At 45.7% G+C, this 144,179-nt stretch overlaps 5 protein-coding genes, 1 long non-coding RNA gene and 1 other non-coding gene across 10 annotated transcripts; 4 read left to right on the top strand and 3 right to left on the bottom strand.

Moving 5' to 3' along the window:
* Positions 1-6,659: 6,659 nt before the first annotated feature.
* rnf114 (ring finger protein 114) lies at positions 6,660-14,547 on the bottom strand. 2 transcript variants are annotated; one of them, XM_023798874.2, is made up of 6 exons: positions 14,205-14,541; positions 10,459-10,609; positions 9,528-9,631; positions 9,314-9,428; positions 8,618-8,725; positions 6,660-8,331 (listed from the first exon to the last, which is right to left on the bottom strand). In XM_023798874.2, exons 1-6 carry the CDS (start codon positions 14,339-14,341, stop codon positions 8,266-8,268), a joined length of 681 nt encoding a protein of 226 aa, XP_023654642.1. In that variant the 5' UTR covers positions 14,342-14,541; the 3' UTR covers positions 6,660-8,265. The 2 variants fall into 2 exon arrangements, with proteins under 2 accessions (XP_023654642.1, XP_023654641.1); XM_023798873.2 differs by having other exon boundaries at positions 9,314-9,631; positions 14,205-14,547.
* A 713-nt stretch (positions 14,548-15,260) lies between these two features.
* On the top strand, positions 15,261-20,483 carry spata2 (spermatogenesis associated 2). Its single transcript, XM_023798871.2, has 3 exons — positions 15,261-15,364; positions 16,420-16,890; positions 17,286-20,483. The coding sequence occupies exons 2-3, from the start codon at positions 16,567-16,569 to the stop codon at positions 18,504-18,506; spliced, it is 1,545 nt and encodes a 514-aa protein (XP_023654639.1). The 5' UTR covers positions 15,261-15,364; positions 16,420-16,566; the 3' UTR covers positions 18,507-20,483.
* Positions 20,484-33,689: 13,206 nt separating this feature from the next.
* On the bottom strand, positions 33,690-58,565 carry slc9a8 (solute carrier family 9 member 8). The gene is made up of 16 exons (XM_023798915.2): positions 58,052-58,565; positions 56,754-56,941; positions 54,551-54,631; positions 53,633-53,691; positions 50,023-50,106; positions 49,483-49,584; positions 49,308-49,342; positions 48,143-48,286; positions 41,754-41,892; positions 41,166-41,271; positions 40,151-40,267; positions 39,633-39,715; positions 39,420-39,531; positions 36,354-36,574; positions 35,276-35,422; positions 33,690-34,479 (listed from the first exon to the last, which is right to left on the bottom strand). Exons 1-16 carry the CDS (start codon positions 58,300-58,302, stop codon positions 34,366-34,368), a joined length of 1,983 nt encoding a protein of 660 aa, XP_023654683.1. The 5' UTR covers positions 58,303-58,565; the 3' UTR covers positions 33,690-34,365.
* Positions 51,625-53,181, top strand: LOC111837101 (uncharacterized). Its single transcript, XR_002836571.2, has 2 exons — positions 51,625-52,622; positions 52,715-53,181. It is a non-coding gene; the product is annotated as an uncharacterized lncRNA (long non-coding RNA).
* Positions 58,566-60,355: 1,790 nt separating the features above from the next.
* On the top strand, positions 60,356-86,861 carry b4galt5 (UDP-Gal:betaGlcNAc beta 1,4- galactosyltransferase, polypeptide 5). Its single transcript, XM_023798877.2, has 9 exons — positions 60,356-60,782; positions 78,045-78,161; positions 78,559-78,672; positions 79,186-79,313; positions 80,373-80,489; positions 80,950-81,137; positions 82,575-82,697; positions 83,017-83,118; positions 83,208-86,861. The coding sequence occupies exons 1-9, from the start codon at positions 60,677-60,679 to the stop codon at positions 83,353-83,355; spliced, it is 1,143 nt and encodes a 380-aa protein (XP_023654645.1). The 5' UTR covers positions 60,356-60,676; the 3' UTR covers positions 83,356-86,861.
* A 943-nt stretch (positions 86,862-87,804) lies between these two features.
* On the bottom strand, positions 87,805-99,756 carry emilin3b (elastin microfibril interfacer 3b). 3 transcript variants are annotated; one of them, XM_023798876.2, is made up of 5 exons: positions 92,860-93,028; positions 92,541-92,619; positions 92,318-92,437; positions 90,733-91,058; positions 87,805-90,352 (listed from the first exon to the last, which is right to left on the bottom strand). In XM_023798876.2, exons 3-5 carry the CDS (start codon positions 92,392-92,394, stop codon positions 88,533-88,535), a joined length of 2,223 nt encoding a protein of 740 aa, XP_023654644.1. In that variant the 5' UTR covers positions 92,395-92,437; positions 92,541-92,619; positions 92,860-93,028; the 3' UTR covers positions 87,805-88,532. The 3 variants fall into 3 exon arrangements, with proteins under 3 accessions (XP_023654644.1, XP_023654643.1, XP_072557928.1); XM_023798875.2 differs by lacking the exons at positions 92,541-92,619; positions 92,860-93,028 and adding an exon at positions 99,155-99,756; XM_072701827.1 differs by having other exon boundaries at positions 92,541-93,028.
* Positions 99,757-128,597: 28,841 nt separating this feature from the next.
* On the top strand, positions 128,598-128,670 carry trnar-ccu (transfer RNA arginine (anticodon CCU)). Its single transcript has one exon. It is a non-coding gene; the product is annotated as a tRNA-Arg (tRNA).
* Positions 128,671-144,179: the final 15,509 nt, after the last annotated feature.

The following is a 144,179-nucleotide window of genomic DNA, read 5'->3' on the forward strand; positions in this document are numbered from 1 at the left end:
GGGGTTTACGAGGTGTAGGAGGAAGGACCCCCGATAGGCGTCCAGTTACGGCGCCCACGCTGAAACGACGGCCAGGAGAACCGTCAATGTGCCCGCCACCTGCAGAAAGTTAGTCTCCAGCGTTAACCATCACACGCAGTCTTCATATGAAGAGAATGAGCTTTGAGGACCACACCTGTTGCACGATGACCCTCTAGGGCCCCAGGAAATGCTTACAACCTACGGGTTTGAATTTGGCGTAAATAAAATCCATCACATAACGTACATGAATCACTTACAAAAAAATAATTAAATCGCTGCCCTCTCGAACATTAAATATTCATACCTTTATTAGGGAGGTCGCACTCTGTCGTTAAACATGCATGCTCTTATATATTATCAGAATAACGTCAAAGGCCAGTATTTCAGAACCACTCAATTTTATGGTTTCAGCGGCAGACATTAATGTATATGTAATAGTGTCAGATTAATAATTATTCCTGGCCCCCCTCCCCAATTAGCCTGATGTGTTAAGTTAAGGGAGAAATGTTCTGATGGCTTTGACAACTTAAGTAGGGGGTGGGTGGGTCAGTGTGGGGGGGGCGGCATTGTTTTTTAAATCAGGCATCGCCGGCCAGTACGTCGGGGCCCTGATTCAGTACCTGGCAGTTAATAATTGAGCCGTGAGCGGCTGGAAACGCGTCGCTCGAACTGGGCATGACTGACAGATCAGCTAAGTGCAGCTCTTTTCAAAGAATGGGGAAAAGAGGAAACCGGTGATTTGATTTTTTTTTTTTTAAGGGGGATGTCGAGGGCGGGGGGCGGGCAAGGACACAAAATAGAGATGTGAGAAGACTAGTTACTTATTGCACCATATGCTTCCAAAGCTCTTCCTGAACAAAGGTTCTGGCATTGTCGGACGTGAGTGATTTATATCCAAGGGGGGGGACGGGGGGGGGGGGCAGATTTAAAGGGTGACGGAGCAAATGCTTCACTTGAAGCCTTAGAGCCCCTCAGGATGGAGTGTCTGATTTATGGTTTATATCGAGTGAAATGGGTGTTATCGTCCATCCATATACAGGAATATGGCGTCACAAAATAACGCTCCCCCAGGGATGCAGAAAGCGTGGGACAAGGGCAGGGTTTGCGCAGTACTTATGGCACAAAGGGTTTATATACATAGTGCAACGTATAGGTAAGCTATAAGTAAGGCAGCAACAGGGTGGGGGCGTGAGTATAGTGAGTAACTACAACAAATACATACATAATAATAAGGTTAAGATCCATATCACCACTCGCTGCCATCCAGGGAGGGAGGTACAGTGAGAGGCCCTGATTTATACCAAAAGTCTTTAAAATACCATAAATGCGTAAAGAGGAGGTTAAGGGATTTGAGAGCTCTCCGTCCAAAACCACAGCGAGGTCTGGAGGACGGGCCGGCAGGACAGAAAGCCATGATGATAATGATGATCCCTGCACTAGGGCTACACATCCATCCATCCATATTTCATACCCAGGGCCACGGCACGGATGGATGGTAAGTCACATGTTTCCATTTCAGCTTTTGATTATCGTTCCTGCAGCTTGAGGACGGCGATCGCAGGCCTGCTGTACTCTGGTGGTCCTGTAGGACGTCGTCATTCATTCACAAACGGGCTGCACCAGAGAAGGCCCAAGTGACACAAAGCCCCCAACCCCATCCCCGCACCTATACAAGTGCAAACAAACCCGCCAGTATCGCGGACGATTCGTGCGGAAGAGCCCCAGCTCGGTAGAATGTTCCGGAAGGACTCTGTGTTCCAGAGGAATGAGGACGAATTAATCATATTTTGGGAGTTTTTTCCCCCCCAAAACGCCAATAGTCACTAATTAACAGTGGCTCCTCCAGCGAGGGTAACCAAAAGTCGGTTTCGAATAGGGAGACGGCGTAGGGAGGCCCCCCCAGGCTCGACTGGGACAGTGTAGGGTGTAAAGCAACCCCCAACCCCTGCATAATTATCTGCTGTTTTGGAAGCGAAATTGCCTCCCCTGTTGGACATTAAAGCAGCTACCACCCCTGCCAGCCCTCTTGCCCCAACCCCCCCACCCACCCCCCACCTTCCCGGTGAGGCTTGATTTCAAATGGAAAAATTAATGGGGGAATAACAGCCGTAAGCTTTGCCGCAGCAGACCCCCCTTCATTCCCTGCCATTTTAATAATTCTGCGGGGGGGGGGGGGGGGGGGGGGGGGCATTCAAAAATTCAGCGCCTTTCCTCCTGGTTCAGACCCCCCTTCCCCAGTGTGGCACTCTGGGGAAACCTCGCTCACTTCTGCAAACCCACTTCACATGGCTAAACTTTCAAATATTAGTAAAAAGGGGGGGGGGGATTTCAAATAAATAAATAAAATCATTATTAGCAATCCCCAGAGCCACTTCTTGCCCCCGCCCCCAAATGCTTGTTTTATTTTTTAGAGGAAAGTGTGTAGTTTTTTTGAGCTTTCCAAGGTTTTAAAGCAACTTCCATTTTCTCTAGACCTTCTGGAATGTTCCACATTGGACCAGATAAATACATGCTACGTTTTCTGTTAGCTTTTGATCAATTATGTTTATAGTGCACTAAAATAATGTTAGGCCTTCTCTCGTGTTGTGTGGAAGGAACAGATAGATGTGGCTTTAAACACCCCACCCCCCGAAATGCAGATAAGCCCATCGTTTCAGGTTGTAATCTAGAAAAAAAACGGCAAAAACACGAGACACAGTGGATGTTAGGGGGGGCTGCTAGGGGGCAAGGTCAGTCCGGTTCGGTCCGACTGACCTTGATGGGTCCGAGTTTGTTGGAACAGTTTACAATTCAGCAGAACAATAGAGGTCAGGGATGCCTTTAAAGTGTCTTTTCGAGAAGCTTGCTCCCCCCTCCCCCCTCCCCCCAACCCTTTTCCGTTTCGGCAAACTCGCTTCCTGGCGTCGGATCCTCCTGCCTCAGAAACCGACATGTCACCAGCAGTCTTTGTCTGTGGAGACGGACTATGACAGCACGGTCAAGGCTGCAATTATAATCAACGAGTCGGTCCTCCGTGCCAAGACCCAGGCTGCCAGCCCCACCCCGATGTAGCTGAAAGGGACCGCAGGGATGAAGTGTCCTCGAGGAACATGCCATGACGCCGTCTGTCGAGCCTGAAGTTTTGCGATGCTAATAGCGTCTTTAGCGAAGCGCTGCTTTTCCTCATAAAAGTCAAAAATTAACTCCCAGCGTAGGGCTGCATGCTTGAAGGTTGAACAACAGCCATCTGAGTGAGAGGTCCAAGGCAGGGACACAGCACCTGAACTTGGATCCCATTAGCGCGTGCTAACACATCTAAGCATCAGTTAGCGCTGGGCTAACACGCACTGACGCAAATCTAGCACAAGGCTAGCATGTCCTAGCTTTGTGCGGTGATGCTGCAACTTGCAGCCATGCTGGCTGTAGGCGCCATGACATCAGGCTCACAGCGGTGAGATCGAGTGTTCGCAGCGCCCGTTCGGAACCACAGAAGACCCACGTGACGGCAGTTCTGCAATAGCTCTGAGGGATCCCGGCTCTCCTGACTTTCAGGAATTTGCATTTAGCTGTTGATACCCCTGTTCCGGCACTAGGCAGAATAACCTTCATCAGCAGAAATATCAGCCTTTGGAGTGCTTCAAACTTCCCCGGCACAGAGATGTATGTATATATACACACACATACAGCAAACTTCAAAGGACAGTGTGAGGTTTAGGGGCATCAGAACGATGTCTGAATCCCACCCTTTCAAGAAGCCTTCGGTAGCTTCACATCAGTTTATTTCTACAGATATTAGAGTGCTTATCGTCATACCATGTAAAATAAATCAAAAAAGGAAAAGACAGGAGAGTAGAAGAAACGAGAACTCCCTCCGGGGCAGCCAAAGCCGAGTGGCTTTCCAGCCCCCTGAAGACGTTCCCGTCGTGGTCAGTGATGATCAGACAGTCCTCCCTGCTAGCACCCCAACCCTCTTCTCTCCTCCGGCAAACCCTCCTTCCATCACACCTTCAAACCCATTAGGAATCCCACGTCTTCTCCAGTATGTAATTACCTTTTTTTAATTACCCGGCCGGTGGTAAACTGGACGCCCCCGTGACTCTTACACGTGTAGATAATCTAATTACATTAATTAATCTCCACAAGCCGCTACGCCATAAAAAATGTCTATGTATTTCCATTTGCAGTTTATAACAAAGGTTGGTTATTCTTTACTTAATGCTGCTGCTAAATCCAACTATACATTTAAATAAGTCATACTATCTGCATCTGTACATATTACTTGTGACTGAGTTTCGTACTACTTCAAACGTGTTTAAATAAGCATCTACTACTTAAACTCTTTATATGTGCAAAATTACTTAGTCAATACAGGGTTGCATTTCTTTAATGCACAGGTATTGTGTTTTACTGCAAAAAGGCGTTATGCCCCGTTAATCTGCGATCGCAGCTTCTCCAAAGGTGTGCTTCTCAGCACCAAGGAGCAGGAACCTGGAACCAGACTAGAAGCCGCCGAGATGCAGGTGAAACCCCTGTTTAAGTCCGATTGTAGTGTTTTTAACCAACACTGCGCATCGTGCTTCAGTGGACTTCATAACTTTGTTAAAACACTATCAACTGACCCTCACCAAGATAACCGCATAGAACACGGACGGATGGATCTATCTTCAGTTACAAAGCCAAAAACTTAAGGCAGAAGTTTACCACCTTAAAGATCCAACCCTATCTCATGAATATTGACTTGTTTTTTGTGTCGGTTTGGAGTTTATTTCGGGAGCGGGGTTTCAAACTATCGCATCACGCCAAAGCTGGATGAAAATTCATGTTCTGTAATTGCACACATAAAGCGTTTTGTAGGGACGCCCGCCTTCCGTAACCCGCTTTCCCTCGCCGTGTTTTCGCGCACCGCGATGCCCCGGCGCGCTTCCTCCTCGCCGGCTCTCCTGGTGGAGCTGCCGGGGGTGGCGTGTTGCAGTAATTGCTGCCTCTACACAGCCCCAAGACTCAACATACTTCCTAATTCTCTCATCAAAGAAAACCACGCAACCAACTTTATTAAATTTTTATTCAACACGTTCCCTCCTCTTTCCCTTCCTTTTGCAATTTTTTTTGCTACCCTACTGCCGGCACCAAATCACAAAAAAGCAACCGTATTTTTTAAATTTTTATTTATTTTTATATTTTATTATTATTTTGCGGGAGCGCTTCCTTCCTGCCCAGAAGCGGTTGAGTGTCTCGTTAGTTCGTTTCACCTAACTTTTCCAGATGCCAGGAGCAAAGTTTTAAAAAAAGGGGAAAAAAACAGCATCAGGAAAAAAGGATTGCGGGATCAAGAACCGAGTCCAGTAGATTCTCTGCATAACCGAGTTCTAGACATCCTAACCACAAAAATAAAATAGAATTAAAAAAAACAACTTAAGAAAGTCAGTTGTAATCTATTCGACGGACAATTACGCCACCACAAAGATCCTGCATACCTCATTAGAATGCATACAACACAGAAAGGGTTCAAAAGTATTTTTCATAGTATTAATCATACATACCCCTTCAATTTTATGGTGGTTGTACGCAATTTAGCTACACCATAATTTAGAAAAATATATTCCAAACAAGTATACATCTCACCCACACACACACACACAATGATATCACCGGCATTACGTATAGTGTGTTTATAAATATACACAATTACATACACTTACACAAGTAGGCATTTACTAATAACCTCATTTTCTGAGAGCAGAAGGCCCCCTTTTTCGTGAAAGCACAACATGAACCAAGCACCCCCCCCCCCCCCAACTTTCATAGTTGAAGCATCTTTTTTGGGTTTTGGGGTAAGTGGAAGGGATTGATGTTGTAGGAGAGGTAATGAGGTTGGGGGGGGTATAAAGTAAGCCTGTCCTGTGTATCAGGGAGAATCCAAGAGCAGTGACTGCGCCCGTGGATGGTCGTTTGGCTTTATGCTCTCGCAAGAGTGTAAAATCATGGTTTGCGTGTTGCTCAATTCACCTGCCCAAAATATCCCAAAGGCGTTAATAAAATTTCCCCGTTCCACCCCCCAGCTCCAGCGTCCCGTGGATCCGTTTGCTGGAAGATGGAGGTTTTTCGCATGGGCTCGCCGGTGTTTACACGGATATCCGAACACGGAACTTCCTGCAGACTCACTCAGCTGCGGAACGGGAGCTGGGATTCGGGCCGAACATCGGGATTCGGGGGAAGATGCGGCCCGTTATGCAGAATCAGCCGCCCTTCCCATCGCAGCTCGCGGTGTCGGGTGTGAAAGAGCAGGGAGGAGGAGGAGGAGCAGATGGAGAAAGACGCAAAGCCAGGAGAGGAAACCTTCTTGTTGCTAAAAGCGGCTGAGACCACGTTTTAAAAGCAGGATATAAGGTCAGCATAAACAGCACTCGTGAAGAGCCAAGAGAAATTAATAAATAAAAAAGTGTTACAAGCCACATTTATCCAAGGGGGGACAGGAGGATGGAGGCTGGGATAGACATTTATCAGGGGCTCAAAGAAGAGTTTTCCCTCAATATTTTGAGCAGAAAGTCACAAAAGGTACATAAATTAAAACTAGATTACTGAACCTAAAAGGGTTAACTTTAACTTCAAAGGGTTAACTTAAAAAGGTTATTCCCAAAGGTAAAAAGAACAAAACCAGATTCTGTTTTAGTTCATATATTTTGTGAAAAGCAAAGGGTCACGTCCAAAGGATCCAACATCTCATCAGCTCCATTATAAATGAAGATACATTTTAAATCTTCGAAAACTTTCAGCAAATGGCTCTGGGCAAAATATTGACCAACACAAACAAACACAAATAAATTAAACAGGAAAAATCCTAATGCTCCTTTCATGAACAATTAAGTTTCACAGGAATACGATTTTTGCATTAAGGGGAAGGATTTCTTGAATTGTCACAAATGATCAGAAGTAACCAATGTTCCTCTCAAAATGACCGCGTTTGACACCTGACCATCCAGATCTTGGGGAGATTTACCGAGAATCACAAGAAGACCCCCCTCCCCTTCGAAAAAAGATACTAAACTGCGCAGTCCATATTTCTCCTGAAAAGTGGGATATTCGTTCAGTAGTTGACACTTTACTCCAATAAACACAAGGTCAGGCTTCCTAAAATGTTAGCTTTAAAGAATTCGCCGTCATGGGCAAAGTGAGAGAAAAAAAACGGCAAAACAACAAACAGACGTTATCAAATCGCACATATCCGTGGTGTCAAACCGAAAGGAAAAACTGATTAAGGAAGGATTTCCTAAGTGTGACAACAGAGCTTAATATTTTGAGCAGTATTCAAATAAGTATATTAGTAAATAACTGAAGGCTTCGCGTCGCTAGTGTTTTCTGCATATATATGTATATTCGTTTGGAGTTAATGTACGTGATCACGCAGCAGTATTGATGTAGGCGCACGGAACGGTGCTGCCGGAGATAAGGGGCGTGCGCTCACACAGAAAGGGAAACACTGCCCCCTTCTGGTCATATTATAGACTAACATTTTATTCACAACTTTTTTTCTCCCGTACTTGCTTCGGTTATCTTTTTTTCAGATGATCTACTATTTATGACGCTTTTTAAAAACCAATCATAACAAATAACAAAAGAAGGAAGAAAGGGCAATGCTTCGTTTTACGTACACCGATGCGTGACACCTTACAGAATTAACAACTGACAACTTCCCTTGAGGGCACTAGTGAAGCTTAGAGCAAATATCACCGAAAGCAACGTACGCCGGAGTGACGCATCTTCTCGAATGCGAATACATGCCGACATAGGCTGATGTAAACAACTTAAAGAAAGAAAATATTACAAGATATGGGGTTACAATGGAAGTCTAAGTGAATTTTCCTCTAAATTTTTAAATCAGTTGCACGAAGTAACCCCGATGCACATTAGCATTATTCATGAACTTCAAAGGCTGCCTTTTAGCTACTCACCACCCATCTTAATTTTAGGAAGACATCTCTCGAAATTTAATTATAAACATTGATAAACGCAGAAGGTTAACAGATCAGATGTCACAACTCATAACACCAAACACTTCTGATTTCAGTACTCCATAAATTCACCTCACCCCCATTACAGTGGCGGAAGATTAAATGACAGGTATTACCGATTGTGGACGAATTATTAAAAGTACCGCTACTGGGATCATTCCAGATCGCTCTGCTTGCGCCCGAGGTGCCACCATTAACTATAAGGCTTCCACGACGCGGCCGAGCAGCGCCTCAGCAGCGACCCCTGCCGGTCGCATTATTTGTCCATCAGGGAGCGTTGCAGCGCCTCCTGGATCATGGTGTGTTCGTCAGCTGAATAGTCCTAACAGGCAGGAATAGACATGATAGCAGGTTAAGTATGGTTATAAAAATATGGTGCAGAGAAAAAGGTTTGTGTGCATTCTATGCGTTATCTGAAATACTGGTTTAATAGCCACTCTAAATAATAATAATGAAAAAAAGAACAGGGTAAATAAGATCTATTCTGGAATCCAATGAATTCCCCCCAGATGATGCCCAGCATGCACTGGAACTCCACCGCACACTCCCGCATTAGCAGCTCAGGAATTTAAAAGACAGCATCTGGACAGGCCTTCTGAGATACGCACCACAAATGTGTCGTAAGAGAAGGTGTGTCTGATCTTCAGGTGCTGGAAGAAGTCGGCGCTGCGGTAGTTGGGGTCTCCCCAAGGCATCGAGGCACAGATGGGGCACACCTTAAAGGGGAAATGGCAGCGGGCGTCATTTATATACCGAGAGCGAAGAGGCCCGGGCTCCGTGCAGCGGACTGCCCCCCCCCCCCCCCCCGAGAACCATCCAACAGCTAGGAGTAGGCCCGGTGGCTTATGTAGCTGTGGACTGTCTGTACCGTGAATCAACTGACCTGCAGAGACCACACAAATCCACGCTTTGCCGAGCGACGTTTTAAAGTCTTTTTTTAAGTACCAATAACAACCAGACAGCAGCCATTTTGGGTGAGCATGTCTCTTAATGGCCGCCCCCGGGGTCATGACCAGACTCCCCCTTCTTGCGTATATGATGCTATGCTAATCGAAACACTCTTCTTAAGTGTCAATCTCCTCATTTGTCCCTTAGGTGCTCAGTGGCTATGCTATTGACTTAGTGTCATCTAGCAGACGCTAACCTTTTATACAACAGGATAGACCAACGGAACGGCAAGACACGACTGAAACAATGGTTCTCTTTCTCAAGGGTGAAATAGCTGGAAATGGGACTTGAACCTACAACCATCAGTTCACACACTCAGCTATGCTGCCCATGGCCCGCCACAGGGGGCGCCTCACCACGTGGCGCGTATCCCTAGCGTGCAGCGACGTGCAGTGCTCCACCAGGCCGTCCTGGTCCAGGTTCTGGAAGTTGCAGTACGGACAGGAGAACGTGAAGCGGTTTGGAACTGAGCTGCGTTGGGGAGGAGGGAGGAGGATTGGAGGAGGATTAGGCACCGGAGGATCAGCTGATGGCTGGAGACAAGAGAGAGGCCACCTGCCAGCGCCCCACCTGACGGCAGGCTGGGACTGCGTGGTGCTCCTGACACCCTCATCGATGTACTCCTGGTATTTGGAGCAAACGGCTGTGTGACTCCGCATTTGGGACAGGCGCACCTGCGGACAGGAGGGAGGAGAGTGTGAAGATGGTTCCTAAAAAAAACACAAACCCACAATAACAACGAGAAGCAGGAGGGCATTGGGAAAGTAGGCCATTGAGATTTCCTTTGCAATATCCTGCTTCATAACTGTTTGCTTGTTAACATGGTATTTTACCTAAATCCTCTTCGACGTGAGAGAAACTAGACCACTTGGGTTAATCCACCTTTAATTGGGCTGGGGAAATAATCCATGTCTGATTGCAGAGAACAAACACACAGAGGTATTTACGTACACGCAAAGGCACAGGCTGTGGGGCACGGACACGCAGGGGCACAGGCCGTGGGGCACGGACACACAAAGGCACAGGCCGTGGGGCACGGACACGCAGGGGCACAGGCCGTGGGGCACGGACACGCAGGGGCAACAGGCCGTGGGGCACGGACACGCAGGGGCAACAGGCCGTGGGGCACGGACACGCAGGGGCAACAGGCCGTGGGGCACGGACACGCAGGGGCAACAGGCCGTGGGGCACGGACACGCAGGGGCAACAGGCCGTGGGGCACGGACACGCAGGGGCAACAGGCCGTGGGGCAAGGACACGCAGGGGCACAGGCCGTGGGGCACGGACACGCAGAGGCACAGGCCGCGGGGCACGGACACACAAAGGCACAGGCCGTGGGGCACGGACACGCAGGGGCACAGGCCGTGGGGCACGGACACGCAGGGGCACAGGCCGTGGGGCACGGACACGGAGGGGCAACAGGCCGTGGGGCACGGACACGCAGGGGCACAGCCGTGGGGCACGGACACGCAGGGGCACAGGCCGTGTCCAGAAGGCTTACCTGTGTCTGGCAGCCTTTGCATGGGCCCGTGTTCTTCTGGATGAGCGTCTCTATGGCCGTGGCTCTGACCCACTTGTCCAGTGTGGTCCGACACACGGCACAGATAGGTTTGTGGGTCCGCAAGCACTCCTGCAAGCAGCTGTTACAGAACCTGCAGAAAGCATAGCAGAGGTGGTTCTGAATGGAGAGCGGCATGGAGATGCAGGATGTTCCAAGGTACAAAAAGTAAACATCACCCACACTCTTTTAAACCCTCAGTGTGGGGCTGCACAGATTTTATAACCTCATCTATTATCACGTGAGACGATTACGTGACGAAACATGCATTTACAGGAACATTTAAAATAGATACAAGACCAAGCAGTACAGTGGCTCAGTGGGTAGTGCTACTGTGTTCTGTGCAGCCTGGGACAGGCCACAGGTCCCCAACTGCAACCCTGACCTGGATACATGCAACACCCGCCATTTTCTTTTGAACAGATGTGTAAATTTAGGCTGCTGAGCATGGACACAACACAGAAAAGATTCATTATAGTTTTACTTAAGAATTCAATAAAATGCAACTTCATTGCCCCTGCATGTCCATGCCTTCTTTGAAATGTCTTCGTCCAGTACCACACCACAGAGAGGGAATTCATCATAGGATAGGAAATAAATACAACAAAAGGTGGTTTACATAAGTAAAAATTTACAAATTCATGAAAGGATATCAGTTATAGAATAAACATGAAAGAAAGAAATGTAAAGAATAAATAAGAGAACCGTCCAAAATAATGTGCTACTATGGAAAATACAGTGCAAAATTACTGTTGTGCAAATGAGCAGCCATTATGGATTCCTCATTTTCAGATAATACAGTGGTACCTCAGTTCTTGAACTCATTAGAACTCGAATTTCTTAAAAGTCGAACCAACCAGTTCGAAAAAAAAATTACCTAGAGCTCGATCTGAATCTCAGAAGTCAAACCGTGAACACCGACCTAAGATAACTTGTACGAGCGGGGAAATGAGTCACGCGGCACGTCTCTCAGCGGAAACAAAGGGTAACGCTTCAGTCTCAGCCTCGCATTCGCTGTGATAGCATCGTGCATGTTTACACTAGCTGAATATATATATTTAGATGGTAAAAATACATTTAGACAATGATAGACAGTAACAGTAATTATTATTATATAATAAAATACATTTTAAAATAAAGATTTCTTATTCATTATTTTAATATTAATAATAAACCATTAATACATTTAATTATAATAATATTGCCGAGTGGGGACGGAATGGAGACAAAGGCGCAGACGTCAGGGTATTGGGGAATACGGGGTTTAATTACAGGTAAGGCAGGCAAAACGCAGACGGACAATACAATGACCGGACTGGGGAAACAAACTGAAAAGCGGACGAAATACAGAGGGCTAATGACAACAACCAGAAACAGCTGATCACACAGGGATTCCACATGGGGTTAACGAGGGGGCGTGGCACACGGAAGGAGCAGACGATCGGGGCAGGACATGTTTTTTTTTTAACACATTGTTTGGATACATTTATTTTTTTACTTTGCAAATTATTGTTTTGATAAATGTGCTTAGATGTGTTTAGTACAGTATATGCTCTTCTTGTTTTATCTTGTTCATTTTGTATTTAAATGCTAAAAAAAACATATTTACAGGTAGGTGTAATTTTTTGGGGCAGGGAACCAATTAATTGGTTTTCCATTATTTCTTATGGGGAAAATTCGATCAGAACTCTAACTTTTTAGGATTCGATCTGAAGTTCTGAACGGATTAAGTTGGAGTTCTGAGGTAGCACTGTATGTTAATGGATTTGTAAAATTCTTTTTTATGCATTTTTACAAAACAATGCAAAGCCCAAACACTGTAAATCTATCATCCCTCCAGGGTTTTGAAAAAAACCCAACTGTGGTATCTTCTTGTGCCAATAACAGACATTCCTTTCCTGTCAAATTTGCTCATATTATCAATCCAACCAACCTTATAACCATTGGTCAGGGTCACTGGGAGACCTAGAGCTTTTCCCAGGCAGTGAAGGGCACAAGGTTGAGGTACACGCTGGATACACAAGCACTCATTTATACCCTCACCCCTGATGGACAATTTAGAAACACCAATTAGCCAAACTACATGTCTTTGGCCTATGGGAGAAGGCCAGAGTATCTGAAAGGAATCTACACAATGTGAGGAGAACATGCAAACTCCATACACAAAAAGGGTCAGATTTGAACCATGAAAGTGTGAGGCAACAGTACTACCTAGTGGTGGACAAAATGATGCCTCATGAACCATTTGCTGTCATTTTTGACATCACTAGATGGCGCTTCTGGTTTGTGTTGGAGCATGCTTTGAGCCCTTTTTTGAAAAGAGAGCGCCATCTAGTGGGGTCAAAAATACAGCAAATGGCTCATGAAGCGTTATTTCGTCCATCACTAGTACTACTCAAAGACCCTTCCTCTCATGATGTTTACTTTTGTGTTAATCCCCCAATCAACGTCCGATACATAAATTACTGCTAACTTATTTTGCTGCGTTGACAAGATTTGTTCTGGAACGGAAATAACGATGTCCTCGTAACCAAACTGGACATGGCGATGATCGGTGCCCCGGACCCCACAGCGAGAAGCAGATCACTCCTTAACGTTTTAACCATTCTAATAAACACAGACAGCTTAACAGCATTTCCACCTTTTACTCAAAATATCTACAGGATCGCTTGATTTCAGTCTCTCGAATTGCATATTTATTAAATGTGTGAAAATTCGCACAGCTTACTTGTACATTTAAAAAACGTCACAGGAACTGCTTTGCAGACCTTTTACGCTCCGACTTCTTATTCGTATTGATTTAAATGAGTGTGTGAGTGTTTTACAATACATTTCCAAGAAAAAAACAGGGCACACTCTTTCACGCCTGCTTAAACTACGCCTTGAGCGAGTATTAATTCACAGTAAGGCCAAAGGTACGTGGCAACCTGTTCACGGATGTAACATTTCCTGAAAAATGCAACTGTGTTCGGATTCCCCTTTCTTCTGATAAATGGAATCCTCTCCTTGGTTTACGTTAGAATTATCTACGTATCTTGTAGAAGCAAAGGCATATATACGACTCTGATCTTTAATACTAAATGTGAGGTTATAAATTCTGTCAAAACTAAACGATCAAGTCTCTTAATGACTAGGTCGGGTGTGATCGTTCCCAAGGAATGATACATTTCCCAAATATTCCTTGCTGTTCCCATGCGGGGCTTCCGGAAAAAAACTCGGAAATGCTTGTCACATACTAATAAAGTGGCAAAACTACTATTTCAACACAATTGGATCAAGCTTTAGTTGCGATAAAGATTTCTGTTCCCTTTCCCTACCGGGGCATTGTGGAATTTGTAGTCCAACGTAATCATCACACTATTGCAAACTGCATTTTAAGAACTACAATTCCCATTATTCCAATTCGGCTGTAGCTAGACGTAAACAAAACTGAAAGTAAGCTGGGTTGTACATTTTATACATAAAAACGATCTTTGTACACCTGCACATCTAATGCCCTATGTTGGTTAGTGTATAAATACAAGATAAACACGATGACATATTGTCCGGCCTGTTCATTGGCAATAATTTAGCTAACTACCTGCCTGTGTAAACACAGCTGAGCTATACCTTCCTCTTGCCTGCGGTTCTCGCATAGACGTGCGTTCGTGTGATTTAACAGAGGGAAATTGTCCCGTTTCCGTACTCACGTATGGCCGCATTGTGTGGTGACGGGACGATCAAATATCTCCAGACAGACCGGGCAGGTGAAGTCTGAGCTGTCCCCTTCGCCGTCCGCGGTGCTTCCGCTCCTCGCTGCGGGGTCCGGGGCACCGATCATCGCCATGTCCAGTTTGGTTTCGTTTATTTATTTATTTTTTTTGTGCTGTTGTTGCTTCCTCCTCGGCGGTACGCGATGAGAAGCAACTGAACTGCGTCGATGAGGAAAGACAACGTCACGGCGCTGAACCTGAGGGAGGATGAAGAGGAGGAGAAGAGAGGAAAAGAGGGAGGGAAGAGGAGGAGGAGGTGGAGGGGGGGGGGGCGTGTCTGGGTGGTCGGTCTCGGCCGGCGCTCAGCAAAACTCCGGCCCCGCACCTGTTTTTGTGATCACCCCCCACCCCATCCATCAGATGACCAGAAAATTAGATTCATATGCCTTTATGAATGAGACTATTGTAAACAACTGTAACTCACGTGTACATACTAAAACAAATGTAAAGCTATTTTGTAAAACATAAGAAAATCCCCAAACCATAGGCATTTTAATGAATTTCATTTTAACCGTTAGTGTGACCAACATTGTAACACAAGTCTTAGAGTAACATTGTTATATCAATTGTCCTGATTTATAAAGTTGTCAAGTCAAATGGGAGTTACTGTCATACCATTCATATACCGGTATACAGTGCATTTATCATTAGATTAAAAGGATGATTCTACCACATTGATTACTTTTATCAAAAGTAATCAACATCATACATATATAGCAGTTAGTATATGTTAGTGCGAGAAGCTGTTCTTAAGTCTGTGCGCTGCCTACTTGGAAAAAAATTAATTCCAATTTAATTCAATCATCCTAACACTACAAAACGCCATGGCATTCCAGACATTATAGACCATTCACAAGCCACGCCTGCCTGTGAAACCTGCCTTGAATGAGGTATTAAGAAATTCACAGTATATGTAAATTGAAACCCATTTTAAATGTATGTTTAAATATTTAAATTAATATTTTTACATGTAAATTTAAACTGCGCATGTGCGGTACGACCGTGCGCCTATCGTCCGTACGTGCGTCAAACTGCCGTACGGACCGAAGCCTGCGCATGCGTTGTCAGAGCACGAGCGTTTCCTGCAGAATGCGAAGGTAGGATGCTACTCTGTGCTGTTGTTGTTTTGGTGTATTTTTATCTAGGTATTTGTAAAATTGCGAGTATATTTTTTATCATAAGTGGTCGTGAGCGCACCGTGTTTGATTCGTCACTCCCGTTTTTATCACCGCTGTTTACGACGGGTACGTACGTATGCTTTTCTGTGGTTTGTGTTAGCTTAGCTAAGCTAGTCGCCTTCGCTGGCTGCGCTGGTTATCACCCATGCCCCTTCGTTTGGGGGGCCGGGCGCATTTACACACTGGCTTCAGCTGCCCTTTAGCAGGGATGCGGCTGATCACTTGTGTCGACACTGAAACTCCGTATGGGATGTGTGGTTTCGCAGCAAAGGTTAAGGTGCAAGCTTACTTGCAAGCCTGGCGTAGCCACAAGTTGAAAAATTTAATGAAAAGCCAGCAAGCAAACATTAAAGTCAATGTGCAGATCGAGATAGTATGTACCCGCTGACTAAGGTAGCAGATTAGTGGTTATGACACTGTAGGAAAAATATGCATGTGTTTTGTTATCTTTTTTTAAAGTTCTATGATCGTTTCTGGGCTTGTTGGTGCAATTAGGGGCGGTTTGATATATTTGGCAATGAGAAATGGTGGTCGGTGTTGAAATTTCCAGTCCTTACACGGCACATGCATGGCGAGTTTCGTAAAGATAGAACTGGGTGATGGGGTTTGAGATGGACGCTTGAGAAGGATTTCACTGCTGATTATATATCTGGCATGACTTAACCCACATCCACATTTCGAAGTCCTAATCTGTGTTGTGCTTCCAGTTATAAATAAAAAAAGAAACGGTTTGATCTAACCCTTTCTGGAGTTGTCAGCTGTTTAAGTTCTTTCATGTGGATGTTTCGAAAAGTTTGTTTAAAATAATGTTTATTAAAAAGGACCTGTCGGTTTGGCATCCTGAGGCAATATCGTAAATGCTTCTTCTCAAGTCAACACCACCTACACTATAATAAACCGGTTCCTTGGCTCCTGAGTCAGAAGTTTACTTTTGTGGTAAGTGGCTTATAAATAGCTTGGGGCTCTTCTTGCAGGCGGTGTGTGAACCTTTGTTTCGATGACCCATCGGCGGCCCTCTGACCTGCGCGCAATGAGAGGGGCGGGTCCTGCGATGCCCTGGTAGGCGTGACCTTCGTTGGTGGGGATGTGTGTGGCGCCTCTAGTGCCGCCTGCTGCCGCTGATGGATGTCAAGCTGCGAGAGGACCTGTTCAAGAAGTATGCCCAGTCGCTGGAACGTCGGCTGGAAGAGGAGGATGATGCGGGCAGACAGGGGCCCACCACGGACGGGATGCTGCTGTCTGCAGCTGCCGCCTGGCTCGGGGCCCATCAGGCTGACCCGGGTCAGCGGTTTCGTCTCTTCCGCTTTTACGAGCTGGTGGAGAATTCCCTGCTCACCCTGAGGGCTGCCAGTCTCCATGCACTGGAGACGGCCTTCTCCATCCTGGAGACCATCTGCACCAACCTGTTGCTGTTTCCCTGGAAGAAGGAGTTTCGATGCATCAAGGTAGGGGGCTCTGAGGCTCTTTGTCCTCCATCTATTTGTTCCCAGATCTCCCTAATTTCATTAAAAAGGTGTCTAGAGGCTGTGTTGTTGGGGGTGGTTTGGTCACAACCTACCAGCTCTGGGTGTGTGTAGAAATTTCTGTTCTCCTGTCTGTGTGGATGTCCTCCTGTACTTGCTACAGATGTGTCCTCCAGTTGAATTAGGGACTCCATATTGCCTTGCATTAGCTCTGTGTGCATGAGTGTGATGTTCTGAGTTTCCTTTCAGGTTGCGTTCTGCTTTTTGTCCTCTTTGTCTTTGTAGAACCCGAATTACTCAGAATGGGTTCAAAGACTGCTTATAATTGCCCCCCTTTTTGCTTAGAGGCTTGACAGCATTTCTGTGCTGCTTTGCAGACCTTCACTGGACCATACGTGTATCACCTGCAGTCGGCGGTGTGTGACTCGGACCTGCGCTCCCTTCTGCGTTCTATGGGATACTCCCGCGAGGAGCTTCAATTCCAAATCCGCGACGTTCCGGGGAATGCCGTGCACCTGCGGCAGCTGGCCTTTGAGCTCTTCTTGGCCCAGGCAGAGTGCCGGCTCCTGGGCGAGGTGGCGGTGCTGGCTGGGGGCGCCACGACGGAGCTGGAGGCACTGGAGGCGCGCCGAGGGAGCTGGGAGGATGCGGCCGCGTGTGCCGAGGCCCTGAGGCTCCGCGATGCCCTGGCCGGTGATGTGTCGCGGCTCTCGGTACGGCAGGATGAGCTGGAGCGCGTGCACCCCAGGCGGGCTGGACGGCCGTCCAAATCTGTGGATGTGACGGATGGGGCGGGTCATTGGCACCAAGCCAGCAAGCCCGTGCTGAAGGCTACGCTGAGCTTGCGCAAGGAGCCACTCTTCGTGGATGCCGAGGAGGACCTGCAGGACGAGATCATCCGGCCCAATGCTTCCCTTCTCTCCATGACGGCTGCTTATAGCCCCGTGTCGGACTTCTTTCCCGTTCAGTCCCCGCCGACGGACCCTTACGCCTACCCTCTCTCCTCCCTCGACGAGGTTGACCTGTACACCGAGCGTGGTGTCGGCCGACAGACACCGTCCCGCCCACCCAGCCGTGACCTCCGCGAGAGCTGGTCGGTGAAGACCCACGGCGGGGCGCCTCTCTGCGTCACGTGCCAGGGCTGCGGTGTGGGCTGCTCCAGCCTCACCTCCTGCCAGAAGTGCGACATGATCCTGTGTCCTGCTTGCCATGCGGTGGATCCCTCCCCTTGCTGCGGCATGCCTGATTACCCCAAGGCATCTCATCCCCTTGACAGCTACCTGCCAGCAAAGGAGAAGTCGTCCGCTTACAGTAACGCCCACACCCAGCTGTCAGAGAAGCCGCTGAGCAAGCTGTACCCCAGCAAGTCTGTTGGCTCTGGCAGCAGCGTGTCAGTCGTTGGTGTTTCTCGGTGCGGCTTCTGCAACAAACCGGGCGCGTCACACACCTGTATGAATTGCTCCAAGGTCTCTTGCGACACTTGCATGAGCCTCTATGCCAATGACATATGTAGCCGCAAGAACTTGCACCATAACTTTGTACCCAACCATCAGCTCAACTACAAGTCCGGCTCTGTGTCTCATCTGGTGTACCGATAGACCACAAGGCCTTGTTTTTGGCAGCCGGGGGTGGACTGTGAGATTTCTCATCAAAGATTTCTAGAAGGTTGGAAGGACAAGTTACTGCTTCTATCCTCTATCTCTCTGTCCTTCGACGGATCCCGATATGTGTTTGCATCCCCTCTCTCCTTCCCTGCGTTGGCTCTCTGGATCTTCCCAGCTCACCGATTTGCTAACCAAGTAGAAAAGAAGCAGCTTGATTATAACAACATCTACTCGTGTCTGAACTCCCGCTTTTATCCTATGCTTGTGTTTGTATGATGAAATCCAATCTTGACAGCATCTTCAGAATTGACAAGTATGTTTGCGTCATGCAAATGATATCAAATAGTATATACGTATTTTTAATGCTATTATACAAACTCACTTGAGATGTGTTGAGGTGAGTCAGTTGTCTCTTATCAGCTGCTGTCAGGTCTGGTCAAGACCAGATCTGCCTTGGTGGATTTGATCTCCTACAGCCTTCCCTGGATCTGTAGTTGCTCTTACTGTTGGTTGAGTTAAATTTGTATATATATCTCTTGTATCCCCCCCTTAATTATCCACAACCTCACTGTAAAGACCATTCTTCTGGGTGGACAATGACAGTTCTTGAAGTTGTCTTGAGTTTAGAAGTTTGGTTGAGAAACTCCATAGTCCCGCACCTGAAAATGAATAATTTATATATTTTTTTTCTTGAGCAGAGTTGGAACACATGCAAAAAAAAAAAAAAAGTCTGTCAGAAAATTGAGATACCTTGAGAAGTGATCTTTAATAGTATAGGGAGAGATCCATCTTGTATGGATTCAGTGCATTGTAGTTTTAATGCTTTCAGAAATGATCACTGCTCATAAAACATCATAAAAGATTGTTGGATATAATATGTATTGTGACATTGATACTAGAATATTGTGTAAATTGTGCACTCCACCTCTGCCATCGCAAAACACCAGTGAACTTTCTCGCAGTGTGGTTTATCATCCACGAGTTGCCAGGATAGCTTTCAGCATCCTACGTTTACAGTACGAGTGGTTTACAGAAGCCGGCATGGAAAGTTACACGTTTACATGCAACACTTTGACTGCCAAAGTCCATAATGCTCCACTTTTGGTTTATTTCTTTAATTCTTCGGTTTTGCCCTGGCGAAGCATCAAAACTTGTTCTTGTTGATTTTGAACGTTACCCTAGTTGCCCATCTCCACAGTGGTTTTTCTGCCCTCGTACAATGCATTCGATTTCTGCATGGTTCCGTTCCTACTGTTGTCATGGCAACGGCTATTTACATGGACACCCCCATGACCCTGCTTCTGACCCAGCCTCTTTGTGAGCTTTGAGCGGTTGGAAATTTTCCGTGGGTTCCGAGAGCCCCGATAACGCCATAGCTTGCATCTCAGATGTTCCTCCTGTCACGACTCATGCTGCCAGTCTGTCCGTTGCGACCATGTGGGACTGTCTACATCTTTTTTTTTTTTTCCTGAGCGTAATTTTGTGGGTTCACGCGATACCAAGTAGAGATGAACAACAAAAGGACACAAAAAGGTGTTCAAAGGCCAGGATTCTTTACGATCTCGATTTTGGTTCTTCACTGGTTCCAGTCTGCAGCGGTCCAAGGAACGTGGCAGAGTTCCAGATTATTTCACTGAGCTATGCAACCTTGCAGGAGGTTCATGATGCTGGTCAGGTGTGTGTCTACTGTAAAGGCTGGCGAAGGATTCACTGTCTAATTCTAGGGCTGCCAGTCCAGACCTGTGTTGTTAAAATGTCTTTTTTGCATTAACTTATTGGGTTCTGGCTGTTTTCTGAAGATAATGGAGTGGAAGGATTCTCTTTGCAGTATAATTGTTGTAATAACACTGTGTGAAGTGTGCTTGTATCATCAAGATGGTTGTTCATTCTCCAGTGCTGTTAATTGTCAGTGTCCAATAAGGATAATGTTCCTTTGCTTTCCTATTAAACAGTGTTTAATTGTTATAGAAATCTGATCATCTATTGTATAAAGCAAAGGGGGAAAAAGTGTTATGCATTGAATTTTAGTCATTCAGTTAATCAGACCAGATCTGCTTGGGATTTCCAAAATGGCTGAATTCTGCCTGCTCATGGTGTTGTGTGTTTAATACCTATGGCTTTTTGTCCGTCCTGGGACACCGTTCCCTTGCTCATTTCTTTTTGCTATAATGCCCTCTGGGTGTGTTGCAGGTAAGGTGAAAGCTGACTGGGAACAGCATCCCTTATGTCAGTGTTTCCCAGCCCAGTCCTCGGGAACCCCTAGACGATACAGGTTTTTGCTCCCTCCCAGCCGGTACAAGTACAAGTGAGGTCTTGAACCTCCTAGTGCAATGCCCAGGAGACCTCATCCCTGGAAGGCAGGACGATGCCACTGGCTTGCTGACGCTGCTGCCTGGTGCTCAGAGAAGGTCTCCGTGTCTGATCAGTGGAGCCATCTTCCTGGAACGTTTGGAGGTACGTGCTGAACGATGATGTTCATCAGGTTTATTCAAGCGTTTTTGAAGTAATGTGAAGGGACTGATTTGGTCGCCACATCCTATGCTGAGACACACTAGCAGAGACCCCAGAAGGTTGTCTTGGGACTGGCTTCCCTCAAGATGGAACGTTCCATGGATATCCGTCACCTGACAACCACATCCTGATGGTCGGTGTGTTTTATGCCAATATAAAAGCATTTCTGTTTCTGCCCCTCTTCTGGCAAACGCCACCACATGGAGGGTCAGGTACACTACAACACCACGATACACATCATTTAATAACATGGAAGGGTGTCTAAGAAGTTGATTACTTTCCTAGATTTTATCTGACAGCAGTCTGGTGTAGTGCTGTATGATATGATCATGTTTTCCCCCTGGTAACTGGCACCGCGGCTGTGTTTGGCCAAAGCTGGTGACGCGCATATATAATCCCCCGAGTGTCGGGTCTCCTGATTGGGTCGTCGCAGATCAAATCTCCTGCAGCTCAAGCCCTGGTGACCTTCAGCTCCTGCTTTGACAAAATCGCTGCAGCACATGCTCTGCAGCATTGAGGCACTAGACTGAGGTCCATTCTTGATGGTATGCTAGTCCCTCACAGGACACATTCTGCAGGCGATTTGCAGACGCCTATAAGCCTGCATGACTTTGACTATTTGCCTTATTTAGTTAGCAGACACTGTTGTTCGAAGTAATGTACGAGTGTGGCTCAGAGGCAGCCAATCCCTGGAGTAATTGGGGTTAAGGGCCTTGCTCAAGGACCCAATAGTGGGATCACTCTGCCATCTAGTGGAATGGAACCTGCGAGACTCTGATCTCAGGTGTAGCGTTGCAGCCTTGAAGTGCCACACACTATGTTTTGTATTGTAGCATGGGGAGAACATGCAAAACACACTGACAGAGGTGCAGCGTGAGGCAACAGTCGTACTCTCTAAGCCTCCATGCTGCCCCAGCCTATGACGACAGCTGGAAGCCGCCAGCCCTGAACGGCGCGGAAGGATAATCATGATTACATCATCACCGTTTTGTCCCAACGAGTGGATTGTTTGAGCTGGGTAGGGTAGTTCTCCTCGAGTCTTGCTCTTGGTTTGGATTCTGGTTTGCCGTCCTGCTCTAAGATGAGAGAACACCCTACGTGTTTCGTCACCCTCTATGCTAAGAGGTTTGAATTTCTAGACCAAGACTTCCCTGAGCTTTAATCTGTGTCCTACTGAACTTCGGCGCAATGATGTCCCTCCCCTTACATTCTTCCAGCTGGGGATAAGTGTTATTATTCACCATTTAATTTCATTCCACCCAGTGTAAGACAATGTCTGGAACACAATGAAACCTAATACCAAAGTGTTCCCACAGGAATCCTGCTCTCTGATGGATTGAATCTGAGCTAAAAATCCAGAATTAATCTAATTGAGCAGCAATATCATATCATTGGTTTAATTTTGAGCAAATAAACTCTCTGGCAAAGCTTTCAGTGGATCGCGGTTTTTGGACGCCCAGGCTGTCTCCGTAACATTTCCGCTGCACGGGTTACGGTTGTGGTCAGTGTTGCTGAGTAATACTTGGGCAAGTGGTACGGTTTCCATTTTCACTTTCAATCTGTTTTTTTCCTTCACGCAAAGATGCAAGAAAAATAAACTCAACATAATATGTGTTAATACAAAAATAGCATATTTATTTGTACCATATTCCCGTTAAAATATGCTCCAAGAAACCACCAGAGGGCACTGTAACCTAACGAAACTAAATGGTTTCAAATAAAGGTGGATATTTACACCATCGGTAGTCACACAGATGCAAACTCAATGCCCTAGTCTGTCATCGCCTAATGCACACTTCCTCAGAGGTGTAACTACTTGTCAGGCTACAGCGTGCAGCTACGCCATACCAAGGGCATAGATTCTACACAAAAGTATTAATTAGCCTTAACTAGCAATTTCTATCCAAAAGGCGCAAACCTGTAATGAACACCAGTTTACCAAATGATTAGTCAACTCAGCTAAAACAAACAAGAAGACTTCCTCTATTTTATGACGTTTTACGAGTATTCTGCTAATTAAAACTTCAACTGGCTGCCAAATTCACATTGTTTTTATGTGTGACGCAGGTTTTCTGATAAACTTCAGCGTGATTAGAAAGGTCAGAGGTCAACAGTAGCAATCGCCAATGAGATTTCGACCCTTTCTGTGCCTCGGGGTCAATAAGAAAGACTTACACCCTCCCCATCAAAGACCTTAAAGTTGCCCTAGGAGGATCACACCGTCAGACATCAGGGGTCACTTCGGTCTTTGATATGTGGCAGCTTGTTGGACATGGTGCCTGTGTACACACCCTTTCCTCTCAGCCTTTGCTCACTCTACTCATCTGTTATTGTTCAGCAGGGCAAAGCTAAGTGTGACTGAGTAAATCTCAAAGAATGGGAAACCGGGGCAAGTAATGGAGTCCATTTAGCATCTGCTGGGAGATTCCTGATGTCCAGTTTTCTCTATATCGGGACTCCTGTCTCCACATCAGCCTCACAGTTTCTGGCCCGGTGTCCCCTCTATAAACATGCCGTATTGGTGTCTGGGGGAGGGGGGGGGGGGGGGGGGACACATTCGGTGGCAGAAATACAGAGACGTTCCTGCTCCAGATGATAATCCATTTACGTCATTCAGGGTGGACAGTGATGTCACTGAACAGCCAAGTATTGATTTTTAAGGTTTTTAGAAGATAGAAGGATGAAATTCAGTGAAAAGGTAAATGGACACATAAAAGACTGAAAGACTGACAAAATGTAGTTTGGATTTTAAAAGAATATTTTACTGTCTGTGAAATATTACCAGTCACTCATCTTTGTGACTCGTCTATGCAAAGGGAAATTTGTGAACGTCCTTGTTTGTCCTGCTATGATCCGGTGCTCATAATGTATCTGTGTTAAATTGGCATCGTCCTTGAAAGAAATGTAATTTGCTTTTATACTGATGTACTATTTTTACTACCCTTTTTAAAACACCAGCGAGTATAATTAGCAAATCACTCTAAATTCCCAAAACACCTTTTCCATCGGTAACCTTGAAATGTAAAACTACTTCATATGATGAATTAATTTGCCTTAACTGCGTGGTTTTTGCACTGAAGGTGAACACTTGGTAAAGTGATGTTCACATGTGGGTTATCAATTCAGAGCTACTTGCCGAGGTACCGGTCCACCCAAATAAACAAAAATCAAAATCAAACCCAGTTTAATGAAGCTGTTACCTTGGAGCATCACGCTAGTATCAAATCGAGCTCACATTTGCCTCCAGAACCACTATAAGGATGAGTTGAGAGAAGCCTTTCTGCACACTGCTGTACTGACCTGTTATCTTTTCACTGGTGTCGTTCCTGTTAACATTAACGAGTCTGGCCATCCTTCTCTGACCTCTCTCTCTCTCTCTCTCTCTCTCTCAGGGCACACACATGCCATTAGTAATTTAAAGGTACCAGTTAACCTAACACTTTGTGTTAAACCTGTTTAGTGGATGCTTTTATCAAAAGAAAAAAGTCTCTGGAGTAATTGGGGTCTAGGGGCCATGCTCAAGGGCCAAATAGTGAAATCACGCTGCTGGTGCTGGGATTTGAACTGGTGACCTTTTGATTACATGAGCAGTGGCCTAACCCACTGAACCAGAACCACAAACCACCCCCATGGGTGGAATACAAAGTACCTCACTAAAGTCCACATTATATAAGGAGAGCAGGTACAAACTTCACTCACACAGTAGGGGTGGGATTTGAACCTATGACCCTGCAGGTAGGAAGCAGCCCATTGAACTGCTTCCTGCATGAAACATCGATCCATTTTCTGTAACTGCTTGTCCTGTTTAGGGTCATGGGAGGTCCAGAGCCTATGGGCACAAGGCAGGGAACAACCCAGGATGGGGCACCTTTGGGTAATTTGGTAAATCCATTTAGCCTCTGCATGTTTTTGGTCTGCGGGGGAAATGGGAGTATCTGGAGGAAACCCCACATTGACATGGAGAACATGCAGACTCCACACACACGGAATGCTGGTCCCAAAGGTGTGAGGCAACAGTGCTAACCTCTGCACCACCAAGCCGCCCCGCATGAAACGAACAAATGGAAATATTTCGTTAACAATGGCCTTTCTCAATGAGGCCTCCGCCCAGTTTTATTACAAACGTTACCTCATCTTCTTCCCTGGCATTCAGTGGTGCGCTTTCGGACACACCTTCTTCGGTATAAATGCATCTTTTTAGATATACAGAAAGCACCGGCGGGAAACGTATAAGCGCCAGAAAAACCGGCAGGAAAGAATCGGTTCAGTGCCCTGGAGTACACTTTTGCGTTATAATTCTGAAACTATAGTAATGATTACTCTACACACGGGGCATTGCTCCGAAATCATCAGAATTACTGAAATATGACCAGCATTTCTTTAAATATTTAAACAATTTTATTACAATTTCCACGCTGCTTATGCAACATGTAGATGACTGCATGGTTAATTGCGATCAGCATCACCTACATGCAGGCTAGTAATTAGCTTATACACGTCGATGAAAGTTAAGCTTGTTTCAAGATTGAAGTCTCCCCGCAGACAGTCCCCCGTTGCAGTGGTTGGAAATGCAGCTTGAATTTCAATGAAATGGCGTAATTAATTAGGATCTGTGTGCTGATAATTACCCGACAGCGAAGACTCACCGCCGCAGCTGCCAGTCTGTCTATGGGGGATCCGGCACCTAATCATGCATTAGCTGTTAATTGCTGAATCAGCCTGGGAAGCTTCTGCTCATTGCTTCTGGAAAGCTAACATACATTAAAGAGTTTATAAAAAGATCCATTACAGTGTTGGGAAAGCTGTTTTTACAGCAGTGCCGATGGACAGGCTATTACCAGCTCGATCCAAACAAGCAGATGAGCTAGCATAAATGCATAGCAGTAGATTAATAAAATTAGCATACAAATAAAACAGACTTCATTGTAATTTAATGCAGAATTATTTTAAATGGCATTAAGTCACAGGATCAATATGCCGCTTCTCTTCAGGAAATCTAGTCTTATCGATATATTTTTACATCAATGGCATAAATATGTCCGTGGACGTTTTGCCTGAATCCCGATTATTATTCAAAATGCTGCCAGCCTTTTAATGAGGCGATTAAAAAGTGTTGTGAAACATCTTAATTGTTTGCCACAACAAAACAATATTCAGAGCGGTTGGCTGCTTGCTGCGTGGAAATTTGCCTGTTTTATACGATCTGTTTGCTTATTTATTTACTGCCTCATTACACAGTAACCAAAAGCCTCTGCTTGCTTACTTGGGTTAGTGCACTCATGGCTTTTGCAAAATAGGTTTACATAGCCGTCATTCCAGGGTTTGCTTGCCGATTACATGATATTAATCTAATGAGGACTGGTTTAACGACCCGGAAAGATATTTACTCATTTATGCATCCATTTTAGAGTAATATGAAAAGCAGTTATTGAATGCAGAATAGCAGATAGCACTCTACTTTCATAAGGTACAGGATGAGTTTTGGCTCAGTGTATTAGTGTGCCTGTGATTAAATGGTTGCTGGTTCAAATCCCAGGACTGGCAGAGTGATGTCACTGTTGGGCCCTTGAGCAAGACCCTTAACCCCAATTTGACCCTGGTTTCTCCAAAATGTAAGCCTGTAGGCCTATGGATAACAGCCCTTGCTGAATAAATTATATGTATGAGATTTATGTGTCTGTGATAACAACCCAAGGAATCCACACATATAATCAAAACCAAATATATCCATAAATTAAATTATGTGTAATAAAGTGAAACGACACAGGAAATAAGTATTGAACTCATGGAGAAAAGGAGGTGCAAAAAGGCATGAAAGCCAGGACATGGGGACAGTAATCCTGCCCCATATCAGTGCAAATTAATATCAGCTGGTTTAGTACTATTTGGTGACACAAAAAGCAAACTATGATGGCTAAAAGCAAAGAGCTCATTCAAGACCTTCGCAACCTGATTGTTGCAAAACATACTGATGGCATTGGTTACAGATGTCTTTCTAAACTTCTGAATTTTCCAGTGAGCACTATTGGGGCCATAATCTGAAAGTGGAAAGAACATTATTTCACCATAAACAGGCCACGACCAGGTGCTCCTCGTGAGATTTCTGACAGAGGAGTCAAAAGAATAATCAGAAGAGCTGTCCAAGAGCCAAAGACCACTCGCAAAGAGCTTCAGAAAGACCTGGAATCAGCAGATACAGCTGTTTCAAAGAAAGCAATAAGTAATGCATTCAAACGCCATGGCCTCTATGCACACTCATTGCAGAAGACTCCACTGCTGAAGAAAAAGCATGTTGAAGCTCGTTTAAGGTTTGATGCACAACATTTGGACAAGCCAATGAAATACTGAGAGAATAGTCTGGTCAGATGAGACTAAAATTGAACTCCTTGGATGTCAGAGCACACACCATGTTTGGAGGAGAAATGTCACTGCACATCACCCGCGAAACACCATCCCAACGGTGAAGTTTGAGGGTGGGAGCATCATGGTGTGGGGCTGTTTTTCAGCATATGATGCTGGCAGACTTTGTGTAATTGAACGAAGAATGAATGGAGAAATGTACCAAGACATTCTTGATAAGAATCTGCTGCCACCTACCAGGGTCCCAAAGATGAAATGAGGGTGGACATTTCAGCAAGACAATGATCCCAAACACACAGGTTTGGGAATCGGTTTCAGGGAAAGCAAATAAACATAAAGCTGCCCGAATGGCCCAGTCAATCACCTGACTTGAATCCAATTGAAAATCTATGGAAAGAACTGAAGATCAGAGTTCATAGGAGAGGCCCCTGGAACCTTCAAAATTGGAAGACAGTTTGTGTGGCAGAATGGGCCAAAATCACACCTGAGCAATGCATGCGACTAGCTTCTCCATACAGGAGGCGTCTTGAAGCTGTCATTACCAACAAAGGCTTTTCTACTAAGTATTAAATAAATTTCAGTAAGTGTGTTCAATTGTTCAATACTTATTCCCTATGTCACTTCACTTTATTACATAAAACTTTATGGACTTATGGTTTGATTTCTTTGTACGTGTGGATTACTTAGGTTGTTACCGACATCTGGTGTAAATTTCATGTCAATAGCCCCTTTAGAACTATATTTACTGAGAAAAATGTTGACATGTTCAGTACTTAGTTTCCCAGCTGTTTGTTGCACATTTCCGGCGGTAGATGTGTACTGATGTGTAAAACGACAGTGTCTGTGAGCTGCTTACATGGGGGCGCTGATCTATACATAGATGCATGGATGACAGCGTCAGACCAGAACACCCCCCTCCTCTGTCCTCCGGTAAAGAAACTGGAAAAGGCATAAAAGAAAGAATCTGATATAGACACAGCCTGTCAGCTACATCCACACGTACTGAAGACCCAAACTGATGCACACACGTCCTCTTCAGATTTGGAAAGGTATCAGATCCTGTAGAGCACGGCTGATAGGGGGGGGGGAATCCCACTGGGGGGGCTGTTTCTCTGCCATAAAACATCTTTCCCTCCATGTCCACATTATTCTCCCTTCCTCATTTACATGCTGCCCCTTTATATCTCTCATTTCTGTTTCTATTATGACTGATTGTCTTTTCCTGTCAAAGGCATTAGTGAACTAAATGGCTGCTTAGAGCCCCGTGGCCACCGGGGGGCGCCCCAATCTGATCAACCTGCCAGAACCAGAAGGAAGATGACAAATGACCAGGTCGGCAAAATCCCTCGAGGGGGACGCTATGATAGCCACTGCTGTGTGCTTCAGGCTTTTAATTTCACATCATGCTACTTCCTAATTGTAATTTCACACTATGCGATATGTTCCCTCTTTCTGTGTTTGATGAATGACTTTCATGGCCTCCTGAGTCACAAATGAGGATACAAAATTCTAGTCAAGTTTATTCATATAGCACATTTTCATGTGCAAAGGTCATTCAAAGTGCATTACGGAAAATTAGATAAAAGAAATTAAGTAAAAATAGACCAATAAAAGCATAGAAATAAGTATGAATATTAAAAATTAAAAATAAAAGAACATAAAACATTTAAGAAGATATTAAAGTGAGAAAGTGCCGTTCACATCAATTACAATGAAAGAAGTAGAAAGTAAAACTCTTTTCAATAAGTACTTAAAAGCAGTAACGTTTGGGGTATTTTTTATATTCACTGGAAGGAGGTTCCAGCATTTGGCAGCATAATGACTAAATGACATCTCATCCTGCTTTGTCTCAACCCTGGATGTCACTAGCTGACCAGCTTCTACTGCTCTAAGCGACCTACCAGGCTTATATTCTTCAAACATATCAGCAATATACTTTGGGGCTAAACTATTGAGCGATGTGCAGACCATAAGCAGCACTTTGAAATCAGCTCAGCAGGAGACAGGGAGCGAGTGTCACATGGGGCGGAACAAAGGATGCAGGAGCAGGCGCCAGGGCAAGCAAAAGGGGTTTATTAAAGTCAAAGGAACAACAGGCAGAAAAGAACACGATCTCGGGGGATCAAAACCAGGAGGACCGGAGGAAGGCAGGGCACAGGCAGTAAGGGGGTTACGACATTAACTACAGGGCTAGGGAACAGAGAACCTGGAAGAACTTTTATGCAAAGCTGATGGGGGGGGCAAATGAGAGGCAGCTGGAGTGATTAGTAGGAGGGCAGGAACGAGAGGTAAGAAAATCAATTACCAGGTGCGGCTCATTAGGGCCACATTAGGGAGGGAACAGGAGTGTCAGATGGGCAGGGTGTGGCAGCCACTGTAAGGATCTGAGAACCGGAGTAATGTGCTCTCTCTTCTCGGTGTTTGTTAGGAGACAGGGAGGATCTGAGAACCGGAGTAATGTGCTCTCTCTTCTCGGTGTTTGTTAGGAGACAGGGAGCCGGTGCAAGGATCTGAGAACCGGAGTAATGTGCTCTCTCTTCTCGGTGTTTGTTAGGAGACAGGGAGTCGGTGTAAGGATCTGAGAACCGGAGTAATGTGCTCGTATTCACAGTTGGGCCTGTTAGTTCCTGTCAGCAATGAACAGGGGCGGGGCCATACGGGCACCAGCCCTGCTGAAAGCTGATAGGCCCCCAGAGTTTCCCCTCTCCTGTCACTCAGGGTTCAAAACACATCATTGGCTAAGGTTGTTAAGGTTGGTCCCTCTCTATGATTTATACCCCTGCTTATAGCCCCCACCTTAAAAGAAACCCCTAGAAGTTAAAGCTTTGACACAGTTAAAATATGTGTCTCCAGTAATTGCCTCAATTTATTATTAATATAGTTTCAAAAAACATTAAGAAGCTCGTGGTCATTAAGGCACCACGGACTAAGCATTATACACATAAAAATGTGTAATAAGCGGAAAAATACGAAGGGTCACAAGGGGGCGCTGTTCAGCAAGTTTAAATTGATGGAAGGGAAACCACCAGCAGTGGAGCCTGCGGCTTAATTTGACTCAACACGGGAAACCACACCCGGCCCGAACAGGGAAAGGATTGACAGACTGATAGCTCTTTCTCGATTCTGTGGGTGGTGGTGCATGGCCGTTCTTAGTTGATGGTTAATTCCGATAACGAACGACACTCCGACATGCTAACTAGTTACGGGACCCGGTGCGGTCGCCGTACAACTTCTTAGAGGGACAAGTTCAGACTCATTGACACAGACTACTTCTGCTTACTGCGCCGTTAAAACGGGAAGCTGGTGTGTGTGTGTGTGTGTGTGTGTGGGATACACGCCACTCCTGTCAAATAAAAAGCCACAAGCCTCTTCATGTTCGTTTCTTTGTTCAACACAGCGTTTTACCGGAATACAAATTCCTCTCCCAACAATTATCCTGTATTATTCCATTAAGTCATTATATAAAAATCCCAATGTGCTGCAACTGGGCAGACTGTGGAGTGAATCATGGTTTCAGGATCAGATTTGCTGAAAGCCTTCTGTCGACATACTAAATTATTTGCTTTAGCTAGCGCCTACATACAAAGCAGTTTATAATTTTGATCCATTTACACAACCAGATGCTCACAGCAGAGATTTTACTTGGGCGCACGGGGTGGTGTTGCACCCCCTGTTGGTCAGATGAAAATGTTATTTGAACATATATGGCTCTGGAAAAAAATGAGAGCACTCTATACATTTTTTAAGAATATGTATTGTTAAATAGGTAGTGGTTTAGTCCTGGTTCTGCTGGCAGAAGGCTACACTACAAGGCAGGCTGCTTCCAGGTGCAAAATTTCTATGAAAGCATTACACAAGAACATAAGGTGAAGCAGGAAACCCTGGGAACGACCAAAAACCAGCCAGGTAGAGGATAGAAGTGACTTTCTAACGCCGTCAACTTATTCAGCTGTGCCTCATGAATTCAAGGATGACCTCAGGTGACCTTCAAAAGAAATGGGAAACATTAAGTGCAGGTGTGAAGTGCACTGCTAGGACAGTTGGTACATGTATGGGGCTCCTAGAAGCATGACATCCCATACAGCAAGGAAGAAGCCCTTCATTAATGAGAAACAGAGAGGAACCAGGCTGCAGTTTGCAACATTGCATATCCATAAACTGAGAAGTGAGGGGAACTAAAAAATTGCCTGTGGTCTTTAATTTTTTTCCAGAGCTGTATTAAGCACAGCAGTATTAAATGATATCGTAAAGTAATACTTGAAGATGTAGCGTGTTAGTCATGTCAACGTGTATTAATAGTTTATTGTACCATTTATTTATTTATTTTACAAATGTATTTATCTGGATGACAGATCGGTTGGGCTCGCTCACTCGCACCCACCCCGGAATGCCTGGAGTTGACTTTCAGCGGAGACCCTCTATCATCTCAGCGTTTGTCTTCTTCACAGTCTGCAGCATAGCGCACAACGCTGGGGGACACCCAGAATGGGATGCCAATCCGTCATAGTGCAGATGCACGCGCTTGTACTCCACGGGCGATTTACAGACACTCCGTCTTTCGGAATGCCGGCACGTGCGGCATGCGGAAGACAGAGGCACACCCCGGGGGGGGGATTGAAATCCTCAGCCCTGGAGGCGTGTGGCAACAGCACCACCACACCCACGGGCGTTGTTTGGTCCGATCACTTAATTGGGGCTGAAACTTAATTAGCCCCGAATATTTTAAGCCTAGCCCTAATCATATTAGCCCCGATGCCGATCTTCCTTCAGAAAAAAAGTCAAGCCCCAGGCAAACCTGACTAAGCCCATTGTTTTTACAACAGCTAGAAACCCCCCCGCGCCACACCCATTAGCGTGTGCAATTGCAAACATAGTTACGAGAAGATCAGAGATGTTCACAAAGCAAATGCCACGCCTAAAACCTACTGAACGCTTTTGATTAAAAATCCATGTGTGTTTGGTACCTTTAATAATGATTTTCATATTCTATACACTAATGCCTTAATTACTGACCGCAAGAACTAAAAACTTTAACCAATGCTAAAATACAACCTTTAAAGCTTTGCAGAAGTTGGAAGGTCTTTTACGGTTAAGGCTGGATCATGCTTGCAAGTAGCCAAAAGACAAAAATTTGTGTCTTGTTCCAAGAAGCAAATATCTCTACATTACAGGTTTTTTTCTAGTAAGGTTAGAAGCATAAGGGAACTTCAGTGTCACAGAAATCCAAGGTGTTTTGTGAAGGTAACTAAACAATGACTCACAAGATGTACTGGACACCATCCCATGGTTTCTATGTTTAGAATCACAGAGACCTGGACTTATTTCACAATAACTGTTACACATTCTTCTGTGATGAAAGACTTAAGGAAACATTTGGGAGGGAGTTTTGTTTAAGGTTATTTTAAGGGTGGGGTGTGGCTGTTCTGAGAGTCAGGTCATTGGGATCGTACTGACTCACTTATCCTGGCTTTCAGTCATCTATAAGATAATGTGCATATTCTAGTCTTTCTAATTTCATCAAATAATTGCAGAAGTTTATCAAATTTATAAATGTTTCTTTAAAGAAAAAAAAGTAAACCTGATCAGACCCTGGTCCGCTAAATCGGTACTTGTGGGGCCCAGTGACTGACCAGTGAACGCAGGTCCAGCTGAGCTAACTGCTGTGTTGATAGTCAAGTGATATGAACTGGGTGCAATACATTCATTCCGACTGATGACCATGTGAGAGAAAACTGGTCAGAGGGTATATTTTTCTTAACTAGCTTTTAGATAAAACTGCTTTTGGAATTTATTTTTATATTGTTGCAAGAATGCCTGGGTGACAGACAGATGACACTCATGAGGCTAAAAGAGAACTGAGGTTTGAGCTCAGTGTTGCACTCAGGTTTTGGTTACAAGAAATGCAGACTGGGGGACAAAGGCGTGAACTTCGAGCGCACGGAGCAGACTTGGCGGGATCACCGCAAAGACAGAGGCCGTGCAAAAGCGTAGACACCCCCTCAGGTGCCCCAGGCCTGCAGTATGCTGATCGTGAAGTATACTACGTAAAGCATATGTGCATTACAAAGTGCACGTCCTACCCTATCTATGGCGCTAACTATCTGTGTACCCCTATAAAGTCATGTTGACCAGAAAGTTCTTTGAGCATTACCAACGGAGACATCCTGGAAGTGGTTGCTCCCCGAGTTCGGCAACAAAGTAACGTCATATTCGGAAGCACCGGCTAAGTGTCATAAATTTCTACCACAAGCAACACAAACCTATAAAGTGATTTTACGAAGAAACGAGGCGGCAAAATGCAAAGGCTCTCGTTGCATGAAATGTTTCCGTTTAATTCATAATTGGTGTAAGAAAAATCTAGTTCGTTAATATTGGTTTCCCGACAAACCAGCCACCGGATTGATTTCCACTCATTCATCTACCTTACTGCTTTCAAATGACTTGTGAATGGACACAGCTATAAAAATCTCTCCCCAACCCCGACAATAAATACAAAATAAATACATAGGTTTGATATGATTTGATGGCCATCACAAAAACATTCATTGGCACCATTTATAATGGTGACAGCTTCAGGTAATCTTCAATCAAACAAAATACATAGAAAAAAATATATAATAGAAAGTGCTTAGATATTGCTTTTCAGGAAAGGATTCCTGTTTGAAAGTGTTCCCTTCATTTTATTCTTCAACATTATCTTTTTAGACCAATATTGTACAGAAACTTCCAGTGTTAAACTGATAAGGTATTATGCGGTATAATGACAAGGTAACTTTCCATCTCCGCAATCATTGTAGCGTTCCAATGGAGCGTTCCATTATTGAGTTTCATTGGAACGTTCCACTATTGAGTTCCATTGTTGAATTCCATTGGAGTGTTCCATTGCTGAATTCCTTTGGAACGTTGCACTGTTGAGTTTCATTGGAGCATTTCACTAGAAATGGGCAGGCGGGTGGGGTCTCCGGCTCCCAGAACCCCCTTCTCACAGCAGCTCAGCTTCGTCATCCTCGTCCTCTGAGCCCGACGGACCCTGTCGCACCTCCGCATACCATTTATTGGTCAGCGTCTTCATCTGGATGCGGCCGTGAAGCAGGTCCTGTGTGACACGGGACGGGTGAGTGGAGACAGGAAGCGGTGAGTATGGTCCTCTCGGTACACATTAGTGACATTGCACCCTACAGTGTTCATGCCAGTGTTTCATTATCAGAGTGTGTTAGCCTTTTGAGAGCATTTGAGTGGAGCTATTCAAGCAGTTAGCATCAGCGTATTACGTCACAGGACTTCAGGCTTGGAAGCGAGTGAGATATTGTATTTACATTAATTTATTAAGTAGGTCCTATTGTCCAAAAAGAAAAGTCAAGTGAGAAAAGCTTGGGGTCAGAGAGCAGTTGGGGGGTAACAGCCTTGCACAAGGGCCCATTGATGATGCCACTACTTTGTTGACAGAGGGATTTGAAACCACAACATTCTGGGCACAGAACACTAACTTGCTGAGCTACCCACTGCTCATCATAACTGTGGGTCAAGCTGGAGAGAAGGGATTGACATGAATGTGGTAAAGGAGCAAGGACGTAGAATAGGAAGCCAGTAAAAGGAAGTAAACTCATAGCACAATGTTTGAGGGCAAGTGACATTATGCTGTAGACACAAGGGGGCGTTGTGTGGCTCAGCAGATTAGGATGCTCTGCCTATAATCGGAAGGTTGCCAGTTCAAATCCTATTGCCGGCAGACCAATTCCATTATTGGGCCCTTGAGCAAGGCCCTCAAAACCCAATTGCTCCAGACAATGTCTGACCCTGCTGTCTTAGTTGCCAAAATAATTATCTGACAATGGTGAGGAGCTCAAGGAGAGTGAGGGTGTCGAGAGGAGAGGTCACCCCAGACGGCTCACCTCCTGTGTAAGACGTCTGGTGAAAAATGGGTTGAGGTATTTAGCATCGAGCCACATGAAGCCCTTCAGGTCTTGCCGTTGATAGATGTGAGCCTCATACTCCTCCTCGGTCAGCTCGGAGAGGTGCTCCGACTCAATGGCATGACCCTAGAGACAATCAGGGAACTCATGAATGACGAGGCACCACTGCCAACAACCCACTGTTCCAACAACCCACTGCCCGATTTTTTGGATAGTAGTGAAATGACAGCTGCAACAGTACAGACTCACCAATCCTGCTCTTGTTCTAACTTTAATATGAAAAAAAAACCCACAGTCATAACTTTTGCGATCAGCAGGAACTGGGGCATGGAAATAGGCAAACTGCGAAACATCCGTCGTCAGCAGAGCCGGCTGCGGTCGCAGCTCACAGACTTCGCTATGGGCCTCACAAGACTGAAAGAGCGATGCAGTTCCAAGGATCTCCAGAGAAGTTAAGTGCCAAAGCAGGGTTTGGACGTTCAGGACGACTTGTGAAAATTGACTTGGCTCAAAGCACTGAAAATAATGTTTTACCAGCATCACAGGATGAAAACGTGCAACTAATTCCACTGTCAGGAAGATTCAGGAACGTTAACAGCTAATATTTAACGAAAATGCTCTTAACCAACTTCCCTTAAGATCTAAGACAACAGGAAATTAAACTTCCTCTTTTAATATATATAAAAACAGAAAACAAGATGAAAACAATTTTCTGTTGATTTTATATGGAATTAATTTAATAAAATTAGTGCAGTTTAGCTTTAAATGCCCTCACTGCCAAGAAGATAAATGATTTTTAATCTTTCATCTTATAATACAGGTCAAAGAGTGAATAGCTGTGGATGACACATGAAGATTCATTCCAAAGCTACATTATTCCTAAACTTGTCTCTGACTGGCTCAAAGCTAACCCTGAGCCTAACCCTGAGCCTAACCCTGAGTCTAACCCTGAGTCTAACCCTGAGTCTAACCCTGAGCCTAACCCTGAGCCTAACTCTCATCCTCCCGTAAAGGCCTACTACGGTACGTCTTCTTTGCAAACGAACAGCGAACATACCATCTTCTCTGTCTTGCTGAGGTTCACGTCCTTCTTGCTCTTGCGGCGGGATTGGCTCTCCTCGATGTCCATGAGGCGGATGAGTGGCATGGTGCTGCCCCCCAGCAGCAGGATGGTGAACAACACGATGACGATGGTCGTGGTGCCGATCAGCTGGCGCTTCTCAATGGGCTCCAGGCCCAGGTGGAGGCTCAGAGCATAGGGGATGGCGCCCCGGAGGCCTGGGGGGCAACCGGAAAGGGGGGGGGGGGCACACCAAAAGATTCAAGTTTCAAACATCTTATTGTCTTTATGTAACACAACAAAATTACTTTTATGACAATAAATACAAAATAAGCTAAGGGGGTGGCATGGTGGTGCAGTGGTTAGCACTGTTGCCTCACACCTCTGGGACCCAGGTTCGAGTCTCTGCCTGGGTTAGATGTGTGTGGAGTTTGCATGTCATCTTGGATTTATATTCTTCAATTCCCCCCACAGTCCAAAGACATGCTGAGGCTAACTGGAGTTACTACATGCCCATAGAAGTGAGTGAGTGAGTGGTATGTGGGTGTGCCCTGCGATGGGATGGCCCCCCATCCTGGGTTGTTCCCTGCCTTGTGCCCGTAGCTTCCAGGATAGGCTCCAGACCCCCCGCGACCCAGAAGGATAAGCGGTTTGGAAAATGGATGGATGGAAAATACAATAAAATAATCATGGAAAATATGTAGGAGAAGATGAATGGAGGACACTGACAGCAGGTAACAAAAAGAAGGGTTTGGACGACACCCGGATAAACGACTAGAATGTTCAAACCAGCAGAGACTTTCCGCTCACATAATGGAAAATTAAGAATTAATAAAATGCTAATTTATTTGGTCACGTTTTATTTCTGCTTGTCCCTTGATGACTGTGCTTAGATAAAAATGTGCATCTAGGAAGATCCAGAACATTTACTAACAACTATATTTATCGGGTCTTCTCGCCTGAAAGCTTCCCTGAATATCCAGGACAAAGGAAAATGAAACATTTTCTCCTGAATTAATTAAATTTGATAAAATTAGCGGAGTTAACCTTGAAATAACCTTGCTGCTAAGAAGATAAAGCCAAATTGATCGATTTCAATATTTCCCATGAAGCAGGAACCGCAGGAATTATCGGTTACGCGATGATCAGCGATGATAGAAAGGATGTGCAATGGGTTGGTCAGTTTGAGGGCTTACGGTTAGGCCATAATACAGTTCAAAGACTAAATGACTAAATGAGATTACATTACATTTCTGATTATTTAGCAGATGCCTTGGGGAAGGTTATGCACAAGTATGGAGAGCTTGTGGCCAATAAGCATTTGGGTTTAAGGGCCTTGCAGCCATTTGATTCTTCTACCAACCACAGGTTTCGAGTCCATGCTCACAGGCGCCTGACCTACAGGCCACCCAGAAACAGATTTTCTGAACTGCAGCGAGACATCTGCATGTATTCATTGGGCAGACGTTTCTTTCCGAAGCGACATACGATCGTGAAAGCAGGGTCAGGCAGTACACTGCGCAACACACACACACACACACCCATGTAGAGTAAACATATCCTTATGGGGACCGCTCATTCATTTCAATGGGAAAAATGCTAACGCTAACTATGACAACCTTAACCCCTACCCTGCCCTAACCATAACCATAAGTAACCTAACAAAATACAAAAGTTTTTGCATTTTTAGTTTTTTCATAGCGGTCACCGATTTTTATAAAATAGAGTAATAGAGTAAACCCGCTCACACACACACACACACACACACACACACACGCACACACACGCGCACACGCACACACACACACACACACACACACGCACGCACACACACACACGCACGCACACACACACACACACACCCGCAGGATGTGAACTGGCCATCTTCCGATCACCGTTACAGTGTCCTGACTTGCTGAGTCACACGGTGCCCCAAGAGCCGCTCATTTCCGCTTCTTCACCGCAGCACTGCACTCAGCAGCATGGAGGGCAGCATGGAGGGGGGGGGGGGGGGGGGGTGATTCAGGGCTTCAGGCGCCAATGTTTCTAACAAAGCCCCCCGCTCTTTCATGACAGTCACCGTCCTCGTGTTCCGCTGTGTGATTTTCTGGGCTAAGTCCTGGACATCCTCTGCCACTAGAGCCAGCACAGGTCTCGGGGCGGAAAGCACTGCGCAGATCTGTGTATTCATTCACTTCACAACACTTCAGACTACATTACTGTCATTTCCCATGTGTCGATAAACCTATCACAAAACAAAAAAATCGAAAGCCGAAAATACATTTTAATACAGTACTCATAATCTAACAAACATCATAGCCTAGCCTAGCCTACCTTAAACCTGCTTAGAACACTTACGTTAGCCTACAGTTGGGCAAAATCATTATAAAAAAGTATTTGAAAACATTGAATGCATTAAACACACTGAATAATGTATTGAAAGTGAAAAACGGAATGGACCTGGATACCCATCGTAAAGTCGACATAGCGTAACTCGGACCATCGTAACCTGGGATCTTCTGTGTTCATCATGCCTTATTATTCCCATATTGCATCGGCTTGTCTTGTCTTGCACTGCTGTTTGCCACCCCTCCCCCGCCCCCCGCCCCTTCCCCGCTGTGGCACAAGAATTTCACTGTGCTCCAATGTTCCCTGAATATATTTGACTATGAAACTTGAAATATTTGAATAGAAATAGTGATACTTTATCCATCCTCATGGGGAAATATTTTTTCGCCTGTCCCATCATGCTTTCTATGAGACACACAGACTCATATACAGGTGAGAGCAAGCTTGGGGGGGTCACAGCATAGGGTTAGCCAGCGTGTAGTGTCCCTGAGGTTGGGGGTGATGGGCCTCGCTCAGTGGTAAAACAGTGGCTTCTGTCTGCCAGCCCTGGGATTTGAACCGACAACCCTCTGATCACGGGCACAGAATCCTAACCCGCTGAGCCACACATCACCCCCAGAACTTGAGAGGTAGCCCTTCAGCAGTTGGGGAGCACAGTGACCCCAAACTGGACCCTACACTGTGTCTGCATCACCAGGCCACCCACTGCCTTACCACTAAACCACATGATGAACATCATCTTAGGCGTGATCTTGTGGTCGCGGAAGAAGTTGAGCAGGAACGAGAGAGGGAATATGTTCACGGCCCGGCCCAGCAGCACCAGGACCTGGGGGGCAGGAGACAGAGGGCTCAGACGGGTCCGCTTGCCGCTCAGCTGGCCATGTCAACACGAGAGTCCACTTCGGTCGGAGATGCAGCGTCACTTACGATGCACCAGATGACGAAGGACAGTTCGAATTTGTGGGGGAAGCTGAAAATTGACAGTCCCAGGAAGGCAAAGACGCAGGTTTCTGGGGCAGATCGGGAGAAAACGGAAACAGGAAGTGAAGTGACTTCAGGGGTTGTCATAAAAGCCAACTGCTTAACCATCACTCAGTGAATCAAGATATGTCTTTGTATGTATGTAACCACTGCATATGGAGAACATTTCAATAGGAGATGGAGAAAGTGGAGAACGTTTAGAACAGGAAGCGGGGAAAAGGAAGTGGATGTATTTGGAGGAGGAGATGGGGGAAGTGAAGAGCATTTAGAATAGGAAGTGGGGGGGGGCTGGTGGGAGGGAGGGATGCGAGAAGGAAGCAGGTCAAGGAGATGAAAATGGGACATTTTAGAGAAGTAGGAAAGATGAAAGGTAGAGGGCAAATTTCTGGGGTTAAGGAGGGAGAGAGAAGGTGAGCAGATATTAAAGGGAGAGGACGGGGGGGGATGGGGGGGGTGATGCATACCACACATGAAGGCCACGGTGCGCAAGGTCTGCTGCATCAGGACCTGGGTGACCGGGGACAGGTTGTGGTGAGTGTAGTGTGACATCACGATCCCTGAGAACAGTATCGCCATGATACCTTGGTGGAGAGAACAGGAGAGTCAGCAAAATGCAGCAGCGGGGAAGGCCGACAGAGGACGGGGACACACAGGAGCCAAGGACAGAGGAGCAGGCGGGCTGCAAAAAGCCACAACTCAGCCGAGGCACTTACTCAGGTTTTCTGAGCGTGTAACTAAATCTGCTAATAGTACAGATGCTTGAAAAGGGGAATCGTTTATGAGTTCTAAGGCTTAGGAATTACCATGCGATACTCAAACGGCAGCAAGTAGCAGGATACCTGAACAGACCAATAAAACACACTATACATGGCAGGGGAACTTTCTAACCGACAAAAATCACCAGCGTTCTGCCGTATTTAACAAACTGGTGAAGTACTCAGCTGATACACAGAAGGTACAGAAGAACCAAAACAAAATTATCGACAAAAAACCTGAAGTTTAATTAGGATGAAAGCTAAACAATCCGTAGGGTAAGAAGGATTGTACAGTGCAGACACGTTCTACGTCACGAGCAGCATGTTCCTTTGAGGGTTTTATCCTTACAAAATGGGCAATCTTATAAATCGGGATGAACACCAAGGTTCAAAAGTCCAAGAAGTTATTGCTGATGTAGCACCCAGGATACTGCATGTGACTTTGGTCAGCTCAGGTAAAAAGACACTGCTGCACCATGTCAGATCAAGATCAAGGGTTTCTGGGATTGCAATAGATGGGCAGTAATGAACATTGGAGAGCAATGTCCATTTTTAATTAGCTATCAGTTTACGTAACTATCAGCTGAACTCACAATTTTTAATATTTCTCAAATAGGTCAGATGAATGTTCGTGTAGAATGCATATTCCTCCAGTACAGAGCCACGGTAGAACCTGCATTAAGACCCTGGGGAATCCTGCGGCCTTTGGGGGTGAAGGACTCACCGGAGAGTTTGATGCCCTCAGCCAGGCCGTACGGGAGGTAGGCGAAGATGATCATCATCCCAAACTCCAGCGAGGGTGTCTTCCTCAGGTCAAAGTGTTTGAGGCTCTGGAATTCGCTGAGGTTAAGGAGCACTATGGAACCTCCTCCCTCACCACGTAACTCATCACCTAACCCCCCCCCCCCCCAGCTTACGGCAGGACGACATCCTCCAAATCAGCCTCCATCATGTTCCCCATCAGTCCTATAACAAAGTATTCTGTTTCACTGAACCATTTCATAAACAGCTTCATGACAAAGACCTGACCTTATCTCACGTCTGTCCTGGAGAGCTGGTTTTACTACACCGGAGAGGACAAGAGTGTCAGATTTCCCCACCGTCTGACAGGCAAACGGTTCAAAAATTAGGGTCAAAGGCCCAAAGTTAAAATCACTTTACCAACCCTAGGATTTGAACCTACTACCTTCTGAGCACAGACACAACAGCCTAACCTGCTGAGCCACACGGTGCCCCCCCACAAGCACAGACTCGGTGGCCCTGGTCCTTGGCCTCACTCCCACCCCGAGTCACCGTCATGGTGAAAGCATACGATGGCAGAGATGAGGCCGGTGAGCGTGCCCAAGGCGGCAGAGCCAAAGAACATCTTCAGGAAGTACCCGAGGGCTTGGAGGAAGGTCTCCCAGCCGCTCACCGTGGAATTGTCGGATCGAGCGAATCCCTCTGCGGTGCTTACCAAAAAAAAAAAATAAAAAATCGAATTAAAATACAGCCACTCACACTCATTCGCAATCTTTGGCCAATCTGGAGACAAAAATTTGTTGGTCTGTGGGAGTGACCAGAGTAAACCCACACAAACAAAGGGAGAAGGATGTGGGATCCGAACCCTGCATGAGCTGCATGCTGAGCCACTGAACCCAGTTCAATAGCATGAGCATATTTACCCACTGGGTCTCAAACTGATAACCACGTCACACACCTTTAATATCATTATTGACCATCGCCTAACTGATAACTTCTACAGTACTTGCTACTTGGGAAATGCCAAAAAAAACCAGATAGGGCACAGAAAATAACAGACATCTGTTGAAAAGAATGATAGCAATGTCCTGTCATCTGCCTGTTATTCACTCGGCAAGAATTTCAGATGTTTCAAGATCAGTGTCACTTTTTACACTGAATTGCTGAAAAATGCTAAAACTGTCCTGCTAACTCTTACCAGATGGTGCTGCCTCCTCTGTGCTATTGCACTACGTAGAAAATAAATCCGATTTAAGATTAAGAATAAAATGTACTTTATTGATCCCAGGGGGTGATGCGGGATTCGGGCTGCTTTATCTGTAAATTGCAGTACTGTAATCTGTCCACAGGGGGGACTAACAGATAATGTTTACAGCCAAGCATCAGGATTTTTTTTTTGTTTTTTAATTTGTTCCAACGACAACCTGTCACTCATTAGTCCCATTCCAACTTTTGTGTAGGTGTATGTCAATGTGGCAATCACTAAATACCTTCAGCGGCACAGTAGAAGCACATGACCAACGTGTGTGAAAGATAGACTGCTGCGATCCGCCAATCAGAATAACTCTGGAATTGTACCAAGTATATGACAGACTGTGTGTCATGTGACCCTTGTGACCTCCGCCCACCCCCACCCAGAATGTGAGCGTGAGCTCGCGAGGCACACGGCGGTCGTTTGATGGTTACTGGTAAACTTCCAGACACGTTTGCGGATGCGACCCAGGGACCCCGAGCACTAATGGGGTATGACAACAGGATGAGTGACAATTACAGCAGCAGGAAGTGTCTGAGGGCCAAGTGCACCCTTCCTGTTAGACTTGTTGGTTAAGTGTCATTAACCACGGTCTGAGTCTTTCCAGCAAAAATATCGAGCACACCCAAGAGGCAGCAGACGCAATACGAGACGTTAAAAACAACCTTTTTACACAACCTTTTCTTAGCCAATGCATCATGACACTAATCACGCCGACCTCGTGCTTCTAAAATGGCCCAATTCTCCTGAAGAATCATTATCTTTGAGGTTTAGCAAAGTCAAATCAAGTCGAGCTTTATTGTCATATAATCCATATAAAGGTGGCATGAAATGACATTCTGCCAGGACCACAGGGTCTACAATAAAGACACTGAGAGTTTTCACAGGACTAATAGTGCAAAAGAGAATAGTGTGAAACACACTAATAGTGCAAAAGAGGACAGTGTGAAACACACTAATAGTGCAAAAGAGGACAGTGTGAGACGGTAGCTTTCCAGTAGCTTGTACTTTTTAATTCTGAATGGACCAACTCGATCAGAGGGACACGGCAGGAGGGAAAAAGGAAAAGTAAAGCAGATCATTCCTGGTTAATGCAAAAATCATTTCACCTTCGTAGGGTGTGGGCTGCACTATCCAAACAGTTGCATTTTTTATATTTTTATATGCATTTAAATGATATGTAGAGAGACACACAAAGTATGAGTTGCACACAAACACAAACACCCTAAGGACGATGCTCCATTATCAACATACATAAGAGATTCACTTACAAAGTCCTGACTGTTATTCACTTGCTTCTTAATAAAGATGTTACTGACAATTTATATGGTGCACAAAGGTTTTCCAGACTTCTGTTTCTCTCTCCCCAATCCTAGCTAACATCAATTCACCCAGTTCCTTTCATTCTTCCAGAACTGGAATCCTCTGTGATTTCCAGCTCTGCAAAATTATTCTGGCCGCTGTTACAATCCCAGCCATCAAAACTGCAAATTTCAAATTAGTTATTCTAGATATTTCTGTTTTATCTCCCCGAATGCACAATCCTGGGGGATTTTGGTAATACTAATCCCAGTCATTCCCCCATGAATTTCAAAGTGTCACATCAAAATGGATGAATCATGCAACATTCCCAAGTAAGATGCAACAATGTACCTATTTCTCTCTGGCATGTCCAGCATAACTTGTTACTGATGAAGCTAATTTTGAAGAGCATAGATGAGGTCCATATTATATATGTAGTAATTCATACTGAATAAATTTCCCTCTTCCTTTATGTTAATAAAATAATAATAATAATAATAATGTTTTACTTATATGGCGCCTTTCTCACACTCGAGGATGCTTTACAATACAGATACACAATGACAACGAGAATGTTACATACTGACAGACACACTATAGCATTCCTGAAATATATGAGTTTTCAATTGGAGCTTGAAGGTATTAAGAGACATTACCTCTTGCAGACTGTGAGGAAATGCAATAGGTGCTGTCACAGAGAACTCCCTGCCAGCCATAGCAGATAATCTGAATTTAGATACAGTAAGGAAGTAGGGGCCTGGAGATCTTAGTGTGCGGGCTGCAGATTAAGGAAGATGAAGGTCAGACAGATGTTGAGGGGGAAGTCCATGGAAAACTTTGTAGGCGATCAGTAAAATTTTACATTTGATTCTATAACTGGACAGTCAAGAAGAACAGGAGTGATGTGGGTGTATTTTCTCGTACGTGTTAAGTAAACGGGCGGCAGAGTGCTGAACATACTGTGGTGTGTTGAGAAGTTTGGGTGGGAGGCCAGAAAGCAGTGCATTACAATAGTCAAGGCAGGTAGCGATGAAGACATGGATTAGTGTTCCGGTATCAGTAACACTGAGGAATGGACGAGGGCAAGAGATGTTACAGAGAAGAAATAATGCCAGAGAGCTAACATGTGACTGAAAGGTGAGGAACTGATAGAAAATTATACTAAAGTTACGGACTGTACTTTATGGTTCTACCAGGACTCCATTAACATTAATTTGTATCTTAGACAGAGGAGACAGAAGTAATCTAGTACCAAGCAGAAGAACTTCAGGTTTATCAGAGTTAAGTTGTAAAAAGGTGCAAATCATCCAGTGTTTGATTTCACACAGGCAGTCAGTTAGTGAAGATGGTGGCATGAATGTACTTGTATCAGCACTTACATATAATTGAGTGTCATCAGCATAGCAATGGCAGCTGAGACCATAGAGATGTATGATTTGACCTAATGGGAGCATAGAGATTGTAAGAGTATTGGGCCTAGAACTGTTCTCTGGGGGACCCCCTGTGTGAGGGGAGCAGTAACAGAGTTGTGTGACTTAATGGAAACAAAATACTGTCGGTCGCTAGGATCTGATGTAAACCAGGTAAGAGCAGCACCAGTAATACCAGTATCTGAAAGGCGGAAGAGAAGGATTTTATGGTTGACAGTGTCAAATGCAGAGCTTAGGTCAAGGAGGAGGAGAATTTGGGCAGTACCAGAACCTGCCATGAGCCATAGTTACTCTTTTTAACTGTACAGTATGTTATTGATCAGGCTAAGGGTTCCACGTCGCCCTGTGCTGGGCCCGCTGCTCTTCTACCCCTTTATTCTGTCTGATTGATATATTATTTTCAGGAATCATTTCTAAATTAGAATGCAACAATATAGCAGTACTTTATTCATACCTGTGGGGAAATTGACTACTTTTAAGGTATTCCGTCCAAACATGTATATACAGGCTAGAACAAGTTTTGGGGTGAGAGTACCCTTAGAGAAACTGGGGTTAAGAGTCATGTACAAGGGCCCAATAGCTACAGGAATCTATGAACTTCTGGACACAGAGCATTAACACGCAGAGCTACGCAACACAATGACAACTCAAATGGTTCACAGTTTTCACTCTGTACACGAGACATGTGGACAGAGGTCATTAAAGACTGCTTGACTCAGTGATTCTTCCTGTGGAAACAAAAATGACACAGCAATGAAGTCATGAAGAGGCCTATGTCACTCATGCAAAAATTCCTTCAACTTCAAACTGTGTTAAAGGTCCAGGACAAAAGACCTTGGCGGAACAATTAATGAACAGCTGACAACACTGAAAAGCTTAAGTCTACAGAACACAGGTCAGCAGAATGGCATCCATGAATGATACTCAACTATAGTAACCTTCCTGTACTGGCTGCTACCTTTTACCCTGGAAACCACAAAAGAATTGATAAACTGATAGCAACTGAAAGCATATTTAAAGATCTGTTTATCACTTCCTGATTGCTTCTTCTGCAACACATCACTTATCTAGTTCTAGCCAAAAAATTACAAGCATTTTTCAAATATTGCACTCAGTCATGCTCATCATTCACCTTCTACCAGTCCGGTTAGTGTCTCCTCCTTACAGGTGTTGACGTGAGACTGGATCTTGATCATAGTGCTGCCTGTGAAATAAGCAGCGTGTTCTCTCATACCAGCACCCCCCCCCCCCATTACACGAACCACACCTAATTCCATACTGTCCCAGGTCCCTGTCATCGTCACGTGTCTCCCCTGCTTTATGTGCTTTGAAATAGGTGCAGGTGATATTGCAAAAATATCATATAACAATTTTTTCAGGCAGGATCATGATTCACAATTCATAATTATTTTTCATGTTTGTTTTAAGACTATTTTGCAAGTTACAATTATTATTATTATTATTATTATTTTACAAAATATAAGGTAATAAAAGCTCTACATACTCTTTCAGATGTTTTCTTTTGAGGTGCTTAAAAAGGATCATCTACCGCCATCCAACGTGTGACCCTTATCTTTGCAAAGTTTGTAAATAACTGTTGTTTGTTGGTTTTGGAAAGTGCAAACATGTTCCATATTACCAATTTCAAATTAGTTTTAGGGACCAACTCCTCCATGTTGTCCGCTAGGTTGCCAAATAGGGAATGTGTTGCATGTTGGGACGAGGGCGCAAAAGGGAGTGTCGGTTTATTGGTGTGTCGAATCAGATTTGGCTGGCAAAACTGCTGTAGATGCGTGTATGAGCCATATAACTGCAACTGATAGAATGTGCACTGAAGCACAACACCAATGATCTCTCCATAAAAGCAGATAGTGGAGACATTTTAATCGTTCACAGTCTAATATGATCAACTTGCACACCCCTACTTTGAAACATTCATCCATCCATCCTTTAACCGCTTATCTAAAACATTTACATTTTTTTTTTTGGCCGCTGCTTTTGTCAAACCAACGTACAAGTAAGGCAAATAACAAGTGTCACTGTGTTTGTAAAAAGCAAGCTTACTGAACTATTATAAATCAAAAGATATTTTTAGACTGATTAAATGTGTGCTCTGGCTAGCATAGTTTTAGAGTTGTGATCACAGGTCAAAATACCCATAAAAAAGGTCCACAAAAGTGTAATGAAAAAGAAGTGTATGTTTAAAAAGAGCACCAGATCCTTCCCATACCCAGGCTTCAAAGACCGCTGCGATTCCATTAAAATGTGTGGGTTTTTTTTAGGTTTTATAAAGTCACTAAAATGACCTTTACAAACCCTGTATCTTTAGTCCATTTACAAATACGGTAAACACTTTTAATGGTAAGGCTATTATATGGAAAAAGGCATTTTAAAAGTACATTAAAATGCATATATGTTACTAACACATAATCGCAAAAATGTCCCAGGGTCCTAACAAACTGCGAAATTTTGCTGGACCATCCATAAAGTCCAACGAGAAACTTAACTCTCATTCACAATGGTCAGTATCCCACAACGGCATACACCTTCTTGTGAAGGGCATCAGTATTTTTTTTTTTTTCAATTAGCAAAGATACGCCAAAACTAGCTTAATATATCCTGAAAGCTAATAAAACTAGCTACAAAACAAAACAGTGATATACCACAATGCACAGCTCCTGCATGCTAACCCTAACCCTAAACCCAATCCTAACTAGGGTTGGGTTTTGAACTCGTGCCAGTATGATACTAATTTATATGTAATAGGTATGTTCTGGAAAGAACTGCAACAGATTTTGGCATCACCTAAATACATGAGCTGTCAACTGAAATGTTTGCCCTTTGGTGCTCAGGCAACAGAAGCATCACTGCGTCTTTCTTACATGGCATTGCTAGTAAGCATTACACTTGCTGTGATGTCAGCAGAGGCCTACTATTAGTTAGTAGCTACCTCAAAGATAGTGCTTAGGGACGTACTTGGTGAGCACGATGGAGACGGCGTCGTTCAGGATGCTCTCCCCGAACACCAGCATGTTGAGTACGGGGTCGACGTTGAGGGCGTTGAAGATGGCGATGGTGGCTACAGGATCCACGGCCGAGATGAGGGAACCGAAGGCAAAGCTGGGTCAGAGACACGAGAGAGCGACCGATTGGGGATCAAGCGGACACCTCCATCATGCAAAATCTGCAGCGTGTCTTCACACTTACCCATAACTACCTTCCATTAAGAGGTTTTCCACAATAAAAAAAAATTAAGTACAAACAGCTTGGGCTTCCAACCACGCCAACATATATGTCAGAAAGAAGTGATTTCTGTTGTGACATTTTAATCTATTTCTAATTTTCGGTATAAAAAAAGAGATTAACCCAATTTCATTTTACAGTATGGAGCCTATCCTGGAAGCCCTAAGGTGGTGTTGAAGGAATCGAATGAACATGCCAGGTTTTTGGTCACACGGTCATGTTTTATATGATAAATTCACTTTTAACTAGCGTCTGTCCTAACTTACATTTTTTGGAGCAAATTAAAAATGTGTTCTGGGAAAAAAAAAAAGACTACAAATCTCAAAGCTGTCAAACTGCTACTCGTAAAGTACTTCACAGTTTTCCCGGTTTGTCATTTTCTTGTCAAATTCTTTCAAAAATGAATGGAAGCTGAAATGCAGCTGATTGAAGTAACAGAATTCCTAGTCAGAGTATCTATCCAGTCTATCAGTAACAGATATCCCTGTATCAAACTCTGACCATTTATTGGTACTTCCTGTAATCAAGGTGCCAAATCAATGCAAAAGACCTTTAAACTACACTCTCCCTACAGTACTTTGACTGATACAATAAAGACAACTATCAAGAATTTAAAAAATAATACAATTCACCATAATAAACTTCAAACCCATATAATATACACATTTAAAATATGGTGATATTCTCCAAACCCACACAACAATCTGTTTTCAGTCTCCTGACATATCTGAAGCAGTCCAGCATCCTACAGATCAGCTATTTTCCCCAAGCACAGCTTTTTGATGCTACAACTTAGCGGAAATTAGAGCCCGTGTGAGACTTTGACTGACTTGGCTTTATTTAAACAGCATGTGGTTACTAACTACAGATCATTCAATCAGCGGTGTTAAACTCTCACCTGTCAGTCATTGTCATCTTGTAAATGACATCTGCCTACAGGGACGGAGAGGCACAAGACAAGATCGCGATTTTAGAGCAGCCTGCAACATCGTGAAGGTCTGTGCAAAATTTACCGCACGAATAGTCGTGCAAAAGACGAGGACGTGGAACAGAAGCGGGATAAGATACATCACCTGGCCCAGAAAGTAGATGCCTCCTCCTACTATGAAGGCTGAGACGGCTGTTCCAATCACGGCAAACAAGGTGATGGAACCAATGTTCTGGAAAAAGTTTCCCTGGGGAAGGTAAAACAATGCACACAGGTCATGATGGCCAATGAGGCTTTAATTCAAGCTTCCCATCATGGCTGTCATTTAACTGATAAGGAAATTCAGTAAACCTAACAGAAAAGTTCTCCAGGAAGGTTATCTTCATTTTTTTTTTCTTTAGAAATGTCTGCTGTTTTTCCTGTACTGACTTAAGGCCCCAACACTCTAGTAACAGAGTAGTTATGGATGTTAGTGTGATACAATGAGTGACGCAGCTTCCTGAAGGATAACAAATGTGTAGTTAATGCTTGTGGCCTGTGACGGACTGGCATCCCAGCCGGGGAGGGGAGCCCCTTGCTTTATGCTCTTTGTTTCATACCATAGGTAATAGGGCTGACCCTGGCAGGCAAAGCGATTCTGGAAAACGGACACATGGCTGCAAATGCAAATGCAGCAATGACTCACCTTATGTAGCGAGTACCCTGACTCAAAGATTATGGGCGGCAGCAGGAGGAGAAAAAACATGTTGGGACGAAACATTTCCTCTTCCTGTGGGGGACAAAAGTGAGCAACGACATTTTACGCACTGAAAGCCATTCAACTCATCAGATTTTCCCAGGACCCATGAATCACAGCTGATAACAGATTTACATTACATTTGTAAACTTTATAAACCGATTAAAAGCCTTGTTATTTTAACCTAACCTGCACAGACTAGCAGTACTGATCCAAGCCCATGTGGCATCATGGACAAGTTTTACTGTCAGCACCCCCTCACCCCAGGCAAAGTGGGATCGCCTGGCTAATGCGCTTTCCGAACATTAGGGGGCGCCCTAGGTGGCCGCTAATGTCGCACAATGGATTGACCCATAGCATAATACAGTACACCGTAGATCTAAGAAGACCTCAGAGGATCTCAGGGGTGGTCTGTAAATGCTCAGCAGTCTAGTAAGGGCGGCGTACGGCTCTGCAGGTCAGTGCTTGTGACTGGAAAGCCGCCGTTTCGAATACAGCTTAATCCTACTATGCTTAACCCCAAGCAGTCCAGGGGAGAAATGAGTCACCCTGCATCCAGATCCCCCAGGCTTGGCTCTCACCTGCATGTCAGTGTGTGTCTCACAGGACAGCAAAACAAGTTATGCAAACACTGAAATTTCCATGTACTTGCTGGCCAGACTCCAGCTACCTTAAACTATTATTGACACTTGATATGTTGGTTAAAAACGTGTGGCTTTACATCTAAAAACTGTTATCTAATTTGACATCTTGTTCAGGTCTTATGGTAAATTCTACTAGGGCTGGGTGATACGACAATATTATCTGTAACCAATATCAGATAAGTAACCCGGCATCGAAACCTAACAGCAGGTAACCAGCGATTATTGCCTTTGTCAGGGAAGTCGGCTTGGGCTACACTGGAAGATAACAGAAAGATTTATGATTCGCTTTTCAGTTCAGGCTTCGAGCCTGTGTTTCCAATGCAGTTGAAAGAAACACATTGGCATTATTTTTTTTTTAACTCCTCATACGTCCTGTTTGGTGTTGCGTACGTTTCAGTGTGTGGTGGAGGCGGTATATGACTCAATATTATAATTCATCCTAACATTTTTCTATTAACATAGTGGATTTTTTATATAACCCAGCCTTACCTTGTAGCAACATTTTTGTTGTATGTACATTTGTGCAACCAATGTAAACAATCCTCTGATTCTGATACCCGTATATTGACAATAACGACATTCTATTCTAATGAGGCCTTTTCAGAAAGATTCACTGGTCTGCACTACGACAGAGTCTACAGTGTAAGATTAAAGGCTGGGACAGAGGGAGGGATAGGGACCTTATTTGGGGACGGGAACAGGAACACATAACAAAAAAAATCAAGAGAGAGAATTAGAGACAGAACCAGGGAAACACACACAACAGCACCTACAGTAGGGTGTGGGGTCAAGCCCGAGGGACTAGGCGTGTTTAAAGAGAAAATCAAATTCAGGTGATCTGAATTAGTGCACAAGTCACATGCTTTTTCTGTGCCCTATGATATCAGCACCAGGGGGGTCAGGTTTCAACGTGCACTAAAGCCTCACAGCGACACTAACTCATGGCACAGCAGAAAATCTACCAAGGGATGGACTAAGAAGAGAGGAAATCCACGGTACAGAGCAAACTCTATCCAAAAGAGACGTTAAGGCAAGACTGAAGCGAGAGGCGCAACGCAAGACAGTTCGATGCAATTGAAACACTCCTGTCAGCAAAGAGGAGGAGGATGACGGATCAGCGATTACGGCAAACAGCGAGAGTCACGCCGGCGGAAGTATGTGGCAACACTCACTGAATGAAATGTTCACATCTACGGCACACAGTAACCTTAGCGCTTTGTATCATGGAATGCAGTATATAGACATACATTTTGTATTTGATTTTAATCCTGCATGCCTTGAAGCAGTGTTGCTAAAGGGCTAACGCTAAGGCTGTGTAATGCAAGAGGATTCTGGTATTTTGCAAGCCTCCCACATCCCTACCCACCCTGATCCAGAGGAGTTGGGCTCACTGCCCTACCCTGGGCCCTGCATTGAGCTGGGAAGGGAAACATGTTCTCAGAACAAGCTGTTGGGGAAAACGTGCTGCCTTACTATGGGCTTGTGGCCCAAACTCTATCTGGCGCCGTGCCCATTTCATTCAGCTCTAGGGGGGAAGCCTTCCTGTAATACAAGTGACGTCCAGGAACCACAAGACCCAAACACAGGCTGACCCACCCGCTAACCCAGCCCATCAAACATAAATATATTTGAAGTTTATTTTAAGCTTATATATTTCACTTCATTTCTGCTATCTTATTTACTAAACTGATAATTCTAAATTCCCTCCGCGCCATATAATTTTTTTTAGCCCAAACAAATGAAAGACTACAACCCCCCCCCGACAACGACCCTGAACAAAAGGGCAAAGTCCCATCCGACTGAGAAGGAAGACTATTGTTGCCTTGGTCCATCTGGACCCTATAATGAATTGCAGAACTTCATAAACAAGATCTGTCTGAGCCGGATAGCGGAAGAGCGATGAGTGTGAGTGCGTTGTAGTGAGCAATACCAGTTTAAAATTAGCCTGGTCCAAATTCCCAGCTGCCATTTCATGTTTGCTGTTTTTTTTAAGGCAGGTCGTACATTTCCTTTGCCGTTCCTGGCAGGATCGACAGCAGAGGAAGCGGATCTTTATCTCGCTCCGCAGGCAGCAGCCAAGGCCTGGACTCCTCACCACTTCAGCAAATTTGCTGTCGTCCCGGAAACCACTGGCCAAGGTCACATGGAACAAACCTACCATGGGCTGGCAGTTCAAGGAAAAATGTACTCAAACCCAGGACACAGCTATCTCACCCTAATTGGCCTTTCGCAGCTTGGATGGAGCCGAATACCGAGGTTTAACTTCCCGTACTACAAATGAGAGCCAGAGCATATCATGAAGCCTGTACCAGAACTGTACCGAATAAGGAACAAAAAACTGAAGGTTGTTTGTTCAGATCCCAGTCCCTAAGGAGTGTTCTATCTTTTAATATACAGATTTATAAATAGCAAAATAATAACGTTTTTGCCAAGAATTTAAGTATAAAGAAGCTTTAACCCTGAACAGGTCCCTTGTAGCTGTTATGGAAGCAGCATCTTCTGTTACTAGATTTGATGAATCAGCACCAGACCCCACCGGATTTCAAACAATAGGCATGTTTGTAGTGGGGGGGGGACTTCACTGGTCTGCATCCTACAAGGAATGTTAATTAAAAGCAGGAAAAGCTGAGCAGAAGAACGCCTGCAGGCCACAGCAAACCAACATGGAAAAAGAGTCTAATGGAGAAGTGGAGAAAAGTGAGCTGATTAAAGATCCTCAGCACATCTTTCATTACCTGCCAGGTCAGGTTTTTTTCAGGGGGCTGTTAGGGGTGGGGCTTTAGCGATGAGTGATTACGATATGGGGGGGGGGGGGGTGACAAAAAGGGACTTTAACCATATCAGGAAGTGCAGGACCCCTTCAGAGGTCATGTGACCACCGTGGGGGCGGGGTCTTTCCAGAGGCGCGCACCTACCTTCCAGTTGGCAAGCTCCTGGAACTCTATGATCTTGATGATGCCCCCCATGAGAATGCCTGGGCACATGGCAGAGAGGAACAAACAGGGGAACACGTCAAGTTTAAAGGCACAGCGCTGGAATCATCAACACATGCCACAGATTCCCGCTAAACACTATCACGCGTTTCCAAACATTCCTAAAAATGCACTAAAAGGGGTACTGTTCAAAATTTGGCAAAAAGTTTGCCATGAGTAACAGGGTCATGCTGGGAGGAGGGGATTCAATCTCCCATTTTGGGTCGAGAACTTCAAAACTGGGAGAAGGAAAAGAAAGAATGAAAGATTATGAGGATGAAGAAAGAGAAAAAGGAAGATAGAAAAAAACAATACCTAACATACAGTTTTGGCACCAAGTGTCATTATCTAGGCATGCAGATAATTATCTAGTTCCCGCCTTTTCTGTTGAACTAGTGCACCGTAAACTAGTTGCACTGCACTAGTTCAACAGAAAAGGCAGGAACCTGTAAAGACTTAACCAAGCCATTCACACTCTGCTCATGTTTGTTTAATAACTCTTTTTGTGAATTGAGAAAGCAAACGTCTTTGCAGCACTGAGGATTAATTCCTCATGAGTCTTGAAAAGGGGGTTGGCCAATAAACGTGTGTAGTAATGCATGCCTAGATAATGACACTTGGTGCCAAAGTCCCTCAAAGTTTACGTCTGATGTGTGTCTTCCACAGCAAAAGCACCTTAACGCCCGAAAGCGAGATTATCTTAATTTTGAGGAATTCTCTTTCCAAAAACGAGCATCTTTCCAAAAACAAATGCTGAAACGAAAAAGAACCAAATCTAAATACGGTAACGACTAGCAGTCAAATTAATGACAGGCAGTGGATTATAAGCCCCAGGATTTAGGGCAGGGATCTCTCGCTTACCCAGTGAGACCACAGCAACACTCTCCGGCAAGAAATGCAACTTGAACTTAATTAGCAGGTGCACCAATATGATGCAAATACCTGCAGAGAGAAGAGGAACTGCATGAAATCCTGCAGAGCGACACTGCAGCTTAGATCACAATCAGAAAACAGACAGGCTGGACGGGGCATGCAGTAAGCATGGGGGCACATGGGGGACACATCTCACTGCATAGCTTAGCATCCGTAAAAAACTGCAGACACACACACATACAGACATTGGCTGGGCGTTACCTTAGCATAGGAAAAATACCAATGGACACACCTATTGACATTGCCAAAGTATATAGAAATTGCCAAACGTCGTACATGAATGTTGAATAAATACGTACAAACACAACCACGGCATTATATCAATTTCAAAGAAATACAAAGGGCCACACCCATTAGCTTTTCCAAAGCGTTATATCAACGTTGAATCATGATATATGCATACACATATAAACATATTACCACAAGACATTATATCATATGATTGAAAAAAATACCCATAGATGCATGCATGCACACTATACAGTATAAGCAATTATAATATGGCATTATAACACTGACATGGTATTTATATTACAGAATTCATTCATAAGTATCTTTAGATGTAGAATTTCATGAATATACTAAACCAGGAGTGGGCAATCTTATGCGCAAAGGGCCGGTGTGTATGCAGGTTTTTGGGATAATCTGTAGGTCAGCTGTTCAAACCCAGGTGTGTGGACTCTTCAGGCAATCAGTCTTCTAATTAGTAACCTAATTAGGGAGCTTCGGCGAAAACCCACATACACTGCGGCCCTTTCTGGACCCCTGCACTACAATGGTTTAGCCTTATCTTCGATCAGCGAGTTGAGGCCCTAATCTTTTGGCATCACGCTGGGTTACAGCAACAGAAACTGGAGGAGATCGTGAGTCAGTAAAGCGGTGAATCAGCACCAGCGGAAGCCTAAGTGAGCGATGATGGCATCTGCAACCTTCTATAAAGCGATATAACGGTAAAGAGGCAGAGACCATTCAGGACGACCTCCTGCTCCCTTCGGCCTGCAGTCAGGGCAAAGATGAAGCAGGTCAGGGCAGAAAATCTCTCTAGAAATGAGCTTCTCGCCCAACGTGATGAAACAGCTTTAGGGGCTGAGGCTGTTTTCCACACGTTCCCCTTAACCCTATTTACCACTTCTGGGGTAAACCAAAAATAAATTAATTAAGATGGAAAATATGGCTGTGAAACATGCAAATGGTGGACTGCAGAAAATATGTGCTCAGGACTGTCCATCTGCAACCAAAAAACAATGCCTTTCCAATAACTACTAAAAAGTAACAAATAAAAACAAGTGCACGCTGTTGTATTATGCAAAAATGCCTAAATTTAAGGTGAAAAAGGATGGGTCCCATACAGATATATCATCTGCTATTCAGGCTGCTTGTCAGGCAATCTTTAATTATAATTTATGAGCCAGAAGTTGGATTTTATGTGTTTACTTGCTGAGTTGTTTATGAATGGTTGAGGCTTTTATTGAGGGAGGAGCAGGTGGTGGGATAATTATGTTGGGTGTCAGTTAGAGAAACCATTCGAAAAATATATAATGGGGAAGTAATTCAGAAACTGGAGTGTATCAATTCTAATGACCACGATTCAGTACTCATTCTAATTCATGTTACCATAGCAACCAACATCTGCAGTACCTCCTCAGCTTTACTAATCCAAATAACTTACGGCTTACTTTAAGTCGCCTCAAATATTATGACATCCATCGGTTCACTTTCAGAAACCGGGGTCACAAAGGTTTAAAAGGTGTGTTTAATAGTCAAACTTTAGAATCCGTACAAAACTTGTTTTTTCAGTGCAGATCTGTCATTATGTAGGAATTAAGAACCATTTGTCAGATGTAAATACCGATCAAAACTCAGTGGGAGGCATCCGTACTTCTTTTTCATACTTCTTTCAAAATCCCTGTCTGTGCCTCCCAAGTAATCATTCAAAAGAAAGTGTATCTTTTTGTGTCTTTTGGATGTGCCGTTGAACTCTCCAACTAATTGTCCACATTTCAAACTGTAACATTTCAAAGCATCTCAAATGAATCCAGAAAGACAGCAGGAATTCCCACTTAAGGGAGACACTGATATTGCGTATTGGTGGGTGTGAGGGGGCCCCACTGACCAACTGTCTGAAACTCACCAATGACGAGGAGGCTGAAGAATATAGTCATCCCGCTGGACTGCTCCTCCTCCTGCGCTTTCACCCCCGTGTGCACCGGCAGGATGGGCTTTGGGGTGGGAGCTGGAGCCAGTGTCGTTGCTTTGGTAACAGCTTTGGAAGCGTCGTGTCGCGTGTCATTTCCGGCGAACTCCGTGTCGTTCAGCCGGCTGCACGCGGGAGCGGAGGGCAAAGGGGCTCAGTTTTTAAATCACTTTATCTGTCCTTCGGGGTCGCCAACTCTCACGCATCTGGCTGGACACTCACGCTTTCAGACTCTCATTGAAATCCTACGGTAAATCTATATTATACCATTATAAACCTAAAATTAGCTGCATCAAAAGCGTTGGGGTAGTTTGCAAACCTAACAGACTCTTTGCAAGGTAATAAAACTGTTACATACATGTAAATGCGTGTGCAGTCTCGAATTGAAAATCTCACGCCAGCCACCTGACGACAATCCTGTATCCTACATCTACCACTATTGAAACCGACATAAACAATTAAATCACAACTTACAGTTTATCGGCTTGCAAAGGTTCAATAACTAAGAGTAAGGAATTCTTTGCGCCTGTTAATATACGAGTATCAGAGACTGATTCCTGTATCCCGGAATGGGATAAAAGTACATTTGAAAATATCTAAGTAGTAACCGTGTGCTGTGTTACCAGTGCTTGCCGCATGAACCAGAAATGACTTATCACTGACGAATATAGACCACGCTATAAAAAGTGCGGTGTTAACTAAATTTAACTTTATATGTAGGCTATCATACGAAATTCGGAGTGAGTCAGACATAGGCAAGATGTCACAAGGCAAAAGGGACTCCACATGCAATATTTTTAAGGTATTGACACAGCTCCTTTACCAAGTGATCTGAATGACCTGACCACTTCATGCTACTTAAATTATGTTTACGATTTTCATCATCATTTACTGTAACACACCAGTTTTTACTTAACAGGCATCGCACACACTCCACAAGCAATATATTAGTCCCATTGAAAGGACCGTCCAGGATGCATTGTGTTTACATGAAATGAACGATCAGCCTCAGGATCCATGCAGTTTCATAAGTACGGTTTCAACGCTCGTTGACTAATATCTTCGAGAACATGGTGCAATTTACTAACGTATTTCACTGTTATAACTGGCATCACTGAATGTTGGGTCAGAAATATGACTTGTGACATTTTTACAGTTTTGGTAAGTGATGCGACATGTCGGGAACCGACCGTCCCAGTGGGTTATATTTGTACAAATAATTAACATGTCCTCACCCGATCGGACCGTCCAGCTGACCGAGCCCCGTACGCTGGCCGGAGGTCACACTTCGGTCCTTTGGCTGAGACTGCGCATCGCCAGCGTTGCTGCCAACACCTTCCCAAGCTGTCTTGGCCTGGGTGTCATCCCCAGTCTGTAAGGAGATGTCGTGGCTCTGGGGCCGATTCGCCGCACAGGCCGCCAGCAAGAGAAACACGCCCGTAACTGTTTCGCGGCTGCCAATTCCCATTTTTCCAAAACTGCACATTTGTATTATTCAAAATATGCTTTGCAAATGCGACTCCATGTCTCGTCCCTTCGTGTCATCAGCCGAAGTCCCATTTCCTGGATCAAGACCCCTCTCTTGAAGGGAATTGTAGTAACTGTTGAGTCTCTGGAGCTAGATTATTTAGACATATACTGTGGAAGCCTTACAAATTATTGAATAAATCGTGCAAGAGAACGAGAAGTTTTTAAAAATCAAAAGAAATGCAGTCACTGTTGTTGCTCAAAGAAATGTCAAAACGCTGTTTAATGTTTTATACTTCATTTCCCAGAAAGCATAGCGGCATCCTGCTTGGTATGGTATGGTATGCTCTGGAACTTGTAGTTTTTCGGAGTACGCTAAGGTGAATTGGAGGTGTGAACGTATGTTCGTGTGTGTGTGCACTCCCCCTGTAATGGGCTGTCACCCGTTCCTGGGTAATTCCCTGCTTTACACTTGTAGCTGCCAGGATAGACTCCGGATCCGCCAGACCCTGCAAAGGACAAGCGGGTACAGAAAATGGATGGATGGATGGCTCCAACCTTTTTTCTAGTAGGGTTACGTGATGGCAGGGGCCCCGCAATACGGGGCACAGAACAAGAGCCACTCTTGACAGTGGGACAGCCCATTACACTGGACATTCACACACTACAGGCAATTCTCAAGATTCAAGCAATTTGTCATATTGTGCACCGCATCAATAAATATCAGTAGGCTACTTTTCAAATGGGCTTATTGACAGCAGAATGTTTTAGGGTGCTGAATCACAATAATGAGCCATTAAACGTGTATATTTGATTATAAACGTTTGAGCATTGTATTATTCTCTTTCTTGAGTTTGAACACATTATGCCATGCACGTTTGCTTATAACTTACCGCCTGTAACATATTTTCTACAAGGATTTCCGTTTAGAACGGAATCGATTTTTTTTTAGATCGTGTAACATCTAGCGTTATCTGTTGCTGACACGTTTTCACAGCCTTCAGGCGGACCTGTCTCGTCAGGAAAATTTATACTAGTGATCATTTGCATTAAATCGTGCGCAGGGGATTTATCGGCTAGAAGCCTTCACATATGCCAATTTATGACATCCCCTCCCCCGTAAAATTTCCATTTGTCCGCATCCCACTTCATTTTTTCTACTCCTGGAAGCTAAAGTATTAGGAATGCATCCTTCTTAAATGATCTGTTTAAATCCTTTAAATACATTGGGATGACAACGGATGAATACTGCTGAATTAAGCATATCCTCGTGCACAACCGTTGGCACTATATTATGTAAACTCTATTATATGAATGTAAAATTTGAACTATATTCCGATATATTTCATAGGTCTACAACATCTAAACAATTCAAGCAATCAAAATACAGAATAATTTTCAGATCAAAAGGATTTATGTTAAAGTAGACTAGATATCTTAATGACCATCTTTAAAATACGCCTATTTTAAAGATGGTCATTAAGATATTTAGGAAACTTTTACTAAACCTTTTGATCCGAATTTTTTTTAAATTTATTTTATCTTCAATTTTCGTGCTTTTAAAATAAATGCGTTAATAATTTTCAAGGTTAAAGTGGTGTTTCTGGTGTAGTGCGTTTAAAAATATAATTCGGCATGAAGAAATTGTAAATATGTACCGCAAATTTGTCTAAAAAGACTTACGTTCTAAAAACTTTGAGTCTATTTCTATTTTAAGCTACCTAATGGCCTACAGCAAATTGTGTCTAGATCAGGGATTTTCCTGTTGTAGTTTACCCACTTATAATCTTCAGATACCACAGGACCTGTTTTGGTAAGTAGTATTACTGTGGTTTACAACCCTGTAAATTAAGATGAAGCCAAAAAATCAAAATGTAAAGCGTCTGTAATTTCCTTATTTCTGTGAATTGAGAATCGCAGGTCTTCCGTATTACACACAAAGGGACGTGGAAATTTAGTCCCTGCGCCAGGGAAAACACGTTTTTGTCGACGCTCCCTTACGCCGACAACTTTCATTGGTTTATTCGATCGCAGAGACACGCCCTCCGCCTTCATTCAGTGTCGGCGCACAGCAGCGGGCTGTCAGCCTGATCTCCGTCCGTCCGCCGGCAGAGCGTCAGCAGCGCCCGCTGGCTCACCTGCGCCCATTCAGCCGTACGGGGATCGCCTCCGCAGCCGCCCGCTTTGGATGTTATGGGAAATACCGTCCGGCTGGCGAATGCAGACTCTGGCCGACGACCACGCTAATTTTCTCCACTTGCTGCTGACGGCGCTGCGGATTGTATTATTTACGTATATATATTTTTTATTTTCCCTTGGTTAAATGATCGAGTTTATATTTGAATTAGTTAATTTATAAAGAAATATTAATAAACGTTCCGTTTCTTCTTATAATGACGAGATATTTAAGATTTCCGAGAAGGTCATTCCTTGGACTTTTATTCCTATTTTCCCTGTCCACCTCTGCATTGTACTTCATATATTCAGCACCAGGTATCGGTAAGTTCCCTACTCCGATTATAGTCCGTGTCATTTCGCCGAATTAACTTAACGACTGGATCTGTTCGCTAAACCCTAGTGCAGTTTACCAGTTGTATTGCATATCCTACCCACCGCATTTAGAAATGTTTATTTTTGTAAATGATATTGAAGCGGCTGCCTTCCGTAGCAGCGTGAGTCAACCCACCACCCTTTCGTGAAGCCGACACCATTCATATGTATAATATATTTTTCTGCTTCAAGCACACCTGCCTTGTCTGTTAATTGTAGAGTCCTCATAAATAAGATCCCTTCTGGGTGTTTGAATGTGTCTAATATTATGTGGTTCGCTGCTTCATGTTCTTGCTGTGGTTGTTCTTGATAACTGTAATTTGCCCTGTAACGTAAGTTGGGACTGGTGTAAGGTTCATTGCAACAGTCCTTAGTTAGATTTTCACATGAAGATGCTGTGTAGACCGATGGGCGCCCTGCCTTGATTTCTTAGATGCGTTATAATCGGATATTTATAAATCTATATTCATCCTTCGAATAGAGGTCAACACTTTAGAAGTAGCCTATGTAGAATAGGACAGTATGCAATATGACTGCAGTGAAACTGGTTTCAAAATAGACATCCCTTTAAACATAGCTTCCAGATATTCACGATTTTAATGTTTTGCCCCACGCAGTGACACATTCCGGAAAGGTGCAGACGATTTCCTTTAATATAGAGCTTCACTTGAAAGAAGTTAGGATTAAACAATAGCAATTTAAACAGCTCATATAAATTTGTACAATATCAGTTATGGAGATGCAGTAACATTTATAGAAGTAAAAAATGAAGGGGACCTGGGAATTTCTCACATGGGATGTCATTCTGGTCTTTCATGTAGTTGATGATGTAATCCAAAATACAACACGGAGTATTTACTCTGCCATGTGTTTCGCGGATTTGATGGCTTTTTCATACCTGGTTATGAAGAGGAATCAGTTCTAGATCATTACATTACATCTTTAATATAGCTGTCCTTTTTGCGGCTCGTGGCTGGGGGTGGGGTGGTAACTGAGCTCCTTGCCGGTCTTTTCCAAATTGCTAATGCACGACCTGGCTGTGGTCTCGTGAGGGGAATGGTCCATCTTAAATGTCCACAAAGAAAATAGAGCATCGGGGTTGTGCATATAGGACAGAACACACTTTGTTATCGAGGGTCTTTTTAAAACATCAGATTGTCTTGGGATGTAGAAGTAGATCTTCTTTTAAGGCTTCCGTTTAGCTATAAACCAGACTTTCTCAAATAGATGGTTGCCGACGATCTCTATTCCAACTTTACCCTTGTCGACTGATGTTTTATCTCGGTGATTTCTGAAAGAAGGTGCAGTAAACGTGTCCGACGACCTTCAGCCGTGTTTGATAAGTACAGCTCTTCTAACCAGGCCTATCTCTTACATTTATTTAGGCATATTTTTGTGAGTGGATGACCAGATAATGAAACAGGCTTTATAGCTTTCTTACTGTATGTTCAATATAAAAATTATGGGGAGTAATAAATGGGGGAGTAGTGCTCTGAGAAGCATTTCAAAACGGATTGCAAAGGCAAATGTGCGTTAAAGCGACCCTGCCAGACCCTCAGCGGTGAGACCTTTGTTTTAACTAACCGTTGGGCGAATAAGTGTAGTGGGGGTCTGGTGTCCCCGCGTCAAGTTGCAAAAAGGTGCCTTTCGTAAAGGATTGGCGAGCTGCGACGGCAGGCGATAAATAATAAATACGTATCTCGGTGAGTGTCGATCCGCCGTGCGTGCGGTGGGTTCCTCTTGGCGGAGCTGGGGTGGGGGCACGCCTGAGTGGATTCTTCCTGTGGGGCCTTGATGAGCTGATTCAAGCCCCTGCCAGGTTAACCTAATTTGCGACAGCTTGTTTCATTAAAGCACCGGCCGATTCCGCTGTTTGCCGACTATTTTTAGACGCGGGAGGAAACGCAGGGTGATTTCCATCACATCAGACTCTCCGGTCGTCCCAGGCAACGCTACTGCCGTATGGGAGACGCTCCCCCCAAAACCTTAAGGTCTCCCCACATCCGTACGATGTAGGTGGAAGTGTTGCTTCGTGCAACTGAACTTTGAGTCGCTTTTATTGAAGCTTGAAAAAAATATCCTTATGGAAATAATTAATCATAAATATCGATCGGCGGAAAGAATGTTATGACACATTGTTACATCACCTTCATATCTTGTGCATGTGGGCCTTAAGTACAATAAAACTTCTACAAAAGAGGGTCGTTCAAACAACACGCTGAATTACAGTCGTTAGATGCATTTATTATGGGTGCGAACAAGGTACAATAACATATAGTGACAGCTGTAGTTTCAGTAGTTTGACATTAGTCATGGAAAATCAGCACAGACTGGTCCAAGTTCCCTTTATCAGTTATCTCCAGTGTGATCTTTGCACGTCCATAAGGCAACAGCAAATGCAAGTTGATGCGAGGCATAGAAAAAAAAGTATTAATGGACGGCGATTTTGTTTAGAATGATTCGTCATTAAGCCCAAAAATCACTCACCATCTTTTTTTTTAATATAAGCCCGCTAATCCGAAACTTAACTGATATAAGATATCCACCCATCCATCCATCTTCCAAAAGGTTTACCCCGCTGAGAGCCACGGGTGTTTACAGGTGAAGCAGGTTAAGCAGAATTCCTTGACTGTGTGAAGTATGTTACGTTGTAGAAGCCCATACACGGAGAACAAGGCAGATACCAAAAATTCAGCTAGGCAGGTAAACCTGGAACTGAACCGAAACTCTTGGGCTGAGAGACAGCCGCAGCTCTGATATATCATATGCTGGTTGGTCACACCTGAATGCTGTCCGACTCAGGGGAAAAGTCCCGTCAACTCGCTCGACACATGTAAACAATTTATGGTCATAAACACCATTCCGTCTTTATTAAGTAATGCGTCAAATATTTTATTGAGAAAGTTGTGCTTAAAAGCAAGTACGCTGCCACTATGAACGCAAAAAGTAATTAATTTAGTCGTTATAGATAGTGTAACAGAAAGATGATATTTTAGTTTCACTAGAAGAATCTAAACACCTGAACATGTTTTTGTTTATAATTTCCGGATCTCAGTTACAACCTAAACTGCTGTGATAAATAGCTACATATTGTAGCTTCTTCCTGTTGTGAGCGGTCGGGGAATCAGGATACGGGAGATCGAAATCCAAAACAAAGGGGGTTTATTCGGGCGGGCAAGCAGGCAGACAAGGGAGCACACGGTAGACAACGTCAATGATAGACCTGGGGAAACAGACTTGAACGCGGACTAAATACAGGACATGACATCAGAATAAACGCAAGACAGCTGGTACACGCGGGTAACGAGGTGGGCGTGGCACACACGAGGACTGGAGGCGCAGGTCATGACACTTACTGATCTTAGTATAACAAATATATCGTGGTTTTTATGTCTCTGCAATGTGGGACCGAGAATGAGGGATACATCTGTGGTGCACGTGACCTTAATATAAAATGGCGAACGTGATGTTACAGCAGTTTGGTAACAGAAGCTGTAGAACTTAGTGCATCTGACAAAACCATCCATCCATTGTCCACCATGGGGTCAGAAAGGATCTGAAGGGAACGCCCTGTATGGGGGGCAAGTCCATGGGTAATTTCATGTAACCTTATGTTTTTAGGAGGGACCCCACCAGACATGTAGTCGGGTAGCAAAATTACCAGTTTGACCCCCCCTCCCCCCCCAGGAAAAAAAACCAAGAACCTCAGGGGGATCTATCGGTAGGGTTGCTGGACACCAGATGAAGTTTATGTATGGTTTGGACCTGGACCTCATAAAGACACAGGATGGACATCAAAACCTCAAGAGGGTGGGGGTAAGGCGGGTTAGACCCCAGCCCTGGATGTGTGAGGCCTCAATGTCAGGCCCGGCATTAGAATAATGAGCTCATATTAAGCTGATAGAGGATTACATGGAGGCATATTACCCTAGTGTTGGTTATGGCTGTTTGGCCAACGAATGGCACTGACTGCAACTGCCGAAATAGTTAGCTGTTGTCTTGCAACTGCAATGCAACTATTTACCAGCTATGTAATGTACGTCGCAATTTCAGTTTTTCAGGTCGCAGGGAACATCTGCCTGGAGAACACACAAATCACCGTACATTGCACTGTGTGCAACCAAATACTATATATTTTTACTTATTAATAATGGAATTCCATGCTATATTTTCTCTGATATTCTTTACACTGTCACTGTTTATTGTTATGTATTATTGTATTTGTTCATGTCTAAATGTCTTCTTGTATTGTAGTGCGTAATGGCATGTGTTATGTTACTACAAACCTCTAGTTTTCCTTCCTTCCTCCAGCCTTTCATCCATCACACAGCTTTTGAACCTGCAGACTCAGAGAGTGTTCCACACTGTGCTATACTCCACTGCGTTTCATGGTGTGTAATTATCTGTCAGTGAGGGAGGTGGCTAGCACGTTTTCTGCAGGTCCAGGCATTGTTCCCGGGGCGACGAGCGGAGTAAACCTGCGATACAGGGAGGGGGAGGGATCTGTGGAGGCCCTAGGCACTTTCGGGCTGCGTGCCGGGCCTGGTGGCAGCAGCATTGTGAGCTGGAGTGACATTGATCCAACATGTTTGCTAACATGAGACCTCTTAACAATCTTATTACAGTATAATGAAGTTGGGCGTCAGCCAGGTATTTCATTGTGACCGAGTTCAAAAGAGAGGTTTAAACCAATACCCTGCCTGATTAATTTCTTATTATTTTTTAGTTACTGGCCCATATTATGTTCTGGCAAAGACGAACAGTTCATTGTGGAAACGCGTGATTTGGTGGTGGCCTGTGACTTTGATCCCATTTCATTCAGCTTTTGCATGATTTGACGGGTCCACCCCTATTTCATACAAGAATGGTATCTTCCCAGCATGAGGTCAGCCTCAAGTGGCACTTGAATGCCGACATTGTCCACGCGAGCCAGCTAGCCCCCCTCCCCTTCATGTTCACGTTACATCCTGGTTGTCAGGACACTGTTTGTAGTTGTCAATTGCGTTTGTCCTCCCTTCCATTGAATTAAAAGACAGCGCTGCTCTTTCAAAACTAGAAATGCTGGCCAATAAGACATTCCCTGGGTTTCTTTTTTTTCTGGGGGGAACTTATTCATGTCCATCTAGGGGTAAATGTAAGAGGTCTAGAGTCTGGTTTTCGTTTCCTAAAAATAAGCGGGAAGTCGGCATGTCATTATCGTCACACGCCTTTGCTCTGATGCTGCTTTCCAGAAGCCTCTTGATTCAGAGCCCACAGCATATATAAATTAGGGGGCTCTTGGTCAGTTTATCTGGTAACATTTTCCAGCTTTCCCAGAATTCCTTCTTAGCTCCCAGCAGTAACTCCTGTCATTTATGCAAGATGATTTATTACTTGGCCACATTGGTGTCACAATTAGGGACAAGACTCGCAGAGCTTGACAGGCAGTTAGATGAGCTCTGGAGAACCCCCCACAAAAGGGGCACAGCGACCGAGGAGGCTTCTGGGAACCGAGCACTTCACCTTCCCAGAGCAATAGCGCCCTTTGCCTGCCCGAGCAGCGGGGTTGCGACTGGGAGCTACACCACACGAGGATGCAATCGGTGATGACAAAGACCCTCCTGAAGCTGCTGCGCTACAACAGGTAACGGAGCCTCGATTACTACATTGGAGTGGTAGTTTCACCAGTGACAGTCTGCAGGGAAGATGAGGGAGCAGCTGGCAGACCGGGGATGGTGCACCAGCCGAGCTGGAAGACTCCGTCCGACAGGGCTACCCTCACTTCCCCCGGGCAGTGCAGGTTGAGCTGGCCCTCCACGCTTTCCTGCGAGCAGCTGTGCCAGCATGCGCGTGTGTTGAAGTCGGACACACTGGTGATGGCCATAGAGTGGGCAGAAGAGGTTGCGGAAATGCCGGACACAACACCGTGTCCACTTCAGATCCGAGCCTGTGCCGTGGAAAAAACAAGAGTGAGAGGAGGTGGATGAGGACATGTGCATTGCTACTCCTGCCGTTTGTCAGCAATCCTGTCCCCAACACCACATGCTCTGTTTCCGCTGTGGAGAGCTGGGACACATCGCCCACAAGTGTCCTGCCCCAGAACCTCTCCCTTGCCTTGAGAAGCATCTAGGAAACGCCGGGTGGGTGGAGCTGTAAGAGAGGAGCAGCACCCACAAGGCACACCAGTCCAACCCCTTCAGCAGCATCCAGGGTGGGCCAACTTGTCGGGGCTAGTAGTGTGTACATCAGCTACCTAATGGATGGGACCCCCTGCCAAGCTATTGTGGACACCATCACCTTGATCTGCCCAGGTGTGCTGCCAGGCACTAACGGGGCTGCTCCAGCTGGCATCCAGCATCCAGCTGGCATCAGTGACTGACGTACGCATGGCCTTGAGGGGGTAGAGACAGCTGTGAGTGATGCAGGCAGGCCACATGGTGGTGCAGGAAGTCTGGTATGCCAACATCTTTGACACCTGCATCATCGGGTTGGCCCTGTTAGTTTGCCTGGGAGCCACCATCGATGTTCCAGGGGCAGCTCTCTGCCTTGGTATGGACATGGTGGTCCTCCTGTGTGACAATCAGCTGGGGATAAGAGGTGGAGAGGTGCCCACCTGGAGGGTGAAGAGAGCAGCCTGCAGCTTCCAAGGGAACTGACACAGCCATAACTGTAGCCTGGATCACGGAAGGGCTGAGGTGATGAGGAAGGACTCCTACCTGCTGTCACTCATGGATGACAGGCTGGATTACATTGCTGGGTTGACGTGGTTCAGCTCCCTGGACCTCTGATACTGGCAGGTTAAGCTGGCCCCAGAAGCCCGCCCCAAGCCCGCTTTCACAATCAGTCACTGTCGGTGCCATTCGGCCTGTACAATGCCCCGGCCACCTTTCAGAGGCTCATGGAGCGCATCCTGGCCCACATCCCCTGGACCCAGTGCATGGTCTGTCTAGACAATCTGATTATGTATGCCCCTGAGTTCACTTGGGCACTCCGGAATCTGGAAACTGTGTTCTCTGTGATCCGGCAAGTAAGTATGTGGCTGAACTCCCGGAAGTGCTCTTTCCTTTCCTTCAGCTTCCTGGACAACTTCATTAGCGGGGAAGGCATGGCCACTGGCCCGGAGTACAGTAGATGTGCGCGGCTGGCCAACTCCACATGCAGTTGTAGAGCTATGCAGCTTCCTGGGGCTAGTGTCGTAATACCGGTGCTTTGTAAAGAACTTCACCAGCACTATGAAACCACTGCACCATTTACAGAGAAGGGAAGTGGCTTCATGTGAATGGAAGCCTGCGTCACAGGATTTAACCAGCTCCGTGTGGCGCTTGCTGATGCTCCCATGCTAGCATACGCAGAGCTGTGTCTTCCTTTTATTCTGGACACGGATGCTAGCAGCGAGGGGCTCTGCACTGTTCTGTCGCAGGTGGGACCCAATGGGGAGCACGTGGTCGCATTTCAGTTGGACGCTCAGTCGGCAGGAGCGCAACTACTACATGAACTCACAGAAACTGCTATCCATGGTACAGGCATGCAAACATTTCTATCCCTACCTCTGATGCTGGCTGTTCCGGTTGCAGATGCACCACTCATCCTTGTCATGGCTCCTGAGCTTCCGTGACCCACAGAGAAAAAGCTGGACTGGTGGTTAGAGATGCTGGCAGAGTTTGATTTTGAGGACCAGCACCAGGGAAACTGCACGGGAATGAGGATGCTCTCTCCCATAGACCCTGCATCACTGCAAGCTGCTGTCATTGTTGCCAGGCAGAGGAGCGGGAGCAGCTCATTGGGGTTGCAGTCACTGTCCACACAGTTCTGGACAACCAGGCCCAACAGGACTTTGATCCCCAGTAGCTCATTGCAGAGCAGAGCAGCGACCCCATGTTGGCCAGGGTAAGGGAGTGGGTAGGTGAGGGCGGGCGACCCGGCTGGGAGGTGATCTCGACCAAGGCCTACCACTCCCAGTGAGACACCCTGTATCAGCATTGGCGATTGTTGCACGGCACAGGGGAGCTGCTGCAGCCACTGATGCCCCGCAGCCTGCACCCTGCTGTGTTGAGGTCAGTACACAGAGCCGTTGGGGCTGGGCATTTCAGGGTTAAAAAAAGATGCTATGGAAGCTGTGACAGCGATTCTGCTGGTAGGACAATGAGCTTTTCGTGCAAGTAGCGTGAGAAGTACGCTGTTGCAGACTGGAGTGCCACCACCACCACAGTGGCAAAACTCCTTGAGGAGTTTCTCTGTTTGTTCGGGCCCCCCAAGGAACTGCATAGTGGGCAGGGTAGAAACTTTGAGGTGCATGTGTTCTGCGAGGTATGCCGCAGCAGGGGATCATGAAGACCCACACCACCTTCTTCACCCTCAGAGAAACGAACTACTGGAGCGGTTTCACTGCTTCCTAGCCTGGCAGCTCCATTCCTGGAGCTGGTGCAGGCAGTCCAGTCCCAGGTCATGCGTGACCATCTGGCTCCGTACCAGCTCACTCAGAGCAGCCATCAGCAGGACCTGGGGTGAGTTCCCCGGCAACCAGGACTGAGGAGAATGGTGGGGGATCCAAGCGACAGAGTTAGACCAGGAACTAGACTAAAAAGTTAGAACCAGAACCAATCCAAAAATCACAGAAGCAAACCACATGAGAGATCCAACACAGCTGTTCAAAGCCAACCCAAGAGAATTGACCACCACTGCTAAATAAGAAGAATAAAACTTCAAGACAGAGCAAAGAGACACTAACCAGACTGAGCTTAAATACACTGATTGCAGGTGTGGCAAATTATACTTTAGGATCATCTGGAAGTGAGTGTGGTCATGGGGAAAGACCAGCCTGCAGTAGGTAAATAGTGAACTGGATTCTAGAACTGGATGGTACAAAACACACCATCTCTGCTAAAGGAATATCTATGATCTAGAACAGTGTTTCTCAAACCAGTCCTCAGGGGTCCCCACATTTTTACTGTCTCCCAGTCCCAGGGAATTGTGAATAATCTCAGAGCACTAGTTTGACAAAAACTGAGCTAGAGTGCCTTGGAACTCCCATCAGATTGATTCACCTGTCTGATATATGACATCTTTGATAAATATGTAAAGGGGTGTTCTCAACTGTCTTTCTCGCAGAAGCAGTTTAGATAAATATCCATCCGTATGCTGACCTCTGAAATTATCTGATGTAAATGTAAATATTACATTCACATAATTTCCCTGTTGTAACTGACATAATCAGCGCTTATCAGTTACAGAACTTGTACTGTGTACATATTGGACTATAAAACACATCACAAGGCAACAGTATTTTAACATTATTCAGTTATCAAATGATTGTCACTGCCATTACAAATGAGCGTTTAGGTTCTACCAATATCACCTGAGTCTCCTCGTCAGTTTGCCCTGACAATGTTTGTTAATGTTAGGCATAGTTAAATGTTCTACTGTATTATTTAATTAGGATAAAAATTGTTGTAAAACTTAATCCATGCATAGTAAGATGGAGCAGGAAGTTTATCTGGGGATAGGCCTTGAATGATTAACTGTCCATTGGTGGAATAAGTAATAATATTGTAGAAGTGAAATGTCACCTGTTATTTCTGCTGGTGAATCAATGACCATGGGAGGCCCAGTAGCATTAATAACTTAACTGGAAATGTTGTAAAGGCGAGCTTTCCATAAATTGAGCAAATAAAAAGTGATGTAATCAAGTAGCTCGACATTAGGACCAAAATTGTGTGATCAGAACAAATGGAGGTTAAAACTGGATAGCATTAGAGGAAGGTTATTACCATTAAATAACAAAGGACAAAATCTGAATGGTTCAGGAATCTGTGATCAGCACTTATTCGGAAATGTACTTTAATGCTGTGCAAGATGAGAATTTCATCACACAGTTAGTACCTTAAATTAACCCTTGTGTTTTTGTAGCTGTTTGGAAATCTTGGGTGATTCTCATGGGTTAAAGCCTGCAGTGAGATAGATAGATAGATAGATAGATAGATAGATAGATAGATAGATAGATAGATAGATAGATAGATAGATAGATAGATAGATGATAGATAGATAGATAGATAGATAGATAGATAGATAGCGAGAGAGAGAGAGAGAGAGAGAGAGAGCGAGCGGGAGAGCTGCGGGTGGTGTTTGCCGCCAGCTTGTACTCAGCATGGGGGGAACGCAGCACCTGTTCACAATCTCTTTTCCGTAGTGTTCTGGGGAGGGCGGGTGGGTGACGTTCCCTCGGTTCCGGTTCTTGATGGCCTTCGATACCTTCCTCAGTGTGAGACTAAACGCCTTAAGGGTTTTCCAGGGAGTGATAAAGAAAATGACAAAGACCAGCCCTAAATGTTGGAGGAAGGGTGGGAGGGGGGATCAGTGCCAGGTGTGGAAGGTGGAGGTGCGGGGTGGTGCCCCACCTAAGGTTTGGGCGGAGTGCTGCACCTCCTCTCCCGGTCACGGCCCCATGGCGACTCCCTCGCCTTCCTCAGGAGTCCGCCTCTGTTCAGATCATGGGAACCTTTGGCGGGTTCTGGGTGTGGTTCTTGGGAATTCCAGAAAGGTGGAACCTTCGCATGGCAGGACCGGGCAGATCCCAGCCCTGGCTGTGCTGTTCACCCACTGCAGGCCACCTGAAGAATATACGCTGAAGATGGTGTGACTGTTCCGATGTTCTTCACCTCAGCTGTGGATGGTCTCCCTCAGCTCTTCGCGTGAAGAATGCCAGTGTCAGATGTTTATCATCAGGCTGCCATTTGGATGTCCTTACTCAAGACTGTCAAGTCTGGGTCTAACCAAAGGCCACCAGCTCCACATGCATGAGGGATTTTATACGCTACCAGTATAAAAGTTTCACCTGGTCACCTATATGAGGACTTGGTGTCCTACAGCCCCTGTAGCTTTAGTCTAATTTTTGAGTCACGGGATGGGAAGATATTGATATTTACGCATATTCAAGTTCCATCCATTCAACCATCCTAATAGCTTATCCAATATAGGATCATATGCGGGTTCACTTTCTCATGAATTTTGTGCTGAAATGTCAACTCACGGAGGCTACAGCCCTCTTCATTTGCATTTGACACCTGTGGTTTTTCCATCGGGATCTTGCTGCTGTAAGGCATGGCCACGTCGCTCCTGAGCGACTACTCCAGTTCTCTGGAATGACAGCTGAGCCCCGCCCCCTCCCGCTGATTGGCAGGGAGGTAAGACAGGGTAGGCATAGCACACTGCAGGAGTAATATGAGGACTGGCACATTTTGCCATGCAAACGACACGGTTGTGGTGACTCGGAGTACCACTGCTCGATCAGGTGGATGGAGGATAGGGGTTTAGTGCTGAGGGGCTGAGCTACGCAGCCCTGGTGGTGCCTCAGTTAGTGGTGATTCCTGCTGTTATAGGTGTAATAGTGATATTCATTTTCTAGGGATGCTTGCTGTCTCTCTATTTCAGTGCAACAGATTACATATATAACAGAAGGGCAGATGTTTCGGGAGGTTGTTGGTTCGAATCCCAGGGCTGAGAGACTGAAGCCACTATTGGGCCATAGAGCAAGGCTCTTAACCCCCAGCTCCAAGGGCACTGCATGCTGGCTGACCCCACGCTCCCACCAAGCTGCTCTCAAGTCAGGAAGTCCTAAGGCTCTGGCGTGCGTCGCCCCGGCAACGACGGTGCACGAGCACGTAATTGTTGGTGCCGCAGCGACAGCGAATGCGGTATCTGCTGGCAGCAGGTGTGGAGTGCGTCTCCTTCTGGGAAGCAAACACGTCCCTTACACTTACTATTTAATGACAGGCTGGAATGTACACGGACTTGGGTTTCCATATCGGTTACTGTGCTAGCTGGCCTTTCCCCCGGCCGTGTTCCCTCTTTGTCACTGACTAATCGGTGCTGTACCGCGGCCCATGCAATCGAAATCACCTCAGCCACCCCCCACCCTCCCCCCCCCCACCCCCCAAATGTTTCAAAAGCTAAATAAATAGCTAGCGAATAGATTCGGAAGGTGGTAGCTAGCTAGCTGGTTAGCAAAACATGCAGCATCAGCATCTCCTAAATAAGGAAGGTGCTTATTTAATATTTAGTGTAATGACTGTTTATGGCCAACAGGGGGCTCCCAAATCTCAGGGGCCCCAAGCAAATACGTGGTTAGAGTGGTAGTAAAGACTACCGCTTCTTGCATCATGGGCTCGCTGGGCTCGGCCTGGCGTGAGATGGGCACCTGCCATGGAGTAAAGAATGTTTCTGTATTTTCTTCTTGTAGTGGTTGCCCCCGGCTATGGGAGAAGCGGCCCCCCGACCTTATAACTGAAGCACGTGCTTGTTAAGACTGCATAGCTGTTTGTTTTTTAGCAACTGGAGTTAAAGAGCAGCAGCTTGTCTGGGATATGCAGAAACTGTACTGCCTACCCTCATTATTAAGATGTCAAAGGGCGTGGTAGACCTGTTTTTTTGGTTGGATGGGGGCATTTATTTTGGGGCCCCCACACACACAGACATAAAGAATGCAGCCCCGTCTTGCTGCCACGTGTGCTCACATCCCAATGCAACACTCACACCCTTAGCCAACGCTGTCTGGATTCTCCAGCTGCCTGGAAACTCATACAAACCGCTTGGGTGTTAGATCCGTGCCCTTCCATAGAGAGCACAGGTGAGTTGCTGGAGAGGGCTGCTGGTAGTTAAGCAGGCCAGCAATTCAAATGTGCTAATAGGCTGAAGCATCTAGTTGTTTTTCTTACTCACTGTCATGGCACAAATTCCACTCCTATCACTTTGCATTTAATGCTTTAACATGGGCTCTGTGGCCAGCACTGTGCTCTCACATCTCTGTGGGTTTAAATCCTGTTCCCAGAGAATTCATGTTAGTGTGGGTTTCCTCTGGGTACTCTAATGGTTTCCGTATCTAAATTACTTTGTGTGCGTGCCTGGGGAGTCGAATGCGACCTATATAGATTATACGTCAATTTTCCATTTTATTTGGTACGCGTTTGCACTGAGACTGGGGACAATCCCAGCATGAAGCAGGGAAACACCCTGGATGATATGCTCGCCCACTGCACGGCACACACACACACCCGGACAATTACACCCCAGGGCACTTTAAAGAAACCAGCCGATCCTAAATGTATCCATTATATACCGAATACAAAAGTGGTACTACTCCTCTCCAGAGCTTTGTATAGAAGTACTTCTGCAGCTTTGTAAGCCTCAGTGTCTGCTGAGAAAGTTGTCAACATCAATCGATAGTATTCACACACAAGTGAGGAGGTTTGGATAAAGCCGACAGCCAGGAAGGGAGTGCGGAGCTTCTGCCCAGATGCATTTACGGGACTCTATCGATCGATACCTTTTTAGCATTAAATGCGATAGTTTAATCAGTGAATCAATACAATAGTAACGGGAAATCTTCTCAGGTAACTTTGGTGCTCGTTGTGTGTCAGTTACAAATAGCCTTAGTGTATTTACGATCGGAGTAAATTAGATGAAAGAAGTTAAACGGAGGACAGTAACCAATGAACGGCAACGAGTCCAGGGGTGTGTCCTTGTTGTTTCGTAATAAATGGAAGGACGAAAACACGGAATTAATAATTAATCGGGCTTGTGGAAAATGTATCGATGTGGGAGATTTGTGCGCCCCATTTGCGGTAGCCCGGAGGGGTAAAGAGGGTGATCCTTTTACGGGAGCAGTCATCGATTGCAGAATCTGCGTCCTCCCGTTTGAGTCGAGCTATATGGACAGGATGTGCACGGATTCCGATCGCGATTTGTGTGACATTTGGGTGATGACGCTATATACTGTACAGTACTAACCACACTGCAGTAGTGTATGAAATAGTGAAGGCTTAGTCAGAACTCGTTTGGTGAAGGGATCTATCTATCTATCTATCTATCTATCTATCTATCTATCTATCTATCTATCTATCTATCTATCTATATCTATCTATCTATCTATCTATCTATCTATCTATCTATCTATCTATCTATCTATCTATCTATCTATCTATCTAATCTATCATTACTGAAACTTGTACATTGCTTCCATATTTCTCCTCCATGAAGGCTGCTCTCCAGCCAGTCTGGCTATCAGAGTGAAGTGAAGATGCGTTCATGCTGTGATACTATACTGAATACTAATTATGGCAGCAATCCCAGCAGCCTGTTTTACAGCCTGTGCATATCAGCCAGCTCCTTTCTATGGGAGTTGCCAGCCCCGTCATGGTGGATGTGTTTTACATTTGCATGTAAAATGACGGGGAAATGAGTTCATCGTTCTCTGTCTTTCATAGACACAATTGATATAGACTGGAGTGTCTCAGGCTGGATATTCCTCATGTTTTGTTATTAAATTGTATATTTTTACCGGTTAGACCTTTCAGGGCTGTGTTTTCAATTGTTCTTCCTTATGTGTCCATTGTTGGTTGTAGTTCTGGTTTGTAGGCCTTGTCATTGTCAGTTTGCTGCATCCTTTTGAAGCTAAGCTACCTATCCCAAGTCCTGTCATATGTAGCCAAGAGAACAGCAATCTTAATGTCAGCCAATCAAAATCCATGGATTAAACTGACGACTGATTTCATTGGTGGAGCCACATCTTTGACTTGGCTTCCCTTGTCATCACTTCCAGAGATGTCCAATCCATTTACAGTCATTATTTTAAGTTGGCTCTGTAATGCTAACATGGCTGCAGGATAAAGTGCTGTATTTTAACTTGATTATTGAAATGTACATCGTTATGGTGTGGTTCATGAAACAGTAGCTGTTTCGAGGGAGTCACACAAGATATGTGACTGTTGTCTGCCTGTCCGTCTCAGGTGTTTTGTTCCTCGATTCCCAGTTTTCCAGAAAGGTTGGAGAAAAAATCCCAAGTATGAGGCCTCCTTCTCTAAGGGTTGACAGTGTAACATGTTTTGACGTGTAGGGGGAGGGGCTTTCTGTGCTGCTTCCATTCGTTCAGGTTCTGCCAACAAAGACCCCCCTGCGTCGGTTTATATTAGGATGCGTCCGGAGTCTCCATAGCGGTGGGCCTTTTCATAACCAATCAAATCATTCATGCTGAGTGATCCGGAATGCTTGTGGACCTCAGCTGATTGGCCCAGAATGCTTAGGAGGTTCAGCTGATTGGCCCAGAATGCTTAGGAGGCTCAGCTGGTCCGGAATGCTTAGGAGGCTCAGCTGATTGGACCAGAAAGCCAAAAGACCAGTTCTAAAAGGGAGAGTAACAGTGTAAACAGTCTTGGGTCACACTAGTAAAGACAACACCAAACCTCAGGTACGTCTGGGCTAAAAATCAGGTCTCTCAAGTTCCAATTCAGAATCAAGTGCCACTATTGTCATTATACAGGTAGCAGGTGCAACGAAATTCCATCTTCACATATCCTGTCTATCTCTCTTGTAAGACATGCATATATATACATGGTGACAGTAATGCTTGGGGTCAAATCCAGGCACAGTTTTTTGGGTTTAAAGGCTTCGCTCAAGGGCCTTGCTGTGATCATCATTGACAGCTATGGGATTCAAACCAGTAACATTCTGGATACAGGCAACTAACCCACTGGATAACATAATTTTAACTGATAAAATACATTGATCTGGGAGGAAGGCAGACTGTTGAGATGCGCACGCACTCACACACACAAACACACCCACACACACACATACAAACAAAAATACATTGATTTTAATGTGAACAGTAATGGAAACACCTAATTGGGGAAACGCTGCACGACACCATGATCACCCAGACGGTAGGAATTCTTTATGCGTAATCTGAGCCCTGGCTGTTCCTCAAAGCAGGCCAGCACGCGGCTGTTTGGCAGCAGGCACGCACTATTAAGCTAAAGAAACACGCTGACCGGCCAAACTCACGCACACTGAGCACACACATTAAGATTCCGCTCCCGGCTCCTTTGTAGTTCAGATAGCAGGAGCCACGAGATGAAGTCCGTTGCCCGGTGGTTTCCATGGAAACCCCAGTCGTAGAACACTGGCCTTTTTAACAGTAACTGCAGTATTACAGTAGTACAAAAAGAACTTAGAGTCTGCACAGGTGCTGGCATTTTCCGAGTGGTTTACTTGAAGTCTGTGACAGTGGCTTTTATCTTGTATGATGCCTGTGGGCCCCAGAGTTCAGGAAAAACTGCTTTATGCGCCAGTTAATAAAGGTGAATCACAGGTCAGTTCAGTGGAACTGCGGATTTGCCTTGCATTTCAAGAATCTGTGTTTACATACATGTAAGGGTAGGGGTGTGTGTGTTTGTGTGTGTATGTCCTGTGATATGATACACTATTGATATGCCAATTTGGTACATACCTGGAATGACAGTGACCTGAACTGGATAAGCCTTTGGATGGAAGTGATTCACTACTCTAGCCATTCACAACTTGCCCACCAGAGCACTGATGTCATGTGACTCAATCAGAGAAATTCCACCTTGGGTAAATCTTTCCAGGCCCTGCAATGGCATCCATCAACATGCTTTAATACCGATTGCGGTGTGCATGCTTTTGTCGGTTAGCAGTCTGTGTCCAGAAAGTCACTGGTTTGAATCCCATGACTGGCAAAATAATCATGTCATTAGTGGACCCTTGAGCAACGCCCTTGACCCCAGAAACCTGTCCAAGGGTTCGGGAAGAATGGCCGACCCTGCATTCTAATCCCAAGTGTTGCTGGAGCGTAAGATGAGATGTGTGGAAACCAAGAATTCCTACGTATTTTTGTGCAAAGGCAACATGGCAAATAAAGTATCATCGTTGTCATTAAATTTCTTCCCCCTAGAGGTGATTCATCCAAGATCATGAGCAATGTTATCTATGATGACACTCTCCCCCCCCCCCCACTAATAATGACAGACCTAAAAGGATGCCAGACCACTGGAGATATGGTAACCAGATGAGGCTCCAAGGCTGTCAATGACCAGGCTCCGGTCTCCTCCAGGGGGCGCTGACTTCTGCCTCACTAGGCTTGTGTTTAACCTGGATAAGTCACTGTGACGTTCCAGGACGAGTTCGTGACTAACAGCGAGCCACTCGGCATATTGGACATGGGAAAAGTCAATGGGCCAGGCGACACGGTGGCACAATGAGTCAGTGAGTCCTCCTGTCACTCGAGGTCTGCCTGGCAGATAAGAAGAGTCACTTTCCACAGCTGTCTTTGTTTAGCAGCATTCTGAGAAGACGGCAAAGATGACCAATCGTTGTCATACTCCTGATAAATGTCATCATGCCCCTTACTCACTGCCTGCCTTCACCCCCCTCTCCCCTCAGTGAACGAATACCTCTTCATGGTCCAAGCCCGCGGACTCCAGATTCGAGAGAATGTGAGAAGCATTGGGGTCCAGGTCTTAGAGCAGATGGTTCGGGGAGCCTACAGCAACAACACAGGTACTGTGATGCAGCAAACCTGATGAATCCTGGGTATGTAGGGGTCAGTGGGCGGCCATTTTGAAAATGACTCCACTGGTACCCCAAGCCATTATTTGTCTGGGATATTGACCACAGTTTTTAATATTTTTCTGGAAGTCCTATCCGATCCGCCATGGATCATTTGATGGCCCTTCCCCCAAGGGAGAGCTGACGACTACCACACACTTTCCCCGATACTCAATCAATCAATCAGTCAATCAATCAGTCAGTCAAAGTCTTATTTGTCACACACGCAGTTAAACTCCGTAAAATGTCTAGTGACATGCTTGGTTGTTTAGATCCAGGTTTCCCTCGTCAGTGTGTGTGTGTTGGTATCCCTCGTCAGTGTGTGTGTGTGTTGGTTTCCCTCGTCCAGATTATGCCTACGACTTCAATGTCAGCGAGCTGCACATCCAGACCACCACCTACCTCCCGGAGGGCTACACATACCTCCCCAGCCAGAGATGTCCTTTAAAGCTTCCATCTATGAGTAAGGATGAGCTCCTTCTTGCTGTTCTATGCTCTCTTCTATTTCCTACCGGATGGATGTATGGGTGGATGGATGGATGGACGGACGGACGGACAGATAGATAGATAGATAGATAGATAGATAGATAGATAGATATATATATAGATAGAAAGTAAGACAGATAAATATAGTCAGGCAGACAAGACAGATTCCTGGGTTGGCAGTGTGATCCCAAAATTGGGCCCTTGAGCAAGGCCCATAAGCCCAATTGCTCCAGAGATGGCTTTCTCCTTTATGCCAGTTTCATGAGGTGGCGTCCTGGGATGCTTTTCCAGCTGTCCTGAGGGCCAAACTCCTCCCAAACCGTCTCTACCGTGCTTACTGTACTTGGCCAGGTCATGTGTTGCGACACGATCACTCTCCTTTGTAGGCAGCTTGGTGTGTCCAAACTAGGACTGTACATAAATAAACACAAACCCGTTGGGACCTCATGAGTCCGTGTGACACCCTGCCCTTTCTGCATGTGCCCATCAGAGGGACGGGTGGACGTCAACATGAGCGAGGTGGCCCTGTCGGAGGTGGAAAGGACCCTGCTGCTGGAAGACCCCAGCTTGGCCCTGGGGGGCCACTGGAAGCCGCATGACTGCATGCCACGTTGGAAGGTGAGGGGAGGCCCTATTGGGGTGGGTGGGTGTTGGGGGGGCCTTCTAACTTTGGCCCATTAAGGGGTAAAATATGTTAATATTGCAGCATGCATTTCAAACACCCCTTTGGAAGCTGTTATTTCATAAACATCCTCATTTGATTGTCCCATCACAGGCTTGCTGGTTTGTAATTATATCTTTGTGGGGACTCTCTATTTTTTTCTATGGGGAAAATTCTGATCCCAACATGACGACCTTAACCCCTACCCAGCCCTAACCTTAACCAAAGTAACGAAATCGGGGTTTTTTTTTTTTGTGCCTTATGTATTCTTTAAGAGTATTTTTAACACCTAACCCCATGACGCCAGACGCTAGTTCACCCAGGCAAGGCTGTTTCCCGCCACTATGTGAAGATTAACCAGGCAAAAAAAACATATAGGTTTCTTATTCAAGGAAAACAGAGAGAGAGGGAGAGAGAGAGAGCGTGACCTGTAAATGGATTGGGTGAGCCTGTCATCACGCCTGACAAGTTTCCTGGGGGTGGCGGGGAAACAGACCTCCATCACTTCCTGTGTTCTCCCTTTTACATTATCACACCCACACAGGGTGTGCTCTGTTTGCAGAAGGTAACTTGAGCACTAAGGCAATGTTCGCCTTCATTTCGAAAGCACAATAATGGGCCAATTTGGACAAACAAGCAATCAGCACAAGGCACTGAGCCGTTCACCTCGTGTCGGGAGAGGGGATCACACACACAGACACACACAGACACACTTCTGATGCTGACCGTGCCTGTGATGGTATAACGTGTAACACTCCTCACAGTAAACATTAGCTTTTGAGAAAAGGATCTCACGGTACGTCATAGGAGTCCATTAGTTTTCTATATACTGATACATTTTGGACTTTGCTTAATGTTTTACTGATAAATTTACGCTGGCCTGGTTCACCCGCTGTCGCCTGTGTAGTCACAAATAAAGTTTTATATTATATTATAGCCTAAAAGTAGGGGGTGGCTTAAGGGTATTCCTGGGGGGGCTGTGAGGTCGAGGTATTAATTGTCACACCTGATCCCAGGTGGCCATCCTGATCCCATTCCGGAATCGCCACGAGCACCTGCCGATCCTGCTCCGACACCTTGTCCCAGCTCTCCAGCGACAGCGGCTCCAGTTCGGTTTCTACGTCATTGAGCAGGTACACCTCAGTTACCCCACACAGCCTGCAGGGGGTGCCACACTTTCCAGAGCACGCCCCCGAGCACCCACGTACTTCACACAATTCCAGTCATTCTGGTCTGTGTTCCTGATGGGGAAATTCCTTCCGCTTACACAAAGCCAAACTTAACTCACTCTGTGTGACTGTGAGGATGAATTCCAGATTAGCCCAGATTTCCGTCCTTCCTGGCACTAAGAGTGATAAAAAAAAAAAATCCACGTTTGTAAGGAAATGCTCCCCCATGTGGTGGGAATGCACATATGTCTGGGTTCTACTGTTTTGCTGTAAAATTGACACTGCAAGGTAGCTACCGAAAAACAGATGTGATGGGGAAATCCCAACAAAACTAACACAAACCTCTTTTACAGAAAGTGCTAAAAGCTTGAGTTTGCTTTTTTTTCTGAATGAAGTTAGGAGTTGTGTGGGTTCTCCTGGACAGGCGGGCACCGAGGCCTTCAACCGTGCCATGCTGTTCAATGTGGGCTTCCGGGAAGCAATGAAGGACCTAGACTGGGACTGTATGGTCTTCCACGACGTGGACCACATCCTTGAGAACGACCGAAACTACTATGGCTGCGGAGAGATGCCGCGGCACTTTGCTGTCAAGCTCAACAAGTACTCATACATGTGAGTGCAAGCACCCCCCCCCCAAAATGCTAACACACATACCGCACTTTCAAGATCAATACGCCTACTGCTTCACAGCTGCTTATCGCTTCTAATAACACTCAGCTCGATATTATTTAGCAGTGTAGCACATATTTTCAAGCTCCTACCGTGACCTTTACCAAAGGAATGGTAAATAGTGGTTTATAAAGCCAGTAATAAGTGGACACTGAAAATGCATTAATGGTGACTCCTAGAAAGTCAAGAGTCAAGAGAAAGTCAAAAGCATCGGGGTCCAGAAAAGAGTCGAGACCAGAAAAAGTGAAGACTATGGATTATAGAACTGGGAGGGTGAGCGGTTCTGGTCATATGACTGAGCTGCTGGATGCAGAGGATTGAGCAATAACTCTAGGACACAGCACAGTGAAAAGCTGAAGTCACATGACGCATCTGCTACATGCGGTGGACCAAGTCATAGTGGTCAGGTGTCCCATCTCTTGGACACAGCTGATTGCATAATCGTGGTCAAGTGACTTGTGCTTGTTGCATTAGACTCATACGTAGTCAGGTGACCCAGCTTCTGGAAGCAGCAGCCTTTGAGACTGCAAGTGCAGTGCTTTGGGTCAACATGTGAATCCATCCTCAGTGGTCTGATTCATTTCCATCCATGCATCTACAGTAACTGCCTATCTGGTACCCAGCTGTGGAATTAGCCAAAAGCCAATTCCAAAATACAAAGTGATAAAAGACATGCATTCAGGATGCACCCATTCCCACCCATTGTTGAGTGTCATTATCCTTTTGTCCTTAAACCACAGTACTTATCGCTGCATTATTATCTCTATTATGATCTTCATTATCTTCAGTGGTTACTTCATCCCTTTTATGTGAACACGGCGTCTAACGGAAGAGCCGTGTTCACATAACACATACAGCCTGGTTACACCTAACAGTTTGCTAACAGCTTGTCTGCGGGTTGACGTGAGCGTTGGCCATTCTGAAATCTGTGGCAGAAGGTACAGTTGCATCCAAGTCAGTAATGCCAAGTTCAGCAAGAGCTTCTTCCCCTTATGCTACCCATCTTACCCCCCACTTTATCGTGAGAATACTCACCCGACTAACCCACACTGATCACTTTAACTAATTATAATTTATCCTGTTATTATCAGCCAACAGTCACTATATTTATTCCACTCCTTTAAGCTGCTATGACTTATTGTTTACACACATTGCACTATGTATATAAACCCCTGTGTCCAGCCACCTGTTTCACACTGTCCTGTGTTTTGAACTTTAAGTCCTGTTAAACCCTGTAATTGTCACTTGCTGTATGTCACACTCTATGTGGTCCTGAGGGACAATATTTCATGATACTATATACCTGTATATTGATGGTATAACAATGTTGCCCATTTGACTTGACTTGACTTGACCTTCTGGTCTGTTTTTCCCCCTCAGGCTGCCATACGGCGAGTTCTTTGGTGGGGTCAGTGGCCTTACCGTCGAGCAGTTTCGAAAGATTAACGGCTTTCCCAATGCCTTTTGGGGCTGGGGAGGTGAGGATGACGACCTGTGGAACAGGTACGACTGCTGGCACCTCCCTTAGTGTCGGTACACGCCTTTGGTATAAATGTAGAATATCACCATGCTCCACCCGCTACTCAGCATCTGACTGTCATCCAGAGGAATTCTCATAATTACTTACAAGGAAGCACTGTGATTCCATTCCATTTGTTTGGTTTGATCAAGTGAATCACAAGTTCTCCGATCGCCCTGTACTTCCTACCATTAATGGGCCGTCCTCACTGGGCTCTCTGCTCATTGGCTCTGCTCAGTTCTGTGGGCCGGAGTTGGGTGGAGCATATGCCCCGATACATGGCAGATGTCTTGTCTCTCGCAGGGTCCAGTTTGCGGGCTACACCGTGAGCCGCCCCTCAGGCGATGTGGGCCGCTACATGTCCATACCACACCATCACCGTGGAGAGGCGCAATTTCTGGGCAGGTGTGTACCACCCCAAACTCCAAGAAGCACCTACGACGGCCCTCTATGCAGTACCGTGCTTAATCCTCTCCCTTTGGTCCCCGTAACAGATACACCCTCCTCCGCCAGTCCAAGAAGAGGCAGGAGGTAGATGGTTTGAACAACCTGAACTATTCACCCAGGATCTCCCGAACTGCCCTATACACCAACATCACTGTTCACTTGACCAAGGAGCTGGCCCCAGTGGCTGACTACTGACCCCTCCCTGGAGGTCATGGGGGTTTAGGGATAGGGGATGGAACTGGCTGAAACCATCTGTCCAGGGAATGATCATCTTCTGAAGATATCAGATGGCGCCTTTCTTAAAGGAGACAGGTTTCCCAAATCATCAATGCACACGGACATTGGGCAACATGACACTAGCACTGGACGTTCTTTTCCGGGTTTTGGGTCACTCCGCGTCTCTGTGTTTGGCTCCAGGATTTTGCCGGGGAAACGCCTCACACACATCTGCCTTCCACATCTTATTTTGGGCCTTGCTTTTCGACGGCAAATTCTCAAACCAAGTTTACATCCAGTTTCACACTGAAACAGCCGAAAACTGGAGGAGGTACTCTTGCCAGAAAAGTCTCCTTCGCCACTGGCCAGAAAACGCCAGATTCTGACAGGGATCAATGGGAAATGCCATTTTCTCCGCCACACACGGAATCCGTTTTTCACCCATACAGCCTTCCGTTATCAGTTCACCCTGAACTGATATGAGAAAATATCTAATAGCTTATGTGGATCTGATGAACGCTAAAGCCCCCAGGATTTAAAAGGCATCAAGAGAACACTTGTATTTATTTAGCAGATAGTTTTACCCAAAGTGACATACATTTATTTTTGAGACAGCATGGTTAGCTAGTCCATGGAGAAATTGCAGATTAAGGGCCCTGCTTAAGGGTCCAATGGTGAAATTGCTCTGCCGATGCTGGGATTCAAACCTAAGCTGTTGAGCCACACTCTACCCCAGGAAATGCTGGCCAGCAGTGCTTTGTGGGTTTATGCTCCACATCAGAAGGGCATTATGCTCTGGGAACCTTTTCCATTTTGGGGAAGTTGAGGGCTTTGGTGGCCAGAGTTCTGCTATGATGCAGAGCCGCTGCAATTTCCCTCTGTTAAAAGAGGGTGGTGATTCCCAGGAGACCGGACTGAGCAGAAGTTGGACGCTGTGCCCTTCCCCGCCATGCGAGGGGTCTCCCAGAGTGCACCAGGCCGTCAGTCACCCCCACCAGACAGGCGGACGAGATCAAAATCCAAGACTGTGAAATGACACTTTGGGAGAAGTCCGAATGACTGCAGAAGCCCGCAGAAATCAGATATCCGTCCCCTGTCATCAGATCCACCTGCGTTTAGCTGTTAGATGGTATCTTCCTGACATAGAGCCATCGTTTGTCTGTAAATGCGTGCGTAAGTGTAAACCTGTATGTGTGTGTAAACGTATATGTAGATGGTTTCTTCTATACTCATTTTTTTTTTTGCTCTTTTCCTCAAGTTGCAAACTATTTTTTGAGCAGCTGCGTTGTATACTTAAAATCCTGTAAAGGGAGACGGACGGTGAGCTGTGTGAAATTCAGCATGTTTACAGTGTTTCTGTCTCACTCCCTATATATATCTCCTGTGGACAGCGTGACTCCACCGTACTGAGGTGGACAATGACCCGGGCGACCAAGTAGATCAGGAACCAATGCGCTTTTGTGAATTTCTAACTTAATGATTATTCCGATCTTTTCCTTAATCTGAGATCCCAAAATTCCTGCTGCTTTTTGTGTGGAATATTCAAGATGACTTTCTAGCTAGAGGCATGCTAGAAGAAACCAATGAGGGCACATACTCTTTGCACAGGATACAGGGGGTTTTACTTACTCATCTGCTACTTTTTACCCACGTTTACATCCGAATCTGAATCCGCGTGTGCTCAGAGACAGACCGTTCCTGGTATACATGCTGCAGCCGTTTCTGAATGCATTGGGGCAGTGCTGTAAACGCTGAGTCATCCTGTGCCAACATCGTCTGGCCAATGGCATTACGGGCCGGCTGTCCTTAAACCCGACCCCAGTGTGACTCCTTGCCCGGACCTCAAAGCACCTGAGGAGATTCACACAACGAGTCTCCCTTCATGGCTTTGCATTGAACAAAAACACCTCGATCATAGAGTCAACGTTATTTTTTTGGCATAGAGGGAAGAATTCCTTCGTGCCATTACAGAGGCTGGCCTCTACTCGTTTTATTTATGGACTTTTTAAAATTACCTTTCATCAATTCCGTTTTGCTTCAATGATTGCAATTTGGCCTGAGGAGTTTAGGTTAAATACTTCAGCTGAGTGGAAGAAGTGATGTGTAAAATCGCAGCGCTGAGTGGTATAGCTGGGGAGCAAAGGCTCCATGTCCTGCGGAAACTGGGGGGGGGCAGCCTTGTGCTCTCACCAGCCAGACCCACTTCTCTGCGTCTTATCAACGGTGCTGCTCTTGAAGACAAGTCACATTGTGCTGACCGGAGGCATCATGATAGTATCTTTGTTTTCCTTTTAAAAAAAAAGGAAAGCACAAGTTGACAGCACAGAGCCAATCTTAAGGAAGTGCTCAGTGAGGGTGGGGGTTGTTGTTTTTTTTGTAGAAAAACACAATATGTGGGCACATGTAGCGGCCACTATTTCAGAGCGGGGGAGTGTCCCCAAAAGCGTGGTCCCGGCCAGTTTTGGCTGATTCTGGATTCATGTCTGGGGACGCCATGACCCCGCTGAAATTCCCCACGTGCCTCGTTTCTGTGAGAGCCATGATGGATTTGGTTTCCTGCCAGCCCAAATGATGGACCCCCGGTCCTGATCGACTGGCAGCCTTAAATCTTTCATGCATCCTAATGTTCTCATGTGTTATTCTTTAATTTTATATGAATAAATATTTTAAAATGTATATCTGTTAATGGTCACTCGTCCACGTCTCATTGTTGCGTGTCATCAGTATAAGAAACTAGACCTAATGAGGATTTTTTTTTTTTAAATGGCTTCCTTCTCAACTCTGTGCCATTTATCAAAACCGTAACATTCCACTACACCCCATCCTGCCCTCCCATGCGCGCGCACACATACAACACACAGAAACATACACACAAACACACACTTCACGTTGTCAACCTCCACATGTCGTTTGTGGCGTCCCCTCCCCCACACTTAAGCGAAATTTCGCGCCAAGTGTGGCAGACGCACAAATGTCCAGTGACAGCAAGATGGGCACCATGATGTGGGACTGGCAGGACGAGGCATTTTTATTGGGGGGCGGAACGTTATTTTTAAATGGAAAGAGGAAGGGTACGGAACAGGACCGAGAGAACACAGGAGCACATCGAATAAATGTGCTGTGTTGGTGAAGAGAGGAATGAATTAGCAAGCACATGCGTGTGATGTGGTAGTGAAAAAAATCCGCTCCCCGATTTGTTGGTCCGCTGGCGAAGTGGAACGTTTTTAGCTTTAACGCGGAAACGGGGGAAAACACGCATGAGGTGACCTACCCCAGGTTCTCACAGAGTCTGTTCAAACAAGACGCCGCGTGCACCGGGATCGCTGGGTGGGTACCCGCCTCTGAATTCGACTCGAGCCACAAGCGAAAAAAAAAAACATTCGTATCAGTGTTACGTGTTTTGTGTAAACCTGCATATTGCTGTCTTTTGAGTTTTTTTTTAATCACTGTTATTGTTCAGTCACATCAATAAATTTTGAAAAATGGGTGCTGTCGTGCATATCTATTTCTATAGCGTGAGCAAGGTATAATCCACCCCTCCTTCGATGCCACCGGTCTTTATACTTTCCCTGATCTGCCGCGTGACATCAGCTGACATGGGGACGTCACGCCGTCTGCGCGTGCTGCTTCCATTAGGCCTACCTTGTCAGGCGGCGACGTGTGGTTACTTTCCTCACCATGTCTGCCCTGTGAGTCGACTTCCTGGAGATGTGGGTGAGATATAACCATGCTGTTCGTCAGCCAGTGCATGTATAAATACTTAACAGCTCGTCCTAGTAACCCCCCCTCCCCGCGCGCATAAAGCGTGTAAAAGTCATGACTTTAATGACCTTGACCGCCTTCTACCTGAAGTCTTGTTTCCAGCATGCCTGAAGTACACAAATACGGCCAGTCTATAGTGGCAAAAGACCCTCATCACCCTTCCAGGTGGAGAGGCTAAAGGCGAAACACCTCCTGTCCTTGTCACCTTGTCCGAAAGCCCTGTCCCTGCCAGCAGACCGATTCGGATGTACTGTAACTGTAGTGTGACTGAGCCTAGGGGTGGAACAGCAGCCGCCCTTCCGCCGAAGCAGCGGTGCTATAATACCAGGCGCGATTTTATTGTCCGTTTAATTTCTTTATTCGGATTTGACTCGGATCAGCAGAATCCGTGCTTCGTAGACATATAGTGTAAAAGTGTCAACTGTGCACACGTTAAGGGCGTGTCTATAAAATAAATTGCCGTTGTTTCTCTTGGAAGAAAATGAAACCGCAATTTAACGTGCAATTTGTGTTCATTTGACACGTCGCCAAATAGGCTTTCTTGGAATCGGAAGCAATGGAAAAGGCGGGATATTCTCAGGGATGTGACTCTAGACTAACTTATCAAAAGCAAATTTGATTTTCCTTCCTTATCCTTCACAAGGACAAAAAAAAACCGCTGCCAGCTTTTAAGAGCCTTTTCAACAAGACTCATACAGTAATTTATCAAAAATTAATATTGCACTTTAATTAACGAACGTTTCACTTTATCAACATTTGTAAAACATTGCCTACTTTTGCAATAGATATGTCAAATAAGGAAAATATTTAAAAAATAGAATCCACTTTCTCGTTCCCTAAATGTTATTCATTCATTGTTCGCTTTACTGACACCTTGCGGTCACACACAGAATTTCATTAGATTCTTCAGTCTAGCAGTTTTTCTTCATCACACTAAACAGCGTTACGTTCCCGTGTTTGTTAGGAAAACTATCGTTTAAAGATATAAAACTAAGCAGAAATATATTTATATATATTTGTACATTATAGCCAACTTTTTTGACAGTAAAACATGTATACAATAGTTTAGCACCTCTGATGTTGGCATACAGTATTTCAAAAGGAAAATACAAAGTGTAGAAAAAAAAAAGTAGAATTGACTTGGCAGTAGAAACCTGTAGCAGCTTATTAGGGTGTGATAGCATATGCTTTGTTTTATCATTGTACAAATACGTCTAGCACTTAATGCAGTCACCATTTTTCATATAAGTTAGGTCAGCTAAAATAAAATCCATATAAAACACAGGAAAACAAACACAAAAAATGTATATAGAGAAATGCCCCATTAGATTAAAATTTGAGAGAAGATTTTACAATCTATACAGCCGTAAAAGTTTGTGTCTATGCAGAAAGAGCTACTGCCCCCCCTGGTGGTCAGCTTTGCCCAGGCAATCCTTGAGTCCGTCCTGGAGGTCGGCCAGCTGGTGTGAGTGGCTGCTGAGGGTGCCGTTGATCTGTGAGAGGTAGGTGTCCGAGTGCCTCTCCAGCTCCCCGCGGATGCGCTCCAGGTCCTCGGCCAGCTCGCTCAGGCCGCCACAGCGGCCCTCCACCTTGGTGACACGGCTGTCCACGGCCTGCACCTCCTGCTGCACGTCCAGCGCCGTGCTGCGGCAGCCCTGCAGCTCCCCGGCCAGCCGCCTGCCCAGGCTCTGCAGCTCGGCCTTCAGCTGGATGAGCCTGCGCTCGCTGGAGCCCAGCTGCGCAGCCTGCCTGCCCACCACCTGCACGATGCCCTGCATCTGCCCAGCCAGACGGCCCTCTCGCTCCTGCCAGGTGGAGTTGGCATGCGTCACCTCGCTGGCAAACAGGTTGACCGAGTCGCGTAGACCCTTCAGCGTGCGGTTCACAGAGTTGACGCTGACTTTCAGCAGTGTGATCTCGCCCTGAATCGATCCCTCGGCCTCCTCCTTCTCTAGCCTGACCAACAAGGCCTGCAAGGAGCCATTGAGCCTGTCCAGTTGATCCTTATAGGTGTCTAACCGCCCTGACAGCTTCTTTTCTAAACCCTTGCATTCCTCGATCTCGGCATGGAGCTGGGTGACATCCTCTCCAGGAGCAGGGGAGCAGGCGGAAGTGCACAGGAGCTCCAAGTCTGTTAGCTGCTTTTGGAGCCCATCCAGGCCAGTCTCCACCCTCTGACGCACAGACTCAATTTCTGTTTCCAGCGTGGGCACAACTCGTCCCTCCAAGACGGTCGGTGTCGTGGCGTTACTCATCTCCTCCACAGCCACAAATAGCCGGTCCCCGAGACTCTTCAGCTTCTCGTCCAGCAGGACCTTGAAGCCATCCAAGGAATCTAGGCCATCCGGAAATCTGTCGCCGAAGCTCCCCTTCTCTGTCACATTGATCCTGGAATCCATGTCATCCAGGGTCCCCTGTAGGGTATTCGTGTGCTCGTGGAACATGGTCTGGAATTGTCTCTGGGACTCGGTGAGACCCTTTACTGACTCTTCCAGCAGCAGTACTCTCTGTTCCAGGTTGGAGACCAGCCCACAGCAGCTCTCTGTCTGGGTGAGGCCCTGGATCTGAGCCTGCAGGTTGCCCAACTCTTCCCTGAGGCCTGTCTCCCTGCCGTCGAGTGACAGCTGTATCTGTTCCTGGCCGCTGATGTTGTCCAGCAGACACTTGCGTTGCACCTCCCCTATGCGGTCTTCACAGTGGTTCTCCACGCCTGACAGCCGCCTTTCGAAGCCGTCCAGGATGTCGGTTCGCACATTAGCCAGTCGAGTATCCAGAAGCTCTTCCAGGGGCTTTTGAGAACCGTCGATACCCGGCTGGCCAGAGACGACCTGCATCAGCTGCTTGAGCTGCCCGTCGTGCCCGAGCACCATACCGTGAATTTCGTCCAGCATCTCGCTCTTCGTCCTCAGGTCCTCCTTCACCTCTGTCACCCTCCCTACCAGGTCCCCGAGGCCAGGGAAGCCCTCGCCGCCTTCCAGGCCGTCAGGTGTGCCATCAGGGATCACACCAAAGCCGACTGACGAGTCCGACAGCCGGGGAGCAGTGTTAAGCAGGGTGCCCAGCATCTTGTTAGTGTCCTCTCGCAGGGACGAGCGCAGCCGCTCCTCCAGACCCGTCACAAAGCCATTCAGCGTGTTTAGGCTCTGAGACAAACGTCGGATGTCCTCCTCCATGCGGTCCAGGCGCTCTCCTGTCACTCCAGCAAACTTCTGGCCTACAGTGACACAGTAAATGCACAACGTGATTATCTTATTTATCTTTATTTAGCAGAGGTACAGGGCATCCACAGGGGGACACCTTTATGGGATGCCCATCCACTACAGGGAATCTGTCTCTACAGACAATTTAGGGACATCTCTTTTCTTAATGACATGATTTTGGACTGAGGGAGGAATCTGAAGTGGCCAGAGGAAACAAGTTACACAAGAAGAGAACATGTGAACTTTACAGATACAGATCCAGAGAAGGGAATCAAGCCCACAGCCCTGGAGATGTGAGGCAACAGCACCACCCACTGAGCCACAGTGCTGCCCAAAGCTATATTGCACCAGGGATTTACGGACACCTGTTTAATGGAGGCGGTTCAGTAATTACCATAGTTGGATTTCATATGCCCTGATGGCAGGAGTCCAGTGGGGAATGGCTCCGCCTCCTCTGGTCCGACCGGAAACGGCTTCATGGGCTCTAGGTGACCGCTGGGGAATGACTTTTGGCCTGGGTGTGGCCTTGGCCGACCGTAGGGGTAGCCCTTGAAATTCGGCCGGGGTACGGATCCTTTGAAAGGCGGCATCATCAGGTCCGGCAGCGACGTGGGGCCCTCATGGCAGCCCTCCCCGGAGAAGCCAGGGCAGCACCTCCATTCAAGCTCCGTCACAACCTTGTAGCCCACCTTGTACTTGGGTTTGTAGAAGGTCCGGTACCTGCGTGATGTCAGATGTGAGGTGATGAAAAGTCAATGAGCTATTTCAGCCAGACAGCTCAAAGTATTGCACATTCACTCAAGAGTGAAGCCAATGCTTGCTTACACAATCCTTTATGTAAGCATTGCCTTTAAAGACAGACTATAAAAAGAACATCCTGCAGTTTTTATTGCCGTATGTTAATTACTACATTTTCTTGGGGCACAAATACACAGTAATCAATGGAGTCTTGGATATGGGGCACAGTTTATAATTTAAATACAAAGGTCTATTTGTTGAGGGATGAATGATGCCAAGTTAAATATGGGGGGGGGGGGGGGATTGACACTAATGCGTTTCCATATTCAACGCTGATTTACATCTTTAAATATTAAAAACCTATTTCCAATTTTTATAGATAGAATTTCTGTTTTATTCTTAAGTCCGGCTCTTTCTCCTAAGACCAAAATATTGTTTTACGAGTAAACTAAATAAATATTCTTTCCAGAACATTCATTGACAGTAACTCAAGCGAATTAATTTAATTTCTCCTCCAGGTGTTGGCAGGCTGCTGTAGCACAAATGAGTGATACTTTTTTAAAACCAGGCAAATATTTAATTGTTTAATCACATCAGATATTACACTAATTTAATCTAGATTATCATGCTTAGTAATTTTTTTCGTGGAATCCATGAATTCGCTAGCCCTGTCTATGGGAATTTGTGATGTGACTTTCGCGAATGTTTCGATTTTTTGAATGACTCTTCGGTATGAACGATGGGAGTCGAGTCGTACTTGAGAGCCATTGTTTTTTTTTATCATTGTGCGCACATCTCACTGCGTGCCCCAAGTCCATTCTACTCTCCTATACGTGAACAGTGAGAACCAGCCAGTCAAAAGAGGTAGACGCTGGCGCAGAATGAGCAAGATTTGTCGGTTGCTGTTTACACAAATGCGGAATGAAATTATACCGGTGGGATATGTAAGAAATTCCCATCACTAATGATAATACAGCTACATCAGACATCGTAATGTCAGACTTTGACACTAGAGGTTAGTAAAGAGCCATTTCTGAGGCTGTCTAGTTGCTGTGCTTTTTAAACGTTTGAGATTGGGCGTGCACCAGATAAAATTATCCTAGACACTAAGATATTTAATATCTGATATTTACCCGCCTGTTGTTTTGCTTGGGGCATATTGGCATTAATTACATTGCTGATTAAATTATAAATAAATAAATACACGTTAATGGGGAAATGTAATTTGTTTGACTACTTACGCAACAGTAGGACACTTCTGCCCCCATGAACACTTCTTATATTCCGCTTTGACATAAGTTTCGGTTCCATCTTGCATTGTGCACGAGATGTTCTTCTGGACCACATAAGCACAATGGTTTCTGTTCAAAGAGGGAAAACATTTGTTTTTCAACATTTTAACAACACTTACACCTAAAGGACTGCGGGTGACCGCTGCTCGTACGAATGAGTCTGGATACACGCCTTGATATCTTTACGTAATACCCCCCGCGCCAAATTCAGCTGTAGGCAGTATGAAGGTTGCAGAACTTCCTGATTTGGTCTGTGGGGGACACAGAAATGGCAAGACTGGTTTGTGACAAACGGGGACGGACCAACACAGAGGACATTTCACATTTATCGTGGGGGGATAGCAGACAAGAAAAAAACGGTGTCAGGTCGACAGGGGGTCGCTACTGGAAGAGCTGCGGTCTCGTCACCTGATTTCACCCCCACCCCTAGGACATTCACACTAATTTAATGTGTCACGTAAATAACACTTCACAGCACGAAAATTACCCACATTCCTCATTTTGCTGAAAGTTAATAAACAAACGAAAAGCCGAGCGTCATTTTCGTTAGTGTCCAATGCAACGTCTTTGGGAACAACGAATACCACAAACGGGCTTAGCCTTTCTCACATACGACTAGATAACTGAATATTAGCATGCCAATTTTTAACACAAGCCGTAAACATCCGCTGTTTATTTTAAGACGCATGACGGGCGTCGTTATGACCGACCGAGTATTTTAAGCTTAACCCCGATAGCAGTTCCTTCAATCAATCAATCAGTCAATAATGTCAAGCCCCAGGTAAACTTGACTTAGCCCGTGATATTTTCAATACAAATCCTCCTGAGACTCGCATTTAGATAGATGAACGACAATTGAAACTGTTCAAACGTTAAGTTGCGACAAAGTCGATCATGCCCAGCTGAGAATGTTCTTAGCACTTTCCCGAACAGCTATTAGAGGCATTTGAGGAATCCCTTGGTTGGCTTTTGACCATTTCATTCATGGCTTAGGGAGGCATTTTCTGGTAATAAATAAACCGCGAACGGCTTAGTGCAGTGGTTCTCAACCTTATTCGCACCGCGACCGCGCACTTTTACCATGCCGGTGTTACACCAATTAATTCTATATCAAGTAGGCTATAGGTTTAAATTAATGCTATGATCTGCAATTTACACCGATCGATGCCTATTGCACAAATCTGATTGGATGTGGCAGTGAATTTTAAATTAAGCATCTGTGGTTTGGATTCTTGGATTGTTTGAATGTTCATTAGTTTTGCGCTAAGCATTTGCAGGCTGTTTATACTGTATAGGTTAATTCTAGGATTTGGGCTGGGAAATCTGATCGTGGATCAGCATAGGAGCTTGCTGGTTTTTAAAATGCCTACATTTCCAGCTCTGCCTCCCGACTCTTTCAGAACTTGGGTCGCGACTAATGGGTTTCGCTGGCTTAGTGGAAACTGATGTGCTAGTTACTGGTTTATATTTAAACATAAATATATGCAGCAAGATAAGCGAGTTTTTCTAAACTGTCCATCGGCTTTGAGTGTGTGTTTGACCAGCAGAGGGTGTTTCATACACTGTTCTTCCTGGGATATTTTCCAGGAGCCTCTGGGACCGTGTACTGGATAAGCGGTTTTGGCAGACAGCGGTTTGGTTGCTTATCTGATGGGTTTATACGTTTCATATGTATTATGCATTCATCATAAATGATATTCAATGAAATAACTGAGCATGTGAAACCCCAAAAATGGAATGTGGTGAGTCTATAATGGGCTGTATTGTGTTTCTGTGTCTAGCCTCGTGTCTTCTGATGGATCACCTCGTTCTGGGTGTCCCCTGCCTCACGCTCTCCGCCTCCCTCACCTCGTACTGAAAATTTCCAACACTTATGGAATTTGGATGGATGGAGTAACTGGGTTTCAAGTCCCTGCCATGGCTTACCATTTGTGGAGTTTGCATGTACACACACACACACACACACACACAGAGACAGACAGACAGACAGACAGACAGACAGAGAGAGAGAGAGAGAGAGAGAGAGAGAGAGAGAGAGAGAGAGAGAGAGAGAGAGAGAGAGAGAGAGAGAGAGAGAGAGAGAGAGAGAGAGAGAGAGAGAGAGAGAGAGAGAGAGAGTCAGTCAGTCAGTCAGTCAGTCAGTCAGTCAGTCAAAAAACATGCTGCAGCTAATCAGAGTTACCAAATTGCCTGTGTGAGTGACTGCTGTGTGACTGTGCCCTGTAATGGGTTGGCACCCCATCCTGGGTTGTTCACTGCCTTGCACCCATAAGCTCTGGGATAGGCTTCGGACCCCCAACAACTCTGAATAGGACAAGCAGTCACGGAAATAAGATGGATGGACCAAATAGAATGGTTGTAATATCGTGACTTATCTACACAGAGTATTGAGGTTTCAGGATTTTTTTTCATGGGAGTCACTCTAAAGCGATTCAGTCTCCATCGAATCAACTTTGGATGAAATACGACTAACTCAAGAAGTCCATGCCTGGGATCTATGCCTTCTGTGTTTTTCTAACCTATCATTAAGCTACATTTTCTCCTTCATTTGCGGAGCTACTAATTTGCCATGGCCTGCATATTTTGCTTTATCGCATTATCTGTTTATTTTCTTCTTTCTGTTACTGCCTCACTGGGCTCTGTGTTCTTTAATCTATTCAGAGCATTTTTGGTTCTTGAAAGGCGCTATAAAAATTACTATTGTTTTTGCTATTATTATTATTATTATTATTTTTACCTACCCAGACTTAATCATGTATAAATGTCACACTAGGCGAAGACAGATTCTTGCTGTGTTCATGAAATCTAGCATCCACTCTGATAGTCATTTTTCACCCAGCTGGACAACGGGTCCACAGTTTAAATGCCAGGAGACAATGTCCGCACCCCTACAGGAAGCTGTGGGAGATCCCGGGCTGATCCATCTGCACGAGAGGGGAGTAACCTCTGCTCAGGAGAGGAGATGAGAGAGATACTTCCATCACATCCATCTACTAGAAGGCCTGTGTTTAACACAGAGGCTTACATCATCCTATTTAATCCCTTCGAAAATATTTGTATTTTTCTGAACCAAAAAATACCCCCTCTGGCATGTGGGGTCTCACTGTATATAGCGTTACGTTTTGGGCCTTATGTTCCTCCCATCCCCCACCCTCAAGTAATACCAAATTCCCTCTAAGATTCCCATATGGCCCTCTGCAAGTATTATTACAAGGAACACCCCCCCTCCCCCCATCCCAGAAATTGAAAACGCTGCATTAATACGGTCGCTTCTACCACAAACCATGAGAAGGTGGCCATAATCTGACCTCTGAAATTTATTGGCGCAGTGGGGGCAGGGGGCGGTTGGGGGGGAGGTTGTTGGTGCACAGGACCTGACCCTACATTTTAGCTGTTTAGCGACTGTCTCCGCCTGGGTCTTTCCTTTAAAGCGAAAAAACCTGCTCTTAAATGTTTTCCAGATCGAACTGGGCCCCAGAATGTCAGGGTAATGAATAAGGCACCTGTCGTTTCTGCTGCGTTTCAAAGAAAAATAAAGCAGCCTCAAAATGCCACGATGACATTTTCTCCATTATTTTCAATTAAGTCCCGTTTCTTCTCTGTCCGAGGGATCGGTTTCAGCTCCTGTGTCACTGAATAGCTGGTAGAAAGGTTGCTATTGAATGTAGTTTTATCAGCAGTATGTGGACCCAGTGCCAGAAATCTACATGTTGCATACCCCCCCCCCCCCCCCATAACAGATGCGGTTTGGCACAGTCCCATCTCAGTTCCATAGAAATATTGACCAAGCCTCTGTGGTACGGCCTACCGGGGGGGGTTATGAAGAAAGGATCTCTTAGTGATGTTCACATCCCGCCGTGTGTTTTCACGTGCAGCTCAATCCACTTGGGGACTAATCGGGGGGGGGGGGGGGGTACTGCCCAGTCAGGCTGCTGAAAAATGGATTCCATATGTAAGGAGGTAGTAGGGGGCAATCAGGCGACCTTCCTGCATGGATACACACACCTTCAGCAGGTCGGAACGGGCAGCAGCCTCCTGCCTTCAGGAGGTGCGATTTCACGTGGCCACCTGCACGTTTGTTTAGTCTGTAGGGTCAGTAGTGATGTAGGGCTCTGTGGGGGGGGGTGCGTTACATCACCAATAGCCTAAAACTAAGTAAGCCCCGTCCCACTCAGCCTCCAGGACTCCCCCGTCCTCCGATGCCCTGTGCAGTGCCACACTGCCCCCCCCCCCCAAGAAAGCTGCCAAAAAGTGGGGCTTGGGTCCCCTACACTCTGCCTTTCTTAATATTGCACCTCAGATGACAAAAGGATGAAAATAGAACAGATCCATTCACCATCTTCCATTACAGCTTATACTGGGTCTCGGGGAGGCTGGAGCCAATCCCAGGAAGTACGGAGCAGGAGGCAGGTGACGGGGGATGTCTGTGACAGGTGTGACAGGAAGTGTCCCCTTAAACCATATTCAAACAGCATGCAGCAAAGAGATGGAATCAAAACCCCTTTAGGTTCGATACTCTGTCTCCTCCCTGTCACTCAGCGAATCAAAACAGAAATCACTGGTTAATGGTAAGGTTGCACCCCCCGTTGGACCCAATGGCAGGTGCAGTGTGCACTAAGCGGCTGAGTATTGTGAGTATTGTCATGCTCAGGCTAGGCCCCCTTGTTAGAGTGGTCAGTAAAGGCGTTGGGGTGAATCAAACTCAGCTCTTTGACCGTTACAATTGGCAGGTCAGAAGAAAGGCTTAGGCCCTATTAGATTGTACCAGCCACCCCCTGCATAGGGAGTTTGTGCTTCTACCTTGAGGTAGAAAATATAGAGTTCCTACTCATAGGACTAAAAGATTTGTACTGCAAGTTGGGTAAATTTGCAGAAATTATGGCATAAGCAACCAGCTCACTTTTCTTTCTTCTCATGAAATGTCCTTCTATTGTACGATATGGTAATAGTATTCTTCTGTTCTAGCTGATTTGTTCTGTATGTTGTGTTTATGATGGATTGTTTGTTTTTGAAACCTCTCTGCAACTAAAGTCCATACCCCTCTCGTTCCGGCATCCCCTCAGCCTGTCGCCAATTGTAAACTTTGCCCAAAAACTCGCATGCTCTTCACGCAAAGGATAATGGAGAGAAATCTCAGAAACACCCTAGAAATCCTTCACATATGCATCTGCCTTCCATATTGGTCCTGCTCAGCACCTACGTGTTTTGAAGGATCCTGGTTTCATAACCACAGTCATATGAGTCTACATTCCTCGCCTGGGCCTCAACCCTCGAACTGGACTTGTAACCCGCTCTGATCGCATGACCGATCCCCAGAGTGCAGCCTGGCCAAGGTAGGCCTATGACACGTCTATTAAAGTCACCGAGCAAGGCGAGGATGTAACAGAGAATCCTTTGTTTTTTCTTGGCTTGTTAGGCACCGTATAAGAGCGATGGAGGAAGCAGATCCGGAACAGCGGATCTCGGAGCGCCTGAGCATTCCACCAGCACCTTAGAAACCGCAAGAGACGAACACCCGACCCCCGTTGTGCAATGCCCGCGTTCCTTGGGGGATTCGGAAAGGAGAACAATCCTAATCAGTCGCCTGTGAATTAATTTCCCCGGGATCAAACTGCCTGAAGCAGGAGTTGGAGCAGGAACGAAATTGCAGGTGTGGATGTGGAATATCAGAGATTTCGGTGTGGATTCCATGGGGTCGGGTGAACGGCTCCCATGCACGCAGAAACCTTTCCCCCTACCTGGCCCCACTGTCCCCCTGGCCACCTCCCCCAGGCCTGAAGCTGAGGCAGAGCTTTGGACTCCCATGAGCGACATCCTTTGAACACCTCCCTCATTTTCTCATCAATGGGATTGGTGTATGGCTCAGGTTAGGATGCTTTGCCTGTAACCAGAACGTTGCCAGTTCAAATCCTGGACATGGCCCTTAAGCCCCTCCCCCAATGACTCCAGGGACTGTGTGGTCCTGCTTTCTCAAAAATGAACACAGTGTTGGATAAAAGCATCTGCTTAGTAAATAAATGCAACTGGACCGAACTCAGGGACTCAGCTGGTCCCAGAGGAAGAGAGGGTGACAGTCTGAGGGACGGGTTTAGTTAACGAGGTAGCTTATGTAGCACACCAACCATGAATGAGTCACACCCGTGCTGTTAATATTAATACTACTACTACTAATAATAATACTAATTATTATTATTAGTATTATTAGTAGTATTATTATTATTATATACAATATATATTTTTTAATTATGATGTTGTCCTGTTTGCTCATATCACTTAGCTCAGGAGATCTCGTAGATCCACTTTGTGAATTCTTACATTAATCTTCTCCCATTCACATTGTAGGTGTATAAATAAGTCAAAGGAGCATAACACAGCATATCTCCCCCCTCCCCCCCTCACAGAGACCTCCCTAATGTCACATGTTGAGCATCAAGCACACAGCAGCCCTTCATCTCACACGCGTGTTACACTCTACACGTTAACACGCTCGTGCACACGGATAAAACGTCACGAGTGCCGGTTGCGGTCCTGACGTTCTGATCGCTGATGGCTCCCCTCGCCATGTTAAGTTTGTCATCGAGCACCGAGTGTCACAAGCCTAAGCTGGAAGCTTGCAAAGTCCCTTGGCAGCTACAGGGCAGCCTAACTGTAGCTTTTTTGTATCTCGGCAGAGACGTAAATGCACCCAAGCGCAACATTAGCCGTTTATTTTATTGGGGCTGCTGTGGGTTCAGATGACAATCAGTCGCACTCCTGCAGGCACGTACGTTTGGCACTTGTACTCACTTGTGCCTCCCCATGGGCTTCCCGGGGGTGTAGTGGGGGGCGGCGCCAGACTTGAACAGGCTGTATCTGTACGGGCTGCCGTAGGTTCCTTTGGCGTCAGCTGAGCAGAAGAACAATCCAAGGATGGAGTGATGCAGTGCGAGCAGGCTGAGGAGCTGCTTCATCTTCAGCTCTGTGTCGCAAACAGCGGCAAAAGAAAAGCAGAGAGACCTCGCGGGACGATCACATGAAAACAGCGTCTCGGCGCTGGCTCAGAAAAATAGTGGGGTTTTCCGTTTGGTTCCAGAAGGTCTGTGAAGTTGACGTCCTCAGTTTGACTGTAGGCGAACCTGTGGCTTCTGTGTCTGCTGCAGCCGGGCGCAGAGAGAGAGAGAGAGAGAGAGAGAGATACAAGGGAGAAGAGAGGAGAGGGGTGGGGAGGGGAGGACGGAACGCACAGATGTGATGGGTAACGGAGCAGGCAGGCAGAAGAGAACGAGGGTGAGTGAGAGACTGAGAGAGAGAGAGAGAGAGAGAGAGAGAGGGTGAGGCACAAGGAGAGCTACTGCAGGCTCTAAGACGGCTTCTGGCTGTGGGACCTGCTGATGGGACAGCGTCAGCCAAACTGCGCTCTCCCCCGGCACGAGGGCCCGCTAGAGCCTCTTCAAAGGGGGCAGGCTGCCGGGTGGGGGGGGGGGGGGGGATTTGCATATCCCTCCCAAACCACCAACTTGGAATGCTTTCCAAAAAAAAAGGGACTCAGGCCACGGGGAAGTGGGGTGGGGCAAACCCCCAATCCAATCCAATTTTCGGGAGGGAGGAAGCAGCATAGCCCTGCCAAATCCATCCCACCCCCCCCAGCTCCAGTAAGGCCCCCTCCGCCCTCTCCGACATTAACGAGAAGAGGGGGGGGGGCACATGTGGGGCTGGTTTTCACTCCTCTGATATGTGTTTATTCTCACTCTGATGCCAGGTATCCATGTCTGCGTTCTGTGTTTCTGGGATCACTGCTGTCCAGATACAGAGCTTTCAGTCCCAAAATGGACCAGATCAGTATCCAGACGCAGGTTCAGCCTGTACATTACTGAGGGCCTTGCTAGGGGGCCCAATGGTGTAATCACTCTGGTGACTATGGGATTTGAACCAATATGCTTCAAATCACAGGTACTGAATCCGAACCATGTCTTAACCAGAATATTACATTACAAAGGCAAAACTATTTCATTCACAGCTGCTTTATTCCAGTAAATTATCATGTTATATTTGTTTAATTTCAATTTTTCATTTTTTTATGCTGTCTAGAATATATTCATATATAGATGAATAAATTTGTTATATAGACCATCAGGGCATCTATATATACATACAGTGTTTTACTGTATTCTTAGTTGATGTGAACTCTGAACTCTCAGATGAAGGTCTGGTTGGTTTGTTGAGAATCTCCTTTGATGGTCTTGCTGATGCCACTTTTACACAACTGCAGGTTGAAAAAGTCTGAAGTGCCAAATGCTCAGAGCTTTACCTTCTCCTCATTCTCTTCCACAGAAGCAGGAATTCTGAAGAAGTTGCCTGTTTTGAGTTAAGAGGACATGTGTAATATGCTCAGACGTAGTCATCTATTACTGGATATTAAATCTTTTGACCCTTACTTTGAGTGCTTCCTTTCTTTTTGTATTACTGAAATATTATGACTTTGACATCTGTGAACTGTTTACAATAAGGCAGCTTATCTGCCAGGGAAAATAACTTCCATACATTTCAACGTAACAGAGAAAATTGTGGCTCCGACTGCAAGTTCACCCAACACGCCACGTGTAGCGTTGAAAGTCACACTGGATGTTTTCGTTTCATCCGGAAATCCACAGCTCTCAAAGGAAGTCGACCCATAATCGAATTGAGATTTTCGTTCCATCTGTGTAGCCTTATTGCTGTGTACATCGCCAGTTTTACGCCGTAACCACGTAACACCCGACAGACTCCTCTTTGCGTGAGTCCTGCAGCCTACACCAGGGGCAGCTAGAGAATATGTATAACTTGTGAGAGAGAGCATTTCTATGTTGTAAACCAACGCACTGTTAGCACGCCTGCACCACAACCTGTCTTGTTCCCATGATACAGGTTTTTTTTCCCTGAAAGTGGCAGGCACGGAATTCCAGAGCTGTGACATCGGCCGTTTAGTACGGGGATACTGGATACTTTTGAAGGGGGGTGACCTGGTAAAGGCCTGCTTCCAATAAGACGCGGAAAACCAGGAGAAGCTTATGGATGTCCCCCTGAGGACCTCTATATCATATAAAGAAAAAAAGAACAAAATATCTTTTAAGATATTGATACATCTCTCTGCAGGCATTGCTGAGAAGCACAGAGGCAGGTGGTGGCTTATTGCAGGATTATTGAGCTACCTATATTCCTTAATTTTATAGAATATGCGTTAAACCCCGCAAAGCCGGATATTTGACCCTTTCACCTAATATTTGGACCCTTGACCTCAACATTTACACTATAATCCTGGGCCATTAACACTTAACACCGGTAATAAAAGCAGCCCTTTTTTAACAAGACCTAATGGACAGAAATAAATCACTCAAATTATTAGAACTGGGCACTGCTTTCCTATATTTAAGATACAAAAGTAAATATCACCTTTATTCTTTTGCAGGGGAAACAGCTTCTGTGATTGAAAAGGCTCCAGTTACAGGATAATTTTTATGATAATTTTGACATCTTATTTTTGCAACATAAAAAGTTATATAGCAGGATTTTTTTACTCAGTTTACAGCAGGACAGCTATCAAGGTCATCATGTTGTATTTTTTGGTGTCATTTTCCTGCATTAAAAGGGGATGAATGAGCTGTCGCTTTTGCTAAAATGTCTGTCTGACGGACAGTCAGACAAACAGACAGACAGACAGACAGATAGATAGATAGATAGATAGATAGATAACTTATTCCAAAGGAAATTACAAGGCCTTTAGATTTCAATAGACAACAACAAACAAAATGGGTGAATGTTCCATGAAAAATGTATAAATGTATGTAAAACACTGTGCTGTTTTCAGACCTTAATTCCTTATGTTGGCTGAATACAATCTGTAGGATGGACTACAACTTTACTGGAAAAAGCTGTGTCTATGATGTGTTACAGTATTAACATCACTGACAATGGGCACTCACTATGCCACCCTGCCCCATACACAGAGAGGGCATCCAGGATCTCGCTGACATTCCAGAATGTGGGCGACTCCAGTGAGACCCGATGGGGCTGGTCATCATCACCAAACACAGCCCATCCGCATCTGCAAGCAAGCCGGAAGCTCATTACGGAGCCAGTGAATCTCACCTCGCTGTGACTTGCCATACCCACCTGTCTCTTCCCCTAAGCTCCCTGTCATCAGAGACAGCAAACGCTGATGTTTACCCGCTATGTAATCACCGTCCGGAAGCACTAAATGGCTCCCCGGGGAAGTCATCTCCCAGGGAGCTCAAGAAAAAAAATCAGTTTTAATCCACTTTTTTTTTCTTCAAGGTTAGTCTGTTAGCCTTGTGGAGTTAAAGTTATGTTAGAGACCACATTGAACGACCTCCCAAAATCCAATAAATATCAAAGGCGAATGATAGAGAGCGTGATTATAATTAACCACACCCCAAACGCCTCGCCGCATTTCCCGACACGCTAACCAGGAGTCCCATCCAGCTACTCTCTCGCATCGTACATATGTACTGTCGTTCTTTCTCTGTTCATGTACTTTTATATATGTATGCACACAAGAGGCAGAAATGCGATTAAGCTTGAGACTCTTCTTTACAAGTGGCAATGTGTCCCAACCGTTTTATCTGTATGAGTTACGCATTACAGAAGACATTTATACTGCCGTACAAAGGCAAAATGTCGGAGATACAGTCCTGTTCAGGACTCTAATAAAGAGCATGTACTATCTTGGCAAGCAAGTCTCCTCGTCCTTCACTATACTCACAATACCTTGATCCACCCTCCGCTACAATATTTTTTTTATCAAAATTGAGTTATGACCGAACTCTGGCCTCTTAGGCTCTGTTTTATTTCATGACAAAATATTTTACTCCAGCTCTGCTTGGTTTTGAATGCAGACGCTATCATTTACTTACCAACTTCACACAGTCAAAAGCTTTTTGGAAAAACCTTTCGAAGCCCCTTTTCTCGGTTTGTAGGGCAGGATGCACCCTAACCCTAACCCTAACCCTAACCCTAACCCAGCAGAACATGAGGACCGAAACTAGTTCCCAGCGTCACATGACGGCTTCTGTTCGGCATCTAAGGGGGACAGGTTGACCCTGTTGTCGTCTCTGTGTTGTTCGCTTTCTGTGGAGACATTTTCTGCCCTCCCTGGTGCTGCAGCTGGACTCCCTGCAGATGGTTCCAGGACAGCTAGCAGGGCCCACAGCCTGGTGGAGGCAGAAATGGGCCCAAAGTTAGAACCCGCCCCACGCCGAGAGCAGCCCCGGGCTCCGAGGTCGAGACCTTCTCTTCCATTAATCCATCACGGGCGACACGAATGAGTAACGGCATGCGTGGCCCATTTCCTGCACCTCCCCACTCCAATCTCCGCTACGGTGACATCAGCCGCAGGGGATTATGGGAGCAGGCTTGGAGGACAAAGCGATCCTTTGTCAAATTAGAAAAAAGCTGCCAGTTCAGGATGAAACGCAGTGCACATCTCTGGCAGAAATTTAGCAGGGCACGTTCGATCCACGGTTTGATGCGCAAAAAGTAAGCGACTCGCCTTGCCCCATGGAAGGGAAGGGATGTGACAGAGATGTGCATCCAGGCAAGACATCTGCGGGCAGCATTGTCACATATCGCTGTCCAAGGATTATCAAGCATGCTGAATTAAATGATGGCAATAAACAAGATGCATATGTAGTATTCCAGTTATGCACTATTTAAGAAATGTTGTGTAGCTTAATAAAAGCTTGCATCTCCAAATGTAATGATGTTTGTTTATTGTTTCTTGTTTATTTGTTGTTTCCATAACTGTCGTTTGACGTGCGTTCTTCTTGCTGATGCCACTATTACGAGCAAGCCAAAATGGTTTTCGTCATATTTACAATTCTGCAATAACGATAAAGAGTTCTGATTGTCATGCATGCGGCCTGCGGTCATGCAGACGGCAGGATTGTTTCTGGACGGCTTTGAGACTGCGGCATCATGGTATATGAGATTATGCTAGATTTGTACGTTTTTTTTTTTATTTCTGGCGAGGACCTGTATTCCTCACTCTGCAGTGGTTTTACTACATCGGTTGATCATCTGGTTTTAATTACCCCACCCCCCCGCCTTTTAGCCCCCCCCCCCAAATCCCAAACCTCATCACTGAAAAGAAGCAAGCCCAAACACAATGTCCCTCTTTATTTAATTCCAGTGCTTAACTCACCGTTTACTCGATTTCCGAAAACTTGCTTGGTGTTACAGACGGCTGCAAGCTATCAAACCTGCTCTTTATTTTCACTGAATTCAATCTTTTTGGCAGTCGTGCATGTGTGTGCACATGCATCTCTGTGTTTGCATGTGCGTGTACATTTGCTCTGGCGAGCAGATTTTTTTTTTTCCATGCAGCTTTTCTTCTTGCACCTATGAGATTTTATTTTGTCTGGGGTGGGGGGGGGGGGTGTTTTTTCAGTGTCTGTTGGGTGATTAGTTAGAAGAGAGGTTTTCTTCATGGGTTTAGGTGGGTAGTAAGACTGTTTAGATGAATTCAGGAAACAATATGCCGTTTGTTTCCAGGCGATCGTTCTGGTTTCAAACTCAATTAAAATGGGTTTACCTACGAGACCAGCTGCAATCCATTGCTGACGCAACCCCGCTGCCCGTAATCATGATGTGGGAGTGGTGATTTCTCACTTTTTTCATCTATTTCAGGAAAACTTTAAATAAAAGATGAGTGTGAGCTTTCTCAGCTGGGGAACACCAGGCCGTCTTTGGCGTGACACGTTCATCGGTGCGGTCACCCGGGTCAAAACACAGATTTGTTTCCTCTGCTTTTCAGCTCATTGCACAGAAGGCGACGGGCTATAAATTACAGCAAACTGGGATTATTCACAGGAAAACGCTTTCTAAGAGCGTTTTTATAGGCTAAGTACGCGTGAAAAGTTGGAAACAAATACAGAATATGTACATGACCCAAACAAGGGTGTTTGGCCTTCTGTTATAAACTGAGTAGCTGACCTACAGGTTATCCCAAAAACCTGCGTACACACCGGCCCTTTGCGGATAAGATTGGCCACCCATGGGATAGGTGATACACGTGTTCTGCCAGAAAGGGTATGATATTCATCACTCTTGTAGACCATGTTTACGATTTGGTAGGAAGGTACAGAGACATTGACATTTTTTATTTATTTAGGAGATGCTTGTATCCAAAGCGATGTACATATCAAGGATGCAGGGTCAGACTGTCCCTGGTGCAATTGAGGGGTTAGGGGCCTTGTTCAAGGGCCCAACAGTGAAATCACTCTGCTAACTGTGGGATATGAACTGGCAACCATCAAGTTATAAGCACAACATCTTAACCTACTGAACCACACCCATCCAGGGTGTGTCCCGCCTTCTACCCGGTGCTGCCGGGAATACGTTCCAGCAGCTGATGGAAAGCGGATGATGATGGATAGCTGAAGCTTATGGTAAAAAACGCAGAGATGTGTGAGTGAAAACAGCTGTGGGTCTTTAAACACTGAAATGTTTTTGAGGAATTTATTCCCAGCTTGTCTAGCAGATAACCAGAGCGACGCGCAGATCTGATCATTTTCTGATTCGTGTTGCATTTTTTTGACACACTGGGCTCGGCCGGGATTTACTCAAACGATGCATGTTATCGATCTGCCTTTGAATGCTGGCACACCAGCAAACCAAATGCTTTGATAACAATAGTTCCTTTGTTGAATCCCACTGGGGAATCTTTTAACATCTCTGCCATCTTGCTCTCCAAGAGTGTGAGCTTGGCTGTGAGGGGCAGCCACCTGTAGCAGCTGGAAGTTAAGGGACTTGCTCCAGGCCCCACAGACATGCTAAGACCAGGCTTGAACCAGCAACCTTCCAAATTTGCTATGGGACAAGTTCCTTAACCATTAATGATGCATGTTATAGTTTTCTTTCCTCTGAATTATCTCAGGATATTTTTGTCGCTAAGTGGGATAGGACACTGTACCTATGATCGGAAGGTCATTGGTTCAAGTCCCAGGGTCTGCAGAGTGATGTCATCATTGGGCCCCTGAGCAAGGCCCTTAACCCTTTGTTGTTCCAGAGACTGTCTGACCCAACTTTCTCTAAATGTATGTTGCTTTGGATGAAAGGAGCTGCTAAACATATAAAATATAACGATGTAAATGTGCTAGGAATCTGCAGCCAGCTCCGAGTATAAGGGACAGAGCTTTTCAAGGGCCGGGCGCTGTTATTACCATGGAAGCCTGTGGAAAACTGAAGACACGGCGTCACTTGTCCAGCCCTGGTGAGCGTTTCTGTAGCAGCGTCGCATAAACAATTCATCTCTGAGATCGTGAAGGCTCTGTGGCGTATTTTCCGATCACAGATCACCAGAAAAGTTGAAGTCCCCTGTACAGAGACAGCCCATCTTCTCCACATCGCGATCTGTCATAAATTAAGGCTTCGTAAACTACATCAAATGAAGAGCAACGCTTTGTTTGAATAAATCCAGTCCATCTATTCACTAACTTCCACCATTTAGGCTTTTAATGAGTCTTTCAATGAGTCAGCTCTCCTCTAGAGCTATCCCCTCTTCATCTCCATCAAAACTGAACACATGATCTGTCTGGCAGACAGTTTTATCCAAAGTGACGTACAGTTGACAAAGCAGGGTCATCAGTCCTTGGAGTAATTTGGGGGTTAAGGGCCTCGTTCAGGGGCCCAACAGTGACATCACTCTGCTGGCCCCGGTAACTGAACAAGGAAACTTCTGACTGCTAACGCAGTATCCAAACCCCATAGGTCACACATCACTCCAACACAGACTACAGCAATGGAACCTCAACACGCTGCTCTCATGCAACCGGCCCCTGCGCAGTCCCTTGTGCAGTTCTGCACCCTCAAACTCAGACCACCCTGTTCAAACCCTTTCTATCCTCATTGCATATAATGAAAAAAATTTTGATGCTCTTTATTATCTGTCAGTGTGTTACTTGTTTTCTGTGTATTGTGTGTAATTTTGTTGATTAGTCGATAGCCCTGTGGTTTTGGGGCTTTGGTTCCCCTCCCATGCATGCCCTGCACTGGCATCGGTCATCTCTGCAAACGCTGGATTCCTCCTGCCCACGGTGCACGGGGGGCCCGCGGGGAGGGCTGGTGTCTCGGCCTGGGTGTTCGCCCCTCTGTGCCATGGGTTTCCAGGACTAGCTACAGCTTCACCACAAGCATGGACTGAAAAAGTGGATTTAGTGGTTGGATTTATTTCATGCATTTATGTTTTACTAGTTTGTGTGCCGGTGTCATTCGCAAATTGTATACTGGGTGAATTCTACACTACTAGAGGATTGTGTGCTGTTCACTCCATCCATCCATCCATGTTCCAACCACAAATCCACCATCCATCCATTCATTCATCCATCTTCCAACCAATTATCCATCCATCCATCTAAACAACATCCATCCATCCATCTATCCATTCATCTTCTAACCACAAATCCATCATTCATCCATGCATTCATCAATCCAGCCATTTGTTTACCAACCACTCAAACTGGTCAGGGCCACTGCGAACATTTCACTGCTTGAGAATAAGAATTTGGATGTTCTTAATCAATAACAAAAAATCTACTTGACTTCACTTGAAGAGCTTTGATCTTCTCATCTCCTTCTCCCATCTTGATGACAGTGACTCCATTCATGGCACCTTCAATCCCCATCGCCCAAATCCCAACACCAGTACATTGACGAACATGGACAGATATTACCTGAAGTCCATTATAACCAACACCCAGCACCAGGTTATTCCATGGTGCAACAGAGGCGCCTCATGTGGAGGTCTGCAGAATGGTCCAATAGACTGTTATCCCAGTGACCACTTTCAAAACAGCTTCCCCTGGATTTAAGAAGCTCTTCAAATGTCCTTCATTGAATTCACTCTCTTCAGCTACTGACTTCTATTGACTTGTCACCCCTGGAATACTAAGTGAGCTGGACACCCCCCCCACCATTTCAGTTTCAATTAAAGGCCACTCAGCATCCCACACCCCGTCAATGGCTTGGGGGCACCACTTTGAATCCACCAGGGCAAAGAGGCAAAGAGGTCTGAATGATCCCCACGGTCCAGACAGCAATGATGTGGAATGTAAACTGAAGCGGAATGAGGTAAACCCTTACAATCTGCTAACTCCAAACGTTGTCCAATCAGATGCTTTGTTTCCATGTCATGTGATGTCTACCCTTTCAGGGATTTGGTGTTAGCTTGGCTGCTAAAACCATGCGTATTACAGTACTAGGTGGGCTACTCACAAACACCCTTGTATTCATTACGGCAGAACAACACCAACAAAGTATAATGAATGTGTTTGCTGCCGATGGATTTAACGGACCGACTTTCAGAAGGACGTAAAGGCCGTTTTCCCCTCACACTGTGTGTCTGTGATGCCTTTTTATACACCCCCAAAGATTTCCACCAAATATTTGTCGCCGTGGTTTCCATACGCCCCGAGTGTGACACCAAAACCACAGTCATCTGTGGAAAATATTCAGAGACTTTTATCAAATTGACACCTGCCCCCCCTCCCCCCCCCCCCCCCCAGTGCTTTGGAGAAGAGCCTGGACTTTAACCACCATTATGGGAGCAATGGGGGTGTCACAAGTTTGTGTTGAAGTTGCTACCACATTACGGATGTGTGTGTGTGTGTGTGGGGGGGGGTATTTGTGGCTCCTCTTAACTTCCACAGCGATGTTCTCCCGGCCTTGATGGACCTGAAAATGTCAATGATCCCTTTTTAAATTTAATTAGTCCCTGCGGTATTAATGCTGCCTTTCATGCGCGTGATGTTGTCGCTATGACATAATTAGGAAAGAGATGAAGTCAGAAAGCTAAAGTACAGCGAGACGACAGAAGTATGAAATATGGACTGGTTTCCATCCTTCCATCCATTCATCCATCCATCCATGACTGGGGCACACCCTGGGCAGGATGCCTGTCCATCACAGGGCACATGCTCTGACCTTCGTACCTTCCCCTAACTGTGTGTTTTTGGACTGTGAGACAAAACAGAACCAGTAAAAAGCCAACACATCACAGTAAGACCAGGCAAACTCCACACTGACAGACGAGAAGCAGAGTTCAAACAGTGGTACTCGCCCAGCCAGAGAACCACCCATGGAATGCTGTGCCTGTGATCGGAAGGTTGCTAGTTTGTATCCCAAAATCAGCAGAATGACTTCACTATTTGCCTCAAATAGGACCCATATCTACTTCGGGGCCTGCTTGATTCTGTTTTCACCAAAAAATGTACATTGCTTTAGATAACAGTATCTGGTAAAAAAAAATCAATAAATAATGTGACACAGCAGCAGTACATCTGAATGGCTTGTTGTTTTTAACTCGATTAAACAGCTATCTGAACAATTTCATTTTTGCAATCTCCTACTAGAAACAAGATAGATTGTGATATTACCACCGACACTTTGGCTGTGATTGATGATTTCCACATCGCTCAGCCTCTTAACTACAAGTCTCTCAGTAGATATCAATGCAAATAGGGTTACAAATGTATTCCAGAAGACTGAAGTCAAGAGAAGCTGGAGTACATGAGAGTATCTGAGGGCGAGAGCCTAAAACATGTGCAGAATAACTTAGCGGTCTCTTTTATTCTCTTTTCATGAAATCGCTACATCTACAGATGGTGCCTGAGCTTTGGGAACGGGCCACGATTGTCGCGGTGGTCACAAACGAAGCTCTCACCGAGTTCCGGGTTTGAGTGGGAGTGTGTTCCCCGGTAATGAAAACGTTAGAGGTCTGAGCTGACAGGGATGTTTTTCGAGGGCCTGTGAGCTTGCATGGGGGGCCAGCAGGGGGGCTTGGGAGCTTGCATGGGGGGCCGGCAGGGGGGCTGCGGAATGCTTCATCGACTGTGTGCCTCCTATTGTTGAGGCTCCCTGGGGCTCACGCTAAGCTTTTATTCAGAGACGTTTCACCATCATTCGACACGCTCCAGCCACACACGTTTTGCTGGGGAGCCCTTCTGGAAGCTGTGATCGTGGCTGGATCCCTGAAAGGGAGCTTTATTCAGCTATCAGCCTCACTCCAGTTCCCACTCCACCCCGGTACACCACAGATGCTAATGATTATCATATGGAATTTGCCAGTCATCCTGTCATTGTAATCTTTCTTCAGGACAAGGACATACTCAGCGGCCACATTATTAGGTGCCCCTAACTGGGACCAGGTAAAGCCACCTCCCACACGTCTCCAAAAGCACTTCAAAGATAGATTAGTTCCATGATGCCTTTCTGCACTTCACTGTTTAACCTCGTTATTGTTGCACTTGTGCCTGTTGGCTGTAACCTCTCCGTTCTTTCCACTGATTGTTATGTTTTTTTGTTCATCCCACCCTCTGTAACCTCTAGACGCTGCAGTGTGTGTGAATCCCGGGTGGGCGACTCTCTCAGAGACGCTGGACCCGTCGCTTCTGGCACCACCGATCACGCCGCGTTTAAAAGCGCTTAGAATCCGTGTCTCAGCCCGTCTGATTCTCAGCCACACAGTAACTGAACCTCCTGACCCCGTCTGTGTGCTGTGTGTATTCAGTTTCAGCCACGTGATTGGCTGCTTGGGCGAGCGGGCTGTTAGCATTAGCAAGCAGGTGTACCTAATAAAGTGGGCACTGAGTGTTTATTATGAGCTTATGCGGAATTATCATCGTAGCACCAGGACACTTGCTAAATTGTCACTGAATCAGAATCAGAATCAGTTTTTTTGCCCAAATAAGGTCATGCTTGCTCCAAGAACAATACAAACAGGACAATAAACAATAAATAAAGATTGTGCAGTGTTGTTGTGGTTGTGCAGTACAAAATTCCAGTTGCAGTATATATGTTATTTCAGGGGAGATTAATAGTTTGGTTATCATTGCTAGAACCATATCAACTTAGTTTTACAGATGTTTTATAGAGATTACAGTTTTATATTGTGGGCTAGTTTATGATTTGAACCTGTACAAGTTGAACAGGTGAGATGCATCGAACATCCAGTAAGTTCTTCACGATGTTTGAGGTTCAGCCAACTGACAGCTACAATTGCTGGTCATCAGGGAGGCTGAGAATGTTACTAGAATAGAAGAATAGATGGCCATGCCTATATTCTTCATTATTATTTTTTATTTAGTAGAAGCTTTTACCTAAAGCAACATACAATCAGGAAAGCCGGGTCAGAATCAGAGGTTAATGACCTCACTCAAGGGCCCAACGGTAACATTACGCCTGACTCCTGGATTTGAACTGACAACCTTTTAATCATGGGCCCTAACCCACAAACCACCACCACCCCCCCCCACAGACACACACATTTTACACACGGATTCCCCCTTTATAGATCACGTACGACGCACTGCAGAGGGTGCTGAAGACGGCTCAGGCCATCACCACCACACATCTGCCTTCACTTCAGGACATTTTCACCACACCCTGCCCCCGAAACCTCCTCAGGGACCCCAGTCCCCCCCAAACAGACCCGGGACGCCCTGCTCAATCCTGGCCGACGGCACTGAAACATTAAAACACGAGGTTCAGAATCACTTTCTACCCGCAAGCCATCAGGCTACTCAACAACTGCTAATTACGATACAAGGTTAAAGCGCTGGTGATTTGTACACCCTGCTTATCATCCTGCTCCCCCGGGCATCTGTTTCTTTATGATTCTCGTGTTATTTTATGCTATTGTTCACGGTTATTTATTGTCGGCATCCGTTACGCTTCCTGTCGTTATTGTCTGTCGCTGCTACTTACTGTTACTTTGTGTCAACGTTGCTGTTAACTGACAGCCAGTGGGAGGCGTATGAGTAACTGTCACATTGTACATGTTACAACAAACAGAACCTGAACATATTCATGCAGGAAGGCAGAGAAGGAGCAGTTTTCCTCAGAAAAAAATGAGGCCATTTGATAAGTTATAAAAATAAAAGCCCAATGATTTTTTTTTTTTCTGCAAAGATGCCTACTGATGTTTGCATAGCAAATCACGTTTTCACAGCATTTGAGATTTTTTTTTCATTTTTTTTTTTACCAAAACCTGCCTGCGTTTGTATTAGGAAAGAATCAGTCTGTCGGTACGAGCATGAAGTCCTGTTATAATATCATATTTTTATGACATTTCCACTCCTTGGCTTGTCTGCGCCCTGTCTGTGGCTAACGTCCCGAGCCCGTGTATGAGCATTTAAACACCACGCCCCCCCCCCTTACCCATTGAAGAGCAACGAGATCTCAACCCCCCCCAGTCTTGTGGACTCTGAGTTTGTCTCCCATGGGACGCCCCGGCATCGGAAAAGTTCTCCATCCACAGGTAGACTTCATTAACTCATCTGTTATTATGCCTCGATTATCAACGCCAGGCTGGGGGGGGGGGGGGGGGGGGGGCACTTGGCCAAGAGTGGGACCTCTTTCAGCACATCCATCTTTTTTTAAACTGTTGATACACTATAGCCCACTTTTTTAAGGCCTGTATATGTAATTGGGGGGGGGTCAATGGACGAAATGATTCAGTGTTTTATGTCGGCATGGAGACCGTGGATGTGCATGAAAACAGCAGGAAGCCCGGAAGAGGACCACACATGGACTGGGGGCACGAGAAGAAGGGGGAGGGGGTGTGACAAAATAAAACCTACAGGCACTTTGCACACATTTATAAATGAGGACCTTTTGATTGGCCACAATTTCCTGTAGAGGCAGGAAGTGAGGTCAACTCCATTCATGGCCTTGCAGGAATTCGCAGACCTCAGGGACGTCAGGGGCGAGAACCCACATACAGCATCAAGGCGGTGACTGAGAGTGCGGACAGGAAGCTGTAACGCAGCGCCCTGCCTGCCGAATCGCGGCTGCTCAAGGTGTTTATGACCCGACTGGCCGTACCCTGACTAATCAAAGTGTCTGAACGGCAGCCAATGACCACGAAAAGTAACAGCTTTCATTTACACGCTGAGACACCACTGAGATCTATTCAAGGGCCCTTCAAAAGCGGCTTTAAAAATGATTTTGTCATTTCCTGAACGATTCCAGTGACGTCCAAAATTAAACGATACCCTATCCTAACCACTAGAAATACTATTTATTTAGCTCAGCTAATGACAGCGCAGGAAATTGTTTGATGGTTTTTAATTTGGTTTTTAAAGGGATCACTATAGGTAATTTAACATAAGCTTAAATTTACATTTCCGCGTGGGGAATTTTCCGTACAGTGATGTTTGGGAATGCTGATTCCTTGGAGTCCCCAGCTATGATAAGCACTGGGCCATAGTTAACCATTAAGACAGACAGTTCATAAGAACATAAGAACATAAGAACTATACAAACGAGAGGAGGCCATTCGGCCCATCGAGCTCGCTTGGGGAGAACTTAACTAATAGCTCAGAGTTGTTAAAATCTTATCTAGCTCTGATTTAAAGGAACCCAAGGATTCAGCTTGCACTACGTTATCAGGAAGACTATTCCATACTCTGACTACACGCTGTGTAAAGAAGTGCTTCCTTAAATCCAGTTTGAAATGTTCTCCCGCTAATTTCCACCTATGGCCACGAGTTCTTGTATTTGAACTAATGCTGAAGTAACTATTCGGTTGAACAGCATCCAAACCTGTTAGAATCTTATAGACCTGGATCATGTCCCCCCTCAGTCTCCTTTGCTTGAGGCTGAACAGATTTAGCTCAAATAACCTTTCCTCGTATGACATTCCTCTAAGACCAGGAATCATTCTTGTGGCCCTACGCTGCACCTTTTCTAAGGCCGCTATGTCCTTTTTAAGATATGGTGACCAAACCTGTACACAATATTCTAGGTGAGGTCTCACCAAGGAATTGTATAATCTTAGCATTACCTCCCTTGACTTAAACTCCACACACCTGGAGATGTACCCCAACATCCTATTGGCCTTTTTTATTGCTTCCCCACACTGGCGAGAATGAGACATGGAAGCATCAACATACACACCAAGGTCTTTCTCATAATCAGCTACCTTTATTTCAGTAGGTCCCATAAAATACCTGTACTTTATATTTCTGCTCCCTACATGGAGTACCTTACATTTGTCTATGTTAAATTTCATCTGCCAGGTGTCAGCCCAGTCACTAATTAAATTAAGATCCCGCTGTAGCTGCTGAGCCGCTAGTTCAGTATCTGCTACACCACCCACCTTGGTGTCATCTGCAAATTTCACCAGTTTACTGTATATATTGGTGTCTATATCATTTATGTAAATTAGGAACAAAAGTGGTCCTAAAATTGAACCCTGCGGTACCCCACTATGAACGCAGGCCCACTGTGACATCGAGCCTCTTATAACTACTCGCTGCTTCCTATCCGTTAACCAGTTATCAATCCAAGTCGCTACAGTTCCTAAAATACCTGTCGCTTTGAGTTTAAGTGAGAGCCTCTTGTGGGGAACAACATCAAAAGCCTTTTGGAAATCTAAATAGATGACATCATAGGCCTTCTTATCATCAACTTCCTGAGTAGCTTCCTCAAAAAACTCCAACAGATTTGTTAAACAGGATCTACCTCTCCTAAATCCATGCTGGCTATCCCTCAAAATGTTATTTGAGTCCAGGTAATCTACCATTTTCTCTTTGATTATAGCCTCCATAACTTTACCAGTTATACAAGTTAGACTGATTGGCCTATAGTTTGACAAATTACTTCTATCCCCTTTTTTGAAAATGGGCGTTATGTTGGCATGCTTCCAATCAGAAGGTACCACACCTTCAGATAAGGATTTTTGAAACAGTAATGTTAAGGGTCGGCAAATAATATCCCTCATCTCTTTTAACACTATAGGTAAGATGCCATCAGGGCCCTGTGATTTATTTATTTTGAGCTTAGCTAGGCTTTGCAAAACATCAGCTTCAGTTATATATATATTAGTTATAGACGATGTTGAATTAGTAATAAGAACTGGTAAGTTACTAGTGTCCTCGACAGTGAATACCCGTGCAAAACTATCATTGAACTCATTTACTATGTCAATGTCGTTTTCAATTATAAGACCCTTACTATCCTGCAGATTAGTAATTTCAGCTTTTAGAGCTCTTTTAGAGTTAAAATACTGGAAGAAACTTTTAACGTCATCCTTAGCCTCCAATGCGATCTTCCTTTCGACATTCCTTTTAGCTCGTCTAATGTCATTTTTTAATTCAGCCTGTAGATTTAGATACTCTTGCTTTATTATGTCATCATCAGTTATTTTCCATCTCTGGAACAAAGCCCTTTTCCTCCTTACTTTATACTTTATGTCTCTATTAAACCACCTAGGTTGCAATTTCCTAGATTTATTCTTGCTAGAAACAGGTATGAAGTCCTCTTGTACTTGCAATAATGTGCTTTTAAAAAATTCCCATGCCTCTTCATTTGCATATAGACCTATTTTAATGTTAAATTGCATCTTTTTTCCTGAGCAAATATTGGCTTACACTTACTACCCAGATAGACGGCCTTAAACATTTCTCCACTGCCTAAACCTATGCACAGTGCTGTATATATCACGATAGTAATATGTATACAGCCTAATCATGGGCGTAAGGACGGCCCAGGGATGGACGCGCTGGCCGGTAATACTCTACAAGCATCAGTGGCCGCTGTTCAAAGCCGTCCTCCCCTGGCCAGACCTGTCGCTTTTTTCCAGACCCCCGCACCTTAGTACCTATTTAACTGAGGTTTAATAACCTGGGCAGAGAGAAAGCAGATCCAGAAAAAGAAAAAACGAGAGATTTACGTGTTCGGTAGAGCACCTAAACATATGCCAGCCATCCTGTTTTCCCATGGGGCCAGAGGTAATAAAACGTGTACTTTAAATAGGCTGCGCGATTTCTTTTACCCCATAAATCTAAAATGGGCGGCTATTTTTATATTTTCTTTTCGTTTTGAGTCATGTGGCGTTATCCGTCATATTGACAGTGCAATTAGGGCTGCCACACATCACTATGCCAGCAGACTCAGGAATGTAGCGGTCACTCCCTCCAAGCTGTCGTGAAAGGCGCTATAAAATAGGCTAATCGTTGCTATACGTCGATGCAGTCTGCGTTTGCCATTCGTAATGCACCTAAAAATATCTTATATGAACCTTTCGTTCATATAAGATATGACCAAAATGCACGGTCATTAGCGGTTCAATCTGTTTGCATCACTTGAATAAAAGTATCTGCTAAGTTAAAATAAATGTAAAATGTAAATGAATCTATCCCTCCATTCATGCCGGTGCTTTGGCCAGAAGCCCTCCGCCACCGTCATGCCCAGCGCCTCCTCATTCAAATAAAATTGACTTAGTTCTGCATTCAGAGTTTGAAGGGATAGAAAAATAAAGTGTGACCGCCTCGATTAGCGACTCTGTCGCAGAGATCCCGAAAGGGGATTCCCAGCGTGCAAACGGACCGCAAAGCAGCTTTTCCCGCATCGAGTCAATCCATCAGTCTGACGCGGGTTAAGTGGAGCAACCCGGCCGGCTTCGCAACCCCCCCACCGCAGGAACACCTGCCGATCGGCAGTGCACCATTCACTAGACACTGCCGCTTAATTCAGCCGTGCTTTTATAGACGCCCTACATCACTGCTGGTATTTTAAGTATCACAAACATTAAGATAATATTGCAGCAGCGGCGTTATCGTATTACAGCACAGATGACTTATCTCTATGTTATGTTGGTAAAGGCTGATCACGTCGCCCCGTCATAATTTTTATGCTAAATACTGACTGCTTTGGATACAGTATTTATAGTAAGTCTAAACTATAAGGTTAGTGTGCAGCTGTGAGACATGCTTTGGTTCGTGGATTAGGAGCTGTATCACCACAGGTATCACTATAGAGAACCCCAACCTCTGTCCAGCTGTGGTTTCCACATAGAACAATGTTCCCCTTCCCATGAAGAAGTAATATAGCCTTTCGCCATGCTAATGTCCTCGCTGTAAAAATGTCCACACTCTTCACACAATATTTTCCCAAAGTGATTCCAGAGTACAACACACACGCACTTTTAATCAAATCACGAGGAAACAGCATTTCTTCTTCAAGCCTTCACTAACATCTTGAAGAAACCCCCCCCCCCCCCCCAAAAAAAAAACACTCACGCAAACAGTACATGGACCCAGCTGTAATTACTTCTGCCCCTGCAGTTCACCAGTTCACCTTGCTTTCATTAGGATGTTTAGCGTTCTTGCGTTTCTGTCTGATTAAAAAAGCAAAAACACGCGCTGTTTATTCGAGAAGTAAGACCGTCGGAATTCAAAACCGATTCCTTTATGCGGAGTCTAAATTGTGTATATGGTTTTTAGCCAGGGAAATTTCATTGTTCCTGTGTGCTGTATGCGAATACAGTAGCGGCCATCTTTCGGAAACCCTTTTGTCCTTGTGGTCTAGTTAGTGGTCTTGTCCCCCTGTTCACTTTTAAGTTTCCACTCCACACAAACCTGCTCTCCTGCCAAACCTGCGTGTTCCCTTCACGCGCTACGTCATATGTGTTACCAGCCCTTCGTTTACACCTTACGATATCCGTGGGAACAGTCAAAGGATTCTGTCCGACGAGGAAGATGATGGAGGCCGTTTGTAGCGGTACACAATAACCCCATATATCCGAGTTTCCGTAAGTGTTTACTTTCCTGGAACGTCTCATTTTAAAGCCTCTCAAATTCGATCTGCGCTAATGAGCTTCAAAATGTCCCAGACGGCGTGCCTTTCACACGCCAGCCCCCAGCCCGTTAACTGCGTGCCCACCGTCTCCAGACGCACTGTGCGTTCGATTTTGTAAAATGAATCCCTTTCTTGAGTTTGAAAAAAGGTCACAAAGTCAGACAAAAGAAGGAGACAGCTGGGACAAAGTTGTGAATTATTGGGACGAGGAAGAGATTTATAAATCTCCAGCAGCTGCTATTGAATATTTTTTGAAGGCATTGCTGTTTGGAATGGCCTTCTGGAAATATCTGAGAATGTGATATCCATCTGTATTTATGCCGGGGCCATGGATCATTTATAAACAGGAGGATAAAACACACTCCAAACTAACCCTTAATCTTCATATCCACGTGCCGGAGCGCACTGACCACACAGGACTGGCCTCTCCGCGACGTAATCAAGCCTGACATCCTTTTTTTCTTCTCCTTACGGTTATCAGTTTACATGTTAAACTAGCCGGTCGGGATGTTTTTCTCAGTGTGACGGGGGTCTGGTTAATGTAAATGAGGGGGGGCACCTCTGGGGGTGTTTATGGTCAGGCAGGGGTCTGGGCTCGGCCGGAACGTTCATTGTCCATTGAGGAATAGATGGGTGAATCGACAAACTACAGAGGCAAGACTATCATTCAGAGGAGGCACAACAGGGGGTATTTGGACCCGTGTGTGTGGAGGGGGGGCATTTGCAGTAGAATGCAGGTCCCCCAGCAGACCCCTGTTTTGAGCCACCCCCCCTCCACTTTCCCAGACCAGGCTAGTCAATTATATTCAGCGGCTCCGGTGACAGAGGATGGAATTCATTTCAGATCTCTTAAGGGCTCAATTGCTTTTTATTTGATGCTTATTCAATGTTTGCTTATTTACCCCCGAGGGCACAGAAATATAACAGAACTGGCCCATGTGTCAAAACCCGTCTAGACAAATATGAGCCGTGGAAATCGGTTGGAAAATTCCTTCAACAAAATATGAGCTGGCTGCGGCTCTGTGACCAGGATCTGGACCGGAGATCTCAGATTGTCATACTTGTGATACACTGAAGAATCTTCTGCTCATGTAGCTGGATGTGATCGGCATCTTCATCAATGCCATCCCCTCGTTCAGGTTTAGTTTCTCAGTTGATCACATGACCAGGCGCCTGGCACCCACTAACCCTGCAAATCCAGAAACTAAGCAGTAAGATGGCGTAAGACTGGCTTGGGGGCAGTGAAATGCACGGAACCAGGGTGATGGGAACCAGGATGGCTTTAACGAATGAGGAATGACAACAAAAAGCAGGCATTTTGGCTTCAACACAAGGGTGGGGCTCAGTAATCGAGGAGGGAGCTGGGACCCCTTTTCTGGACCAGAGAAAATGGAACCCAGTCATGTGTGTGGACTGATGATAAAGCACAGGTGTAGTGAACAAATGTGCCAATCACCAGACTTCACACCGCCAATGGGACACCTACACTGCCCCCCCACCCCAATATTATACATGGTTTTGATACTCAAACACATCCACCATTTCATAGGTTCATAGGTCAAGGGTTATGCTGTTGTGGGTGAGGTGTGTGGGTTAGCAGATAGGTTGCTGGTTCAAATCCCAGGGTCTGTGAGTGATTTCATAGTGATTTCAATTGTTCATCACTTTGGATAAAAGTGTCTGTTAAACAAATTTGAAAAAATGTACTAAACATTCAGGTAGATAATTTATTACTCGGACACTTTATAAAGAATTTAAGAAAGACGATAATGAATAAAATGAATCCATCCATCTACAAAAGCACTGAAATGCAAAACAAAGTAAATGTTACCCTTGAGATGCTTTCAGACATTAGCCGCACGCAGGAAGCGGTCGATCAGCTGGGGAGACGCGGAAACCGAATCCTTATTTTATAAGCGGGAGTGTTTCACTTTGTGGTGAGGATGGTGAGGAACTGATTTTTTTTTCCTTGGTGGTGCAAAGCAGAAATCTCTTAAACTATTTTGGGAGTAAAATTTTCAATAAGAAAGGCACATATTACAGTAAGAGCAGCTTTTCCAGGGGGTGGGGGGGGGGGGGGTGGTCAGATATATCGTTGAGAGGACTTTGGAGGGTAATCCAAGTGACAGTAGAAGTCAGGGTTCAGGAATTTATAGTGAGTCACGTAAATAAGATTAAAAAAACACATGCATTGAGGATTGATGGACGATTCTTCGTCTGTGGAGCCATTCAACCATTTGAAATATGCCACTGTATGATGTGGATGATAAAAATACAGTATTACCGCCGTTTTGGCCCCGTATAAATGTGTCAAGATGTTCTGCTCTTACTGATTCTGTGCACGTGTTAATAACTCACACCTGCTACTGTATAGAATCCTGTGAGGTGCTCTGGAAGAAAGGACGAACCAAACAAATAAAGGTGAATGTAATCCATCAGTCCATTAAGGGGGTGGGGGAGCAGGAGCTTATCCCAAGGGATGAGACAGGGGGTCACCCTGGGCAGGATGCCAGCCCATCGCAGGGCACGCACACACTCACTCTGTGGTACATTTAGGAAGGCCGGCTCATCGACTACATGGTTTTGGACTGTGAGATGAGAACAGTATCCAGAAGAAAGCCCTGAAGACATGGAAATCGCATGCAAACCCCCCCACACACAGCAGGCGGTGTGGCTCGAACCTGCAACCCTGGAGGTATAAGGCTATAGTGCTGCCCACAGATCGATGCAAAGCAGCTGTCATGAACCATAATTAATGGTGGCAGACAGCACAGAAACACAAAGCCGAAACTGCGGGAGCTTGTATTCAATTTGGTATGAGCTCTGTTTGATTTCACCTTTTAGATGACTAGGTGACGTTATCTCCACCAGTTGATGGCAGTTATTAAATGGTATTGAAATACAGCAGCTGCTTGGAGCCAGAGCATAATACGCTGTGTGGTTTTTCTTCACGCTTCAGAGAGCGACAGCAGCCTCGCTCCTTGTGAGATCGGAGGCGGTTCCTAGCGCAGGACCCACTTTGTGCGAATTCGAAGCTGCGGAGCTCTGTCTGGATGGCGGCCGTGACCACGCCACCGCCTCGGGCCCCAGGGGGTTTACCGGGGTCTCGATTCTCCATCACGCCCTTGAGGCTGGGTGGACGACCCGCCGGGCCAGAGGAGCCGCAAGCAGCTATAGCGGCTATATAGCAAAAGTTGGCGCCTGCTCCGGCGTGATTAGAGCATTAGGCCGCCACAGCTGTTGCTGGATAAATGCTTCTGGGAAGGGCATTTTGGGACAGAGGGAGGGGACAGGGGTTCAAGACCAGATGGGCCTGAAGCATATGGTGTAGGGATGAGGGGAGGCTTTGCTTGTCCGAAGTTATCCGTAACGGACTGATAAATACAGCCATGTTGACTTTCAGGCAGTGTCTCGGTTCACTCGAGTCACACCCGGGTCCCCACGAAGTCCCTGCACCTGTGGGCTGCACACGAGTCCCCCAGCGAGGCGAGAGGCCGAGGCAGGGGCCTCATTACTGCAGTATGTTTAAAAATGGGGGAAGTGAAGGGGCCGCTTCTCTCAGCAATCAGAGCCATTCCTCGGATGTTTGCAGTTAGCACGGGCACTCTAAATTCAAACCGCCGCCGCTATGCGCTTTGTAGGTATACGCAACAAAAGCAGGAATCCATGAGTGTGAGCAGCACGGGCGGGCTGACATGCAGCAATGCGCACGCTCGAGGAGATGATGGGGAGCTGGGCCACCACTGGGCTCTTCACAGGGCTGGGCAGGTCCTTCACAGGGCTGTGTAGGTACTTCATAGGGCTGCGTACAGTAGCTCCTTCACAGAGCTGGGTAGCTCCTTCACAGGGCTGGGCAGGTCCTTAACAATACTGTGTAGCTCGTTCATAGGGCTGCGTATCTCCTTCACAGGGCTGCGTAGCTCCTTCACAGAGCTGGGTAGCTTCTTCACAGAGCTGGGTATCTCCTTCACAGGGCTGGGCAGGTCCTTCACAGGACTGTGTAGCTCATTCATAGGGCTGCGTATCTCCTTCACAGGGCTGCGTAGCTCCTTCACAGGGCTGGGTAGCTCCTCATTTTGTTTGGTACTTCCTTACAGGTTTGAATAGAACCTGCCAGGGTTTATTCACTCCTGACAGGGCGAGATAGTTCATCACATAACCTTGAGTAGCTGTTTACCATTGAGCCATGAGGAAGAACCAAAGATGTGACCTGTTCAGAGTCTGATGTTGAGAGTCTTTTGATTGGTCCATCCTCCTCGGGATACACAAAAGTTGGTTCACGAATGGCTATGTCTTTCTGAGGCATGGCCATTAGGTAGCTGCGAGGTGCTTCTTGGCTTCATGCAGCTTATGCAAGGTCATCCTGATTGTTTCCAGTGACTCTTGTGAATAGGACACTTCCTTGGAAGACCTTGAATCCATCAGCGGTGTCGTCCAAACATCCTGATAATGATCCTTGGGCATTAGTGGGGGGGGGCATAAATTCTTCTACAGGAACATTTCTCCGTATTTGAAGTTGAGATCAAAGCCACCTCCTTTTTTATATTGTGGGAAAGATCTAATCAGAGGGTGGGGGGGTGGTGGCTGGAGGTCTGATTTCAGTAGAATGGGCTGTGTTATTACCCTGGGCTTCAGTTTCAGTGGAACTGGCCATACCGATGCCTGGGAGGTCGCAGCTGCTACTCGTCACCTCAGAGAGGACAGCTGTGGTCCGAAGGCTCTTCTCAGCTGCCCCCCAAACCCCCGTGAGTCCGCTAGAACTGGACTGTGGGCCAGTATCCCGCTCATTATTCACGACACTATAGCAATTGGGCTAATAAACCTCCTGCTTTTTCATTTTTTGCCGCGGAAACGGCAACGTGATCGATTTGCGGGGCCCATGAGCAGTGCCTGCCGGTCCCTGATGGACTAGACCTGGGTCTGATAATGAAGAGGTGATGACTGGCCACGTTTTTATGCTTGAGAAGAAGGGATCCAGGCAGGAGTGCAGCTGCACCATTACACCGATACTTTGCACTTTGAGGTGTTCAGCACTGGGACTCAACGTGCGAGGGAAATTACTTTAATTATAAGCCTGGCGCCTTGGCCAGCAGTCGTCCCACAGGGGCCCCCCTTAGGGGTCCCCTCTCACCAGCCTCTACGTTGCCATTGGCTCATCACTTGTCACTCACGCCATCCCCATGCTAAGGGCTCAACAAGGAAGATGGGGCGCCAGCCAGAGCCACTGAGGCCCTCATCTGGAACCCGCTGGGCGCTGCGTGTCACTGAGCCAATGTCGAGGGCCACGCTGGAGCTGGGAGACGCCAGCCTTCCCTTGGGCTTGGAACGCGCCAGCGCTGCGTCATTACAGACATCTGGAATGAGACACAGTTTCCAGATTAGAAGACCCTCGGCTCCCTTCGCATTTATTGCGACGGCTCTGCCAGGGGCCTGAGAAACGTCGCAGGAGGGGAGCCTGCGCTCTGGAAACTGCTTGTTGTTTACAGTTGGAGAGGAGAAGGTTTAAAAAATAACACAGTCTGATGTGAATAAAGAGAAGAACATTCTGTCAAAACCACAAAAGGTTTCTTTCCTGTAGCTGTCCACCTAAGTTACGATGGCTTAGGTGCACCGGATTGATTTAAGCAGCCTCTGTGACTGTGAGGCATGGATGGTCAAACCAATCTCACTGATATTTTAGAAATAAGTAACGAACCAATGGATTATCCTCCGGTTGCTAAGTTGCATCCTTATGCATGTTCTAGATAACGGAATACAGCCACACTAGGGTTTATGGTGCGGGGAAGTCATCACCATTTTTCTAGAAAGTTCTACAAGCTCTAAGACAGGGCCTTCTGTATCCAGTGGCAGACAAGGTGTGAATTTCAGGTATCACCATAACCACACCTCCGTAAACCAAATGGGCATTCAGTGTTCAGCAGCCTCGACGCGGTAATGCTCAGCTGAGCAAAAGGGTGGGCAGATAATCATCCCTGAAATCAACAGCCAGAGGACGTGGTCTGAAAAAATACCCGCTGTGTTGTCCAAGACGTCGTCAGATACAACTCAGTGCCAGGATGGGCCTCCCAAGGACACACGTCACCTAGAGACACATAAATCAACACTGAATCAGATACACCCCTTCCCCGGAGTCCCCAAATGAGTCACCACCACAGGACACACACACAGTCTGTTTACATGAAGCATCTTTGATTTTGCAGCATCACACGTGGGTGTCCTGGCCTCTTAATTTGTATCACTGCAGTCGGGAGACATTTGAGGTTGACCTTTTATTACAGCCCCACCACTAGGAGGTGCTGTGACTTAAAGTGGCCACACCCTCAGAAATGAGAGCAGTCTATGGTCCATCTTAGGAGTACAATAAAGGAGGTGCGAGACCTCGGTGTAACGGCAGCGTGGAGTTTCTGTGACACTGAGGTCGATTCACTCTTTTATTTCACAAGAGGCACCTTACATCCCGTGTTATACCTCCAAGTTCACTACGCTAACAGTCATTAGCGGGACACATTGTTAAAAAGTCAGTGAAACATCTTATGAATATAGTAACTCATAGTCAGATATAGACTTTACAGTATGACGGGATCCTTAGAAACACCTTTGCTGAGATATACACCCCGTAAATCATTTTCCAGCATAACTAATTTAAATGGACAGATAGAGTTCAGCCAGTACCGTTTTTATGTTTTGTCGTGTTACATTGCAGCTTTTCATCCATCATTGAAAATGCTGATATTAAAGTCAAGCCTGACTCTCTGAAATAAATCCCTAAATCCCAGCCCTTAGTGGTATGGATATGGGAGCCTTCAACGAAGCATTAAAGCGGCAGACAGCTAAAACCGCAGGGCCTCTGCTCTCTCATTGGCCGACCTGGTGTGATGAGCTGAAACATGGAGCCAATCCAAACCGCAGGGCCTCTGCTCTCTCATTGGCCGACCTGGTGTGATCAGCTGAAACATGGAGCCAATCCAAACCGCAGGGTCTCTGCTCTCTCATTGGCTGACCTGGTGTGATGAGCTGAAACATGGAGCCAATCCAAACCGCAGGGTCTCTGCTCTCTCATTGGCCGACCTGGTGTGTTGAGCTGAAACACGAAGCCAATCCAAACCGCAGGGTCTCTGCTCTTTCATTGGCCGACCTGGCGTGATGAGCTGAAATGTGGGGCCAATCCAAGCCACAGGCAGCTGAGGATGGTCTCCGAGGCTTCTGGTTAGGTCCAGCTGACGTGCATGGAAAAGGCTCCTTTTCAGAATCATTGCGGAACTCTTGACACTTTGTTTACACACTTGTGACGATATATATATACACTGTCACCTCATTTTACATTTTGATCACGTCTTTTGGTACATTCTCCAAATATGTTACTTTGTTTTTAAATTTTATTTTACATTTGCTAAAGTGTTACTATCAGTCCTGGTCTTTTGTTGTTTATTGTTTATTTTTGGTGTTATTTATGTATTGTTTATTCCTGGTATCCATGACTGTGCTATGACGTGTCTTTGTTGTTGTTCATTGATGCTGCTATCACGAGCGAGCCAAACGGTTTTTTTGTTGTATGCACAATGGTATAATGGTAGAATTCTGATTCAGAATTGTGATCCACGTTGTGCACTGAGCACTGCACCATCCCGCTTCCACAGGGCCACTCATGTGGACCTCAGCCTACTCTGCCAGGAACGTGCAGCTCCACGGGAAGGGAGAGCGGCCTTCCTCTTGGTCGCTCGGCCTGCCGTGTTGGAACGGTGGACCTACAAAGCTGCTTCTAATCTGTTTGATTATCCAGACCAGCCTGAAACAAAGAGTCTCTTTCAATCGCGGCCATACTTAGAGAGCCATGTGATTCGGCGATTCAAGGAATCTTTATAACTTGATACATTTTCCATGTTTTTTTCCCGCATCCATTTGTTTCTTCCTCAGACCGCGCCTCGGATGGCCCGCTTCTCGACGTCCCCAGCGTACGAGTGAAAATAAAATCAGGGCCAATCTCTGGCAGGCATCAGCTTAGAAGACTCGACTTCTACGTCGTCTGTCTCCTGGGTCTCGTCACTGGTCCAGATGGTTCGAATTTGCATGGATTTATAGAAACGCCGTCGATCTGCTTGCTTATCATTGGCTGCCATGGTCTGCCAAGTAGAGCTTTATTTGGTAGGAAGGTGGCAGGGTCCCGAAAACATGTTTCAGATAGCCATCCCAGTAATCAGCAGCCCGAAGAGGTGACCTGAAAACATGAGAAACAAGGGTGCATTCCGGAACTAACTGTCCTGGTCCCACCTTCTGATGAGCAAGTTCCATACGTCGTGTGGATCGTTACAGAAAACGCAGAGAGGTGATTGCATTTCAGGTAACAGGAGCAACATCCTGACCTTGAGCAGATGAGAAGAAGGTTACTCTTTCAGATCAGACAGCAGCAGTGTTACAAACTAGAACTATAATTATTATGCATCAGTAACTTTCATCCATAGCTGCATATCTGGAACAAAGCCATGGTGAGCCAAAATGTTAGTAGTAGTATAAGTAGTAGCAGGAGTATTAATACTAATATTAGTAGTATTATTAGTAACAATAATTGTTGTAGGAGATGAGAAGAAGGTGACTCAAATCAGTCAGCAGCAGTGTCACACACTGAAATTATGATTGCAATCATCATTATCTCTCATCCATAGTTGCATATTTGTCATGGTGAGCCATAGTAGTAATGGAAGTAGTAGGAGTATTAGTAGTAGTAATAATAGTAGGAGTAGTGGCAGTAGTAGTAGTAGGAGTATTGGTAGTAATAGCAGGAGTAGTGGCAGTAGTAGTAGTATCAGTAATAGTGCTACATTTGCGCAGATGGGATATAAGAATAGTGACACATTGTAATGCAGCTGGAACAGAAACAGAAAAAAGTCCCCACCCCCTGAGTGAGCCCCCTCGTTAACAAGGACCTGTTAAAAAGCTCAGCTCTTCATTCCCCTACTGAAGATAAACTTTGATTTTTTAATGAAAACTGAGATGTTTGTATATACAAAGCAATGGATGATATATTATTAATACTGGAAGTGAGGGTAATGTTAATGGCGAGATCAGCTTCTCTCCCATATATACCTACTAAGCAATTTCTCACGTGTTTCTTTCTTTCAGATTAAAACAAATACGAAAGAGCATCACTTCATTTTGTTTCTTTTGCGATTGGGAAGAATAAAATTATCCACAGGAGTTTGAAAATACACAAAACACATTTTTCTGCTCTCTCTTTGCTGTCTATTTCAGTTTGTGATCTGTAAATCAGGTCATAACTGCACGCTTGTTTACACCACAGTGACAGAATAACAAGCACAGATGTTGCAACTCGTGCCGTCAAAGTCGATGTTTCTCAAGCTTTGTTGATATTGGAATATGACCGTGTCACATGACACATGACATTACGCGCTCTAATGTGTCCCTTCTGCTTTGATGGGGGATGGGTACTCCAGGAACCTTCATTAGAAACATCTCGGATGAAATGCTGGAAATCATCAGAGGTTTCCGGCACGTTCCAGAACACATGTAGTGGTGCCGCTGCCAGGAACAGAGAATGTGTAAACGGGCTGGGCCCATGCCATGGGGCGTTGCCGGGGGTGACGGTGCCACACATGAGTCGAGTCATGTGACCTCCAAGAGGTCATTCGAGAACGGTGAGATATTCTCATCCCTTTGCCCTCCACACTGGTGAGGCTAATGACTCCAACCCTGAGCCGACCGGCGATCAGTGCGTACACACTATGCACAAAGATGTCCAGTGTGTAACCAGCAGCGTGGGAGTCCTAGCAGGCCACATGGTATAATGCTTAATACAGATGTTCATTCCATCAATATGAGTAGAAAGAGGTTCCCTTGTGTGTTTGTTTGGAGACAGCGTGTGCTTACACTTCCTCGGACACGCATCTGACCACACTCTCAGACTCGTCATCTTAACGAAGAGTGTGAAGCTGCAGATCATTGTTCTGGGGCATCTCAGTTCCTCCGTAGCAGAACCAAAAGCATCATACTGACAAACGATGCCCCTTAATGCCCATACTCTGTATGACGTCTACTCAAACCTAAACTGTATCATCCCCTGATGCCATCCGTACTACCAGGCTTAGAATTAGAATTTTTAGAATTTTGTGATTAATTGTCATTGTTGACACACCACAGCACACAGTGCGCAACAACGAAAGGTGTTCTCTGCATTTAACCCATATGTGACAATGTGACGTAGGTTTGGGTGCCACGTTGTTCTGGGCTGATTTTTTACAGCTATCCTGGGATCCCACTTCCAGGTTCTGAACAGCTGTGACTATGCAACCACCCTTCCAAAACATCTGGGGTCCAACGGGACCCGCAAGGACCACAGCTGGAAGTCATTGGTGTTCAGGTCTATGGGCTGAATCACATAAATACCAGGCAGAACTAGCTGGGCATGTAAGCATGCAGAACCACTGTGGATTCTTCCAGAACATGTTCCTGAAATGCACTGTGTGTCCCAGGTAACGTTTCAGCTGTGTTGTATAGTCACGCTGGTTTGCATGAGCTCCCCTGGATCACATGATAGGCTTTGACCCTGCTCCAAGTTCCTTGTTAGTGTAGTGGTTAGTATCGTCTTCTGTACTGGACTTTGGGTGCCCCAGTGGCCTAATGGATAAGGCACTGGCCTCCTAAGCCAGGGATTGTGGGTTCAAGTCCCATCTGGGGTTGTGATGCTTTAAAAAAAAAAAAAAAAAAATGCAGTGTTTAGATACAGTTGCAGCTGTTTGGGACAGTGTGTGGCTCAGCAGGTTAGCACACTGTGCCTGTGATTGGAAAGTCAGTGGGTGAAATCCTAGACTCAGCAGAGTGATTTCATCATTAGCTCTTAAGAAAGTGCTTTGCTCTGAATGGCTCAGAAGTGACATCTCAGCCCTGGGATTCAAACAAGCAACATTATTAGTAAATGCACAAGGTCTTAGCCCACAGGGCCGAACACTTCCCCATCTCATCACTACAGGAGCAGCTCTGCAAATTCCCAGACACCCAGCCGTCATTGTCTATGAAGTGCAGGAGCTTCTGAGAAACCAGAACTGACCAGGCAAGTGGCGTCTTCCTGATTTGCCAATACAAAGGTGGCGAGATGAAAATAACCATCCCTTAATGCCAAAAGAAATGGGTCTTGATACATTATTGCAGTGTTTCCCAATCTGGTCCTTGGGGACCCAGAGACAGTCCCCACTAAGGAGCTTAGAGGAAGCAAAAACGTGGACCGTCTGCGAGTCCCCGCGGACTGGATTGGGGAGACACTGCTTTACAAAACCAGACGCCTGAATCCCAATAACAGGTTACTGAAAATAGTAGAAGGATTTAGCACCAGAAGAATCCCGAGAGTGAAAGGATGGGACCTGAACTGCGTGTGAACTCATTGTCCTTCAGGAGAACAATATGTGTCCTGTGAGGGAAGTGTATGGAGAAACTGAGCCATCAGAAGAGAACGGTTACATAACGCCGACACCAAATGAAAGACAGACTCAGAAAATAGATCCAACGCATGACTGCCCTACTGCATGTGACTGGGAGACCCCTTTAAAACCAGGGGTGGGGGCCCCCAGAAAAGTGTCCAGAGGGGGGGGGTTGGTGGGTCAGGTGATCATCCCTGTTTACCTTGAATGATTTCACCTATTCTGCTTTCCCAGTTTATCTGGGCCCATATAACCCTACTGAGCTGTGGTAGGCAGGTAGACCTACATTACTGGTATGTAGACTCATGCTCAGGGGTGTCAGAGAGGCATGGATACCCTGGCAGATTCTGGGGGCCCAGCTCATCAAAAGGGCCCCTTTATACATTTACACATTACTGCTCAAGGAGGCCAAAGGTGACATTTTGGGGGCCGGTAATTTCGCGCTACGTCCCTGCTCAGTCTAATGCCCATACAGGTGGGACATAGATCCGACAATGTCTTTGCAGCCTCCAGGCCCAGATCAGCTCAAAGCCCACATCTGAACCCATATTCCCAATGTATCCAAGCAGCAGTAGGTCACTGATCGGGAGTGAGACTGGCATCACCCCCCCCCCCCCCACCCCATCCTGCTGGGGTACATGAACAACAAACCGTATGACACCCATACTGACGGTAAGACGGACATCTCACTATAATCCCATTTAAAAGGTTCAGCACTCGTTGCTTTGGGTCTTCAGCTCTTCCCCATAGAGCAGCCATCCAGTGACCTTGGATGAACATCCATCCGTACTCTCTTCTTCAAACAAACACGATGTGTCATTAAAAATCGGCCTTTCCCACTTCCCACACGAGTCCGTAAATCACGGCAAAGTCTTTGACTGTTTCTATATAACGTACCGCAGAAATAAACATTAAAATAATGAAGCCCAGAGCTCGACTACAAAGCCGGGACGACCTCCAGCATGCGGTGCTGGCCGACGCGCGACTGGGGCTCTGTGGCACTGTTATCGGCATTTATTTATAAATGACTGGGAATGCTTTAGGAATCTGCTTGCTTTCTGTTGAACCAACGAGCCCAGCCAGTGAAACCAAGCATAAAAAGGAAGCTATGGTGTTGGTGTGTGTAGCTCAGCAAGTTAGGGTGTGGGGTTTATGAGCAGAAGGACCCCAGTTCAAATCCCAGAGTCAGCAGGGTGATTGGGTTCCTGATCAAAGCCCTGGGGGGTATTTCACAAAACAGAATTTCTTGCTTAGTCGGATAACGTGTTGGATTTAAGGTAGTCTGGGCTAAATGGACTTTACCTTTGTTGACTTACATTTAGCACAGACCACCTTAAATCCGGCAAGTTATCCAGCTAAGCAAGACATCCTGCTTTGTGGAACACCCCCCTGTTCCAATGACTGGCTGATCCTACTTTCTCAAACATGTATGTGATTTTGGACAAAAATGTCTGCTAAATAAAATATAAATATCCCTTTTTCATTAAAATGTACAGACTAAAGTTAAAATAAGAGATTAGTGTACTAAGGAAAGCGGCACCATCCATCCATCCATCAATCCATCCACCCATTAATCCTTCCATCCATCTCCCATAACTATGCTGCAAAACTAAGAAAAGATAAAATGCTTACCTGTCCATTCTCATGAAAGACTGAAGGTTTAGTGTATAATGGTTACTTCTTCAGTAGTGTTTATTTGTAGGAGTACTACGTTTTAATTTCTCCCAAACTCTGTAAGATGTTCACACTTAACTCCATACCAGCTCTTTCTGTGTCCTGCAGGCCGGACTCCACACAAAGGCTCCCTTCTGCGTCTCTGCCCCCCCCCCCCGGTGCCCCTGCTTACGCTCCGGCCATTACTCTGGCCGTACCTCTGCCCGCAGGGCCGCATGTAGGTTTTGTTTGTCTAAGCCCAGACCTGGAGTGCTTAGCATGTGACTTTGGGCAGATGGTGCACATGCCATGTGTGTGTTTTGGGACATGGGGAAGAGGGTGTGACACACAACAGTCTTGATGAATCTACCGCTCACGGGTGCTTACCAAGACAAACAGGCCTAATTCATTTCTCTTGGCCCCTCCCTGTCCCCCGCCCTGCATCCATTTACCTTTCTTTCCTTTTGTAATGCCGCCTCAGTCGCTCCTTGTTTCTTCTCTCAATGCCCCCCCCCCCACTTCTTTATTTCTCACCATGTTTTAGAATCAGAATGAGAAAGATCTTTATTAGCCGAGTCTATTACATATATAAGGAATTTGCAATGGCGGTTTCTCCGCCGGCATGACATCTGCAAGACAATTTCTAAATATGTTCATATGAAAATCTGACACATAGTTTTTACACTAGACTGTGTACCTACCGTCAGATGCAGCATGAGACGGAATAAAATGTGAAATTTAGATAGATAGATAGATATAGATAGATAGATAGATAGATAGATAGATAGATAGATAGATAGATAGATAGATATATAGATAGATAGATAGATAGATAGATAGATAGATAGATAGATAGATAGATAGATAGATATGGATGGATAGATAGATAGATAGATAGATAGATAGATAGATAGATAGATAGATAGATAGATAGATAGATAATTTAGATAGATAGATAGATAGATAGATAGATAGATAGATAGATAGATAGATAGATAGATAGATAGATAGATATGGATGGATAGATAGATAGATAGATAGATAGATAATTTAGATAGATAGATAGATAGATAGATAGATAGATAGATAGATAGATAGATAGATGGATAGATGGATAGATATGGATAGATAGATAATTTAGATAGATAGATAGATAGATAGATAGATAGATAGATAGATAGATAGATAGATAGATAGATAATATTTGTAAACAGGGTGATGCCAGGATGACTTATAAGATGACAGTTGACTAAAATGCGAAGTGTCTGTTTTTATCAGACCAGTTCCTTTCTGTGAGTTCACTGTTTTATTTCTGTGAGTTCACTGTTTTAAAGCCTGGGAACTTCAGCTGAAATCCAGTCATAAACACTGGTAAAAATTAGCAAGTTGGCTCCACAGCGACATCGCAGCAAACACGCCTGCTTAGCAGCTTAACAACAGTAATAATATCTCGTCATGTTTTGGTCCACGCTATAATTTTTGTCGTCAGGCACAGCCCGGGCGCCCTACTGTGGCCAATCGCCCCAGGGCCTCAGAAGCGTCATGGTAACCTCTTAAATGTCAGCCAATAACATTTATTTATAAATTACACAGGCAATACAGCAGGAATCTGTACACACTGCTCTCTGTCAGAGACCAAGCAAAAGAAATTAGAGTTTTGTATTGGTAAATATGTCTTTGATTTCACTGTTTCACAGATCAAAGCCTTAAGAATTAGTAAAATTATTAAGCTGTCTCTACTAAGTGGTTCAGTGAAGCTCAACTCAGCAATAATAATAATATCATGTAATAGTTTGCTCCACGCAGTTGTTTTTCGAATGTTTCCTGATTAAAGCCCATCTGTCCTCATTAGACCCACAGTCCATTGGTCACAGCTGGGGCATTAGACATGCTGTTTGGGGAGAGAGCAGCCAGGCAAGTATGAAGCTGTTCCCAGTGTGGGGGGGTCTTCACTGCACTCCAATCAATTGACCAATCCCTGCCAAAAGGGTGTCACTCCCCCCAGGAAAATCCCCAGAAAAGACCTCATTTGATGTATCGTGCTGAAAAGACACGGATGTTATGCTTTTCCCACGTGAAAACATGCAGTGGTATTACATTTTCAGCGGTATCACGTGTTCAGTGGTGTTAGGTGTTCAGTGGTGTTACGTGTTCCAATGGTGTTATGTGTTCCAGTGGTATTACGTGTTCAGTGATGTTACGTGTTCCAGTGGTATTACATGTTCAGTGGTATCACGTGTTCAGTGGTGTTAGGTGTTCAGTGGTGTTACGTGTTCCAATGGTGTTACGTGTTCCAATGGTGTTACGTGTTCCAGTGGTATTACGTGTTCAGTGGTATCACGTGTTCAGTGGTGTCAGGTGTTCAGTGGTGTTACGTGTTCCAATGGCGTTACGTGTTCCAATGGTGTTACGTGTTCCAGTGGTATTACGTGTTCAGTGATGTTACGTGTTCCAGTGATGTTACGTGTTCCAGTGGTATTACATGTTCAGTGGTATTACATGTTCAGTGGTATTACGTGTTCCAGTGGTATTACGTGTTCCAGTGGTATTACGTGTTCAGTGATGTTACGTGTTCAGTGGTATTACGTGTTCCAGTGCGAAGGCTGAAATTTGCGTAACACCATCCACCACGTGTAAAAGATTCCGTAATGATTGCACTTTCAGAGGTACTGCAAACCTGTATCATGTTTTATGGTCCCATCCATCAGAATAGTTTGGCTAAACTTACCGGCTTTGGGTAAACATGGTATAGTGATGTCATAGAGACTAGGTGAACAAGCACGTTTGGTACTTCCAGCATGATGGAGATGCTCTCGGGTTCAGTGGAAGCTAGAAGTCAGAAGCCCAGAACCACAGTCTGGGTATCTGTAAGTACGATGAGTAACGCTACCACTGCTTCTTATCATGGAGTGTCAGACCTGACCCTCAGGAGCATGTAGAGCAGGGGTCACCAACATGGTGCCCCCCCGCGGGCACCAGGACGCCCCCAAGGACCACATGAGTCGCCCACGGACCTGTTCTAAAATTAGCACAACTCACCAGTGAGCAGCGTCTAAAATTTTATTTAATCCTGTTGCTATTCTTCTTTAGTCACATTTGTAACATTTATATAGATTTGAAAATGACAATATCTAAAAAAAAAAAAAAAAGCATTTAAAACATGTTTTTTATACGTGAAGTTTAGATAAGTTTAGGTGGGCGTTTCAAACTGGTACTCCTCAGTACCCATGAAGTAACGCTCAGTTTCAAAAAGGCTGGTGACCCCTGATGTAGACCCTGCCTAGCCCACCCTGAGAACCAGGTATGACGTCTTTTGAAAGTTAGAAAATAATGCTACAATCTCACATTGGAGAGTCTGTAGAGATTTTCGTTTAACATCAGTTTCTTTTTCACTAATTAAACAGCTTAAGCTGCTCTAACAGCCTACAGTGTCACGGCCCAGCCTAAAGGTCTTGGATAAACCACATCGACTGAAAAGAAACATGAGGGGAAATGACCTGATTTTCAGATAAGGGACTGAGCTGTTTTTGTGAACAGTCTGGCTTTTCTGAGTGGCAGCAGACCCACTGGCCCCTGGGACTGGAGGCTGGAACAAGCTTGATTTTACTGGCACCCTTGGGAGGCAAACCAAGTAACTAACAAAACAAGAATTGCTCTACAAGTGCATTGAGCTCCCAGTCTCTCCCTCTCAACTCAAATACATAACTAGCGACCCTAAACTTCATAAAACACATTACAGGTGAGTCGTCCATATTCGTCCATAATCGACACTGAGACCAGGGCTGGAGACTGAGGTGCCGACTCACCTGAGGTGGGTCATTTACACCAAGGGTGGAGGCCGAACGGCAAACACTGGTTACTACAAAAATGCATGTCAGACTAGATCTTTTGCGGAACTAGCCCAGTTGGCTAGTAGAAAAAAATGCTTAAGTTCCACCCCGACCTGTGACTTTAGGTTTGGGATCTCTTGGACTGCTTTACAGAGACATTTCCCCCCCCTCCCACACACACACAACACACACTCTTGAGAGTATCCTGTCGGGGCCATGATAATTGACCCCTCTGTTGACTGTTAGCTTAGCCGTCGATATCTCCAGCACACGGGTCTTTCTCACCAAACAAAAGGCCCTCTCTCCCTCCTTTGCCACTATCCTGCTTGAAAAGCAGCCTTTTCTGGACCGTTGACAACATGTGAGGCCCTCTGAGAACGCAAGGAGAGCAGTGCAGGGGTGAGTCATTTCAATCAGCGCGTCGGATCCCTCTCCAGCGTTCGCTAGCAAGCTCTGAGGTTTCATTTGCCTGTCAAAAGTGATAAAGAAAAAAAACAATAAATGTTGAGGAGTTGGCGTTGCCTTAGAGACAGATGGTTATTTTGCCGCTGTAGCTAGTTGTGGTCTCACAGAGTGGTGTGGGTCTCTGCCTCCGAGACGAAGGTTTTAGCCTGAGGCTGGAGGAGGTTTAGGATAATTTTCAGAGTGATCTCTTTCAATTTAGCGCTGGCACCTTAAAACCTGCACAAAGAAGAACAATTCTATTCATAAAGCTGTAATTCAACGTAGCCGTTAGCGAATTACGTGTCGCACGCACTGAAGGTGATGGACGCGCCATGGAAAACGACAGGGTTGTTTTTATTTCAATCAGTGCTGTGACGGCTCATTTGGACCCGTTTGCGGGGAAATGGCGTCTGTCAGGAAATAGGAGTCTGTAACAGACAGGCCGTGAGCACATGACAAGCGTACGTTTTTATACCGTGAAATAGCTACTAACAAAACATCAACTGAAGGAAAGTCGAGCATATTATGAAATCTGAAGTTTAAATTGCAGGGTAACATTTTAACATATCGTCAGACAAAGACACGTTCGGTTTCCATATAGCTGCAAAATAGAATTGGACAGTGTGTAGTTCTGTGGCCTCGTGTGACCAAGGTTAGGGGTCCGAATCCTGGCTCTGTGTGTGGGGCAAGCTTACGTTCTGTCTGTGTTTTGAAGGGGGAGTTCTTCCCAAAATCCAGAAACCTGTGGGTAGGTGGATTTAACAAACATTAAATACTTCAGATAGATTACAATGAATACGTGCCTGAATTACAGTGTCATACAAGGGTTTGTGGTATCTTAATTTCTGAGTTTGTGGCTCAGCAGGTTAAGACCCTGTGCTCGTAATCAGAAGGTCATAGGTTCAAATCCCACGTTCAGCAGAGTGATGTCACCATTGGGCCTTGATTAAGGCCCTTAACCCCCAGTTTCTCTAATGACGGCTAATTCTGCTTTTTCAGATGTATGTAACTTTTGATAAAAGCGTCTTCTAAATAAGCAAAATATACACATTTACAGTAACAGTTATTAGTGTAAACACTGCTCAGGGGCCTCTGGGACACACATATTACACTGTGACCAAGATGTGTCCCCCTCAGTATTGAAACTGGCTTCATCTGTCCCCCCTATAAATAGTCCTTTGGCTTTATTTTATAAAGTTGTGCCCCTCCTCCCCCCAATTACAAACTCTGTGACCTCAGATTAGCTGACACATGTCCTCTGACTGCCACCCTCAGCCCCGTGCGTTGCCGATTGCAGTCTGGCATACTTTCCCTTTCCCAAACAGTATAAGTCCCCGTTTTTCCATGATAATCTCCAGCAACCAGTCCAAGTTTTACTGGAAGCGTGAAACACGTTCAAGGTGCGTGAGTCACACATGGGCTTTGTGCACGAGGACCAAAACCCGTGTCCGTGAATGAACGAGCACACACTGGCACAGGCAAAGCCGCGGGGTCCTCATAACTCAGGTTGACTCAGTTGCGTTGGGTCTCAGCAATGTGATTAGTTGTTTGGAGCAGTAGCCTATTTGCCATAACGAGCAGGTGTCACTAATAAACTGCCAACTGAGTGTATGATCTGGTTCCTAGGAGACGATTCGTTTCTCCTGACTAACTCTGCACGTTCTCAGGTGAATGTAAATGATTCAGTCACTGCGTAACTCATGGCAAACTTCACAATGCTGGCATTTGACCTACGATATGTTCTGTTCGGTCCAATTTGGGGCCAGCACAGCACTGTGCTGGGATAACGGGATCAGGCAGGACATGATGACACATCTCAGGTCCAGATGGAGATGACCCAACAATTGAAGGAAAATCCAGGAAATCAACGGGGCTGTTTTTCATCAATTTTAATGCCTTTTTCAAAAATTAAAACATCGATAGGAAAACCAATGGAAAATCTAGTGAGCCATCGCTTGTTAATGACCTGCTGAGTGGTCCCACTTTCCAATAACCCAAAAGTGCCCCCCCAGGCCAAAAAAAAAACACACACACACAAGTAGAGTGTGGGAGGAATGAGAGGAGACAAAGAGAGACTGGGATAAGTCACTGGATGGACCGATGACAAGGACAGAGAAGCCGGAGGTCCTCTGAGGACATGGAGACCATCTGCACCTGACTTCAGATTCGGACATTTTCCTCACAAGCTTTCGACACTAAAGTTGGCCTCTCAGCCTTTCAGCTTTGCCACTCCAACCCCCCCAGTATTTGGTCTCTCCCCTTCTAGGAAACCCAGGCACCAATCATGGCCCATTAACTTTTAAGGGGGGAGGGGGGTGCTGGCATCAGCACAGATGATTGTAAATCATGCAGGACCTGGGGTCTGTTAACCCCTGTTAACCCTCCTTAGGATCCCCTGCTGCTCTCTGCCCCGTTCATTCAGCCGCAGGTCATGTTACGCTGCTTCTATGCCCCTGAATGTGCGTCTCTCCTTACCCAGAGAGCCTCTTATCAGCCAGATTACAACATGACCTCTTCATTCTCAGCTGAGAGCTCCACACTCATCAAACCACAGCCAGTCAGGTGATAGAAGAGTGTCCTCTTCTCACTCTCCTCAGCCACTCTTATCTCTGACACCCACCTTGGACCATAAAGACGTGGACTAAAGAAGGTGCCAGAAGACCTGCTGCTTTTAATTCGATTTTCAGTCAGGCTGTTTTTTCCGCTGCCCGGTCATCCTTGACTCAGACGTCCATAGGGGCAAGTGGGGGCCATCAACAAAAACTGACATTATTCAAAAAATCTTCATCAGCTCTCTGGAACTTTGACATTGCGAGCCCCTTATATTTCCCACAATACTTTGCATGGAAATGCTGTAAAACTTATGAATGCTTATGGAGCCTTTCCAACGTGACATCTTGACCCCAATGTGTTACAGGGAAATTGTTCCTGCTTCTGCCCCCTCCCTCTTTCCCCAAGACGTGTACGCATCACTGAGCCTTTGAAATGCTCCCTCCCCCCCCCCGAAAATAATAGGAAAACTTCCATTGTCCAAATTCCTCAGGTCCCTGGGATTTTGTCATTAGGCTGTAAGCTTGCCAGCAAGCTTCCCTACAAAAAGAAACTAATGGTTTCCAAATGTGAGCCCCTCTCTTCAGGCCAAGCCTGTACCAGCAAGATAACAAAGAACGACGGAGTACCAATGATTCGACATGGCACCCAACCAGGTCTGGTAGCAAATAAGCTACACACTCCGTATTACTCAATGACATCTAGACAAGAGCTAAATATTGCAATATACCATCAAAGCCACATTTACATCCCGTAAGTTGCCTTCAAATAAGCCAAAACATTCCATACCTGCAGCACATGCTGGAAAGTCACACAAATGTGGCCTCCACAGCTCCAACTTAAGGGGCTTATCTCTGGAGGGCCTTGGGGATTTGGAATAGAGAGTCACAAGGACATACCCCACCAACGCCCAGGTAATCAAGAGAGACAGGGGTCCAACCTCACAGCATGGAAACCGCCGTGTGATCAGTTTTTAGCCCAGCCACACCTAGCGACAGTGCTAAAGTGAACATAAAGTCCTCCAAGATAGCAAGCCTTTCCCACAATGCTATGTTCAACGGACATATCGGGCGGTCCAAGTGCGTGCAATTTCCTGCTCCTTTTCCTGGATTATTATCAATGTCCTGCTTCATTCCTCAAAAGCCGCAGCTTTGAGCTACTGATATTTAACGACTTAACGTTTATTTTATACACGTGTCACCGGGGCAAAGGCCGCACGGCAACCCTGTTAAAAGTAAACACAGCAAGCTGTGTCCCCGGCCGTAAACGGACGTCGAGAAACCTCCGGTACGGGAGGTGGAGTGTGAGTTTCGCTAACGTCATTAAAATGGCTCACAGCCACACAGGGGAGAGTGTTTTTTTTTTCTTCATACCACGCAGATGGTCAAATTTTCCCTCTTAAAAACAGGCCTCCGTTTACTGTCCCGCAGCCACAGTTTGTAACAGTTAACAGATGGACTTTGTCAATTAATTTAATTGGCGGTACGGCGATTGCTTTGCCTCAGCTGCTCAGGTAGTAAAGGCCAGATCCTGCAGGCAGCACGTCCCCCCCCCGTACCCCCCCGCAAACAGCATGGTGCCATGCCAGGACCCTGCTGTCTGCCAAGGCGAAGCATGCGACCGCAACGCCCGCATTAATGGCCCGGTTGTCCTGAGTGTTTCGAAAAACCAGACCTGAAAATTTCTCATGCGCCTCAGACCCCCCCCCCCCCCCTCACTGATTCCTTTTTGAAAAAGTGGCTAAATTTATTTAGCCTCCTCTGGTCCCACCTCAAGAGGGAGAAATTACGACTTAATGGAACGTTCCAGAGCTGAATGTGGCCACCTTCTTGCACGTGAGCTTAAACACTGCTGGCATTCACAGACCTGTGCTTTGGAGGGATTGTTTCCAGGACCCAAGCCTTTGGGACCCTTTGAATTTGCTTGGGAGGGGGGTTACGTGCCCCTCACTTAATCTAAGCCCCTGCAGATTCAAGCCTCACTGCATTACTTACTGACTGTATGGCGCTAAATGGGTCAAGAGTTTGGTAGCAGCCCACAGCCCCAAAAACACACGTCCTGGAAACCCTAATGCCAAAGAGGCTCCCAGCCTGTTTTTTATCAGGGTCCCCGAGGCTGTAAGTTTTCTCATTTTCCCTCGGATACTCCAACCTGGCGCGGAATCCTTGTCCTGGCCCTCGCCATGCAGTGAGGCAGCCAGCAAGGGACAGGAACCCGCCGTGCAGTGAGGCGGCCAGCAACAGACAGGAACCCGGCACGAAGTAAGGCGGCCAGCAAGGGACAGGAACCCGCCACGCAGTGAGCCGGCCAGCAAGGGACAGGAACCCGCCACGCAGTGAGCCGGCCAACAAGGGACAGGAACCCGCCACGCAGTGAGCCGGCCAACAAGGGACAGGAACCCGCCACGCAGTGAGCCGGCCAGCAAGGGACAGAAACCCGACACGCAGTAAGGTGGCCAGCAAGGGACAGGAACCCGCCACACAGTGAGCCGGCCAGCAAGGGACAGGAACCCGCCACGCAGTGAGCCGGCCAGCAAGGGACAGGAACCCGCCACGCAGTGAGCCGGCCAGAAAGGGACAGGAACCCGGCACGCAGTAAGGCCGCCAGCAAGGGACAGGAACCCGCCGCGCAGTGAGCCGGCCAGCAAGGGACAGGAACCCGCCACGCAGTGAGCCGGCCAGCAAGGGACAGGAACCCGCCACGCAGTGAGCCGGCCAACAAGGGACAGGAACCCGCCACACAGTGAGCCGGCCAGCAAGGGACAGAAACCCGACACGCAGTAAGGTGGCCAGCAAGGGACAGGAACCCGCCACGCAATGAGCCGGCCAGCAAGGGACAGGAACCCGCCACGCAGTGAGCCGGCCAGCAAGGGACAGGAACCCACCACACGTGCCTTGCCCTTTGTATTACGTGGCACAGTTTCACACCCTCTCCAAACACGCCAGTCGTGGAATAAATGGTTTTGCTTTACTCCTGGCCCGGCCACCAAAAGTTTAGCGGTAAACACAGGACACTTTTAATGGAAAAGTTCAGAAACATGAGCCACATTTCTGAAAACCCAAACAAAACCGGCAAAAACAGACACTTATACACAGACCTGGAAATCTGAGTGTCATGTGGCGTGATTATCAAGCCCAAATTCTTCACAAGGGCGTTCATCTGGACTCATCTGGACTCTTCAGTTATCCGTGTCAAAACTACCGCTGTGAGCTTTGATCCTGGTCCTATTGCCAGGCGGACCGCTCTGACCCCGAGATTCCTGTCCCGGTGTACCCCGACACTCTCCTCCTGCCAATTTTAAAGGATCGCAAAGTGGCCCATGTGTCGAGTCCACGTGAGGTGAGCTTCAGAACCACAATGGAATAAGTTGGCCCAGAAAGGAAGGGGGGGGGGGGGCTTCAGAAATCAAACTGTAAAAGAGGGAAGGGGGGTGCAGCGATTACGAGACCCATGAGGAGGAAAGTCCTACGGCGGTCAAAAGAGAGCCAAAGGTTCTGAGAGGAGGATAATCATGTTGCGAAAACAAATGGATTTAGTTCAAGCTCAACGAACAAGACCAGGAACCTGGAGCTCAGTCAATGCATGACACAGTCACCCATCCACAGATGTGGCCATTTTGAGATGCTGGCTCTTTGGTGTCCAGCGCCCGCGCCAAGCCGTAAACACCAGCATCAGTCAGGCACGACCAACCGGAGGGCGTCTGTGTTGATGTCACGGGAAGCCCGCCTCAGGCTGCTCAGCTGCTTGGCACTGCTGTAGAGCTCGGATTGAGGCTAAAACCCTGGGAATCTGAGAACCGGTGGCTGAGCCGGATCCGGCCCGATCCTCGAGATTAATCTGGCACTCACACAGCTGGAAACAGAGAGGAAGGAACGGCGTCTTAGGAATTTCATCCCCTCGCATTTCTGACTTTTTTCCGTCATTGTGATCTTTTTGTGGGATCTTAACAGGCATGATGTAAATTTTGTGAAAACTCCAGAGACCGTGTCCCACAGGCATAACACCAGGTGCTGACTGGCCATCGTGAAGTTCAGAAATTTTCCCAGTGGCCCAGTCTTGTAAGGGCCAATCATTCTTCCCCAACCCCAGAAATATATACCGGGAGTATCCAACTTGTTGGTCGATCTGTTTCAAGGTCTATAAAGGGAGATGATTAATGGATAATGCTTTATTTCATTGCTGGCCAACCAGTTGATCAGGATCGGCAAAATATTCCAAGGCGGTCCGCCCCGGGGTAACGCCGAACCACAGTGCGGTACCTGTCACGTGGCTGACCACATGCTCCATGGAGACTTGCCAATAGGGTCGATGTTGCTTCTCAGCCCAGTGCCTGTTTTTGCTCCATTCCTCCATCTGCACACCCGAGCCAGGTAATCAAGGGCTTGATGCCCCTCTGGTTCATTGAGTCACACACCCAGCAAAATGTGAACTGGCTTGGGGGGTGTGGGTAGACAATGACCGGGGTGAAAAATCAGCAATCTCCCACCAAGGCGTAGAACTGGAGTCCCAGAAAAGCTTAGGGTATCAAATTTCACACTGTACAACTTCTACAAAACAATCCATAGGTTTGCTGGATGTTCTTCTTCCACAGAGCTGCGGGGTAAGTACCAGGTGAAGGGTATGGCAGGGTAATGAGAGCAGAGATGCCTGTTGGGATCTGAACTAGCGGCACTTTGATCCAGAAACCCTGCCCTAAACCACTAAGTCAGTGACAGTTCAGGAGGAACATCTATCATCTTCATCATCTATCATCTTCATTGTCTGTCATTTTCATCTTGCATAACTTCCAGAGTGTAGATCCAGCTACACAAAGGATACCCACAGTCATGGGACTCATTCCCACATCACACGTCGGCTGATGGCAGCGATAAACCGATAAACTAATATTCTGCTTTCTAATTGTACTTATATGCTGGTCTGGATTCTTTTTCCAAGCCAAAATATCAGCCAATTAATTCTTCAGGTTGCCAAGGGAAAGTGAATCCAGATCCAATTAAAATGCGCTTGATCTTTACAGTTATTGTCCGGACACATTTTTTACCCCTTGACTTTTTATTTCCCGTTGTCGAAAACGAAAAAAAAAAATTGGCACAAACACCAAGCAACAAAGTTATGAGCCGTATCGTTTCCACGAATTATGAATTTTGCTTGGCAATCTAAAGATACAAATCTAATGTCTTTATACATGAGGCCAAATTTATACATGGCTGTCAAATGCGGATGTAGAAATAAGGTGAATTGGTAGCATTTTATATAATGGCCGGCTGACATAATAACAGGGATATCACAACATGACTCTTTACTCCATAAATAAGTTATTAGTTGGGTGATTTGCTTACTTAGAGCTGCTGAGCAGGAAACTGAAGATGACTTATCATGGAAACACTACAGGGATGTTTTTTGTAATGCAGTAGGATCTGTCATCCGTGTAGTTCACTGGGAGGCACTGCATGAGGCGCCGGTCAGCATGTGCACGCAGTACCCCTCTCATCCCCCCCATGTCATCGCTCTCAGATGGAGAGCTCAGGTCCGGGCTGCCCTGCGATGAAGGCGTAGTGCACTAATGATGCTGCACTCCGTCCTCGTTTCAGACCAGAACTGACAAGCACTCCTGGAAAGGGGGCGTGGCCAAACTAAGGGGGGTCCAGGGAGGAAACCAACAGACAATCTGGATGGACACTCGTACAGACCAGAACTGACAGGAACTACTGGAAAGGGGGTGTGGCCAAACTAAGGGGGGTCCAGGGAGGAAACCAACAGACAATCTGGATGGACACTCGTACAGACCAGAACTGACAGGAACTACTGGAAAGGGGGTGTGGCCAAAGTAAGGGGGGTCCAGGTAGGATACCAACAGACTGTGAATACGCTCGTATGGACCTGAACTGACAGACACTCTGGGAAAGGGGGTGTGGCCAAAGTAAGGGGGGCCCATGGGAGGACACTGACAGACGAGCTGGATGGTCACCCACATGGTTCCTGTTATAATGTCACATGTGGCGTGGAGGCATCACCATGCGTGCCTCAGATGTGCTTTTGCTGAACAGAAGGAACACATGAGTTTCACCAAAGATGATACATTTGTTCTCCTCTGTGCCAGGAAAATGTGACACAGATCCCTCCTGTAACTGTCTAAGTCATATTTATCATCCTGTCTCGTTATATAATCAACCCCCCCGCCCCCCACAAGTAACAGCAGATAATTTAGGCAATTATATAGCTTCATTAAACACAGCCCCACACTGTTTGATCTTTATAAGTATCAATGTAGTTCACGATAACTTAATAAAAACTGTT

Source organism: Paramormyrops kingsleyae, chromosome 18 (assembly GCF_048594095.1).
Source record: "Paramormyrops kingsleyae isolate MSU_618 chromosome 18, PKINGS_0.4, whole genome shotgun sequence".
Taxonomy (NCBI): domain Eukaryota; kingdom Metazoa; phylum Chordata; class Actinopteri; order Osteoglossiformes; family Mormyridae; genus Paramormyrops; species Paramormyrops kingsleyae.

Coding starts and splice junctions, on each gene's coding strand:
- rnf114 (XM_023798873.2), bottom strand. CDS start 14,341: ATGGCGATGATCGGTGCCCCGGACCCCGCAGCGAGGAGCGGAAGCACC. Junction 10,610..14,204: donor ACCACACAATGCGGCCATAC/GTGAGTACGGAA, acceptor TGCTTTCTGCAG/GTTCTGTAACAGCTGCTTGC. Junction 8,332..8,617: donor TCTCTTACGACACATTTGTG/GTGCGTATCTCA, acceptor CCTGCCTGTTAG/GACTATTCAGCTGACGAACA.
- spata2 (XM_023798871.2), top strand. CDS start 16,567: ATGGATGTCAAGCTGCGAGAGGACCTGTTCAAGAAGTATGCCCAGTCG. Junction 16,891..17,285: donor AGGAGTTTCGATGCATCAAG/GTAGGGGGCTCT, acceptor GCTGCTTTGCAG/ACCTTCACTGGACCATACGT.
- slc9a8 (XM_023798915.2), bottom strand. CDS start 58,302: ATGTGCAGTTTTGGAAAAATGGGAATTGGCAGCCGCGAAACAGTTACG. Junction 41,893..48,142: donor GTCTCCATCGTGCTCACCAA/GTACGTCCCTAA, acceptor TTTTTTGGTAAG/CACCGCAGAGGGATTCGCTC. Junction 34,480..35,275: donor CCAGACGTCTTACACAGGAG/GTGAGCCGTCTG, acceptor CGTGTCACACAG/GACCTGCTTCACGGCCGCAT.
- b4galt5 (XM_023798877.2), top strand. CDS start 60,677: ATGACGAGATATTTAAGATTTCCGAGAAGGTCATTCCTTGGACTTTTA. Junction 80,490..80,949: donor GTTTCTACGTCATTGAGCAG/GTACACCTCAGT, acceptor TCTCCTGGACAG/GCGGGCACCGAGGCCTTCAA. Junction 83,119..83,207: donor GAGGCGCAATTTCTGGGCAG/GTGTGTACCACC, acceptor TCCCCGTAACAG/ATACACCCTCCTCCGCCAGT.
- emilin3b (XM_023798875.2), bottom strand. CDS start 99,318: ATGAAGCAGCTCCTCAGCCTGCTCGCACTGCATCACTCCATCCTTGGA. Junction 91,059..92,317: donor CAGAAGTGTCCTACTGTTGC/GTAAGTAGTCAA, acceptor GACATCACGCAG/GTACCGGACCTTCTACAAAC. Junction 90,353..90,732: donor GCATATGAAATCCAACTATG/GTAATTACTGAA, acceptor GTGTCACTGTAG/GCCAGAAGTTTGCTGGAGTG.